This window comes from Chelmon rostratus, chromosome 12 (genome assembly GCF_017976325.1).
Source record: "Chelmon rostratus isolate fCheRos1 chromosome 12, fCheRos1.pri, whole genome shotgun sequence".
Taxonomy (NCBI): domain Eukaryota; kingdom Metazoa; phylum Chordata; class Actinopteri; order Chaetodontiformes; family Chaetodontidae; genus Chelmon; species Chelmon rostratus.
In genome coordinates, this window is record NC_055669.1 from 7,552,295 (window position 1) to 7,696,473 (window position 144,179).

A 144,179-nucleotide genomic window follows, 5' to 3' on the forward strand; every position below is an offset into this window, starting at 1 on the left:
TTCTAAGCAGTTGTCGTAACACTCTTGTTTTTGTGCAGATTGACCCACAGTATATGTGATAGCAGATGTGGACTGTTTGACTTGCTGGTGACCTGTCCAAGGTGCTGTCCAGAGCTGTACGATTGATTCTTGGTTTTTCTTTTCATCCTACATGGTGATAGTAGAGGATGACTGGAAGCAAGTGAGAGATGCAACAAATGTTCATCACTGGATCTGAACAAATGACATCCAGATCATGGCCAGCCCCTCTTAACCCTTAAGTCATGGGGTTGCCCCATGAGTAAAATGTTTCTGTAAAGATACAATCATCAGATCACTGTCATGAGCTGTAGAAATAGAATAAAGTGAATATATGGTTAGCAGCTGAAGCTGACATTAAATTGGTGTGTTAACTGTATGACAGAATGAGCACTTTGCTGTTGTCTAGTTCGTGTGGTCTCTGCTTGCCAGTTCTGTATTATTCATGGTTGCCCAAAGATGATTTTTGTTGAGAAACAAACATGACTTTCTGGTGTCATGTTTTAAAAAATAAGGAGAGGGCTTTGTCTTTTTGACGTTCATAAAAGATTAGCAGAGGTGGTTCAGAGTCCAGAGTGAATATCTGACAGCTGGTCGATAGTGAGCTGTAGGTGGGATGTCAGTTAAAGTTTTCAGCACCTCATGTAGTTGTTTTAAGGTATAGAAGCTGATGAACAAAACCTTGTGAGATGAACTTTCCATCGAAAACTTGACAAGATGACTTGTTTTTGACAAGGGGGAGGTAAAAAAAAGTTTTATTGAAATGAATGGGCCACACAGCAAAACACCTCTGCAGAGGTTTTGTTCATCTGACGTGGATGTGGAGCATTATACAAACCTCGTCTGGGCACTTGTTCGCTGTCTTTCATTCCATTCCTCCCTCACCACTGCCCTTCCTCTAAATCCTGCAACCTTCAGCCTTGGGGACCTGGGAAATCAATTAAATGTCTGAAAAATGACAAGATCTCTTTCTCCCACTTGTAACTGCCACAGCCTCCTTTTTCCAAGGACCTCAGGGACAGCACATTGATTTCCCCACTGTCTAATTCTCTCAAGTCATGTCTTCCTTGATTTTTTTTTTCTTTTGTGAACAAGGAGGGAAACATGGGAAAAATGAATGGTGTGGGAGGGCAGTAGGGGGTGCAGAAACACCAGTGGTGATGCTGTGAGTTAGTGATGCATGGGTCAGGGTTTTTAATACCTGCACAGACCCGACGTGTTATGAGAACCAGCAAAAAATATGTTTGTCAACCACCCTAAACCGTCCTGACCCGCAGACTGCCACTTTATGCATTATTATAGGACTGAGCGCTGCAGAGCTCTCCATGGTGCTCATCCTGCTGCTGGGAGCCACAAGGGGACCTTCCAGAGTGCTCTATTTGTTCCCGCCTACAGTAGTGGCAAGATTTAGGCTAAATAAATAGACACATTGCTTTTGAATAGCTGCAAAACAAGTAATCCTTCAAGAAATGAACCCTGTCTCTCTTTCTCACACGCACGCACGCACGTACACTCGCACTCACACACACACACACGCACACACAAAGAATGCCATAGCTCAAGCATCAACAATCTAAAACACAAATGCAAATTCATGCTAAAGCTGCATGCATGTGTGCGTCAGAGAAAGAGAGAGAGTGACAGAGCGAGGGCGAGAGAAGGTAGCAGGTGGACTATTGCATGCAATGTTTCTGTAAGTCATTAATAGCTCACTTGAAACGCAGCTTTGTCACTTTTTGACCCGCCTGCCTGAACCTGTGATATTTTCTAGTAAGCTTACCTGCATTGCACGACTCATCACTACTACATCACTACTGTGGGTGCATTCACATGGATGTCTTGTGCATCTGTTAGCAGGCACAGGCATGATTGTGCATCCATTTATTTGCAGTTTGTGCATGTGTCCGCTTCTACAAACAGTCCCTGTCAGTTGTGAAGGCTGTTCATAACTTTTTGCTCTATTCCCTTGGCATCTGTGCTTTGTTGGATGTGTCCATTTCAGAGAGGAAGGTCACTCAGTGGAGGGAAGCATCCCACAGAGACCTCATTAGCATACCATCATGATGTTTTGACTACCTTGGCTGTCACTCTCTGGAACCATGCTTGCATCGAACACTAGATGTGACAAATTCTATTAATAGTCAGTGAAATAGATAAATAAATGAGGCAATATAGTATGTCTAAGAAAGTAAACAATTTGGTTAATTGAATTCACAGAAATTCAATGACTTCATCCTGATAAATCTCAACATTTTTCAATAGCAGAGAGCATGTAGTGCTTTTGATCTTGGTTAAAGAGTAACTTAACACCAGGCTGAACAGCAGTGTTTTGCTGCCTGGTCTCTGGTCTCACCTCTGCCACTGCTGGGTTTGAAGTTACTCTTTAATGAGAGAAATCACATTTACTTCTTAAGGGCAACACACACCAGTGGTGTATTTTGCATGTCAAAGCACCTGACCGCACACCAGCAGCATATTGATGCATATCAACACGTGGTGACACATCTCAACTCGTCGGGATGCAACTGTCCCATTTCCAATTCCAGAAAAGTAGCAACTTTATCACATTTTTTTCTGGCACTACTTTATCAAGTATAAATGTCTTGGTTGGCTGGATCCAAAAGTAATGTTTAAGTTTTAACATTGACAAATTGTAGATATGGAGTTAATTTTCCAATGCGCACAAGGTAGCAGATAATTGAGGCCATGTTCTTGTCTGTTTTGGATCCTGCTGATGTCTATAGACGGACCTCTGCCTCCACTCTTAAACCCCAAGATTCAGCTCATCAGTCTGCCCTAAGATTCATTACTGGTAAAAGTTGGTGGGCATGTCCAACAGTAAGACGTGACAGGCGTTGGTTTCTGTTTGTTTATAAAGCTGCATGCGGCAACATGCCATCATACATCCCTTCTTTGTTAAACTGGTCCTTTGGTAATTTGACCCATTTAAGTGATTGTCAGCTTTTAGTTTGTATTTGGTTTTTCTATTTCTTTTATTTTTATTCCAACTGCCATTACCTGCTGCCTGTACCCGAATTTCCCGTCTGGGGATCACCTTATCTCTCATCTCATATTTCTGTTGCATCTCTGACTGTGGTCCTTTCACCGGTCTAAATTTTCATGTCGAACAATTCTGCAAAAAACTACAAATTATATTCAATGACAACATTTTAAAATACTTTATTTCTAAAATATTAGGTATGATAAAGGGGATGAGTTGAGTTGTGATGTTGGCAAATATGGTCATGAAATCAAGCATCAACTTTACCATGAATTAATTTTTTTCCTTTGGTCTGTGATGGTATGTGAACTCGGTTGAGGTTGAACTCTTTGAAATCTGTCAGCTGCATGGCTAACTGGACCTCTCACCTCTGCTTCAAGGAAAACGACCTCTGCACAGCACCACCACACTGACACCAAACTTTTTTTACTTCAAATTATGAACCTGCCACGTATAACTTACTTCTAATGATTTCACCTTTTATCGTTTTTTTTTTTTTTGAGTCTTTCTTTTCTGACCCAAATCCAACCAACAGCATGGGCAGTTGGTTTGGTTCCCCCGGCAGAGAGGACAAAATTACAACTCTCCACCCATTCACAACACATGATGCCTAGTTCTTCTCTGTAAATGGCCTTGACTTGAGTGCCTGTAATCACAGCACTGAATTTTTACCAAGTCTGTCTCAGCTGAAGAAGATTGCCACTGTCTGCCAGCGCAGGCTGCAGTTAAATGGACAGAATTCATGATGGAGCTTTAAAGACAAGTTGGTTGAATGGATTTACTTTTTATCCATTCTTTTTATTTCAAAGCAGTTGTTTCCAGACCTCAGAAGCATGTAATCTTAAATCTGTGCTTCACCGCTCAAGAATATGCCACATTCACTTCAGGAATCCATCTAGTGGGCCAGACTGTTATCTAATGGTCTGACACCTGTTGACAACCGTCTGACACATACATTTGAGTGAACGGACAGACAGATGAGCAGGAACAGTCAGGCGCTGCGATATAGGAGCAAATATTACTCTGAGTAATTGCGCTAGCGCACACACACACACACACACACACACACACATATATCCTGGCCCAGCACCCCGCTCACATGTACCAAAGGTTTACATTTCTGGAGCACTTTCCTGAGCAACAGCTAATGGGGACAAATTAAATTTAGACTGAGAATATAAATTGACTTGATTTGTCCTGAAATTATTTCTTCATTGGTCATTTAGTTGATTGAAAGAAAATAAACTACCGACAGTGTTTTTGTTTGTGCTGTTCAGGCATCACCTTGGACTCTTGGAACTTTGTGGATGATGGGGATTGTTCTCTATGCTCTGCCATTTTATCAACTAAACTGTTGATTGATATGGAAAATTGATACAGGAAAATAATAGCTGCATTCCTACATAAAACGGCACACAAATGGAAATTCACTCACACGCACATGCGCACACACACGCGCACTTTCCAGTTTAAACCAATTTAATGTCATTGAAATTAATTTGCCATTTTGTGCCATTTTCATCTTTTCACGCTGAAATCAAAATGGCACATTCATCAGAAACATTTTAAACAACTCACTGAAGCCCTTTATCAACACATCCCCATTTCCGAGGTAAACAGACCATATAATTAACCATTTGTTTTCTTAATTAATTCACAGTGACCCCAAGAAGACCTTGGAATAATGGCACATTGCATGCGTCCGTCATCTCATGTCAGGTTGTAGAGAACATGTCAGCGGGCAATTCATACGCTGTGATCATTACAAAATGTGTGACCCCATGTTTTGAGCTCCATGCTTCCCCCTCCCCTGCTGAGGGGCTTTTGGAGCTTGATGGAAACCTTTTCTGTCAAGTGACACAAGAATAGTCATGAATATAATCAGTAGCTCATTATTAGGTGGATTCCAGATCAAAGAAAAGCAGACAGTGTGAGAAATGGAAAACCTTTAAATTGTCCAAATCCAAAGGATTTCATAATGTAAAATAAAACTGACATATATTAATATAATAGATTACATGAAATTATTAGCTTTTGGTGAGAATGTAGAATTGCCATCTGCATAGTGTGCACTTGACTGACATTTTTATTTTTTTGTCCAGTTTGTAACATGTTTTCACCCTCTTTAAATCATTTGATATCTGATTTTGTCACTGAGTGCCTTAATGTATTCCAAATCCAGGAATGTGCTTACACCCGTCCAACTCAATCACGAGCACACACAAGATGTCAATTATGATGTTATACCCCCTTTTTTTCATAGGATTAAATAACTAATTACAGCCAAAGTTAAAATGAAAGCATATATCGGCATGATAAGAACTACCTAAAATGTCCAAAAAAAAAAAAAAAGTCTCTGGGAAAAATTTATTTGATTAGATTTTTTAGTTTGGCCCGTGTCCCATCTGCTAAGCTGTACTGCAGCCGGCCACCAGGGGGCGATCAAGATGCAAGATGTTTCGGCTTCACTTCTGGGGAGCTGGCATGTTTGTCTTTTTGTACTGTCAATGGCGACCATACTTTTTTGGGGAGATTTTTTTGTCAGAGATCTCTGTGTTGGCAGTGATAATCCAGTGAAATGAATGAGGAGGCTGTGCCTTTTCATGCAATGCTGTCATCTGTTTGAGCATGGCCTTGGCATTGACTGCAAAGAACTGGACTCCCACCCTAGTTTAAATTATGCTTTCATTCCACTAACCTCTGTTCAGCAGTACGATTTTGCATTGGAGACAGACCGATAAAAGATTTTTCAGGGTCCAATATTTGAGAGTTTTAAAAGATCCAAAATGATGAATTTGTCAATCACATACAAACATAATATAATTAACACATTTTTGAGGAATTGTGATGTACGTGATGTATATACTATGACCACCACTAACTAGACTTGGTTGATGCAGTTTCCCAGGTCTCTTCAAGAGTAATGATCTCTGGATGATGAAGGAGGTTAGGTTTAAGGGTCTCCCCAAAGCCCTTTGTTAATCCATCAAACAGTTGGCACTTGTGTGTGCAGGAGATCTGTGCATCTTTTTTACAAACGAGGGTCAAAAGTGGAGAGTACAGGGAGTGAGAGAGTGTGCTGCATGTGTCAAAGTTAAAATGTGAACCTGCAGCAGTTTAGCAGAAAAGTGCTGTTTTCCGTGTGCAAATTTTAAAATATAGGTCCAAAAGCATTCACACATTCTTCTCTCTGACATCAAGTTCATGAATGACATTTTAGATATAGATTTTAGTGCTGGGAGAACTCCTCTATAACAAACATTGTCCATTTTGCCACATAATCTTTGATAGACCCAATCCAGGACTCATGTAACTAAGATATGTCAGTCACTGAGGGGCCCCTATTTGTTAGAGTGAGAAACCCTCACCTGAAGGTTGGTGTCTTTTTTAGGAACCTCAAAGGAAAGAAAATGAAATCAGACATCATTTACTTCAACCAAGAAAATGATTCTCCATTTAGTCAATACAAACCACGAACAGTAAAGTCAAAGAGGGTTCCCTGCAGCTAAACTGTAATCTGTAGTGTGACTATCATTAAACATGTCTTTCATACAGATAATACAGTAGTTACCCCACCTTTTTATATGGTGTATTAAAACATTTGTAGAAACAATATGCATAATATTTATGTCATTCTACAAAATTCTATTTCATGACTTCCACTGCCATCTGCTGCAGAGTGAAACAAAGAAAGAAGTGAGATTAAGAGTTCAGACATTTGCTCATCAATTCTTGCGTGTTTTTTTTTTTAACCTTAGTTGTTGTATGGTTGCCTCACACCTGCTATATTATATCATGCACAGCCATGCACACAGTGGTCAGCATGGCCGAAGTAACCCTTATTGATTTTTCTTCTACCGAGAAAATTGTGACAGCGTTTGATAGGTGATGGTTGGTAACACGGGGCCGATCTCAGTACACTAATGGCTGCATATTAGTGAAGATTTTAGAAAACGTAATACCAGTTGTAATGGACTGGTGCCCTTGGGGGGGCATCTAAGGGGGGGCATTGTGTTTTTGTTGAAGGTAAAGACGAGCAATGACAAAGTGGGTGTGGGAGGGGACAAAGAAAATGGAGAGAAGTGGGATTGAGGTGGGGAAACACAACTGATGAAGACAGAGGAAGGTGTATCAAAGAAAAAGGGAAGAATAAAGGAGGGGGGAGGCTGATGGAGACTGAATCAGGGTCCCTGCCTTTGCAATTTAGTGTAGCTGTCATCCTGGCTGGTGATTAATGAAGAGTGGAATTCCATCTGTTTTCCCTGGGAATTTCTTCTCTCCAGGCTCAGAGATTGCCCTTCCTGAACTTCCACTGAATCTGTGTTACCAGGCAGCGACAGTAATTTGGGATAGCCCACTTCACAGCTGATACCGGAGTATGTGGTGGTTAACGAGAAACTGGAGACAGTTAACAAAAAGAGCGGGAAAAAAAGGTTGGAGGAGCGGAGAAGATATTAAGGTATAGGGACAGTTGATGAAGTGTTATCACACTATGTTGAGGAGCACGGGACACGAGGGAGAAGCTGGGAGGATTGGTATCTGTTGTAAACATTACTGCCATCACCATCCAGAGGGATTACTGAGGCAGTGAACCGTGATGAACAATATGAAAACAGCTTTTTTCACCATCAAGGCCATTTGGGGCATTTTTCTTGTGGTATAGAGAGCAAAATGATTTTGGTTCTTTCTGTTTTTTTTTTTTTTTTGAGGGAACACAAGCATGGTATTTACGTCAAGGAATGTGAAAATGAAGAAAAGATATTATTAAGAGACAACATTACTCTTTGCACTGGAGTCTAAAGAGTCCAGAATGAATTTTCAGATTTAACTCGTAACATAAAAATCAGTCAGTGTCTCTCACGTCATTAAGTTGCCAATGTTGGCTTAATTCTGTTAACAGTAACTACATCCATTAGGGTGGTTATACAGATTTATACCCAGGGTTCACATAACCTTTAATCAGGTACTTAGGTGACTACCAGGAGATGGTGTTTGGTCACCCCATACATAGTGTGGTCTTAATCAACACAATCTTCCTCGCTGTCCTCCTCGGTGTCTACCTCACTGTCCTCCTTCCTCCATGGTAGATGATGAAAATGCACCTCTTAGTTCCTGGTTGAGCCTCCGATTAGCTGTCTCCTTTGACAGGTCAACAGCTGGCTTTGGGTCAAAGGTCTCTGTGGTCATCTTGGACGTGATCAGTGGCGTCTCCGTTAAGTTGCGAGATGGTCTTATATTTCTGGAGAATGGTGCATATTGTTGTTTTGCCACAACAATGGAGGTCTTGCATTTCCTGAGGCCAAGCTGAAGGATCGAAAATGTAGAAAATGATTTTATGACTTGACAGAGTCAAATCTGATTTCAAATTCTGCAGTTAAACCACCTGGTAATTTGTCCTGTCCCTGTCAGCATCACAGTAGAAGCAGTGTGTGTCTTGCAGCCCTCACCATCAAGCAAAAGTGTGAACCATCCAATGACGGCAATAAGGTCATCTTTACATTCTCCAGTGGTCAGCCTTTTAGTTACGAAAACTATTGGATGTGGTCTTCCAACTGTGACTAATGTCAAGCATGTTGGCCAAAAAACACTGAAAATGCTTTGTGCAGATATGATGCAGGTCAATATCTGTGTTTCCATTAAAGTGCATTTTGAGATATCGCATTCGCAATTTTGCAAAAATGTTGTTACTTTCCCTTGAAGTGGTTTTTGCCTTTTTTGAGAACTGTTAATGCGCTAAATGGGAGATGGAAGCGCCTTTGCCGATCATGTTCTGCCATAGCAAACGTAACTCATTCGACTGATCGTCTGTTTCCATGACAAACCAAAAACAAAGAAGAAGAAGAGGAAGCTGTTTTCGCTGTTGTCTTCCCGGATATTCCCACAATCTTTTTCGTCTTTGTCTTCATAATCTTTGTCATCAGACAGCATGAAACATGGCCAGTACTAGCTGACATGAAAGAACAATTAAAACCCTAACCCAAACGAACCCTGCAGCTCCACCTCTTTTCATTTTTCTTTCTTTTTTCCATTTCTTCTTCTTCTTCCAACATTCTTCTAGCCATGCGTAACATAGCTTTAACTGTCAATTTCTGATGAAACTACACTTTGCACAGCCTAGTGTATTTGCTCCAAACCAGTTTAACCCTAATTTGCATTTTCTTAGTTTTTTCCGTCTTGCGACAAAATCTTGCTTAAAATTGACAATAGATGGAAACATAGCTACCCTTATTGTCACTCGTAAACAGATGCATTTGAATGTCTGGCAATATTCTTGATGTTTTCAACATTGTTTTCATGGATCTGTGCCGACCATCTGATACCGGGAAGCTTCCTAAGTTTCAAAAAGGAGATTCTTTTCTCTTCATGCAGCTTTTTCAGCACAGCAGTAATTTAGCTCCACCTTTTCGTTTATGATACTGTAGTAACTTGATAAAGGAGCTATTAAATGTCTTACAATAAGGAATGATGCAGCTGATTTTGCACAGTTCTCGAGGGTGTGTGCAGTACAATAGTTTTGACATGATGCCGTCGTACATACCAGATTTACAGCAGCCCCATCTGTGCACACGGTGACTAACTGTGTCATCCAGTCATCCAAGCCTGCATCATGGAAGAGCGTCATGAGGCCATCTGTTGTGGCCAGCGCAGTTCAGTCACCACGCAGTTCAATCAATCCAGTGTAAACAATGTTCAGCACACATGGTATGGAAAAGCATGTTTTGAAAGAATTGACATTATGCACATATGCAGGCACATATTTTATTGCACCCACGTACTTGCATGCTACCTATGTACTCCCCTGTTTGAACTTTGTTGTGTTCTTAAATGAATAATTTCTTTAGACATCGGAAAGCTTATAGACTCAGCAACACTGACTCACTGTCATGATTACTATTGATTTATTTAGGCAGTTGTATTGGCTGAATGCTCCAGGTAAGCTTACTGGTCAGAGGTTGCAGGACTTGTTGTGGACATGCTTACAAGTAGAAGCTTCTGTCTACAAGCAACCTTTATTATTTTATTCTTCAAATTGCTACTGCTGAGGCCTAATTCACACATAAGTGTTTTTTTTTTAATTGGGTTTTTTTCTCAGTCATTCTCAAAAAAAATCCCATCCACAGAAACACTAGGCAATGGTAAATAACATCTTAAAACTGACAAATATGGGACAAGCCATGACATTATGTGCCTACTGAACTTTCATACCTTGTTTTACTGTGAGATATGACACGTGTTCATGCAGTTCCTAGAGCACTAGAGGTCTTCAACTGTCTAACATTTGGACCTGATTAGACTGAACATAAATTGGTTTGGATGGACCCATGCAAGGGGACACTGGGATTGTAATTCAGGCTGGGAATCTAACATCAGTCCAGGCCAGTCTGTACATTCACTCCATTCACAACACGCCATTTACTGTATAATTCAGCATTTTGTTGTAGTATTTTTACTGTTTTTGCCAGTAAAATATTTTTTTATATATAAAAAAAGCCCCATCACAATAGAAAAATCAGCCAAATGTCTTCAATTAGTGATGAGTTAGTAAATTGGACCAGTGGATTAAGGCAACAGGAATAAATAGTCATGAATGCCATTTTTTTTTTTTGCACTACTGGAGTGTTTGTGCACCTTTCATTTCCTCAGACCTCTGACTGGACAAATGTCTATCATCATGAGGCTCTTGTAGCTCTGAGTTACTGGAGATCTGTCCACCAGACAGAAGAGAGTATAAAGGTCTTTATTTTCTAGATTTTTTCCATCCCCACTATCTCCCACTTTCCTACAGCATGATTAAGTTTTCAAAACATGGCATCAACTTGAGATAAGACGTCCTGAGGGCAACCCTGCCATGGTGTTTTTTCTTTTTCAAAAACCAAATGTTCGCTTCACATTGCTTTCTCCATTTTTTTCCCACACTGCCCTCCATGAATGCTGTGTTGATATTTATGTGTGTATGATCAATCTGTGTAATGACCATCGGGGTAAAAGCAGCTGGTGGGAGCGAGGCTGATGGTCTACTGTCCTGTGAGTCTGTAGCTTGTTTTCTCTTTGATTTACCCGTTTCATTCATCATTCTTAATACTGAACTGACACTCCTGGCCAATCATCTTACAAGGCCAACGGGAATTCTCCCTGTGCTTCGTATTGCCAGTGCGGGCCAGGACCCGTGAATTATATTAAGTCTTTTATGATCGTGTGTAAAGAGGTTACGGCATAGCTGCAGAGCCAATGCATGTGGCCATCAAAGCTGATGCTGGTTAAGACTGAAGATGACATGTTACAAGTTGAAAAAGACTCAGTAACTTCTTCACTTCACTGCAAGCCTTCTGCTCACCACAGTCACATCTATCACATTTAATGAAAGAACATAAATAGTGCAGTTTGACAGAATAGTCTCATTGTGAGACAAAGAAATCCTTACCATGGCTTTTTTATCACCTCTGGGTAGTATAATTAAAACACTATGACCTGATGAAGTAAAATACGTCCATCATGTGTTAAACTATACTATCTTGCCTACCAGGATTTCCTTCACCTCTTGAATTATTGCTGCTGAACATTATAATTACGGGACAAATTACATTACATGAATGCATTCAGGCCAGCGTTTCCCATGACAAGGTAATTGCTGTATACAGTGTTTCTAGCCTTGACACTTCTTTCACTTCATGCAGAGGCACCATGTATTGCTTTGCACAGACAAATGTGTCAGTTGTGTCTGACAAGTATAGTGTAGTGCATGCATTCCCGCAAGCTTCACTGATTTTGTTGTGAAGCGCCATGAACGTCATGAAAGGGGACCTATTATAGTCATTTCCATCTCTGTTTTTATTCTAGAACTCTATTAGAGTAGCTTTGCATGATTCACAGCTCAAAAAATTCCGTATTTATCTTATAGTCTATTGACCGTTTATGCAGCCCCTGAGCTCCTGTGTCTGAAACAAGCCATTTCAGTTGTTCCTGTCTCTTTCAGGCCCCCCTTCCTAGAAGCCCCCTTTCTTCTGATTGTCCACCAAGCTGACCGAGGGCCAGCACCTTGTGCTTGTGAGCACTGCTTCATCCTCTTGCCAATGTGCTCGATGGCATCACAATATTAGGCACTGAATGTGTTGAGGCCAGGCCTCACTGATTACTGTGCCAAAACCTAACTTTCTAACTTCATTCACTGATTTTGATGAAACTGAATCATATTTTGTAGAGAAAATAACTCAGTGATTTAAGGTGTTTCTTGTTGACGTTTACACCTCGGGTGCAGCTTGGGACCTCCAGGAGGAGGTGGTTTTCATGCCCGTGGCTGGTGGACCCAGTGGGGAGTCAGTTCATAGGACCGCTAACTGCACGGCTACCTGGGCTACCTGAGCTAACTAGCTAATGACAGGTACTTTCCAATCCCATCCAAACAGGAAAGGCAGAGCAGCCAGAGGACATTAGAGGGAAAACCAGAAAATATTTTCTCCACTAAATATGATCCAGATCAGAGTCCTGGTCAGAGCTGCTATAAATCACCTCAGTATGAATAATAGACTAAGCGTGTATGGGCGTGTCCCTATACTTTGTGGGCGTGCTGTGCCTCTAGCAGAAGACCAATAAATAAGATGAAACTTGTCACAAACGTAGTAAAAAAAGCATCTGCAGTCTGAAGCCTGAGCTGTGTGTGACATACATTGGGGAAGGACTTTTTCACAATGAACATGACGGTTTCACCTAGTCTGTCACACTTGGGTTGCCATGAGTATCTTTCCATCCAAATAAAATACATTCAATTCAGTTAATATCCTATCCTTTTTTTTAACACCTTAACAGTATTTTGGAGAGAATGAAAGAAGCTCCTTTCCTTGATTTTGATAGTCCCTGGTTTACTGCAGGAATAGCTCTTAGATATAATCAAAGTCCTGCACCACAGGGACACAGAACCTGCATTTTTAAATGGAACACTGGTTCATGTAAGTGGCATCCAATTTGACCACGTATGAGAATGAGAATTTTAGAAACTAGTTCAGTTTGTGCCCTTAAGTGAAATGCATTGTATGTGTGGTATAGAGGGAAAGACCTCATTTCATTTCAAGTGGAATGAGACGACTTTTCAACCCCTCTAGCGTTTCCAAGTGGTATTACGGCACCACTGTTACTGTTTTTCAGTTTGCCTCATGATGTCACAGTTTGGGCACGTAATGTGGCACACTTCTGCTGGACTATTCCATTGAGTTAGGCGGCCGGATGTCTTGCTAGAATTACAACAGGAAATGGCAATTAAATTATAACTTTACTGCTTGCTCTCACATTAGACGAGCATGTGAAGTGAACTAAAAGCACTTTGAGTTCATCCTTCCTGTATATACTCTGCAAAAGTTGTTACTGCCTTTCTTCCCTCTGCAAAACAGCGATGGACAAACTTTTACTGTGATAACAGTGTACAGGAGAGAAGAAACAGAAACCCACTGTCAAAGTGATCGCTATTTGTGCACTTTGCAAACCAAGTGAGGGGTGCTGGACGACTTCAATGTCCCAGACAAATGGGGGAAATTCCAGTCAGTTATTATCTGATTATGTTTCCATGTTTTTGTGTCCAAGTGGCAGATGGAGACAACACTTTTTGAAGATTTTCCAGTATGTAGCGAGAGTGCTGCTGTATTACCTCCGTGTCTGTGTTTTACAAACACTAATCTTGTCATTGCCAAACACACGTCAGTCAGATAAAACTCACCAAAACTGTCTTCGTTCGTCATTCCGTTGTTCCAACAATCACCAACTCTGGTTTTGTCGGTTATTAAACTCTTTATTCACTGAATCTTGAGCGGAGCGAGAGAGAGGGCAGACATCAGAGAAGCAGCGAAACCAGAGCATAGAGCCAGAATGTTTTCACATCGAACTCAGGAATTATTTTCACCGGACATTATGACAGTAGAGATTTAAATATATGTGACTTCAACAGATTTTCCCAGTAAAAAAACCCAGTAATTACTGGCCAACAGCTTCTCTGGTTGTGTGACTCACGTCTGTCATGCAGTGTATTCAGTGCAGCCTCCCAAATAATAATTTTCATAATCAAATGTGTGGATTATTTTACAGTTTGAATTCAGGATATTTGTCGACAGCCATAGCTCATTCCTCTAAAGGTGTGGCCTCACAACAGGCAAGGCAATTAAGAAAAGGCAGAGCAACTTTTTATTAATATAGCACATCCCATTTACAAGCGGAAACTCAACTGAGTTGTGGCACGATCAGTAGATAAAGTCCCCCAGCACAATATTTTAGTGCCAGACATCATGCGTGGTCTGGTTGTCTGATAATATAAATATTCCACTGACAGTGTTCAGCTGTGGCCTGTGCATTTAGTCTCCACAGGCCTGGTTTTCACCAGTCAAAAGCTGATCTTATGACACTGCTTATGTTGGTATAAGTTTTAATCCGTAGGATTTGTGTCCTGATTGATTTGACGGTTACCCTGGAAACAGCAAATGACCACGATATGAAGCAATTGTTGTCGGTGCACTTACCAGTTGAATTTTTGTAATGTTTAAGCAGCAGCAGTCTGTTTGCATCAGCAGTACTTAATACACAGGTCTGATGCAGTGTATTGAGAGCGAGCAGTAAGCAGCGCGGCTGTAATCAGTGAGATAAAGTTGTGCTGCATTTCATTGCGTTGTTGTGAGTCCCTGGCCTGTAGGACATCTGAATTTTGTAAAAAGTTTGCACCTCGAATTGGCAGCACTGACCTGCTTCAGAGTTAAAACAAACTGTTGCACCCGGATTTAGGTTTTCATAAAGCTGCCACAAAGGAGCTGAACGTAGAAGCATTAAAGACAATAGACGGGGTTACATTAGTAGCGCAAGCTGTATCACTGTGAAAGAGACTGGGGAAAGCTCGGGAGAGGGGCGCTCCCTTGGTGCTGGACAATCATTTCTGCTTAATAAGCGTGTAAAATTAATTTGAGGCAGTTGTGTCAGGGAATTAGCTGTGTAATGCTGTGGAATGTCTGGCGTACACTGTACCACTGGGCAGCTACGACGTCCTATCCTGTAATTTTTAGTGAGAGCAGCTATTACAGTGAATGGCAAATGATGGCATGAGTTAGGGCCTGTCACCTTAAGTCACTTTCGTGATTAATTGTTGCAGTTGCTCTGTAATGATGAATCAACAATTAATATTTCATGAAATACACCTGTAGATTATTCTCTGCTCTCACAGTGGAGCACTTATCAATTCTTTGTACTGGAACAGATCATGATTTATAACTGAATAACACATAAGTATTTGTGATATGCAGCTACTGTACTTTTCAGTTCATTGTCCAGCCCTAGCATGGGTGCCGTTTGGTATAAGAGGAAGTAAAATGAATATTTTCCTGCTGTTTTTATGCAAACACAACAACATGGAATAATTTGTTTTCACTGAGTTTTCAAGGAACTTCTAATCAACAAGCCTGGTTGTTGTTTATATAAGAAAATTTTAATTTGTCAGCAAAACTAGTGATATTTCCCTTTTTCATTCTCAAAATGTAATGTGTAAAATGCCACCAAAGTTTGATACTTTTACAATTCAAAATAATTTCCCTGACCAATCTTTAGTTAAGTGGTACAGAAAATGTATATATATCAATGTTTGGTGTAAAAATGAATTTCATGAGCCCTTAAATTTAAGGGCTCATGAAGTTTGTCAGCGTGTAGCTTGTACCTTAACTTTCATCTTAGTAGCTGTTGATAGTAACACACACACACCAACAGTTATTGAACAATCCCCTCAGTGAGAGTTTCTGTGCAGTGCATCTGATATTATACAAAAGTACAACAAGTTTGAATATGAGCTATGAGCACCAAGAAACATGAATTCATAAAATGCAGAACTGCTTTAAAATACTGTGATGACGTTTCACTTTCAGCCCAAGTTCATTCAGTGTTGAGAGGAACTAGTATGGACGGGGGGAAAAAACATCACCTTTTCTCAGTGGGTGATGAATTGTCTTTTGTGCTGTTCCATTATTACTGTGTTCACCCTCAGTTTCATTTCTTAGCCTGCTTCTGTAACAGAACACCTTATTGGAATTTCTGGAATATCTAGATGTCCCCATTCATCCTTAACTGCCCCCATTTACCGCCTCCATCCATCTGCTCACCTTTTTGCCATCTATTGATCTGTCATCCATCCATCCACTTTATCAGGGTAAAGGAGGAGAGTTTGGAGAGAGAAGTCACATTTCCCTTTAGGTTTATTTGGAGTTTAATTTCCCTCCTTAGTCTTCCATTTACTCATGGATTTCCAGATGGGACAATTACCATAGCCAGGCCTAATAACCTTCCATTTTTGTCACTTTTCCTCAGCTAATCCCTATCAGCCGCTGTCTGAGTAATTAAATTCTATAACGGAGCTTGGCCCGTGCTTGTGGATGATTACAGAGACAGTGCAACCTCAACATAAATCACTGTGACATGCACACAAAGGAAGCTGGCTCACTTATTTTCCTTTTACATTTTAAATGGATTTTGTTTCGAACGTTTCCTTTCTCTTCAAATGCCAGACCTATTCTTGTGTCCAACAAGCTGACTGTGTTGAGAAAATATTACAAATGGACAAGATGTGAATTATATCTATATAATATATAGATATAATATGCATATTAATTTGAATTGATAGAAACTGTCTGTGCTTTATATTAGTTTTGGTAGAGGACTTTTGCTTTTATTTGTTCTTTTTTTTAACTATAAGTACAATGATTAACAGAGAGGATATGAAGACATGACTGATTCAAAGAGCTTGCTGTCAGTGTGGATCTATTTGCAGATAGTCCTTCTTGACTTCACAGGAAAGGTGACCTGATACTGTCCACTTGGCCTCCTTACTGAATCCCATAGCTCCAATTTAAGTCTTATGATTGGGCTTAAGTGTGCTGCTCGCTTGTCAAACCAACTGCAGCACATAGTGACACTCTAATGACGGACGATTTGTCAAAAGTTAGGTGGGGGCTAGAAGGTACAGAGTGAACTCGGCAGCTTGCACTTAAATGGTCAGGCAGTCATGGCTCCATGTTTGTCATCAATAATGGCAATGTAGGATCTAAAACTTCAGAAAATGTTCAGGACTTACATGGGACTCAAACATTTTTCAGTATGTTAGAAGACGGAGCAACAGTCAGTTATAATCCTCAAGATTTCAATTTCCTGATTTGATGACATGACATTTGGTTTAATACTACAGATGCCAGCACTGTTGTGTCTGTTCACAGTACAGCCAAACAAACTCACATTGTTTTTATAAAGTAATCAGGCAAAAATTGTCCCTTTTTCCCCTCATGCCATGAGCAACCACAACCTATTAGCTCACTGTGCCTGGTCCTTCTTGTCCCATTACTGCCTGAGATATATAAAACTGATGTCAGCTGCTGTCAAAAAAATGCCAAAAATAACCATGTCCTTGCATAAATCACCGCTTACTTTTGCTCTGACAAGCAGAATTCAACAAATGCAAACTGGTGATGGTTTCTCAGGCCCTCCAGGAAGGCGTCTTAACACAAAACAGAGGCACCAAAAAGCTTAAATGTTCTCTGTATAAAGCTTTTGGCAACAAGGGAAAGTTCATGTGACAGTTTGAAAAGGCTTCTCTAAAGAGGGAATAGGCTCTTATCATTGGAAGCGGTAACCAAAACTGTCTCAGGTTGTGCCCATGAGCTATGAAAAGACATAAGAGAAAAATTATCCCCTCTGTGAGAAATGTGTCGGAAAAGGTCTCAAAGATAAATGAAAGAGCAACAGACTTGGGCTTTACCATAAGAGCACTTTAGAAGATAAGGGGAGAGCAGAGAGAGGGAGATCTGCTGGTGTGGCTAGCAGAATCTCTTATTAACTATAAATAACCATAAAGAGATGATCTTTGGGATGATCATTTTTTCATATAGGTGGCACTTATATTTTTTTTAAAGAAGAGTTTTTCATTGCACTCTGCAGCAGTGATGCCAGTATTTTAACCATCATTGACCTGACTGCAGCTCCCAATCCCCCAAAGCAGCATAGACTCTTGTGTTATATCTAGCAATCCACGACGTACCAGCACTTCCTGCAGCAAATTATCTCAAGCTGTGCTGTGGTTATGGGCCACATTGGCAAAGAAACTCCCACTCACTTAATATTTTATTGTATTAATGAATCTCATTTGGACCAAACTGTCACCTGAGTTTCACAGTTAGATACAGTAATTAACCTTGACAACGTCAGGTCAAAAAGTGTCATCAAGTAGAGTGGAGCGTTCAGGGACCGGCGGAACATCAGACAACACATTACATCCATCATCTTCATAAAACTGAGTGTCATATCAGAATGTGTTGGATTTTAGATGTTGTGACCAAATGGTTTAAACATTTCTGTTGTTAATGTGCTTAATAAAAAGCAGGGATTAGTCATCTTACAGAAATGCAAACAATATGACAGAGTTCTTTGTGACATTACTGAAAATGTATCTTCCCCTAAATGTTCATGCAGTGTCTTTGGACTTGTCCATTTGTCTTTCCTAGGCTTCTAATCGATTCGTATCAATATCAGTGACCAAGGGTTTAGTTATTAAAGATAGCAATTTAAACTGAGAGTGCGGGGAACCTTCACTGATCAGCTCTACGTACAAAATTAGTTCAACAAAATGCTGTCACTGAAAGAACGGACATTAGCAAGTAAAAACCTCCAAAAGAGAAAGATCAGCAGATTTCAGATGAAACCAGCCAAGGGCCAGTGACACAAACTTAACTGGTCACCTTTTAGAAAGACATGGGAAGGTTCAGAGTGGCACTTAACTGGAGAGGAACTTTGGAACAACAGGTGTCATGTGATTATTTATAAACAGTTTTCTGCTTTCACCTGTCAACCTCACTCAATGGCTCGACTCTTCTCGAGTACAAAAGCAGCATGACTCGATCGTATCCTCTTGGAATACAAAGTTGGTTTTCCAACGACGACACACTCAGTGTGGAACGTAGCAACAAGTCAGAGTAGTTATACAGAGCCCTGTAAATCCTCTGTGTATTACTGTGGTAGAGAATTCTGTGCAGATTGCAGTTGTGCGTTGGCATGGAAAAGTTTTGGCACCTCTGGTAAAAATGTCTGTGAAAAGTTAAGTGAGTTGAAAGACTGATCTCCAAAAGGCTTAAAGTTTAAGATTAAACAATCTTTTAAGCAAGATTAGACCATTATTCTGCATTGTTTTGTACAATGTCAGAGTGAAAAAAGGAACGCAGCACCAAGCATAAGTTCGGGCACCCCAAGAGATTTGAGCTCTCAGACAACTTTTACCAAGGTCTCTGACCTTCATTAGCATGAATTAGCAACGGCCTCACAGAACTTGAAGCTTTTACAGGACGAATGAAAGAAAATCCCCCAAACAATAATTGAAAGACTCTGAGCTGGCTACAAAAGCTGGGGATACTTGCCAAAGGGGATGTTACCTAGTACTGACCATGCTTCTGGCAATTTCACCTTTGTTATTTTGAAACTGTGAATGATGGAAATAAAAAAGTTATCTTTTTTAAAACATTAAAAAAATGGGTCATCTTTAACGTTATGACTTTTCAAAATCAGGTCATCTTTAACTGGCTCATCACAGAAACATAAATCTTGAGCATAATCGAAGTAGAAGTTGTGTTTTTGCTCAGATGGGGCAGAGCCTGCAGGAATGGTAATGTCAGTCAGTCAGCTGTCAGTCACTTTGATCCAGTTCTTGATCCAGATTCACAACAACTCCTGGACAGACCAGTAATCACCTGAAATCCTCCCAATACCTACACTTTTGCAAAGTGTGAGAAGTCACTCTCACCTTTTCTCTGCAGCAACATAGGGTCAAAAGTTTTACTTGTACAGAAGAAATATCAAAATCTGTCACAAATTTGTTTTGAAATTAACCACCGACCTTCGTTATTTCTAAATGAAGAATGCTTTCCATTTTGGAAAAACATGGTCCTCTCTTGGCAAATGAAAAGTTAAATCTACTAATGTTTTTTTTAATGTTACCGAGGTGGCGGTGCAGTTTATTAACCAGTTAAGTGTGGAATCCCCTGTGCTGTCAGCACTCATTTACAATGTGTTTTATCATCATAGTGCTGGCAGGCCCCACTGGTCAGAGACAGCCTGCCAGATATTACAATCGCTTTAGTCTGGCTTGTTTGGCAGGAGTCAAAGACAAACACTCTACCACCTGTGCTGCAGGAAGCATGACTATTAGTATCAAAGAAACAGATTTCTTTAGTGCTTCCCTTGTTAGCGATCACTCAATTAAATGTTTCTGTTAACATGGGTGCATTGCCAAGTGTGTCTTCATGTAGCTTTTTCTATTATCTTTCTCCTGGTTGGAAGTAGCTCATTTCTTTTAATGTGTGAATACAGAAAGGCAGATCATAATCCTGATTTGCCTGTGACAACAGATTTAGGTGGAGTTGAATGTTAGAATGAGAGAGCTGGCACACATTATCCTGTAGTGTGAAAGCATTGGTGTAATTGTATATGTGCAGCATAATAGAACTTTAAAAAAACCAACAACAACCCAGTAGTCTATTCATTTTGCATTATCACGTCAATGCTGACAAACTGTGGCTGCTTTGGCTTTCATCTTCATAAAACAATCAATGCGCAGTTTCCTCACAGCTGCCAGGTGAAACATGCTTGTGAGATTCAAGTTGTAACCCGTCTGCAGGCAGAAGATTAAAGGTCCCAAATACACTTGAGATATGCAGCGGGGGGTGTCCACAGCTGCTAAAAACTCCTTGTTGATTTTGTAGATGCTAACTGTGAATTCTGTCTAAGCTTGTAGCAACGCTAAGCTGCAGCTGTGAAAAGGAGTGTTCCTTATGCAGTGGCACGTAGTCCCAGAGAACCTGCTCAGAATAAACTCTGTGTGGAGCTACCGGAAATCTGATATTTCACTATTTTGTAAAATTTTTGTAGACCAAGTGATTGTAGATTAATCAAGTCAATAATTGTCAGACTAATCTGTGATAAAAACAACTGTAAGTCGCAGCCCTATTGCAGTGTTTTTGTGGCCCAAGTTAAGTCCTGCATTGCTTTACTTTCAGCCAAACATTAGGCAGCTGCAACACAAGCTAATGCCACAATAAATGATGAGAACAAGAGGCAGCAACATCGTGTCCGAGCTTTTCCTAAGCAGGCCGTAGTGCTGTTGGTAATCCAATCACAGGCTCCAGTGTAAGTGAGAAAGGCAACAGAATAAAAAGTGTTTCCTGTGTACCCCTGCCAGTGCTGCGACTGGCACAGGGTACACAGGAAACGTGCTAACCTGTTTGTGTTGTGATGTGTTTGAATCAAAAGAACACGAATAGTTCAAAGGTTTTAAGTGTACAGGTTAATGGATGTTGGGAGAACATGCTTCTGAAGCGCCTCTTAGATGGGGACTCACAGGAAGAAACTCCTCTGTCCCTCCCTTCTCTTATAGTAAAAAATATTTGATGCAAAAAAGGCAAAGTATTTGTAATCCGTGAAAGCAAATCAGTGTCATTTCCACTACATTAGAAAAGGGGTAATCTTCTGTTAAGCCGGAGCTTAACTTTTCATCCCATTCCATCGGTTTCCACCCGTCTCATTGAATGAAGAAGCCTTTGACATTATCTACAGCTAAAAGTCAGAGAGAGAGGGTGGAGGTGTTTAAAGTAACAGAGAAGGAAATCAATTTTGGTGCAGGCCCTTAGTGGGCAACTATTTTATCAAGACAAGCAACTAGCTCTAATTTTGAATAAAAGCTGAAAGGGTTGGTAACAAAAGGTCATTTGGATTTTGCTCATCCCAGCTTTAGTCCAGTCTTCCGGCTATTCAACTGGTTAATCAAACATTACGGCCGAAGCCTCTGGTAAATAGAGTCTGTCACCACAATGCCGTCTCGCAGCCATGTCGATTATAGGTGCGTTTCTCTTATCTCCTCTCACCAGGGCCTTCTTAGTAAACGGTGGTCACCAAGGACCAAGCATTACAAAAAACAATTAGCAGAACGTCCCTAAAGATGCACTGAAGCCTGAAAGAGATTTAAAATCAGTGCTGAGAACAGATTTGTTCGATTTCAGTTCAGTCTCCGGTGGATACAGTGGATGGGCTTATGGGTTAGTTTGTGCAGTTCTTGTAAATCTTTTGGTTTTCTATCCACTGATAACACCAAGTCAACAGAACATCTACTGCTCATAATATCTAGTATAGCCATACGTCTAGTACAGATGTGATTCATTAAGTGAATCCATTAATAATTAGATTTTTAATGTCCACAACCACAACCCTGTCCACTGTTAATTTTGTGTTATAACCATTGTCGTAATACTTAATTACTTCACTGTAATGACAATTCTGTCATTATTTGCAGTGTTTCTAGTACACATTGATTCATTTCGAAAGCGTCAATCATACATGATTCAATAACTACTACCTTTCCAGTTGCCCTTCTGTCCCAGAGGACTTACTCCGTGTTTAAAACACCAAGCTGTATTTGTGCTTGGCTGCTCTCATCTCTGTTTTAATGTGCAACTGTTTCTCACTTTGTACCCAGATGAAGTTGATGTGTTTTTAAAACATATGTTAAATAATTTCAATTTGGGAAATCAGCACAGTTGTCTTATACAATGTCAGCAATTAGGTTGTCACAGGACTCCTTTTATGAATTTAAAACGTGGATTGGCAAAGTGTTGCAGCTTGACCGAGAATCTACAGTGAAGAAAAAGTATCTTGTGACCAGGTTAGATGCAGGCCTGAAATTAAATATCGCATATTGATTATATATTACTTTATAGGTAGTAATTTCATTAGCAGCCTGGTTCACCACGAGGAACCTTTATATGAAGTCGGTTTGTAGATCTTTTTGCCCATGGGATTGTTCACTACTTTTTATTCTTTCTTTCTTTCTTTTTAAACACTCAGCTGCACTCTGAATGGTGACGTTCAGAATAAACCATTTGCTACACCCTGCTGTTTCTCTGCCTGTCAAGCTTTCTCTGTCGAGCTTTCTCACATAACATATAATGGTGGCAGATTTACCACTCCAAAGTCTGGGTAATTTTTTTGAACAATGGATTCCTGATTTCACATAGAGAAAAGCAGGGTTAAAAGACATCTGTCACTAGCAGACGTTATCAGCTGTAGGTAGCTGACTAATAATCTTAATGTTCTGTGACTTCGTTGTTCATCCTCTTTGACTGACTTTTTAAGGTTTCAAGCTGACTCATTTCAAAGAAAATATACAGCTGATGGCTACATATTTGCTATTAGTCTGAGGTTGAAGCCGCATCAGAGTCTGTGTAGAAGACACAGAAATAAAGAAACAGCATTGATCTTCTATTGCAGTGTTGTTAGACGCTGGTTAGGCCTGGAATTTAGAAGTATGATAAGGAAAAGTGTAAAATCAGACTTGATCAACCACAATTTAGCAAATGGTAAATTATATATGACTATAATGCTACTTAACATATTACGTAGCTGTAACATTCATCTTCTGTATACTGCATATCACACTTTAGCACTCCTTGATTTTGTTACCCACTTTTTAAACAGGGCTTCATAAAAAAGAAAAAGCACTGTGCCTTGATTTAGATAAAAAAAAAAACTTTATTGAACAGTACCCCTCAAAAAATATTAAAATTTCTTTAGCTTTGGTATCAACTGATGTAAATTAATGTATACAAGATCTCGACAGCACATAGAAAACAGTTAGTGTGCTAAAAGTGAAATACAAAAAAACTGCACACTGTAATCGTTTGCAGTAGCAAAAAGTACCACACCACTTATAGCTTAGACATTCACTGACAACACAGCATCGATGCACTGCTTTCAGAGACGCCACACTTATCTTTGTATTGCAAGAGGAAAAAGTGTCAAATCAGTTATCAAAAAATTGAACAAGATGCAGACAAGCACATGGCAAACAATATATACAGAGTAAACTTATTCCATCTAAAAGATATTTGTTGCCTCAAGTAAACTCTTTTGTCATGTTCTGGGAAACACTAGGAAGTTTCTTTTTGTTGGGATATTTTCTTATGTCAGATATTCAAAGACTTTTGTAAATGGACTATTTTTGCACTGCTGACTTTGTGCCGATCAACAAGGCACTGAACTGCTACCAATTTTACAAGAATGTTTGAAGATTGCAGTTTTACATTAAATGACCCACGACCGCAATCGTTTTTTAATTCACAGGACACTGTACTTAAGATTTGTACTTTCACAGGTAAGTACATGTGGAAATGCCCAATTAAAATCCATGAAGAAATATGCCCAGAGAAACATACACTTGCAGGATTTTTGATAATATCAAGTATCCGCATCAGTGATATCCATTGAACGCTACCAGATACTATTTCTCCAACCTCATTTGCATATTAATCCGCAAGTAGTGCACATGCACAGTAATTATTGAAGGAACTATACAGTAACTCTCCAACATGCACCTATTTATTTAACCTTAAAGTCACTAATTCCTGAAAAATGTTAATGTTGCTAGCATGCTAGCCATGCTACACGTCTAATGAACCACTTAATGAACCACTTATTAAACCACTTAACTGAAAACAACTTACTATTTCAAAGTGACGAGTGATGAATTGAATGAAAATTACTGGCAGGGAATAAAAGCTAAAAAGACTGATACTTTAAGACATTGCCAGTACGTTCTCATTACTCTTCCTAGTCTATTTTGTCTCTTTAATCTTGTCTACTCCAGAAAAGACTTGAAAATGCTTGGGGTAGTAATGTTTCTTACTCTTACATTTTGTAACCACAGACAGTAAGCAATCAATACAAAAATACATCTTATCCCTCTTCCTGAATTTTGAACATATTTCTGTTATGACATTTAACAGAGTGAATATTAAACATTAGATATTGCACAAAATAAATGATCCCTAAAATTCCTCTTGTTGCTATAACATTCTGACTGCTTTCTTCAAAAACTGTGGTAACATCCTTCAAATGCTCATTCCTAGTAAGACAGAGAGATGCCTTTTCTCTGCAGAGACACAGAGACTCCCTGCTTCTGCAAGTTTACCACCTCTTATTTTTGCTCACATTGTCTGGAGGCAGTCCAAGATTTGCCTTTACAGGTCCGTCATCTATACTAGCCGGGGCAGAGCTGATGCAACAGCTGGACTGGTAGGCTTCTGCTCTCCAAGCCTCAGTTAAACCACCTCTCTCAATATTAATGACTTCCTGGCTGGGGACTTTTGGACTTTTCACGATTGTTGCCAACCATCAGCCATCAAAGTGGGCCACTAGTGATACTACAACAGGTTTGTCGATGTCTGAAGAAGGGGCTCTGGTGACATCATTGGTGGCTTCAAAGGAAGGGCCTAGTTGGGGCATGGTGGCGGCCGGTTGGCCCAGGGAGGCTACCATAAATAGGAAGTCGTTGGTGCGGCGGGGACCAGTGACTGCTGCACCTCTCAAGGCCTTGGTGGCGACCTTGGACGAGCTCTTCATGCTGGAGCCTCGTCGAGGAGCCTCACAACGCAGCAGGGCTTGGAAACATCTGTAAAACTGGGGCAAGCATACAACACAAACACATGATTAAAAATGTACTGGACTACAAAATTAGATGAGACCACAGAGGATGGAATTGTAGAGACTTGCCAAGAAAAGTACTGCTGTAAAATGGACCTTGTCTGAATACAATGAATATAAACGTTCCATCCATAACAGATATCACCTGATTTTGCACAAACATGAATTCGATCCAAGCTGCTGCTTCTACCGATGGGAAGTTAATTTGCCTCATAATTTCTCTCTCTCTAATGAGAGAGATGTCTACTGAACCTTAAGGCATATTACAAATAATTATGACTGATCAGACCCTTCCTCTCTCTCCTTGCTCTCCTCTTTACCCACAGTAGCCACTACTTTTTCAGTGAGTTATTCTGTCTCCTGTCTTTTCATGCAGAACAATATGGCAAGGGACGCACATTATTTGCAAAGTTTTCGAAAGTAAATTATGTATTCATCTAATTACATTCTCAATCATGAGTGCGAAGGATTACTGCGTTTTCAATGGGATAAGTGCTTTTGTTAATGTGTGCTTATAAAGTGTGGCGAGCGGCGGGTGAGAGGAAAAGAGAGAATGGGAGACGGCCAATTTCACCCACTCTGGTATTTTCTCTTGCATGAACTAACCACCCAAGATTTCCGTTTTGTGCGTTATAATTTTCATAGTGCAATTTTATGTGTCAAAGGGGTCTTTTGTGAGGCAAGTAACAAATGTAAGAGTTTGGAATAAAGCTGACACCTTAAGAAGTATAATATACACTGGCTGTTGAAAAATTTGAAAATTTTCATTTTCTATGTTGCTCATACTGTGGTCGTTTTAAATGTTATATTTCTGTAAAAGTTGTGCCACTTTACTAAGACGCAAAAAGTGCCAAAAAAAATAAACGAAAAAGAATGACCACGATCTGGAGAAGAAGGCTGGTATCAATGTGTATTCAGATCTCCATCTCATCAGACTCAAAATCTTGTCGAGAAGTTAGTAAACAAAACCTTGGAAAGCACTAGCTAGCCTTGACATACCACCTTAAAAGACTGAAGGTTTTTTTTGCATAAACATCTGTCCACAGAGGTCTTGCTGAGAGCAATGTTCTATTTTTCACACTCACATTTTCTGCTCTGTCCTCAGAAGCTGCTCAGTATAACCACAGTCTGCTCTTCCTGCCCTGGTGCCACTTCACTGGAGCAATTTGCAGGTTAAGAGCCTCGCTCAAGGTGGTAGTTATCAGGCAGGTGCTGCTTTTTCACTTCCAGCACTTCACTAACTTTATCTCGGTGTATCCCAGCGACCATGCAGCCACAAGACAGCTTCTATGATTTTTTTACACCACCACGTCCAGGGTATTGTGCTTTACCCTCAGTATTGCGACAAAGGCTGCATCATCTGGCCTACGCTACACTGTTGATCAATATTTCGTCTGAAATGAGGTATCATTTACATTGCCAGCAATGTTTAAACAGGATGACAGGTATATATGTGTATGGTGCCTTTGTTTCAGCCATACAATTTCAACTGCTTGCATAGTGCCTCTTCTGTTGTACACGTGTCTTAGACCATCATTGCTTTGCTTGCTATGCCCGCACAAAGTGCAATGTGCCATGAGTCCACTAGCTGCCTGGTTCCACTTAGATCTGCAAGAAACTGCTGGCAGCTATGCATCCTTCACATCAGGCCAGAGATCCCTCTGACTCCCTGCTTCCTGTTGTCCACATAGATGATCTCCAGTGAAGCCTTATAATGAGAGGCTGGATATCGAAAGTGAGGGACCCTAGTCCTGTCGAATGGGAGCTCTCATGCTCACCCTCCATAATAACTTCCCAGCAGTGGCAATGGCAGTGGCAGCAAGCTATGTCTACGACTTCACACAATAAGGCAACTGTGGCTAGACATTATGTATTTCTCTATATTGTGTCACCGTGGCACAGATTTGACTGACACGATGCACTGGATGTGTCCTAACACCACTGGACCAACTGTTGAGGCTTCCAAACCATTTACTCGGACAGCATTGGTGCTAGACCAAGAGCATCTTTGGCTAGTCCTGGCTTCGGCCAGACACTATTCTGACAGGGGACTCTATAACCGAGTATGTCAGAACGGCAAAGGCTGAAAATGTAATGAGGAATGACACATCTGTCAGGAAGCTAACAGGGCTGTTGCCAGTTATCCTCTCTACACATCCAAGTGGCAGGAAGATCATTATTCACGTTGGATCGTGTGACATTCTGCATAGAAAAACTGCCTCTGAGGTCCTGAAAAAAGACTTTGCCTGCTACTGGAGAAACTGATCGACTGTCAGCAACAACATGTGTTCATATCACCATTCCAACCTTTGGGAAAGGAATTAAATCTGTCAGCAGACTCTCTGCCCCGAACGGCTGAAAGCGGCAAGCCTCACCCATGGGAGAAAGTTTATTGACAATTTCAATATCTTTTGGAACTGTGAAGACAGCTGTAAGCCTGATGGGATACATCCAAACATTACTGGTTGCAGACTGCTTGGTGCTAACGCTGATAATGGCTTGTCTTCCAAATTATTTTTATCAGTCAGTCAAAATAGGAAAGGAGGAGGGATTGCATCCATTTTTTTCTACATAGTTTGTTGATAATGATATGAACCTGGGTGAATTTACATCATTTTGACATTGACAGTGTTTCAGTATTTCTGACCACCATTTCGATGCCAGTCTAATCTTAACAAAGACCAAAAGGGATTTTTTTGGTTCAAAAGAGATTCCTAGATGGCATGGCTGAAGCAAACGTCTGTAATATAAGACAGTTTGAGCCTCACAGCTATGACTCTTTAATAACATGGTTGAACACTTCAACAATACCATGTCATCTGCCTTAAATACTGCTGGTTGGTCTTTCTGTCTGTGTTTTCCATCAGTCTTGGAGATCATGTGTCTAAGAAACATGACATCTCTTTTGGGGTTGCCTTGGTCCATTTCTGTTTTCACTATGCATGCTGCCACTTGGTGACATCATTAGAGAGCACAATGTATGTTTCCATAGTTATGCAGATGACACATAACTATACATCTCTGCTGAACCAAATGATGCTGCAGCTATAGACTCAGTTACTCGCTGTCTTTTGGCAGTAAATAAATGGATGAACAATAATTTCTTGAAGTTTAAATGAGAACAAAACTTAAATCCTACTAATCGACTAAAACAAAGACAGAAATGCTGTTTATTAATCTGGGGAAATTAACTCCCTGGATTAAATCTGAGGTAACAAGTCTTGGTGTTATCCTAGACTCAGATCTAAGCTTCAAGTCCCGCACCAACAAGGTGACAAAAGCTTCATTTGTCCACCTTAGAAACATAGCTTAACTATGATCATTTATAAATCAAAACGATTCTTAAAAACTGTCTCATTCCTTTGTTTCAAACCGACTTGAGTACTTCAAGGCACTATGAACTGGTCTCCCATAAAAACACAGTTCAGCTCATTCCAAACTCTGCAGCTCGGCTATTAACCAGAACCAAGAGGAGAGAGCACATCAGTCCAGTTTTAGCTGCTCTGCACTGGCTTCCTGTAACATTCAGAATTGATTTTGTGGTCCTTGTATACAAAGCCCTCAATGGTCTAGGACCAAGCTACATTGCTAACTTCCTTTTTCACTATTTGCCTCTAAGAAACTGCAGTCGTCTGCTGCTGGTTTATTGGAGGTTTCCAGCAACAGCCAAAAGAAAAACTACCCCAGCTACTCCCGGTCAGCACTGTCAGTCAGAGAAGAATGCTATGTTTGATGCAGATGCCTTGTCTCAGTCAGCCACTAATGGTATGAAATCTCAGCGACTGTCTGCTGAAACTAAGGTTGTGATCTGTGGCAAATGCCTTTCAAAGCATGAGTGCTCAGTCCACCTTTCAAACTACTTTGACCTCTAGCGGTGGTGTGAAGGAGTTTAAACCCATTGACCTGCTCTTTAGAGTCACTGCTCCCTTACCACCAACTATTAGGGCCTGTCACATTCTTGTAACTTGTATACATCAGCATTTTCTTCCTCTCCAGTGCACTTCTTTGAAAGAAATCTGGTCAGCCACAACCATGTCTTGATGAAATGTTCTTTAAAAGGTGGGAGGCAAAGGCGGCCAGCACTTTGGCCCTGAATGTTCATGTTGCTCTCAGTGTCCTCCTATAAGAATCCTTGAAATATGTTGACAAGATAACTAGTAAGTTGCTGTCTATATATGCAGCCCTGGTACCTGGTGACTGCAACTGGAAGCAAATTATGTTCCCAGTGTGTTGCTCATGCAGAGATGAGTGGTGAAGCCCTTTTTTATGGAGTCAGATCAGGCTCAATATTATTCAGTGAACACCGAAGGATTCACAAATGAATTATGGGTTTTGTACATAAGTAACTCCACAAATATTTTTCAATGCACACAAAAATAGTTATCATTGTATAGAAATATCAAACAAATCCATATCTAAAAAATACAGTTCACAAATGTGTCTCTGATGGACACACAAATATATTTTTTGTTGTAATAAATGTAGTAGAAATTCACATATATGTCGTTTCAAAGTATTTTATCAAGAACATATTTGCGTGTTACATTTTTATACAAAACATTGTGAACATGCATTTACAAACTGGTTGTCGTATGAACTTCAATGCATTTGTGCGTGGGTTTTTTGAAATTCCCTTGACATGGCTCGATTCACGAACGCAATCACATGCCTCCTTCCATTTCAGCCAATCATGTGAGCACAGATTCAAGGTTATCATCGTTTTTAGGTTAGTTTCCCAACCTTAACTGTACCGTAACAACTTTTTTTTTTTCCCATAACCATTATCGTTACCTACCCTTAACTGTACCCTACAATAGTTGCTGTGAAGTGATATTGCAGAAAGCAAGATTAAAAAAAAAAAAAAAGTTGTCATTGAACATAATTTGCAGAATTATTCAGTATCAGCATTGGTGTCTGGTGAAAGGGGCTGGTTACAAGTTTGCACCTGAACTAAGTCAGGTGCATAGGTTCTGTGAGCACAGAAGTGTGTGTGACAAGATTGAGATCTGGCTACAAATTAATTTCCTGGAGATGTTAAAGTGAAGAGCAATAGTGCACAAGATTTCTTTCTAATCACATATAAATCATTTTAGAATTAGTTAATCTCTAAGTTATAGTATGAAAACACTGGGGTCACGTTTGATCACGATGTACATTATACACATCCGGCATCAACATGCATCTCAAAAAGCTATTTTCAAGGACCAGAAGTAACTTATTCCTTAAAATGCAAGCATGACCAGATAATAAGACATACTACCTTAAAGACATTTCCTTAAACTGATAGCTTTGTTTAAGTGAATTCACATAAAATGTTACAGAGCTACACCTCCACAAATACTGTATTCTAACCAGCAGCAAGAACAGGAACACATCAAGTAGTATCACAAGTATTTTGGGGAAAGGAAGGACAGGCTGTCTCCAAGGTACAGAGTAAAGGTATTGCAACGTATACACGATCTGTCAGCATATAATAAATAGTGAATTGACCCATGGATACATTTTTCGATCCAAGAAACAGATCTGGAAGTCTCAGGATTGTGATTTCATGCAGATCTTCCTGTTTTACACCAACCACATAACAGAGCGCCTGTGTTGCCCAGCTCACAGTCCGGGTATCTGCTGATGGACAGATTGGAGGATTCTGAATAATTGAGGACCCCAGCCGCAGGTTGAAAGCATAACAATGCATTCAGGGTATTTGGCTATACTTTAAATTCTAGGCATTTCCAACCACATCCAAGACATATTCACAACACAGGCAGGCATTGGGCCACAATTTTAGACCATTTTCAAGTGTTCTTCCTCCTCCTCCTGTGAAGATGCTCCTCTTAAGTAAACGTAGTATACTTAGTATACTTTGAGTTTCATGTATACTTATAGTCTACTACATTTTCTCATGAGTGCAAATCATGGTGAAACTCTTTCACAGCATCTGGTTAGAGTGGAGATACCACAAAAATCAACTATGAACAATATATGTGGTGACAGAGAGAAAAAGACAAAATATAGGGTTGGGGGGTACATAGATGGATCAAAACACATTAAAATCTGATTAACAAAAGCATTGGGAAGTTCCCCAGCTAAACTTGTAACAATAATTAGATGTAGCGTTAATATGGCCTTGCACAAGTGCTGAAAAGCGGTGTCTTTATGCAACAGCTCCTACGAGAATCCTTTTGTTAAACAAAAAGGGGGCCAGTGTTTAGTTTTTTTTTGGTCATCAAATCCCATGAAAACAAGCCAAGACAACAAGTATTGCCTGTAAAGCCAAAGTCTGATATTTCTTATTTATCTGTGCCATAGAGATCCAATGTCCAAAATCCATTAAATAGACATAAATTATTTGATATTATTATATACATCACTATATCATTATAAATCTCACTACCTCTTGCACTATCAGCCTCCTGACTGAGGAAAGGGCTGGGCCTTCATGTTGTTTTTGAAAGAATGATGAGATTTTCTTCTGCATCTGGACCTGAGATATCAAAATAAATGCAGTGTTTTGCTAACTACAACCTGTGGCAGTGGTGCTGAGATCACTCCCATGAGATTCACACTGTTCTCCTTTAAACAGGAAACTCTTCTATCACAACATGACTGGCTAGTGAGTCAGAAGGCTAAACAGCTGGACTGAAGGATGGCTACTAGCTGTCAGCTGACTTCTCAAACTAATTGCGTCTCATTTCACATGTTTGAAAAAGGGATTGACACTCTACTGACCACTTCAGCAACATACTGTGTAGCTGTAACCTACATCTCCTCCAGCACACATGCACCACAGAGTGCTGTGTGGGTGTCTACCTGCTGTGAACCGACTTCATCCTGCAACTTTTGGAAGAAACCAATACCATAGGGAAAAGGGGTGTGTAAATTTTGTGATATGATCTACGGCATAATTTAAAGAATATGTTTGACTTAAATGATCATGACTACAGAAAATGATGACTATAAAAAATGTATAAAATAAAAATATAAGAAAATAGACATCTGAGGGGTACATGCCCCCCAGCTTGAATAGGCATGATGTGTCTCTGTGTTAAAGATTTACATCTTCAGTAAAAAAACAATAGACTTGGGACACCACAGCCAGGCAAGGTTAAGTATTGATGGATGGACTGACGTAGTTTGCTATTGGTCTTTACATTGGATTTGTTAACAGAGACAAAAGTATAGATTATTCCAGTCTTAACCTTTAAATGACAAGTATTTGTTTCTAAACCATTTCCAAACATGACTTTTTTTTAACCACACCATGAACTCATGAGAATTTTGTAGTCTTTTGACTTGACATTAACTTCTCCTACACATCACTGTCTGCCTGTCAGATGTCTGCTGTGTATGAAGAGATGCAGAAAGAGAGAAAGAAAGAAAGAAAGAAATGCCTCGGGACATAACCAGAAATTCTTCTCATGGTGTATCTGTGTTATGTCCATAACCTATAGGTCATCTAAGAGTGAAGGCTAGCAAGGAGCAGTAAAGAAATGAGACAATCAGCACCTCTCTGTGGTGCTGATGCACACTCCCTCCTCCCCTCAACTGTTCAAACAACACCCTGAAGAGTGTTAGAAAGATGGAAGAGAGGGGGATGGAGTTAGTTAAGACACAGAGGCATCAAGGCTAAGGTCAAGACAAAGGTGAAGGCAATGACAGATGAATAGATAAAGCATGACAGGGAGATGGGAGAGTATTTTGGAGAGAGGGGGTTGGAGATGACTCAGGAAGGGTCATCTCAGACTGCTCACATCAGGTTTGGCTGATGCTTTCTGTGATCGAGGCTGATGCTGTATGGGTAGAGGATGACAACAAGAGGGTCAAGTGTCAGGCGTCATCTCAGGCAATAAGGCCTTTATCTATTTTTTAAAGCATAGGATGTCTGCACGGATCCAGTAGCTACGTGACTCTACACAAAGACACTTTCATTAGCAGTTCACACACGTTGGCTTTGCAGGAGGATACACCAGTCTTGTTTGCTTTATAAAAGTCCAACATAATCCAAAAATATGCATGGGGTGGGCCATTGTTCATATGATCTATTCTTTTTTGCACCCATCAGAGCTTGATGCCAAAACGGGTAGATCCTACTCTTAAAATTGAAGTCTTTTTGACACCAATATCCAACAGTGTTCTCACCACAGTCTTAGAGTTCAGTTGCATACAGTCACTTCAATACATTATGCGTAATGCAGTTCAATGGATCTAAATAAAATGAATCAATGACAGGAAGCACTGAGTTTCTTTTATAAGCATTAGTGGATACGCGACTACTTTGAGCCAGTAAACTCCCCAGTGTTGTGAAGTATCCTGCAGACCACAGGATTTAATATCAAAATGAAAAAGATTTGAGTGCTGTAGCAGGGAAAAATAACGAGTGCCACACAGGAACGTGTGAACAGAATGACAATCATCTGACACCCTCCTGGGATTTCCTGGCACATTCTCAATTCAGCAAAGGGCTGCAGTGTGTTTGCATTGTGTGTATCAGTCATTTTCTCACACTGCAATCACTGGCTAGAATTTTCAAGTCTCACATCTCACTTCCGTGATGGGGAGAGCCATTGACTTAATATCTCCTAACAGAGCAGTTCCTCGCCTCAAACATGGCTCTTCAACAAAACAAGTCTACACAAGTTCCTGTTTGAAGTGGCAGGAGGGGTGTGATGATTCTGTCGTGATTATATATGCGCCTCCCTGGAAACTAAACAAAAATTAAAACACTAATGCAGTAATGCTTCACCAATGTTGATGGTTACTGTTTCCTATTACAACTTTTTCAGGTAACCTGCAGAGTTACATGCTTACATGTACCTTTGTGCTGTGTGATTAGCTCATTGGCAGCAGATGAGATCAGTTGTTGAATATATTTTACTGAACTGTTCAAGTTTGGGGTCTGTTTGTGGAGCTGTTGTTCCATTTATATTCATCATGTTAGGAGATTCTCACCCATTTGAGATGTTGATTTTCTTCCCCTACTTCTCCAGTTAAGTCATATATTCTATTTAACCTTTATTCAGACAGGTGATCTCACTGAGACATGGGGGTCTCATGCTGAAGAGAGACCTGGTCAAGACAACAGCAGCAATAAACCACAAAGTAACAGACACACAACATGCAATGCGACTGTTGTGTCAGATGCAGACTACGGATATTCACATTCCAGGGCAACAGTGCTTGCAGTGCCTATACAGTAGTATCATTTAGGGCTAACAAAAGCCAAATAGATTACATTGATTAAAGTCAGTTACAAAAATAGTGGGCAACAAATTTCATCATTGATTAGTTGGGTGTATGTTATGATACTCTCCTGGGGTGGCAGTAAGCCAGCTAATGCCACATCTTGTGTAGCTCGAGCTTTCCCAGGCTCTAGGTCCTCCAGGGCCTTACAAACCTACATACATCACCTCCCTGAAGAAGGTATGAAGGAGAAAGTGTGGCTATTGGGAGCATGACTGGGGGAGGTGGGGGGACACTTGCAGCAGATAATGTGCCAAAGAGCTGGAAGCAAAAAAAAAAAAAGTTTGTTGAAACAATGAAGCACCTCAGATTTAACTGCCACAGGGATGGAGTCAACAGCAATATTAGGAGGAATTGGCACAGAGAGATTTTGTGGTTTGCCAAAATCTATAGTCATTCAGACTGTCTGTGGTCTGTGACGAATAATCACCTTTGGCTTTTTTAATGGAAGCAGTGCAGCGATCACGCGGTTGGTGGAAATGTCAGCCTCAGATTCAGACGTCCTCATGTCAGCCCAAAGATGATTCCTCCTGTTTCAGAGGCCTGCCAGCTCAGAAGTGAGCCAGGGCCATAACGGCTCTTCAGCGATCACCATCGAGCTCATATGCAGCTTCATTAGTCAGCTACGTAAACGCTACAGCAGTTAACCGAGTCGATTTTATTGTTCAGGTGCAGATTCCAAAAAAAATCTTAATTGTGATTTCTGCTTGCCAAAGCTCTGCAGCACTGATGAGTGCTCCCTTTGAAATTTCTATTACATCAGAAAAAGTACAACATTTCAAGTTGATATTGGGTCTTGGTCTTGGTTTTAATACCTCTGTACCTGATGAAGAGCCAATTTGGGCTTGAAACATTTCTCACATAATAAAATGGAAATTTTAGAGGGAGCATTCAACACTTTGCGAGTTCTTAGGGGGCAGAAATGAGGCAATAAGCCCGTAACATTTTCAACATATTGCTGCTATTCCTCGTTAAACAGTCATTCATATAGTCTTCAGCTGCAGTGGCAGGTTTTACAACTTTATGATGATTTATCATTTGTTTAATAGGTATGAACTGATGATGCTGATGATGCCACGTGACACCACGTGAAATAAAAATGCACTTTTAAGGTGCAGACACACTGGATCCATTGACCGATGTCGGGTAGGCAGATCCTATTCATTTCCCACGGGGAGCAGGAGATGTGGCCACGCAGTGCATGATGGTCACGGCATGACGAGCTGACGGACCAGTCGCCATTTCTGAATTTGCATATTGCCAACTCAAAATTACGCAAACAAGTCCGTCCAGCAAGACTTGATAGAATCAGCTCACACTGTCACACTAGGCACTGCTAATCAAATATGAATCAAGATTCTGTGACTCCTATTTCTTGCCTAAAATGTTTTAGCAGTGTTAGTGCATCGTTTAGCTTTAGCTTTAATATGTGAAAGTTTTTTTGATCCGGCCGCCATGTTGGAAAATGGCCTAGCTAAAACCAAGCGCCGCCCAACTCGCAGTCCGTCGCCCCCCCATCGGTAGTCCGGTGCGTTCAGAGGCGTCCTCAGACCCTTTGTACTACAGCTCAGCCAGCTAGATCAACTGGAGTCCACGTATTCAACTCACATTCTTCATTGAACTTAAAAGAAATGTACATCTCATCTGACACTCACCACAAATAGGACATGAAAGTAGTGTAACAGACAGGAGTGGACACACACTATTATGTGTAATGCCAAAGGGGTAAATTAAAGTATGGCTCTATTTCAATCTTCCAATTAACAAGATGATTATATATATATATATATATATATATATATATATATATATATATATATATATATATATATATAAAGCATTACAGCTATCAGCCTTAAGGCTCCTATGTGAAATCCTGCAAAGATCTACGTGAGCGGAAATCAGTTTAGCCTAAAGGCTCCTAAAATCATGTCACAAATACATTTAGGTCAAGTGATGATTGAAGTTCTGAGAACCAGCCGCAGTCAAATATGCCCCGACTGCACCAACAGGAGTTTAGCATGAAGTTACTTATTGTTACCATGAAGTGAAAAATGTGGAAGAAGGAGAAGTGACTTCCTTGACCACTTGTTGAGGATACCTGCATCTGATTTTTTTTCTCCATTGCATCTCATTTTGAAACTGTTACTTCTCTTTCAAATATCACAGCCAGGGGTGGGTCAGGCCTGCTGATGGGGAAGAGCTTTGTTTTGTGGGCCCTCTTCCCCAGTCACTGAATAATAAAAGCATACTGCTCATAAACAACACTGTTTACCATTTTAAGCCCTGTACGGCATATGTTATACATATATTATACATATCTAGTGCAGTTTAGGACCTTACAATGAGAATAATGTTCTAATTAGACTACTACTACCACATTATTGCAGGTAATTTCCAGTATCACTTTAAAATATTCATATTGTAAGGTATGGCTGTCTCTGTGTCTCTCTTTATACCCTGTATAGTGGTCTACCCACCATTATTAATTTATCATTTACAGTAATATTAACATGTTCTTTTGTATATCTTAACTGTAGCAGTGAGTTTATGATATTTTTCTCACATGATATCTGTATAAAATGATGGGGCCTGTCGGCCTGTGCATCCTCATTGTCTCAGGATAACTGGGAAGAGGTTTGTCTGCATGTGCTGAACAGAGTCAGCAGAATGTTCATGAAACATCCACATCAGGATCACCACATCCACCCTGGTGTTAGTGGCCGTTGCTTCTAGTTTACCTCTGAGAAACAAGGCCATGCAAGGCAGGAATCCACACTGTAATCTGTCAGATATCAACATGACTTCTGTACGCCAGGGCGCACGGAGCAACTCTTTATCCCTGACTTTATCAGTAAGCAAGATTTGACTCTGTTGAATTAGCCTAAATGTCAAGAATTTAATTACAGGATGGAAAAATGAGCAATATTCCCATCTTGTTCCTTACACTAAGATTAATAGAGCAATTTTAAAGACATAAATCTGCAATAATAAACTGCCATATCTCCGTTCTGTCACTCTCACAGAGGAGCTCAGAGATGTCTGGTTCAATCCCAAGTTAATTATTCAGTTAACTCCAAACCACAAACTAAATACAAGTTAATGTGCAGTTGTTTATTATTCTCTGTTTCATGTTTGCAAACCTGCCACTGACTCTGAAAGAATTAGAAGAACACACAATATTTTTTTCCCCCATTGTGCATTTACAATTTAGCACAGTGGGATCTGAAAAGAGAAATAAAATGGGGTACAACCCTGTGTCGTATGTCCTCTGCATATTCTTATGTAACTGATTGATTAAGTCAAACTTAATTGAATTTTTGTTTGTTTTTTTTAAAGGGAAGTAGACTGTGTTCTTATGGACACCTTTGGGGCGCCTTGGTGAATGTGTGCCCTGAGTCTCATGTATGAGGGCCCCAAAGCTCTAGTTACAAAATTGTGGAATGAAGAAAGTATGTCAGAAATAAACAAGAATGCACATAGATTTTAACAAACCAAATTATTTAAGGAGTGATGAAAATCACAGGGCCTGTCAGACTGTCAGCCGTGATGAAGCAGTTCACTGCAATAATTTATATTCTGGAATGATGCACCTGCAGCTTGTGCACAGATTATTTTGGAGCTCTGCTGCTTTGGCTGATTGTCTTAAAATGATCCACAGCTAAAAATGACTACTTGACCTAATTTAAGCCCCCTTTGTAATAATGTTTGTAATTATGATCAAGTTATGTTAATGAAGTCGTTGATTGATTTAGAATTAAATGACACGACTTTCATTCGTGTCTGCCAAAAATGAAGCTGGAGTTACAGCCACGTAGCTTAGCAGGAAGGACTGCAACAAGGGGGGAACAGCTAGCCTGACTCTAAAGTTAATAAAATACAGGAAGTCACTGTGTTGGGCAAGAAATCACCTGATACATAACCTTCAGTTAAACCACAAAAAACAAAACTGGAGACTGGACTCAGTTTATGGGTTAACAATAATGTGTTATGTCCCTGCATGCCCTTTAGGTTTGCTCTTCTGCAACAGTTTTCGCAGCAAAGCTCTCATACACACTCACCGGACAGACAGAACAAACCGCCATGTATTCACTGGAGACAGAAAGATAATTCAGTGTAAACTTACCCATAATTCCCGGGTGTTCCCGACATCCACCACAGGCGCCTCGGCTGTGAGCGCCGTTGATCGTTGATGGGACAAACACACACCGGCTGCTACTTGTATCTGTACAGCATTTTTAGTCTTCAACTCGCCTCAACTCACAGTTTCCATAGTAACGGGCTGGGAGGAATTGAAGACTGAAAAAGACATACAGGACATTTGGTGTCCCTCTCTCGCGCGCTGGCATGAGGTAGATGCTGTGCGGGCTAAATGTCCCTGTGATCAGTTAGCTGTCCTGGGGGCTTGAGTGGACAGGGAGTGTGAGGCGGGACAGACACTGTCTGCACCTCCAGAGGACACAACAACACCTGGAACAAGCTGTAATGTGGTCTTAATTTCTGACGTCACAATAAAATAGCTCTTGACAGGAACTTTGTGGGAAAAGTTTAAACTTCAAAGAAAAGTATTACACCTGAATGACTTTGGAGACTGATAAGATTTGCTCTCCAATATACAGTCCTTTATGTTATTCTCTGTATAGTACATGAAACCCTTCTGTCTGAGTCTGAGGGGAATATATTCTAAAGTCTTACACAGCATTTTGTGTTTCACGTAATAGAAGAGAATGAGATGATAAAGATTACATTGAGGAAAGAGGTTTTATCAGTCTGCCCCAGAGGGAGTGGAGGACAATCTTGGTTATCTCCTGTTATTTTTCCTCACCACGATGAACTGGTTTTCACAAAGGAACAAAACATCTTCAATCATATCTGTAAATGCATTGTTTCGTACAAAGAGTTTTACTCTTTGAGAGGGAGAGAGAGGAACCTGTCACGCATAAAGTAGAATTTGAGTTCAGTTCCAGACCGCCATACAGCCAAAATACAAGTCCTGAGTTTAGTTTAGTCTTATCATCTGTCAACCAAGGACAGAAGTCACCTGCAGTTACCTTTAGGTTTATGTGATTGATCATTTCATAATGTGCCTGAAGTTCTTCAGGTCTAGTGTCTAATCTAGTTCCACTTTGAAGTCGTGTGTCAGCTGAAAGTCTTAATGAAGCAGGCAGAAACACAGCAAACAGTTAATGTGTGAAAGTGTGTGAGTGAAAGCAGTCATAAGCTTGTGTGCTGTTGTAGAAGTTGGATGTTAGAAATCCTGAAACAAATAAGATGCTGTAAAACACAGACGGTTGAAGGGGCACAAAGAGAAGTTTAACCCAGGCTGTATTCAACCGGGCCCTTATTTCCTCCCTGATGTGGATGGATTCTGTTCAGATTTCAGTCCCTGTCTTCACTGCAGAGCTCAGTGCTGCTCTCTAAAACACACCCAGAGAGAGGACAGTCTCCACCACCCAAACCCAAAATCCAGGTTCTGATTACCCTTTGCTTGTGTTGCGGCACAAGGTGGCTGACAGGTAGTGACGGCAGTTTAAGAATGCTGATGCTGCGTTTGTGTCACGTACAGTAGGACGTTCTGTAAATACAGTCAGTCGACAAGGAAAAAATGCTGTGTCAGCTTCCTCGTGGGAGGTGGGATCTGTGGACAGTTTTGCAGCTGCTGTTGTCACATGTGTTAGTCTGCTTTTTGCAGTGAATTTGTGTTTGCTTTAATATTCAGAAATTACTGTAGATATCAGTGTTCCAATGATTTATGCATACTTTAAACCTTTAAAACTAAAGAAAAACAAGCAAAGAATGTGAGGAAGTTTGTGAAGAAGGTGCCTGGATTAACTCACCAAGGTAAAAATGAGCTGTTGGCTTCTATTGGCATCTCCATTTCTCCCACCCTCTGTGCATTGCGCAGGCATTAATTATTGATTAGAGAGAAGTCCACTAAGATTTTTAGGAATATGCTTCATGTATGCACAGTAAAAACTGAAATAACAAATGCCTTAAAAGTAGATTTTAACTGAGGAAGCCTTCACAAAGTGAGGCTTAAAAATAAGATAATAATACAGGTGTCAACTTAAAGCCATTATTTTGCACAGGTGGTGCACACACTGTTACCAAACAAATTCAGAGTTCATCAGAACATCACAAACTAATTGCCACACAGTGTGTGTGCCCATTTGAATGAAGAACGTGTGCCTGCAGCCCCTCATCACAGGTTATAGCCTCAGTTCAGACTTGAGTTGACAGCAGTCAAACCGAAGAGTGTGTGTTTTCCCGCAGTGGATCGTTACATTCGAATGATTTTTAGAGGCCTGAAGAGGTGAAAGTATCAATAATTTCACAAGAAAACAAAGAACAAAAGAAGTGTTTTTTTAATCAGCCAGTGTCCCGTCAGATTTATCTCAACTCGCACGTTGCCAAACACAAGTAAGAGTCTCGAGCCCCGAGGCAGTTTCCTCTCTGTCCAGTTGGTAATGCAGCCTTGGTAAACAATGTGGAAAAATATTAAATAGGCGATTAAATACAATCATCGACATTATCAACCAGTGTGTTTTGTGTTTGACCCTGCAGTCGTAGCTGCTCCAGATGTGAACTGTTACAGTGTTTAAAGCGATCAGTCACTGTGGGAGAAAACATGTGGAAATTATGGCCTAGTTAAAACTAACTGGATTTATCCATTAAACAGTACCTGTCCTCTCAGCCTATCCTTTGGAGCAAAAGTGCATCAGTACTCCTACTGGTTAGGCAATGTGTCTCATTAAATCGGATTTAAATTCACCAAAGACCTTTGCTGAAAATAGCCTAATCTAATTTTCAGGAAAGAGAATCTCAGATCCATTTCAGGCATTGTTCTGGACTCCAATTTCCGTCTTGGCTGAACCTGAGATTGCTAAATACAAAGGCTCCAACTGAATGAATCGACAGTCAACCATGAGTCTGTGGATTTAATTAAATAACACAAACAGCCGAGAGTTGCATGATAAATGTGACACTGCTTTTAAGGTCTGCTGTGATTAATTATTTGAGGCTTTGTGTCCCCCAGTCCTTAATTAATAATTTAGTATGTATGTACAGCTAGTTTATAATCAGATATGGTTCTCCACATGTTGGCCACTAGAGGCATAACACGAGGACTGACTGATGAAGCACGTCTGATGTTGGAGTTCACTTCCCAACCCTGACTGCCTTTTGGCTTTCATCCTGTCTCCTGTCTCTCTGGCCCTCCGGCCAGAAAAGCCCGAGCGGGGCCCGCACTGTCCGGGCCGAGCCCGCACTCGCTTCTCCTTTCAACTTGTGACAGATGAGCAGTCATGTGTTTGCTGCATTTCTTCCACTGCTGTATTGAACTTTGAGACACATGTGACCACAAGCTTAAAGGCTCTGAAAACGTACTTTCTTAATGAGCATCGATTACTATAGTTGATGGGATCCTGCTGCACATGAACACACTATACTCTGCTGAAGTTAGAACACTTGAGGTTATTTCACCTTTGAGGTTTTTTCTCTTTTCTTTTTAGCTCCATCTGAATCTAAATCTGCAAACAGTTGGCGGTTTGTTTGGTGACTGTCAGTCAAATCTGATCAAACCAAAGCAACTCGCATGCAGCAGGTTAGCTCAGTTTTTCAGTTTTAGATAAGCTCAAATGTGTCTTTTTTTAATATAACTTTGATTGTTGCTTATTTAGTCACAAATATTCAAGAAATCGTTAGACATTTTGGGAAATATTTGCTTTCTGGTGGGTAATTAGATTAGATGAGTTAGTTTGATGTCCGTTAAATGCAAGGCTACAGCCAGTGTCTGTTATCTTAGCTTAGCTTAGCATAAAAAGGGAAACAGCTAGCCTGGCTCTGTTTGAAGGTAACGTGACCCACCTACGAGATTCTCTAATTCTTATTGATTAACATGATATATCTCATTTTCATGGGGTTATGTGCTGGAGCACTTTATCTGGATGGGCTCAGTAACTGCCTTGAGTCTTGGCTTGTTGCTAAGCTAAGCTAACCAGCTGCTGACTGTAGACTTACATTTACCACATCAAACTAACTTATCGAATTATCCACCAGTAAGCAAAGAAACGTATTTCCCAAAATGTCAAACCATTCCTCTAAAATGTTTCTGAGTCAAGAGGAAAAAAGTGCCATCGATCTTCTCATCTAACTCGCATTTTCCAAAACGACTGTTTTGTGTTCAGCAGTCATCGTGACGACAGTGGTGATAGACCTGATGTGAAATGAAATGAGCCGCATTGTGCCGCTTTTTATTTACCTGTTCACAGGTAAGCAAAGTGATTTATCATATTGTGTAAAGTGGACATGGGCCAAAGTTGGGACCTACTGTTAGTTTAATGATCAAAATGGCCTTCATGACATTGCAAAAGCCCCCTCTGGTTTGACAAGCAGTGAGTCAGTACCGCGGATTGTTCAGGATTACATGAAACGTCTGGGTTAGCTGATAGAACACATAAAAGAAGTGTTAAACATGCCTGAGATACACCAAAATTCAAACTCAGACAAGTTGGAGTGGAGGAGGATCCGGGCAGGGACTCCTCTCTCTAGCTCATTACCTCATTGGACCCTGTGACGCTTCTTGACACACTTCCTGTAGCACATTAGCAAAGGTAGAAATCGATCAAACACGTGTCCAAAAGTAACGTATTATCTTTTCAGCGTGACATTGCCTGGCTTGGGCGTTTCTCCTCAAATCTGTTATAAATAGCTAGATAGAATGTGACAAAGCCACCTTGTTATTCATCACCTGCACACAAGAACATAATTTAGATCATTCAGTGTCAAGAAGGCACCGTGGTAACATTGGAATATAAAACAATGACTCATTTCCATTATATCAAACCACTGTGACAACAATGGCCTCGGCAGGCGAGGTGGCCACTTCGTGACAGCAGATTATAAAAGGCACTGACCTCAGCCACAACACTCCCTCCCTCCCACTCTCACCTGTTTATTCATGAAGACATAGATGACCGGGTTGATGACCGTGCTCGTCTTAGCCAGGACTGAGGGGATGATGCTCGCTTCAGGCGTGACCAAGCCCGGCGGCCCGAAGGTGGCCAGCAGGGCCATGATGCCGTAAGGCAGCCAGCACAACAGGTAGCAGATCACCATAATCACCACCATGAAAAGCACACGCTGCTCACGTTTCCTGCTCATCGATGCATTGATCCCGCTGACCTGGAGACGGTGAGAGAAAGAGAGGGAGAAATAAGGGGAGGATGAGAAATAAGACTTCAGCGTGCGAGCAATCTCTCGTGATGACACGATGTGTTCAGACATAAAGGTTTTCGACTTTTGCTGCCACAAGGCATCCGAACGTCCCCCTATGGGAGAGCGCTGTTAGAAGAGGACTCCAGCAGTAAAAGGCAGGAGCGACAGAATAGAGTGCGGGTCAGACAGGGTGAAGTGAGAGATTGAAAGGCGTACAAAGAGGCGGAGAGAGGAGGCGGCGGGGAGACTCATCTCAACATCTGCAGACAGACTCTAATCAGTGAGGACACAGAGGCAGGGGGAGAAGAAAAAGAGAGAGCGCTTTGTTGTTGCTGATCATTGGATTCACTGGAAGTCTTGATCTCGAACACAAATATTAAGTGGCAGAAAACGCGTTTTTTCTGACAAAATGACATGACCACACACACAGTGAAGTTCTCACAAATTAAAGGATGCTCTCAACTCGGCTTTTATTTTCATGATTTCGGCCATCAGTCCCATCGGGAATAGGATAATGCTCAAAGAGAAGGGCAATCAGAAAGCGCAGACCCAGCAAAGGCTAATAGTCCACTCTTCTATGATATGCAAATCTGCAGGCACAGCCACAATACACTGTACGAGTGGACATATGTCCAAACTATTAGAATCTCAAAATATGGCTGTGCCTGCAGAAGCCTTATCTGCATATTATTATGCACTTCTGAATTAATGTTCAGTATAAGTTATTGTTCTCATGCAGTGTACAGTTTGAATATGTCTCTGTCTCTATCCTGATGTCAGACAAACAAACAAACCAACTGATTGGACTGAAAACAGCCTCCCTGGCAGAGGTCACAAGTTAAAGCAAGAGATTAACATTTGGTGTACATGCACTTATTTGCATCCTTGCAGGTAGTCACATGAGATGATAGATAGCCTACTATTCTCCTATTTGTTAAATATGATTACAGCCAGTTGCTGGTTAGCTTAGCTTAGCACAAAAACTAATTTTTTAATCAGTGAGCGTTAGAGCTGCTTTCAGGCAAACATTTTTCTCTTTGGACAGAAACAAGCTAACAATTTCTCCTTGTTTCCAAGGAGTTGCTATGCTATGCTAAGCTAAGCTTGCTGTCTACAGGTGCATATTTACCATACAGTAAAGAGCTGAGAGTGGTATCAATCTTTCGGCAAGAAAGCAAGTATATATTTCCTCAAATGCCAAACTATTTCATCAGCTACACAAAAAACCCTGCGGACTTATTTGGAAGAGAAAACAAAAGTGAGTGGTAAAATCACTGCTCAAACACTCACACATTGCAGTCTCGATTTAGGGTTTGACTTTAATCTACAAGTTTTGCACACTCGCAGTTTTTCCTGTGAAATGATCAGTGACATTATCTGGCCAAACTGTCAGCTCGCTTACAACCAGTGTGATTGAACACTCGTGTTTCTTTCGCCTGTCAGTGGGCACCTGACTGTGGAGATGGTGCCAAATCAAAGTGTGAGCTTTTAAGTGTAACACTGCTATTGATATTTTTTAATAGCCCGGTTGATTTTCATAATAATAAAATGAGACATAGTGGAGGGTAAACGCACATTGACACAGTTTACCCACCCTTTTCAAATGTAGCAGAGTTTACTCACCCTTTTACGCCTTTACCTTTGCTTAATATTGGACAGCCAGAGGACGTTTATAATTTACCCACCTTTAATTTAACCACTACACCCCTCAGTGATTTTGTCCAGCTACTGTTAATATCACAGGCTAATTTGCTGCCACATGCATTCTGACCATTACACACACACACACACACACACACACACACACACACACACACAGACAGACACTCACCTTCACATAGACAAACTTGCAAACTTTCAAACACCCTCACTCTCTACAAACTTTTAGCAGTCTCCATTTGTAGCTCTGCCTGATGGCTCCATGTCGGCGTCTGTCACTCAGTTTCACCACCATGGAGACACACACACACACCAAACACACTCACACACATACTGACAGGGAACTGCTGTCAAAAAAGGTTCCAGCAGTGCCAGGTTGTATTTTCTTTTTTGTTTTGTCGGGGGGGCGGAGGTGAAGTCAGCTGGGGGTATTCTATGTAAGTAGATACTGTAGACGTAGTCGTACCCATAGTTTCACACATATGAGTAAGTCACTCAAAGCAGACAAACAGCATGACTTAAACAGAACAAAAAACTCCAATAATGACTCCAGTGATCAGTCATCATCATTCTCTTGACAGCTAATTCTCGCTCTCTGCCAACCCCTCAATGAAAGGTCCATACTTAAGGTAAGGTCGATGTGTATATATATATATATATAGATAGATATTTTCACTTGAGCACATGCTACATGCATGATGTACACATGTTTATGCATGCTGTAGGGGTGCACCTATCCACATGGCTCAGTTCACATTATACCACTCTGTAAACTGCATTCATTAAGACTGCCGTGCTGCCACTCACGCTGCAGCATTTGCATGAGTATACGCATTAATATGGTGCTCAGCTTTCACCAGACAGGCAGAGTGTTTGCATTGCTGCTATAATATGACACAGAGCAAATAAGCATTGTGGCAGACTAATCAAGCCATGCCAATGATTGACAGACTCTTTACATTTAGCGCATTTACCCCCACCAGAGACTTCCACGAGTCTGCTAATGGGAATTCAGTGAGTGTTCATACAAAACATGTTTAGACCATTGTACTCAAACTGTGAAGTGTTTACGCTGTCGGTTAAGTTCCTTTCAGGCAAACTGTGTCATGGTTTGTCAGGAGCTACCAGCTCGGTAATTCTTTTGACAATGGGTCCCTGATTTCAAACGGAGGCAGACAAAAGCAGCCTTCTCCTTTCTAACAAACAAGCATAAGTTTTGCCGGCTGAAATGACAACTGTCACGAGCAGATTGTACCCGCTGTGGAACAGTAGCTCCATGAGTTGGGGTCTGTGGCTGGCCTTCGAGGGCTGGCTGTGTTGTGCTTCGTACAGGCTTTTTGCATGTTTCAGGCAAACACTCAGCACCCTCACCGGCTGATGACCCAAGTGTAGCACGAGTTTTACGTAACGTTACAAGTATGATATCAGACTATCATTTAATCCTAACATAACCCAGTTTGGCTGCTTAGCTTCCTTGGACAATCAGAGGTGTGGTGGTCATGAGGTTTATGCTTTCTTATTCATATTTTCCAAGCGTATGTTTCACTTTTAACATTACAAAAGAAAAAGGTGTGTAGGTGTGACGAGGACCTCGGGTAACGAGTTTCACGCCAAACCCAATTAATAACAGGACAGACGTAACGCTAACGTCAGCCTGCTTTCTGACATAGAGGGGCAGCACGCAGGACCAGCTTCCACACTGTGGGCAAATAATACACAATGGCGCACGTGCTAATGTTTGTAGCGTATGTTAAAGCAGCAAATACACTTTCGCACTTGTGTTTTTGGTTTTGGAAAGAAAAAAACCTCTGCTTACTGTTTACCAAGCATTGCTCTTGCCCCCATGCACAGTGTTAAATATGAACACAAACCCAAAGCTTGACAGACCTGCCATGCCTAGTTACATGACTGGACAGGGGTTTAGTCAACAGTCAATTACACAGTCTATCACAATGAAGCCACAGGGACAAAATGAATTTGTTTTGAGTCCCTCTGCCATCAAATCTCTAAGTTGGCAGGACAGCAGCAGGACAGAAAGTCCAATAAACAAGCTCCTATGGAGACAGTTTGATTTTTGTCTGGTTTGCTTGAAAGAGGCCAGTATAAACTCAAAGAAACCAAATACAACAACAACTTTAACTCGCAACAACAGCCAGTATGTCCATAAGCTGCCAGGAGCTGGGGGACAGTTCAGTGCCATCTGTATATTGGATAAGCTGCATGACACATTGGATAAGCTGCCCAGGGCTACACACATTTTTGTCTTTTTACTGCCTTCTCGTGTTTTGAAAGTTTTCAGAATCCCTCCTTGTTCAGCTGAAAAGGTTGCCCGTCATTTTACCTCCGAAAAGTTTCAGTGTTACTGCCACTTTGGCTCCGCTCTCACCCTTTAGACGTTCTCACTTTGTCAGCTCTGGAGAATAGGTGGCAAATAGATTCAATCTTGGCTCTGATTAAATAAATGAAGTGGCGGAGATCACAGACAAATTGAGGAAATGGAGAGTAAGTGCTGAATGATTGCAATCAAAGGCTGGGTGGCTGGTGAAAGGAGCTAGCTTACTAATTGACTGCCCTCACAGAGAAACTGTTTCATATGCTAAACAGCAATCCCCAAAGCTGTATAATTAATATTTATGCGCTGCGTCCGTGTGACGGCTCAAATCTGTTGTCAAAATGTTGACGACTACAAGCTTGGTAATGAGCATCAAAACGACAGTAAGTTTCTCATGACGGACGACATGATGTTGCACTAAGGAGGCAGTGAACTGAGAACAGCAGCCCCTTTCTCTTCAGCTCAGCGTCGTCGTGACAGTTTGAAATAGAGTTGTAGATCATGGGCAGTGGTCCAATGCGGCACTGATGCTCACACAGTGTGGATAGACGGGTGGGAAAGAATTTGTCAAGAACGGTTTGATGGGAAATCTTTGTCAAGAGAGAATATCTTCACAGCGTTCACTGACTAAATTAAATATCCGGTGGCTAATTTTCCTCTGCGACGACAGAAGGAGCATTGTCTCCTCTTGAGTCCCTGGCGAGCTGTCAGTTTTTAGACAGATCATTTGGTCGACGTGCTGCAATGTTAAAATTAGTTTTGGACCAATCTAAAAGGAACAGTAGATTAAATTTTAAGGTGTCGGTACATTAAATGGCTTTGAGCTTTAATTGTGTGTGTCTGTGAGAGCTTCTACTCTCAGTTTGTCCTTATTTGTAGTTTTTCTTCTTTCCTGTGTCACACACCAGCACAAATTGAAATTGCAAATGTGCGGTATGTACGTATGTATGTGTGTGTGAGCCCCCCACCAGAAAGGAAAAGTCCTTCTTCCTACCATGGACATTTTGACATGTCAGAGCAGGAGAACACAGCTAATAACATTAAAGACGGCTCTGTTGCATTCACGTGACCCAGGGAGCCATGACAGCGAGCCAGCACGCACAATACCAGGAACCTGCAACTGAGGCAGCTAAATGGAATTCAGCCATTGATAATTTCATTAATGGAACATGCTTTTCCTACTCTCACATGTCAAAATCTCTTCAGAGAAAAAGGCCTGTGTAAGCTGGTGTCATATTTATCAAACATTGGATGAAGTACCCAGACACGGCAGCCAGCTCTCTCATGAAAGCTGCTCACTCAGCATGTGAAGGTTCCTACTTGTATTCTCTGCCAGCCCACATGATTGACATGAAAATAATACTTTCTGCAGCAGGACCTAATGGTTCAATCATGGTGATCATTTAATTATTGATGATTAGGAGGCTTTTCTGTGTGTGTGTGTGTGTGTGTCACAGCGGTTTTGCAGCTGTTTCTCTCGTATCGACGCCCCTGTGCCTTATGTGACCTGTAGTTTAGACCTTGGCCGCTACATTAATCAGGCCTGTTCTCGTTGGATTATTGCTCGTTTTTTTATCAGAAAAAACATACTTCCTAAATGATTAAAAAGTATTGGTGTAGTGTGACCAGCAGTAGAAGAAACCGCTGGGCCTGTGCACACTGCAGCGCCTACAACCTGCCAATACTGAAGGAATCTCAACAGTTCGTGGCTGCAAGATGGACTGAATGTTGACACGCAGTCAAGAAAATAACACCATTCATACTTTACTGCAAGGCCTGATGTCAGCACTGAAAAGGAGTGGGACGTGTAGTACATGTGGAAATCAGGATCTGTATTGTCCCTTTTCTATTAAAAAGCACAAAAATCTCCATAAATATCAGACCACGAGGACAAAAGAAAGGCTCCAAAAAGCGATGTCACCTGCCAACCCCTCATGTTTACTGTACATGGATGGATGAGGCTGTGTGAGTGCGCCTCCCTGAATAGGGAAGAGGTGTATGACAGTGATTGTTTGTTTCTGCCCTGCCTAAACGCTCGCATCCGTGTGTGCTTTATGCCACGCAGACGTTTTGCTCCTCAGGATGACACTGAAGCTGACATTAAGAGCCTGCTTTCAATATGTGTCAGCCATGTCATCCCCAAGTCACTGTATGGTCTCATGCTGCCACGCTCAAGTCGACTGTAGAAATGTTCCTGTCTGAAGGCAAAGCCATCTATTCTAATCACAGCGTGTCACATGCAAGAGGATGAATCACGGTGTGTGAAGTGAGCGAGGCGGATCAACTGGATTGTGCGCTGTGTCATTTGAGAAATGTGACAGTTGCGTTTTGCTGTCAGCATTTAACTGTTCACACTTCATGTTCAGAGGAGGATCCTACAATCAGTGAATGGTGAAATCAGTTCCTGTACATGTCTTTAGCAACAAGAAGGCTTTTCTCTCTGCTGAAAAGAGACAGAAGGTTATTCCAGCCCGGAGAGGCAGCGAGAAACGCAGCCAGAAGAAGTGATGACCTGGTCGTCTCGCAGAGGGGGACGTAGCAGGCAGCGGCAGAATTTAGAGCGCCACTGGTTCGGGCCACGGCTCCATTATTATTAGCATCTTTCAAGGAGGCGAATATTTGAAGGACATGCAAGAATTGAGCGAATTGTGGATGAGTTCCTGTTTAAAAGAATATCTCAGCAGCCTGACTGCAGTTGGCGTTGTAGTGGTCAAAGCGAGGATGATTTTTAGGAAGAAGGTTGAGCAGAGTCCTGGTTGGGGAAAGATCAGATTTGATGGATTTTTAGGGAGAGTGAACCCTCATACTTTGGTTGTGGCTGCATTGTGGACTTTGTATGTCAGTTCCTTGTCTAGAATCAAGTCAGGGCTCCAGCTGGCTTCAGGCAGGAGTCGTTATAGTCTTATCAGTGGTGATGGAAAGGTCTAGCAGAGGGGGGAAGTGCTGCAGAGTCCTACATCCATCCTATTCATTTTTCAAGGAGAGGAGTTCACAGCCCTTGTTTGGCAAACTCTGTACCCTATTCTGTGTATATTGAATACATATATATATATACACCGGGAAAGTTGGATAGAGAAATTAAATGCTTTGAATACTTTACAGCCAAAAATTAAATCACGTTCTTGCTTCAATCAGCAGTCTTTGAATGGCACGCATTTATCTTAATTTAAAAAAACATTTACATTTCATGAGTTCAAGCAGAGAGACACAGGAAGAGAAATACGAAAGTGAACATTTTTATTGGTTCTAATTTGCCATAAAAGCTAAATCAATAAGAGGAAACTAGCAAGAGGGAACATGTTGACTCAACTGGGATTACTTGCCTACCGCTCCTTCCAGTGCCCTGTAGAGTCAGCCATAAAGTTGTGGTTTATGAGGACTGGCCTGAGGACAGGCTCGGCCAATACAGAAGATATCTTTATTGGAAAATATTGCCACTAAATATGGCCATAGATTTGATATATTCATATAGATAGATATAATCTCTAGGTATAATCTGGAGAAAAGAGTACAGTATAATGCAATAACAATTCCTTATTAAGAAACTTAATTCAAACTTGCCATCGTACATCGTATTGGTTTAGCTGCAGTTGCTCTGGATTTCTGCTCTTCAACTGACATCTTTTCCAGTTATGTGAAAGTGTAATCAGTGTACACTTGAACTGGCATTCATTTCTCTCTGGACCCCCGCTTCAACAGGCTCTTGTAGCTCAGTTTATCATTTTCACTGCGACCGATCATTTCAGTGCTTGATGATGAAATGAATCCACGGCTCCTTTCAGCAGTTTCCCTTCAACATGGACTTTTGCCAGAGCTTAACATATAAAGTGACATTACACTACACGTTCTTTCAGCCCCTCTATTTTACCTGCCATTTTCACTTCCACTTCAACTAAAATTTCATCTAATTTCAGTATTTGAACAATTTCAAATGTTTCAACTGCAAAATTTCAGCAGCAAGCACACGTTACACACATTTTCTTCAGAATAAAACTGATCAAAAAACTATGTTCGATTTAGTTAGATTAATTTTGGAACCAATCTTATCCATATAGCACCGAATTAACTTCCAGAATTGTATTTCTGCCTCCTGTTTTGTACATTTTTTTAGGTTTGAGCACCAGATAATCCTTATTTGCAGGCAGGCCATGAAAGGGAAAACAATAGCACGTTATTTCAAAGCATGCATGAAAAACTCAAATTACGGGCTTGGATGCAATAAACAGTGTGAAACTCCAGGTTCAGTATGCACTTGTGTTTGTGTGGTAGTCCTCTCTGAAGCCTCATGACACACTGGAGGGATCAGCTGCTTTTTCTATCAGCATAATCAGATAATAGAGTGAATAGAGCTGCGAGCGGCTCTTTGAGGTTGAGGTTAAATACTCTTAACCCACATTTTTTCCTCCAGTCAAATAGTCAAGCCAAGATGGATTTTAAGATTGCAATTATATGGTACGATGCTCTTATAATCACACTTTTTTTTTTTTTTCTTTTTTTACGACGGATGTTATCATTTAGATCTTAAAAGCTGAGTCTCAAAGGAAACATTCATGCCGGCCTTACAAATGTTAAAAACAATCTAACCTTGCCTGAGGGCATCTTTTCAACTTCCTCTGCTAAAGTTGCCTGTTTTGGTGTGTTTTGGAGGAGGATCAGGGCAGAGCGTGGATCTGTGTTTGATATCAGGCCAGCAGGCATGTGTGAGGTCCCCAGTGTGGAGGATATGTCACCTCCAGCAAACACATAAAACTGGTCTGCAGGTGGATGGCGACAGACTGACAGCCACGAGGCAGAGCTCTGGCAGAGGCAGAAATAAATCAACACACGACTCTGACTGTGTTTCCATTTCAACAACTGCTCTTACAAGAACTGTTGGGTCATTATACACCAAACTTGGCTTCCACATGCTCTACGGCACTCACTCTTTACTCACAGTCACTTGCAGTGTCTTCCCTCTCTCACTTTATCAAAAGATTATGTGACTGCGTCCTGTCTTTTCTTTCCGCATTGGCTCTCGAACAAATGTGGCTGTGTTCATTTGCTGATGTCTATAATTGTATCATGAAAAAGCAGATTGGAGCAGTTGATAATGCGCCACACAGAAGCGCTTTATAGTGAGCGAGTTACACACAGAAAACACTTGTTCGTAATGACTGCCGGTGACCACGCAGTGATCACACCAGATGCCCCCAACTCCTCCGCCCATCCAACACCCACACACACAACCACATTAGTGCACTCTAAATATTATTAATTAATCCACATAATCAGTTGATTTGGAGTCTTCAGGTCGGCTAACTGGATTACATGGATGGAGGTGGCGGCTGCCAGACCGGCTGCTAAAAATCACCTCAGCCCCGGGAGGATGGTGGCAGTCGGTGCCTCCTGTGCCTTCCCCAGCTGCTGCCTGCCCTCCCTCCCACCCACAACAGCACCAGACACTGGCTATTAGACTGTGAGATTGGTGGTGGCGGCGATGCGACAGAAAGCAGGCGGTATGGGCCAGACATGGAGGTGAGAACAGACAGGGGAAGATGGAGGGGGAGTAGGAAGACACATAGTGGAGAGAGGTTGTTTGAGAGGTAAAAGCATACAGGAGGAAGTAGCAGAGAAAAGAGAGAGGTGAGGAGGGAGAGTGAACATCCCAAAGGGGGAGAAATGGAGGCATGTAAAGAAGAGCTGCATTTATACCTGATATCCTTTGCAGACTCCTGTGAGTCTAATTGGTGGAGAGACTTAAGTGCTGTTGTGATTAATCTGATAAGTTCCCCCTCTCCTGCTTTTGTCTCTCTTTACTAATTTTGGGAAGTTGTTGTGGGAGTTCGCCCCACGCTGAAATCAGCAGGCGAGGCTTCCAGCTTGGCCAGCGCTCACTGGCTCGAGAGAAATGTGCAACAGCTGCAGCCACATTTGCTTTGCCAGGTAGACGAACATGCACGCGCAACCTTAAAAGAGAAGTCTGTCATGTTAGTGCGCTCAGCGAAGCAAGCCGAACCGAATAACCTTCTGCGACTCTCTTCTTTAAGCGCACATACCCTTAGAGACTCCTCAGAAAATGGAGACCCAAGACAAATCATTTGAAGCAATTAACATCTACCACGTAAGGAGAAATTCTTTGCGAGAATGCACTGTCAACCCTCGCGGAGCTCCCGGGAGCTGGAGTGTACGGAGTACGCTACACCGCCACAACCAGGAAAGAAAGATTAGAAGCCATTTTCTGAGTGCCGTTTTCTGTCAATTCTGACTCCGTATCTCCTGCTGTTTCTTTTACAGGAAGCTTTTTCCCATTTTCAAGTCCGTAAGTCAGCTGCATCTAACTCTGAAAAGCTGAGAGCCAAGAACTTATCTTGTGACTGTTGAATGTGACTGAAGTTATGTGGAGAGGAACAAAATAGGAGATACATGATCGGAGGCGGATTGGAGGCAACTCAGTCTTAAAGTTCATTTAATGAGGGGGAAACTTCTGAACTTCTAATGCCACAGCTCTTGACTTTGGCAAGTCACCCTCATAAAAACCCCTTGTAACTGACAGCGAGACTTTCTTTTTCTAAACATTTAACACAAGCATATCATGTGTGGCTTTCAAATCCCCCCTTTGACTTCTGGGCCTCCGATTGAAAGCCAGGGCTTTACAAGAGCTACACTGCAGAGATTGTAAGCATAATTAAAGTGGCTCATTTTGTTTCAGGCGTCGCTGTAATAGCAGAATATTCACAAGTTCAAAAGTAAAACCTTGTCGGTGTTCTTTTGGAAAATTCCTCTGTACTGTGTGATTTTCTCCCGTTGGCAGGCCTGTGACAGCTTAAACTGCGCCCGATATCAAAGCTAAGTCGAAATCCTGGCATCAGAACATGAACGCCTCAGAAAGCGACATCCTCACCAATCTCATCGCACTTTGCGCCCTTCCATCATCTCCCCCCTCGCTCTGCCAGAGGGGGGAAAAGCGCAGTCACCGAGACAAGATGTTCAACTAATGCTGAGAGTCACATTAAAACATGTCGGCGATTGTGCGAGTGACAGCTCTCCTCTGAAATTACTGACTTGAAGTGGGTGAGACAGAGGGGGGGTGGGGGGGTGCTGTGGGGGCTTGCACACACACATACACATACAGTACAGAAATATACACTCAGATGTATACATCCACTCCGCATGCAAATAGAGTCGCAAGAACTTCCTTATGTTAAAATAGACACCCGGATACATAAAAACACAAATATAAGGCAGTCAACTCAAATTTAAACACACACCTGGGCAGACAGACAGTCAGTACACACACACACACACACACAAACACACATTAGGGAAAAGACATAGCCACAGCACTTTCGCCTGGCTTGTTTTGCCTCAGCATTGTGAGGCTCCTGAGTCGGCCTGGATGTTCTGCCAGCGCAGTTGTTGGCTGCTAAACATGATTGATCGCAGAATTTGTGTGTGCTGCATTAGTCCTGTATACCACCAGCCTCCTGTGGCCTGCCAAACACTATGCCTGCCTGTCGCCCATCAAAGGGCCTCTCTCAGCAAGAATCCTCAACGCTCCACTGAGTCGCTTTACAAACACTGTCCCCCTCCTCCTCCCTGCCTTTCCATATCCCCGTGTTCCTTCCCTCCACCTGCTCCATCTCTTCCCCCCTCGCAGCTGCATCGAGGTGTCTGCAAGGTCGCGCAAAAAAAGGCGCATGATTGTAACTTTTATTGAATGAGGGGAGAGTCAAGTAAATCTGTGCAGCACTGGGGAATAAGCATCACCAGCTGCTTTGTACAGACAAACAACTTGTAAGGGAGGGAATCAGGAATCAAATTGAGGGTGAGGCTCTGTCGGGCTGCTCTGAGAATTCAGGAGAGGATGTAGTGAATGCAAGGTTGGTGCAGGTGAATGTGTGTGTGTGTGCGGGTACGCTGAGATGGAGTGTACCGGCACATTCATTTTCATTTGGAATAACAACACTCCGAGGACCTAAGGGAGAGGAGGGCACTGTACAGGCCATGTCGAATTGACTTGTTGAATTGTAGAGCTAAGGGGCTTTTTTCACACTTAGATTGCTTTTGGTAACATCTGGAGGTCCTGCCTCTTGTCCTTGCCTTGCCTACCGCAGCTCTAAAGTGACTCTAGATTGAGAAGTAGGGGAAAAAAAATCAAGGGAGTAAAGTTTTCATTCAACGTCAGAAGTACTTGATAAAGTTGACCAAATGGAGAGAACCAAATGGATCATATGCGCTGGATGTGAGCAAGTTGTCAACGACGAGTTCATAGCAGCCCTTACACATGCCTGCTGATGGTAAACACAACTCACATGCCTCACATCCCGATCCTAGACCATTCAGTATGAATCTACCTGTGTTAACCTGAAGTAAAGAAGCCCACCAGAAGATAAATTAGACATACAGTGGAAACCGAGGAGAAAATTGTCACTTCACTGAACTAAACTGGGCTCTTTTAGGCTTTTGTTTGCACGAATTGATTGAAAGAACGTTTCATTCCAACTATTTTGGTGGGTTTGTCCGAATTTAAACTCCATGGCTAGCTGGCTCTATCAAACTCACTGACACAAATAGTGACACACAGACATATGAACTCACACAAAGACAAAGACAGATTTAAATGAATGAATTTGGTCATGGACACACTCATTCACTCAAGAGTGAGTGTGTATGAATAAACTGGAGAAATTGCTCAACAGTTAGTGCCTCCCTCTGTGCCAGCTGAAACGTGGTGTGGAATGTGAAAATAAGAAAACTGGCATCAAATGACGTAGGGTTTCTGGAAAGTTCAAGTTTTCAGTTCAAGTTGCAATAACTTCATAATTTGTTAGAACTTTATTCACAAACTGCCAAAGACACACAACACAGAGTTAGTTTGGTAAGTTTGCCAGCACCTTGCAAACAGAGTTGACCTAATGACCTCAGTGAGTTTTAAAGCTGGAGAGTCCAGTTTAATGGTCACGCCCCTTAGAACCCAATTAACACTGTTATTCAGCTTCATGACAGCCAAACCCAGATAGCAGAAGGACTTGTATGATTAGGATTTTACTTGAATATGCAAAATATCCCATTTAAGTGTAGATGTAAAGCACAGCTGGATATTAAAGGGACATTCCAGGGATTTGGTATTGTGCTCGTATTACATTGGGGGGGCTCACGAGAGACAAAATTTTAAAAAAGAATGGTTAAAATCAAAGCAACAGTGGGCCATGAAACCCTGAGCTTTCATCTGTAGTGTGGGTCAAGCTCAGAAAATGCAACTCTGCAGCATCTTTTGCCAGACCCTGATGACATCATTAGGGTTATTTTCTCAGACTTTTAAAGGCTCCTTTCAGAGCTTCAGAGGACACACAAAGTGTAGACATTATTTACATGATTAGTAATGTTATGATGAACAAACTAAACTTAATTTGTAAAATTGGTGGAATGTCCTTTTAATCCTCAAGACTCTCTGGGGTAGGATGAAATAGGCTTATTTCAGTTAATCAAGACTGATGGTGATTCTGTGTCTGTTGGGAAATTGGGAGGCTCTGTTATGCTTGTTACTTCAGAGGCCTATGCACCGATTGGTAGAGTGTGCACTCAAGGCAAAATACTTATTCTAGTTCTCGCCTATTAAGTCTCAGTTGCTGACAACCACTGTATTAAAGGAATAAGAAGAGTGTGGAGACCTTTCATGCTTCTATTTTCGTCCTGTTATCTTTTTGTAACTTTCTTGTTTTTATGATCATTCTGACTTTTTTATGTGAAGCAGTTGGTGCATGTGATTTCTTTGTTGTAAAGCATTTTGAGCCGCAATTTTTGTATGAAAAGTGCTTTACAAATATAGTTGTTTATTACTATTATTAAAATTATCACCTGTACAGTGAAACTATTACAGACTTTCATGTGCCATATGCTATAAAATGTTACTCCCTCTCACATGCTCACCCACATGTGTACAAGCACATAATCACACACACACACACACACACACACACACATAGTCACAGACTAAGACTGTTTGTTATGTCCTTGTGTATCATCTGTTAGCAGCGGGAGGCGAACAGCTCATCGCTCAGTGTATCCTGGGACTGCCTAAAACACCAGCACACACACACCTTACCAGGACCACTCCCCTCCGTGTGGTTTTAAACACATTTAGTATGAATATTATTGATTGTCCCACTATGGCTCCAATTTAATACATCAGGGGGACATTAAATTCCAACAGCGAATTAATTATCTACATGAATATTTAATCTGATGTAGAGGGAGAAAAAGCAATTAGCCAAGGTGCAACAGTACAGATGTGAGGATTTACATTTTCTGCAACCACGGGGCTACAAAGGATTTTCAGTGTTGGTAGTTTCCAATAGTGTATTTTAATTGTATGCCCTCTTAAATGCAAACGCGACCCTACTTGTTTCATTTTTGTCTTATGCTAATCCCTGTTCCTGCACCACTTAGCTATCATGAGTCATGTGGTAAAACTTACAAAGACTGAATCAAAAGTGGATTTGTGTTATTTATAGACCTGCTGTAGGAAGAGGAGAGGAAGACAATCACATCACAAGGTGTTATTGAAAATCAGTGGCCCTATTCACAAACTATCTCATCTTAGACTAGGAGTCCTTCTAAAAAGTATTTACAACTCCTCTAAAGACATTCTCACAAGGCTTCTGGGGGCAACTTTTTACTAATTGAACTGAGAGCACTCTAAAGCCAAGAAACAGACCTTGCTGTTGTGAATGACATTGTTTCGTGATTGAATAAACAAACAGTGATTGATGGAAAGGTGACCTGGCTGTCAGTGAATGTAGAATAAAATATTCATCAATACTCAGAGGAGCCTTCGAAGTTTTTCTTCTTTCATATCTGTATTTTTTCAAAACGCTGGCAGAAGGCTGGTTCTGCATGAAGCGCATTAGTGACCAGGCAGTCCTCTGAACACCCTTTAACTTCTTTCAGGAGCTTTTAGCACAAAAACGAAGGAGTCTTATTTTGAGGTGGGTTCTCCTGACCCATTTGGCTAGGAGCTATTTTTAGTTGTAGGCAAACCTAGCTGCCAATTACAACCTACAACCCTGAACTTTGCTTGCAACTTAAATAAGCAAATTTAAATGAAGAAAAGGAGGAGCAAAACATCAGTGAGCTAGATTTCGCGAAGTGCTTCCTAATAAAATACAACAGAAAGAAAATTAGAGACACAATACGGAAATAATGTATAAAATAGAGATTAATATAAACAGTCTCCTTTAGTTTTGAGTCTGGAACAAGGAACAACCAACAAACCTTGATAAGAAACTGACTGATGATCTAAAACTACAGTAGATCTCTAATGCAGGCAGGTGTCTGACCATGCAGTGCTCAAAAAACAATGAGAATGTAATTAGATTGTGGTTTGATGTTTCTGTCTTCTCTCTAGAGCTGGCTTTTCATACCCTCCTCTAAAATGAAACCAACAGCAGTGGTAATAATATACAGTCCCCCTGAACAGAGTTGATTTTGAAGATGATTTTGATCCTAATCTATTGTTCACTACAGCACATGGGATTGCACCAAATGTACGGTATGAACTGACTGGTTACAGATTACATCCAATTTTTCTTAAACAAGACGTTAAGTTTGTTGAAAAAGACAAGATGTGCTGTGAGGAGGCAACAGAAATCAAATGAGAACACAGATGATGCAGGTCACTGTGCTGAAATCCCACCCTGAGGCTAAAGGCAAAGTTTTTACAGCTTCTCCTCAGCCACATTTGGGACCCCTCTCCTGCCCAGCATTCAAATGAGAAACTTTAAAGGGAACCAGCTGTACTAAAGCTCAAGGATGTGATTCAAATCTCGGAGGACCAACTTGGAAGAAAGTTTAGAGATTTGAAGAGAAAAAGACCTGGTACAAATTGCAGATTACAAGAAACTACAAAAGCAGAGGGCAATTGACAGAGTGTCCAATTACAAACCTTTTGATTTCAAAAGAACTATAATTTGTAGGTAATAAGCATGCAGCTTTTATTAGACAGGGCCTGGGTACGAGAGAACACATGAAAATAGGTCAGGAAGAGACCAATCAAAGCGATAATATATCTGTGGCCGCTGCCCCATTTCCAATCCAGAATTCTCAAGAGGTATGCTAGATTTATATCCTGAGGAGAAATACAGAGCCGTGCGGAGCCGGGCCAAGCACACACTGTCTTAACAGCAGGGAGCCATCCTCTATCAACCTGTGGCCCGTAAGATATGACAAAGAATAACTGCTATATTTCAAGGAAGGCACCGCTGTTCATCACTGCTTTAATGAACGAATCAGTGTGAGTGTGTCTGTCTCAGCCAACAGTGAAATGCTCCTACATCCTACAGACAGATGGCTGCAGAGGCTGGCCGTGCCAGACGAGAGGCTGCCTCACATTCAAATAGTCCAATTAGGGCATGGCTTACTGGGTCAGGACAGGCGGAGAGCCCAGGATATGAGCAACGAGAGGAAGGGTGGCCACCATACAAACAGAGCAGTCCCTTTTATCACAAGCACACACAAAAGAAAAACATACTGTAGATACATTAATGATTCTTATTTTTAGCCAGCCATTGCCAACTGTTTGGCCAGATGATCACCATCACGGTTTTTGTCATCTACACTAAATTCAAAACCTGGATTTGGCCAAATTACATCTCTGGCATGTCAGTGTCTGTTCCTTTTAGGTCCAACCACAAGACGGCCCTTTAAGGGGCCATGACACTTCATGTTAAAGAGACAAAAGGTCGACTGTGTGTTTTCAGAAAGACCAACAGAGCGCTGAGCCTTGGCTGGGAGGTAACCAAGAATATGTCAAATCATATTTTGTTTTAATCAGAAGACATGACATTCAGGCATGGCTTCAACAAGACGGCTTTCAGCCGTGTCCCAATTCAGGGCTTCCTCTTTCGAAGTCCACATTTCATAATATGGATGCATTGTGATGGGTTGGCAAGGCTTTCCCCTCTCTAAGGTCCTTCCAAATGCAGAGGTCTGTTGCCCACACAGCCTGTATATTCCACCCCTATCACCACACAAGAATGCTGATATTGTAAAACTGGATTATATTCAACGATTGATGCAACTTTTTTATCTGCTCATGGCAAAAGTAGTTGTTAGGGAAAGACTGTGGTTGTGGTTAAACAATACAAGTAATTTTATTACTAACAAAAAGCTTTACTTGAACATTAATCAAAGGCCGATGACTGGAAGCAAAATGCAGTCTTGTGTTTCAAAGTCAAATATACGGCACACCCATTCACTGCCCCAACCTCCATATCCTTACTTGCTGTCTTGCAATATAAATGGATAATTACTTCCTGCAGTGGCACTGAACCTTGGAATTGGACATAAATGGTGAGGTGTGGAATCATCCAATGCAAACTTAATTCCTAGGATACAAGGCTTTGAACCAGTGTTCATCATGGCACCTGCTCTTGATTTAGTTTTAGTCTTCTGATGAAAAAGATTTGTTTTTTGTCAGATTTAAGTCATTTGATTTTTGTTAGTTTTAGTCAACAAGAACTAACAACTTTTTAGTCTAGTTTTCTTCAGTTAAATTCTTCAGTTGTGCATATTATGTGTTGCAGGTCTTGTCCTCGTCTGTTGCAAGGTTAGTGGTGATTGTCTTAGTTTCAGTGGAGAATCCATGAATTTGTTTCTTTCCAGAGCCGATAATGTCATGGAAGATTGCTGACAGTGAGTTGCTTCATGTTAGACCCATCATTCTTCAGCTTTAATTTGTTAATGAAAAATGCATTACATCTTATCATATTTCTCATCCGCTGTTACTCTTTATTTTGTTCAGCCTCCAGTAGATTTGATTATAAAAAGGGTTTTCAATAAATTTGCGATGACAGTTTTCTTTGCCAAAATGAACACTGCTTTGTATCCTTTGTGGCTTGTGGTATCCCAAAATCTGCTGCACACTGGTTACATGTTGTCTCTTGTGTTCTGGCAGCCCTTGTCAGCTCCATAACAGGGAAAATATATCTGTTGACACAACTGTATTTACCAGTGTGTACATAAATATGATAATCAGTCTTGACTTGCTTCGAGGACGACACGGTGTATTGCAGTATATTGATGAAGAGTAACATTTGGTCTCTGTGTGTGCAGATGTTTGCACAGCGGTGGGCAACTTGGTTAGACAGATTAAGAAAGTGCCGGTTAAAATATTCGTAGAAGCTAGCACTAGCTGGCATAAGACAGGCCATAAAGTCTTTGGCATCGCTTTCATGCTTTGCTCAGAATGTTGCCAGCGGACAAATTATATGCCCAATAACGTTTTACCCAAGAAGACTGGGCTGGAGCTGTATAATGTAGGGCACAACCCAAGTTCTTTGTGGAAAGTTCTTCTGTGTATATGATACAGCCAAACTTTGCATTGATTCTGTGACAACCAGCTATGGTGTGTTGACTTTGGCATCAAAACAAAAGCACTGAAATTATAGTGATACAACTGTAGGGTGCATATTCTGGCCCTGTGCTTTACAGTTTTTCAATAACTTTTGATGCCTGCACTTCGATTTCCCCTTGAGATGCCAACATGAAAGCTTATGAGGGAAAAACTGGGGTTGATATTTTCAGATCACTCTGTCCCAGTTTTCGTTGGGAGCAAACGCAATGCCAGTCAAGATTTATATCTACTGTACAGTGTGTGGCATTTTGATGACATCCATCAAAACTTTGTATCCTAACAGAGGCGTATGGCTCAAATATCAATAATTCAGTGATGATGAATAATTGAATTACTTTTGCCCATGTGGTAGATGTAGTTTGAGTTATTGGGTCAATAATACACACTTTGTTGCAGCTGAAATAATATAGACATTTGTAATTTGAGTCAATAGAAACTCTTTCTCCCAGGACGGAAGCTCTCACCATGTAGGCAATAGGGCAGTCATGACTTCTGCATTTTAGTAGTCATCAGCTATTTTCAAAAAGTTGTCAGCTAGTCGATTAATCACGAGAACTCTAACTTAACTAATGTAGGACTAACCTGGGTGTGGGTGAAATAGCAGAGTCCTCGATTGGCCCTAAGAGACTGTTTACAAATGAGCCATGCTCTGATTGGACTAAACCCCAAGCAAGCTTGCCTGAGCTGGAGATTCTCTTTGACCGCAGTAACAAAGAGTCTTTCTCTCTCTAAATACCTTCAATTCTGTTTATTTAACAATGAAAAATGATTGTTCAAACAAATCTACGTCTGCTCTGGTACAGCCATGTTTCCTTCTGCCTCTTGTCTGCTATTTTAGCGCCCCCCACTGCACATTGTTGAAATCACATGTGACGCCTCTGACTTGTCAGCAACAATTACCCAAAGCAAGATGCATCGCCACAGCTTTATTTTAGCACAGTATATCCAAGTTCATGTAAGAAAATATATGTTGGCCTAACTAAAACTATGTCTTACATTTGTCCTGCACTGTGGGTGCAAATCAGTCTTAATTATAAAATAAATTATAGAAAACCTTTTTAAACAGTTTCATAATGCAGTATTCACAAATATTACCAATATGATCGATACTGCATCCTGTATATTACAGAAGAGGTTCAATTCAGGCCCAGTGCTCCGAAAATACACATTCTTCATTGCTTGGTTAGGTTTACATGGTTGGCTAGATGGTTGTATTTTGATGTATTTTTGGAGCAATGAGCGGTTGTTCTCGGGATAACGGGCTGTCAGACAAACGGACTTTCAGTCCAATGGAACATGTCTCTGACTATCTGGCTTTCGGAACAATGGGCCGACTGAACAATGGCATGGCCCCCAGTATATCATTATTCTGACGGCCATTAAAAACATTAGCCCTTTCAACTCTGTTATAATCAGTTTTAATAGCTGGAGTAAAATAAAAGGCTCTAGGGCTGCCATCATCATTGAGCACATCTCAATTCTAAATTAAATTAATGATACATCCTCACACTGGCTTTAAAAGGAGTCTTGCAACTCCAAAAGAGAAGTAGTGTGTATTTCAAAGAGTCGTTCGCGTAAAAGACAGCACATGCTCTAAGTGTAAATAAGTCGAGTGCACCACACACTCGTCTGAGTAAATACAGGCCAAGTGTACTACACACAGACACCCCATTTCATAAAGGGAGTTCATAGTACATACATACTGTAGTTTGTTGAGACGTCTTGGCATGGGGCCATAACAGAAACATGCAGATTTGAAAGTAATGATAGTGTGAACATTGGTCATGTGTTGTACAATGTAAAGGAATATTTTATTTGAGCAAGCAAACATTTAAAAACATGCTGTCATGTAAATTGTGGACAATTGTCTTTGCCTTTTGATGAGATTTCTTTAATGGAACTGTATAATAGAGCAATGAGATTTGAACAAATGTGAAATTGTGGATATTAAAAGCTCCTCTAAACACCAAAAACTGAACATCACAACATTCGCGAAGGCAGGATTTATTGCAGGACTGTTAGACTACATTAGTTTTAGCTTGGTGTACCTGATAAACTGGCAATGATGTATATATATGCTAGTAGGCCTCATAGAAACATGACCACACGTACACTGGTCGTTAGTGTGTGTGTGTGTGTGTGTGTGTGTGTGTGTGTGTGTGTATCAAGGGACAGTCCTAATGAAGTGGAGGAGGTAGAAAATGGCTCCCAAGCCTGCACAGCTTCGTGTTGGGACCAGGTCTAGTTAAAAAGACCTCTGACTGAAAACAGCCGAGGCATGTGGAATTGTATCACTCTCCCTGGCCCTCAAAACAGTCTCTTAGGCCAGCTGCTTGTGCATGACCACAAAACTGAAGTCATATTATTGACAGTTGTTAGGTAGAATACAGTGATGGACTAATAACGGCGAAAACTTTCATTTTTTTCCCCAGAAAACGTGGCGTGTGAATGTCACAGAAATGAGAGAAACGTCTCGTACTGGTGATCCCAACTGTCTCTGAAAGTACCCTGTATACAGTGTATGTACACTGCTGCTGACGGGACATCTGGACATTCAAAGTGTCCCCTAACTAAGCTGGAATGACCAGATCTTTCTGTCATTCATCTGTTTTTTGCTTGCATACACCTGAAACTGCAATACTGCAATAATGCTGCACAAAAAATACTATATTGAATAAAAACGTACTCAACAACGCGTGTTTCAATATACATTATACGATGTTATTGACTGAAAATTGCAACAAATGTACTCTCTGCTGCTGTCTGTTCCACTTGAAACCATTCAAACAGGTTGACAGCGCGGATTTGTTTGATACGATTGAGAGCTGCATGAACCACATGGCCGCGTGGCGATGAGATCAAAGAGTGTCACAACTCTCTTTTCCAACGGCGCAGCGACGGACTAACCTGACCCTTTGATCCATGTGAGGGCTGCCGTGACCGGACGTCAGTCAGCATCCGCAGAGCTCTTACTGCCACATACACAATGACCACGCCGATGTCTTAACATAATACTGCGCTGCAACTGCTGATGAGCACGCTGTCAAATGTACATGTCTGAAATGATTACAGCTCCCTCCCACCAGATTCAATCTTCCTCTCTGGTTTCCTAATGGATTTTGAAGGTCAGCTGCACTTTTGACCATAATTTGGAGGAAGTGTTCCATGGCGAGGTTATCAATTAAAGTATCATCAGGGTCTAGTTAATGGCATCTCACAGCTTGGATGTAAGTGAAGCTGCGTGTGCTCTCAACATGTCCACAGATCGGTAGTGAGGGGTTGGCAGATGTCAGTGCTTGAATGGTCCTGCTCTGTAGCTGCAGTTACTGGCAGTCACCAAAATCTGAATACGTAATGCTACCTGCAGACGAGCGTGAGCTTCAATGCAAGTCACTGAAACTTGTATTTTGTAACAACTAAATGATGCTTAATGTAGTTTTGCAGAGTTAGTGTCTATGGTGATCTGTAAGTCACGTTACTGATCAATGGACTTGTTATCAGGAAAGCAGAAACAACGTCAGACGCCACCCTGAAGAAGGCAAGAAGAAAACACTGGGTGAATAAGCAAAATGTCTTAGTTTTGATGCACTTCTTTTAAAATTTCAAACATAAAGCGTTAAAATGTGTGTGCCTAGCAGCCCAGTCGTGGTCAAGAGCTTAAGTCAGGGCAGATGAGATCAAAAATGTAGTAACTGTTTGGCTACAGGATGCTAGCCTCAAAGTAGCTGTCTTAAAGCTTTGAAAGTCTATGTTTTTAGCTATGCTAGCAGTATCTCCTCAGAATGGTGCTGTCGGTCCGAATTGCCGCAATGTTTTGGACATTCATGTCTCTTTAAGCATGAATTATTACAACTTTTCCCTCAACTTCCTTTCAAAATCATACTTTTTCCAACACTTTGGGTTGCGACCGAGTGGGTACCCCGTCAGCCTCAACTTCACTCAGCCATGTTAGCATTGACATTGTGAGCATGTAGTGTGCTAACATTAGCGTTTAGCTAACAAACCTCTTCATGACATGTTTAAGACTTGTCGACAGCAGGTGAGCCACTCAGCAGGAAGAGCAACATGTTCACATAATTTGACATAAATGACCAGGTTCACTCCAAAAATAAAACAAATCTGTAAAAAATCCATCACTCACTTCTGGTTTGTTTTCTTTGCTCTAGAATCCTGGTGGAAAAGTTAGTTATAGTGGCCTTTCAGCTCTGAAAGAAGTTATCTTATTCAGAGTTTGTATCAGGTGGGACCAGGTGACCAAACAGGGCATTTATGCATATGCACATCAAAACAAAGGCTCCCTGCCTCGTTTTGTTTTGCTTGCTTTGTATGCACAAGTAACTACTTGCTATCAGATGTCATCATCTGTCTCATTGTTTAGCAAAAACGGCACATTTCAGGTGGCTTCTGGAAAGGCGATGAGGGGTGGAGATGGAAGTGATAATGGCAACCGAGACAACCAAGGTGAAAAAGATGGATGATAATGGCACTGCGAGAGGGAAAGAATATGTGAGGAGGGCACACAGAGGGCTGGGAGATGGAGAAAGGCAACGAGAGACAGTGAGCTTTGAAAAGAGAGAGAGAACGTGAGAGAGCAGTCACTGCAGAAAAGGAAATGAACCGTTGTATTGGGTGTGTGTGCACACAGATTTGGAAAAGTAAGCCACCGATCATCTGATTCATCAGACTGTGAATGTGCGGAGATGCGAGTGAGAATGAAGAGTACGCACATGCAAGCTAAGCAGCCCAAAGACACGTGAGAAGCATGGACCGTAGAAAGGAGTGGGCATAGCCTCCAAGCCTGAAATGTGAACTTAATGTGCAAGTGCGGTAAACCTGTATTTTCGTAATAGCCAGCAGGTGGCAACTCTGCTGGTTGCAAAGAGAAGTCAGATTGTATAGAGGTCTATGAGAAAATGATGCTACTTCTTGCTTTATTTATTACCTCAGTAGACACTTTCCTAAAGAGTTTATGGCCTCAATCACTAGTTTCAAGTCTTCTTCATGACAGCATGATGTACATTTTGTAATTCTTGGTCCCATTGGGAATAAAACAGATGACAAAGTAGAATTAAATGGTCACGAATTAGTCTAATCAAATATATTAAATCACCAATTTGAAACTTATAAATAATTAAATGAATAAGTTCAATCAGAATGGCCGTATCAATATCTGGTAAAGGTTTAAGGGCTTTGGGAGTTGCATAGAAGAGGTTTACAGGGTTTAATCTTGTGCAACATTAAATAGACCACCATGTATATTATTCAAAAGCATTTATCAGTCGGGACGGAGACGTAGTAAGGCATATCCATGGCAGTCCATGGTACATTTAAATAGCAGTGTGTTTTTAGTTCATGGCAGTTAATTGCAGCATTCTGGTCGACAAAAAAAAATTCAAATTTTCATTTTTTCCATAAATCAAAATGAGCGTCCCAATTAATATCATAGTTAACGTGAATTATGGATGCACCTTGCTAACCAAGCTAGGTAGTGCAAATGTTAGCTGATAACTTAGAATTTGCTATTCTAACAATGGCTGGTAACCTTAACCATAGACTGTGAGTGATTTACATACTTTTTACATATTTATTTTTTTCTACATACCTTATTTTTCTTTTATATAGTCAAATTTATTTTTGTTTGTATAATATGTACATATATATAGTCTACTTTTTATTTTGTATTTTGTTTTTTTCAAATGTTTTCTATCTCTGCTGCTATTTTTCTTCCCGCTGCCACACATGCTGCTGTAATGCCCAAATTTCCCCGGCTAAAGTTTTATCTTATCTTAACCCATGCACTAATGTATATTCCTCCTATATTCATGTCTGCCCCCCCCCAAAACAAAATAAAAAATAAATTGCAACGGCCAAAATGCCGAACTCAAGGCTTCAGAACGGTAAACGGAGTGACATCACGGTGGCTGTGTCCATTTCTTTTACAGTTTGTGGTGAAAAGTGGGAAACAGTTGGGATTTGGATGCGCAGAAGGCAAAGGGAGCAAAGTGAAGAAAAAAAATCAATGGCCCATGTCACAACCCAGCAGTAGGGACAAAGAGGGAGAGAATACACCAGAGTAGTGACGAAACATTAAGGTAAAGACAAACTTAAAACAAGATCAAACAGGGTGAAAGCCAGGGGAGAGAGAGCAGCCTGGCTGACTGCCACCAGCTTGTTGCCGGACCAGGTGAGCCGCATCTCCCTGATGACCCGACTCCACCCACCAGGCTGGAGAGAGAGGCCCGCTCACAACCCAGCAAGGCAATGAGCAGAGACAGGGGGTGGATCTCATTTCTCAAAATTGTCGTTTCCTCGCTCCTCGCTCCTCGATCCTCACTCGAACCGGAAGTACTTCTGGTCCGCCAGATTGCCGGCCGTCCCAAAGCGAAAATTGCGGCTCTGAGGAGTGAGGATCGAGGAGCGAGGAGGGCTCTCGGAGGAGCTATGAGCGAGGATACATCAGTGCATCCTACCCGGAAGTCTGTCAACTCAACGGTATGAAGACTCCGCCCCCACAGCTGGCACGTTTGAACGAGGTGGAGAAAGTGCGCTAGTGTAAATATCCTGCAGTGAATGGCTGTAATTCAGATGAGCCTAACTTAAACGTTCTCCAAAGAGCGATAATACAAGAACATGAGGATCCGTCATGTTTCCATTACGTAAGAGATGATGTTTGCAGGGACGATAGGAACCTGCTCACTATTATCCCGCTTTGAACTCTGCTCACTACTAAAGCATTCAATATAAAGTGACACAAAATAGTGATTAAAACATATTTATTGATTTAAAATGAGTCTACTCTCGTCTGTCATCGCTCTCACTGCGCAGCGGCTCTGAAACCAAAACACGTACGTTGCGTAGCAACCGCCTCTCAATGTGCGCAGGACGGCAGGCGGGGAAACTGATATTCAGAGAAATCATGTCAAATGTGGAGAAGAGACGGAATATCCCAGACCTGAGAGAGACGTAGCTGGAGACAGAGTTTGGTTTACCGCTATTATTTCTACTGATGGGTAAAAGTCCCGCAGCAGCTGATTTCTGCGTTCAGCGTCAGACATTAAAACATCTGTCTCCAGTTTTGTGTCCACTCAGCAGTCTTTAATCTACAACCTGTTCTAACACTAACACATCGGCCTCTCGTCACTTTTTCTGCGTATTATCTGAGTGAAATAATGTGTTTCATGGCTCGTAGGTTTCTCTTCACTAACAGGTCTGAAATGTGTCTCATTGAACGGGACAGAAGACACAGTGAGGCTGACAAAGTTCAGGTCAGAAAATGACCACCTGTTCACCTGGAAGAGGCGTCCAGCCAAGAATGAACTAATTAATTATCATGTGTGTTAATAAAAGTGTTTCATATTTACTTGCTAGTGCTGGAGACTTTTTAACAATGTAAATATAAGTATAAAATGTTAATATATCGAGGGCGGGGGGCGGGGGGGTGTGAATATAACGGTAACTGCAGCAGCTCTAGCTGTGTCGCGTCATCAGAAACAGATGTCGCTTCACGTGACGCTTCAGAGGAAAGGACGTCTCAATTCTCATAAAACATGTTTCCTCGTTTCTTCTCTCCTTGCGTGGTTTCCTTGCGTCCTCTCATGCATCCCTGGTGGGAGGGACTAAGACGCAAGGAAAAGACGCAAGTGAGGGAAACGAGGATGCAATTTTGAGAAATGGGATCCACCCAAGGCACTCGTAGTACAACACAAAGGGAAGAAGAGCTTCAGCTGGAGCCAATCTGACGGAGAACTAATTTGTGTGTCGAGCATGCAGCTTACTCTGCAGCGCAGCAGTCGTGCCCTCCAGCATCTCGCCACTTCCCCACCAAGCTCGTATCAAGCAGAAGTGCTGGCAGCTTTCATTTTCAAGAGAAGAGTTTTCACAGCTGTGTCTCCTCTCTGTTCCTGCTGTGTGTGTGTGTGTGTGTGTGTTGTATGTGTGTTTTGTATGTGTTGTATGTGTGTGTGATGAGTTTTTTAGTCACTCTAGTTTTTGTGGCGAGGCCCTAATGTGAAGAAAGAAGCATATACACATAAACACAGTGCGTTGTAGCAGCAGCAGCCCAGCTGGACATAACAAGCAGAGTTTTTGTAACATGTTACCAGAATCTGTGTCATGAAACATGTTCGAGGTACTTGTACTTATCTTGTCGTGTGCTTCCATTTTTAAAATGCAACATACACAGTAATGTAGCAGTGATATTAATCCAAAAACATCCTGTATTTATAGTGAAACACTGACAGGCAACATTTTACTGCACAATGAGTACTTTTACTTTTCATCAAGTACATTTTGCTGATAATACTTTGATTTATTTACATAAGTAATGTGTGATTGCTAAGCTTTTACTTTAATTGTACAGTGTGGTATAAGAAATTTTACTTCAGTAAAGGATCTGAATAATTCCTCCACTGCTGACTATGTAACAGCTCCTCTGACGGTATTTCGGCCACCTTCCCTGCCGCCACGCACAGAAAATGTTGCTGGCTTTTCTCGTGGCTTTCAATCGACTATTTCCAATAATTATTGGTCCTGACTTATGAGAATTTGATGGTGTTTACGACAAACACTACATTTTTATTTATCAAGTCACACTAATCACAGGGTCGGTGGTTCTATCCCCAGCTCCTCCGGTCTGCACATCACAGTGTCTGCGGGCAAGATACTGAGCCCTAAATTGCTCCTGACGCCGTGCCACGGGGGTGTAAATGGGTGAATGTAACATGTGTTGGAAAGCAGTCTGTGGTGGTGGTCGGCATGCAGTCCATTCATCATTCCTAAGCCAGTCCTATGTTTCTCTCCATGACAGTCTTCTTTTGAGTTACTCAGCTCATGCTTTGGATCAGGACCATTTCATACTGTATATGAAGTAAACGAGCCTGTGCCTGTGTCGCCTCTGCTCATTGATGTGAGGACAGACACAAACAGACACAAGCAGAGCACGGTCCTTACTGTTGTAGTGAGAGGTGTTTATAGTAATTCATCTACCCTCACTAATATGAATGGGGTGGACAGAATATCAGAAATACCTCTCAGTATACAAACTACAGCCTCTAGAATGATCATTTTGAATCAACATCTCTCTTTAACACTTTTAACAAAAAGTGAACAATAAAACCTTCATGGAGGTGTGATTAATTTTCAGGACTGTCGTATTAAACTGCTTTGGTTTTAGCTAGATGTACCTAGTAAACTGGCAACTTACTATACTTGCTTTTATCGTAGTTATTTGTTTGCCTGCACAAGAGTGCTTGTGTTAGTTTGGAGAAATTAATGCTGCACGTCCATCAGATGCAATGAACTGGAGCTACAGAGTGTTTTTGTCATTTTCGCTTTAAAAACTGACAGAGCCAATTAATTGTTTCTCAAAATAGTTGCTGATTAATCTTCTGTCAGTTGACAAATTGATAATGAACCATTTGCTTGATTTCTAAACAATACAGTGACCTGCTCGAGTGTTGCAGATTAGTAGTTGTTTTGTCTGGAGTGGGCTGGGGGTGATTAATTAAATGTTCCCCCTAGTGGATATTCAGTTTAATCCCCCAGTTGCATTCGGTGAAAACAAGTATGTTAGCAAAGCTGCTTGCACCACAGCCACTTGTCCACAAAAGTGTGTTTTTGAAAGTAAGAACATAAGAACTCAAAGAATCACTACTGCAGCAACATTCAAATGATCCCTCATCGGCTTCCCACCAAGACGCTTTGCACACACTGTTCAATACACTATCTCTGTCTGTTCAATAGAGGTATCTCCTCTCTTGTGAAGTACAGTAGGTAGAGAAGCTTTATAACTGCACTGTTATGGATGCCAGCAAAGTAGTTGGAGGCACAAGAGTAATTTCTTAATCCAAACTGCACCACCTAATTTGCATTGCAATTCCCCTCTGGTGCTCTCCCTGCCTATTTTTGTGTAATATGATTGCAGGTCACGAAGTTACCAAATAGGCAAAGGCAGGAAAAAAAAATCTGCTTGTGGCCAATGAAATCATCTCATGACCAGTGCAAGGTCACTGCAACTGATGTGGGCCAGCACAAAATTAGGACCCCAGCAGTCACAGTGTGTCACTCTGCCCCTCCTTTTCTCCCTTTCATCTCTCTGCCTCCTTCACTTCCTCTTGATATCTCCATCTCTCTCCAGCTCTACCTCTGTGCCACATAGCCTCCAGCATGCTGCAGCAATACTGTAGCTCTTGAGAGTATCGCTAGATATCTACAGGGGCACATGAGTCATATAATGAATTCAGACCAAGGGTAAAGATGTTGAGACAAGGGAGGGAGCCGCTGATTATCTAACCAAAGACTGTGTGTGTGTGTGTGTGTGTGTGTGTGTGTGTGAAGCAGTCACCCAAGATGCTGCTTTCGAATGTTATTTTGGCATCTTTGTGGCCAAGGCTAATTGATGAAAAGATACTGGACAGATGGTCTTTGGGTCTGGAAATCTGATGCCTTTGATGACCAGGGTTTGGTTGAATCATGACTCATCAGAGCAAAAGGATCAACTCTTCAAACAACGTGGTTGTACCTACAGTCCTCAGACAGAGCAGCGGATTAGTGGTTAACCAAATGCAAATAACATGCGTCTAATTTGATCATTAGAATCTCGATTTCTGTTGAAATATCAAGTGAAACACCAAATTATGTGGAATTACGGGAGTAAAGGGTAATTGCTGTGAAAAACTATGTGTTGAATGTGTTTCTTTTTGTCAAGGTTTACATAAGGGCCCTGTTTTCATGCCAGTACACAGCTCATGATGTGCCTTTGTGGTGGCGTTTTCCTGGTGTCCTGTGATGTTTTTTTGCCTCATATTTGCCTCTGAGGTATTTTGGTGACTTGCAATGCAAAAGTGGAAAGAGAAGCACAGTGTGCAGTTGAGCAGTGCACTGTAAAAAAAAAAAAAATAGTGCCCTACAAAGACCTGTTCAGTAATCCACTCTGCAGATGCACCCATGTTTTGCACAATTAGTGTCACTTTAAATGGTGATGCTGCACCTTTATAGGCTTCTCTAAGATCACACTAAAACCTATTACGTATACTTTGTGGCGCTTACTGTGCCGCTCAGGGATGATCAGTCAAGATGGAGAGATGTTCTTACACACCAATCAGAAAGCCTCGTAAGAACGCTACATGTACAGTATGTGGAGATGTGCAGCACAGCAGCTCTGGTGGAGACATCATTTCTGTTAAAATGCATAATATTGTGTACTCTTCCAGATTTACATTCAAGCATTATGTCATATAGCATATATATAGTGTGTTTTGTGATTTTGGTTGGGCCCATTTGAAAAGAGCACAAAACCAAACCGTTACATTCAGCTGTCACCTGGGTAAACCAGAATGAGAGGGACCTGGTCCAGGTGCAGTTCCAGAGTGCTGGCGGTCAAGCTTTTGCCAGTTTTCATGTATCCCGAACTAGCGGAGATAAGACAACTGTTGTGTAATTAATTCATGGTTAATGAACCAGGTAGCAGGTAGTAGCAAGGACTGCACGGTCCTTAGCACCGCGGCATGTTATTGTGTTTGTGGCTGTTTGGGATGAAAAGTCCATTCCATCAGGTACTGTTACTGAGTTCAGTTTTCGTGCTGCATTTGCATGCATTTGCAGTTTAAGTCAAATAGAGCAATTGGGGATTTCAACTAAGGGGGATTATGTGTTGCTATTTAGCCCTCTAAAATCAGCCTGTGGAGCTTTAATCTAATGACATTTTCATGTGTAAATGAAAATTGAAGAGCCTTACATTTTTGAATGCCGACATGTGTTGGTTGTAATACTAGGAAGCATTCAAAGCATGATTTCACACCTTCAGTGAGCAGATTTAGGATTTACATGATGTTCTGGTTCATTCTGAGGCTGTGAGTGACTTCACGGTATCATTAAAGACGCTTCTGAGTTCATTTGAGGAACACATTACTGTGTGTTTGAGGGTGAAGGAGCCAAGCAGTGCCCGCAAGAGCAATAAAACTGAGGCCACAGTTGGCTACATTGAGGGCAATGGACGGCAATAAGAAAGTATGCCGTAATATATTATGTGAACGTTCTGAAATTTGTTCTGGATTTGCATCTACAGTACAAGATTTAGATTATTCAATTATTTCTTCATCATGCTGTGTAACAGCAAATCAAGCAGATTTCTTATATATTTATAGCTAAGTTTATTCTTCATTACACTGACTGTTAATCATTTTAGTATTACAACTAGCTGAATAAAGCTTAGATGTGGTAAAATAGATTATACATATAGCATTATACACTCATGCATGTACATGCTTTACTGTCATGGAGTCAGTACTTCTCTGATCATTCAGCATGACATGAATCTGTCACCATTGTTGAGACAGAGACTGGCAAAATGGAACAGAGTTCATTTGTCCAGCGTTTTTCAGATGTTCCCTGACTGAAGTGCCTGTGACAGGACGAACTCACCGCTCTCACAGCTCCTGTCCTCTGCACCGATAAAGACCTCAATTTCCCATCACAGAGCAGGGGCAGTGAAAAGAGACGACGCTGACAGACACTTACGAGCAAGAGATGAGCTCTGTCTGCCTGTCTTCTCTTTTTACTAAAACCCCACCACCAAGTGTTTGATAGACAGGCTGACGCGTCGTTTAACTGGACAAGGAGCATCTTTTCACAGCATGGACAGCTCAAACATTGGAGCAAATCACAACTGGAAACAGTTTAGAACGCGTTAGGCTGATAATTTGATTAATAATGTGGAGAGCTGCATCCTAAATTTTGTGTGTTCCCTCCAATCTGATGGCTGGTTGTGCAGTGAATGGGGATGAGGAAGTGAGTGCACACCAGTTTGGACCAAACCTACTATTAGATTTGAGTATTAGACTCTTTCAGTTTTTACCAGACAAGCTGCTCACTAACTTTAATCTGTCCCGACTGGTGTTACTGGACGTGGCCGGTCAAAGCCTTTACATGGCATTGTCAGTGGGAGAAGAACAATTCTAAACAGTGCGGCGAGCCAACAAAGCAGAGATAATGTGGTCCTGCTCAAGGAAGTGACAAAGGACGAGAAAAAGAGACGAAGAAGCTGAAGCTGACATATAATAGATATACAAGAGAAAGAGTTCGGGAGGAAGAGAAAGAGAAGGAGAGAAAGTCTGACAAAGACAAAGAGAGAAAGAGAAGTAAACACTATTACTTTCTCTCACCACCTTCGTCATCCATACAAAGAATTGTGTGTGTTGTCCGATGAGGAAAGACAGCAAATAGATAAAGTGTGCAATGGAACAAAAGAAGAAGAGCAAAGTGAAAGAAACTGATGCAAAATTATAGCGAGAGACGGAAGGAAGGAGGACCATATTGTTGTTAGTAGATTTATTGTTGTTCATCTTTGCTCACAGCTGTGTCAGTGCCACACACAAGTCTGCTGAGCAATTTATCAGAGAGGACAGAGCACAGGCATGCTCGTGCACCCACACGCGCACACACACACACACACACACACACACACACACACAAGTCATTGTTTACCTGAGAGGACATGATGCTCACAGAATGGGAGTGAGTTGTAGCTGAAAAAAATAACTCTGGAACCTTTTCTTGCAAACTGTGTGTGTGTGTGTGTGTGTGTGTGTGTGTGTGTGTGTGTGTGTGTGTGTGTGTGTGTGTGTGTGGGTGTGTGAGAGAGTGTGTGAGAGAGAGAGAGAGAGTGTGAGGGAGGCATCCCTGGAGAGAAGGAGCACACTGCCCTCCACACTGTCTCTCCTCATATTCTTCCAGTCAGTCAGTGTTGGACAGTGTGTGAAAAGCCCAACATTGGTCACTTCATGTCACAGCCACGGTGGAGGGAAGAGGCAGGGCCCACATCAAATACCCCGGGAGTCCTCCTCACCTCACCACAGACATCTACTGCCAAATATTTAACGAGCATAATCTTGGCCTGTATTTATTACACATCTCAGAAAGTGAACCTGGGATTAAAGCCACTCCTACCTCAGTATAGAGACTTGATTTATGAAGCTTTCCTCACTCACTTTCAGCGTGATGTTGCTGTTTTATTATACTAACCATTTTTATCGTAGTTGCAGTTTGACATATAACACAGTTGTAAAATTCTAATTGAGAAGATTTCACCACTTCTTTATGTGTAGGCTTTATGTTTGGTTATCTAGGTTGTATGTGTGAAATATGGATAAATATTTTAAATTATGCAATGACATTTACCGATAATAGGCTGCACAGAAACACTGGCAAGTGGCCTTAACAATACATGTATATAGATAACTTGATTCAGCTGTGTGTGTGTGTGTCAGCCCTTTCCAATCACAGTGTGTCACACTGCATATATTAGCGCCACATCCTGCATGTTGACTATGCGCATATGAAATTTATCTTCCACTGTCCATTCAACCATCAGCTACACCTGCTGTTAACTTATGTGTCCTTATAGGTGGGGAGAAATGATTTATGCCACAGTGCATTTCTTAAAGATAGATTTTCTGTCAAAAAACTGAGTAATTAGTGACTGAAGTTTGGTTTATTGCTGCAGAAACTGTTGGTTATGAGACTACTTTGAGGCTCTGGCTCAACTCATTCTGAATGTGGGACCGGTGTCTTCAACACACGAATCCAGTCATTGTGTTTTTTTAAGGTGATCCAGATAAAAGTGTGAATTGAATGGAATTTGTGGTGTGACCATCATAAAATGCAGCTCCGTCAACAAAGACCCAGACCCTGACTTTATGGACGTAAAGTGACAGCACCGATGGTGTGATGTGTGATGCAGCCACTGTTTAGGATTCATAATCATAATTAGCTCTGCTATAAAACAGAACATGTAATAAAGTCCAAAAACAGCTACACAGATGCTTGGATTATATTTTATTGCAGAACTTTATTGCTTGTGGCTTATTTGGACACACAACCGTCACTACATTTCAGTGAAAACGTTTTATAACCCAGGACACTCATTCTGCTCTGCTCAAGCAAACATTGTTTTGAATGCGGTCCAGAGCGTCCTGTCGAAGCAACGACAAAACATTCTCTCTTGTGATGTTTAAATTGCACAAGTCAATATTGTAGATTTGTTGTTTTGGTTATGTTATTCATATGTTATTTGGTTATGTTATTCATATCTGTATCCAGCATCTCAAGACTATGATCGAATTTAGCTTCATTTCCACTGTTGCTGTGGCTGTTGAAATGTTGTTGGGCTGAAGTTGATATTGTAACGATGCCTCAGTGAGATTCTCAGACCTGCTCAGTCAGCTGTGAATGACACAATCCTACATGTATGAGCTTCATATTTTATTATAGCAATGTTGTTAGAAAACATTTGTGGGTAATTGAAATTATCCAACCTTCATTAACTGTTTTGTGGGGTAGCGGAAACAGGGTGGAAACACAACACAACACAAACCTAGTTGCGTATTTACACATCCAGCAGGCTCGGAGCAACATAAGCGTTCATTTGAGTTGTTTCTCTGGCCGGCTGATCAAAGTAAGTCCCATTTTGACTCTCCTTTTAGCTTTGTTTTGGTCTCTTCCAACTCCTGAGGGAATTACTTGCTAAATGTTCCACTATGTGCACTCTGTGCACTCTGATGCACAGCACGTAGTGTACTGTGGAGGTTTTGGAGAGTTTTGCCGAAACAAAGCTCACGAGAGCGGCGAGTGAACCGGAACAGTAACATCGTGGGCTGTGAGCCAAAACAATGAGCTGAAAGATGCTAAAACGCGCCGTAGAGCGGAGGGGAGCTGCACGTAATCATTTGAGGAAAATATAAAGAAGTCTCAATCGATTAGATAAACTCTTCTAGTTTTTGAAATTCATGTTCAACGTGTCACATTCAATAAATCACAAATTTCGAGACCTTTGACATGCTGTCGTCACCATAAACAATGACACTCTTTATATTCTGATGCGCTGTATTGTGGCTATGACTCAGGAGGTGGCGTCAATGTGTAGAGCGCTTTGGATAAAAGTGCTTTCAACGCAGCCATTCATTTACCTTTGTTTGACATAATGAGACAGTAAATGAAAAAAGAGGAAGTGTATATTTTCACTTCATGTCTCTGCTTACGTTGACAGAATACATATGAGCTGCTGCCAGCACTTACTTATCATTCTGTCTGCTTACTTATCAGGGTTAGTTTTGAAAATGCCACCACAGGTGACCCTTCACACTGTAGCCAGTGTTGGAGGTGCACCTCATGTGTGCGGGTGCTGCAGGTTTAGTGAAAGCCCTCCCCGTCCCCACATTGCCTCACCTGTCTGATGGCACACAGCAGCTTCCCATAGCAGAACACGATCACCAGGAACGGCACGATGAGGCAGAAGACAAACAGGCAGATGATGTAAGAGATGTTGTTCGCCGTCTTGGCCGTCCAGTCAACAGAGCAGGTGGTCCCGGGACCCTCTGGGCCGTAGCTGCTCCATCCAAAGAGTGGCGGCATGGTCCAGATGAGGGAGTAGACCCAGGAGAGGGTGATGCCCAGGGAGATCTTGCAGTAGTTGGAGGAGTCCGCCTCAGTGGGGGTCATCATGGTGCTGTAGCGCTCATAGGAGAGGACAGCCAGGGAGATCAGGGACACGATGCCTGCAGGGTAGAAAGAGCACAGACATACATAGGTATCCATTACATGCAGTTTAGGAACAGGAACACAGCACGGAGAACATATCACATTAGCAGTTAACAGAAGTTAAATACAATACTCAAACAAACTGTTTGAGCATGCAGGTGCAGGTGTGCTCTTCCTTTTTATACCCTGGCCACTGTGCCTCACCTTTAATGGGTCTATCAAGTAGAGACCAAAATGCACCGCCAGACAAATGTTCATCTACTCTGGTGAGGAAAACGCGCCCTGTGATATAAAGCCTCATGGCTGTAAAGTGTAAACTGCAGCATAATGTAACCATAGCAAGCGCGGTTGTGGAAACATGTAATATTTCAGCTCACATGCTGGGGGCCCGCAGCAGATACACGCTGTGTTAAATCACAAACGGCGGAAAGACCTGCAGTGTCTCTGCTGGACAGAAGAAATGCAGTGAAACACACCACCGAAGATTTCTAGAAGCTTTCTTATCTTTCTGTAGCCGCTCAATGAACACACACACACACACACACACACACACACACTGTATGTCAATATTTCTACGTCTTGCTTTCTCAGTATCTCAGAGGCAGAGCAGCAGGAGCCAGTGTTCACGCTGACCCCTCAGCCTTTTGATCCTGTTTGCTGTTTGTTTTGAAGCCATTACGATCTAAGAGGCAATCCTTCATGCCCATTGATTTTAAGCGGCGGTTGAAGCGGACCTGAACTGGACGCTCCTGTAAGAGGGCGGTCCAGGCTTTTCATCGAGGTGCCAACGCCACGGATGCCGAATGGCACCGTGAATGAATGAAGGGGGAAAAGTTAAAGAAAGTACAAGAAGATGGAGAGAAGTTTTTAGCTGTGTGATTGACGATGATGCTTTCACAGAATGTCTTTGCGTCTGTGTGCGAATGCATTGACCGCCCTGTATATAGCACTGCTGCTGACTCTCTTTGGCACAGAATGCTATGCTCGTCTGTTGCCCGCAGATATTGTGCTCATGTTGCTTTTCCTGCTTACACTGCTTAGCTCTGGGTTTTTATTAGCTCTGTTACTTAGAAAGTAAACACAGTTTTACAACAACCCACTTGTGTTTCTGTTTGATCTGGGCTCACAGACTCATAGCAACCAAACACATTTCACATATATTTTGACAGAGAATGCTTTCAGCCCGGCTCATTGCTACCCTGTCGCATCTGGCCTGTGATTTTTCCCTCTGTTGTTCTCTGTCTGCACTCTGCTCAGTTTCAGATGAAACAGTAGGGGAACTGTCTTCTCACAACGGGTAGACCGGCTGATCTCATCTTTAAGCTGAAATCGTTGTGATAGTGTTTACAGGCAGGTGTCATCAGCGATCACTGGTATAGTGCAATAGCAACACTTGTTACCTTGAACCAGAAACTGAGAGAAGTAGCCTTTGTTCCAGTATGTTTTAGAGCAGAAAGCACACGCAGGCAGAATTCATTTTGGACGAGTTCTGATTGGTTAATGAGTTGTTACAGTTTCTGTCAAAGTCACAGAAAGAACTCTTCTCTGATTGGCTGGGAGGTTGTGCTTCAGTTTGTACATATATTAAGCTGCAGGAAATCAAAGGTACACTGCAGTGGTTACTAATTGCAAACAGTTTGTTTAGAAGTTGAAACTGTTGTTTCAGTCGCTTCGGTTGTCAGAAAAATGTTGGCTAAAACTTGTCCTAAAGGTGCTCAGAATAATGCATACTGATATCTACACTTCCAACTAAGCTCACTCCATCTGCAGAGGCCGTGTTATACGATCAGAAGCTCTGGAACAAGTAAGTGGCCCTTTCAGTTTTGTCAGCCTAACAAAATGCCAGAAACGATATTTTCTGACTTTACAAATGTAGTTTTGTGTCTAAAGCTCACAAAACCTGAACCGTAGCGATGGCAGATGAGCAAAGGGTCATGAGAAAGCTTTTCGGGTGTCCTGACAAAGGTTGTCTTTTTGCTGAGAGGGCCATGCACATGGGTTGTTTTTGGAGGCAATGGCAAATTACATATTTTGTTATTTAGTTTAGAAAGCTTGTTAAGAAATGGATGATGCTTTGGATAAAGCCTCTCTGTTTGCCTGTGTTAAGGAGCCAGTGTGTGTAGGGATGCATCAGTCCAGTGTTGTCTCTCCTAATAGCATCTCCAACACCACAACCCATCTGCTGATATGAAGAATTGTTATGTGAGGCGACATGAGCCCAGGGTTTGAACCTGTACCAAGAGTCTGCAGCTTGACATGACTGAACAAATGCAACCGCAAGAACGATGAATTTGAAAATGACATTCACAAAGAAAGCTGTTTTTAATCTGGCCAATACCTGAACCGTTTAATAAGGTCAGCATCAGATCCACTGATCCAGTGTATTGGATACCTGATGGCATGAGCAAGATACGCTCATAGATACCCTGATAAATGAAAGAACTGACAGGAAGAGCGAGAGGCAGAGACTGCTGCAGCAATAAGAAATGATGAGATGACAGACTGATATCATCTATTACAAATGTCCCCAATGTCCATTAACCAGATCTGAGTGAGGAGCCAAATCAAATCACACTTTATCAAAATTGCAAAAGCTAATCAGCAACTCTCCTCCATGGCTCACACACAAAGGCATCAAAATGTATTACTGCCAGCCACCTCCTGCCCTCAGGCGCTACAAAAGTGTTGTAAGACAAGATAAGATAATAAAGTAAGAGTCCTTTATTAATCCCAGTGTTACAGCAGCAAAGGGGATAGTGCAATAATAAGAAGCATCAGTGAAAATGATTAGACTGATACATAAGTAAACAATATGAGTAAAACAAGGCAATGCTTGAAATGATTATGATTCATCACTTTTAATATTAAAACATATTACATATATATACAAACGTATTACACCAGCTGATCCCACCACATGTCCACCTTCTTGATGATAGCAGCTCTTCCTCTCATTTAGACGGTACATGAGTGACAAGGGAATCTAATTTATTCGAGATAATGCAAAGACACCCGCACAACTTCATAGCATCTGAGCTGAGACTTCACCCTCCATCCATCCTCCGGTCCTCTGGCAGGATCAAAGGCAGCGGCTGAATCTAATATTCCAAAATGAAACATCTTGTGATCTGATAATGTCTGAAATAAAACAAAGGAGCATCGTTGTTCTGCATCTGTCATAGTTGTCTGTTAGACAGCATCTGTTTCGCTGTTGCTCGTCTGATACTGTGTATCCAGGAAAAGACAGTTTGAATGAAAAACACAGGATTGACTAAAGCTGTGTTTGCGCTATAAATCCCATCCCTGTGTCTCATCTCAGTCATCGCAGGTGCACAGAGCTACTGTGACACCACTAACAGGTAAAAAACAAAAGGAAAGTCTGCATCAGATAGCAAATGTCTGGCTAGCATTAAGGATGACAGCTTTGGCAAGTCGCTCTCGGTGTCTGAAGACAATTATTCACACTAATGCCCGACGAAAACCAGATAGCCTTCAAACACAACATATTTTTGCCTCTGTGTTAAGAGTCCCTGATTCACGATTTATTACAAGGCCTCATTAGCTGGCTCACTCGCTCTGACCTTTATGGCGGAGCGCTGTTGTTCTGCTTCCTTTCTCCCTGCTGAGACTTCTTCTTACCGTCATAGCAAATTAACATCACTCAGGGCAGATGTTGCCTGTGCCAGGGTGATGCACATGTACACCGATCAGCCACAACATTAAAACCACCTGCTGAATAGTGTGTAGGTCTCCCTTGTGCAGCGGAAACAGCTCCGACCCATCGAGGCACGGAGCCAGGAGCTTTGAAGGTATCCTACTTTATCTGGTACCAAGACATTAGCAGCAGGTCCTGTGAGTTGCAAGGTGGGGCCTCCGTGGATCGGACCTGTTCCTGCGCATGCTCCATTGGAATGAGATGGAGGGAATTTGGAGGCTGAGTCCACACTCTATGAATACTACATTACTGAACAATTTTTGCAGTGTGGCAGGGCGCATTGTCCTGATGAAAGAGGCCACTGCCATCAGGGAATACCATTACTATGAATGGGGTGGACTTGGTCTGCAACAGTATTTAGGTAGGTGGTACATCAAAGTAACATCCACCTGAACACCAGGATCCAGGGTTTCCCAGCAGAGCATTGCATTTAGTGAAATTATCAACGTTATGTCGGGGCTGATCGGTGTTTATGTATTTCCTCTACACATGTCCATCTATTTCTGTGGCTGTGCCTGTGCCTGTTTGTGTGTGTGCAGGAGGGCAATCTTCCTTCAGTATGCAGGGAGTGGGCACAGGAGTGCAAGGTTAATCCAGTGACTGCGTGCAGAGTCCACTCGAAGCAGAGGGAGGCAGCCAACAGTATGCAGGAACACGCACGCCTGGTGTCAAATAAAGAGAGAAAAAAGATCCTCTCCTGCTCCTCCTCAGTATAATGGAAGACAATATAAGTTGAGTGAGATGGAGAGGTGAAGCAGCTAAATGGGTGCCAGGGGGCGGATGGCAAAGCAAAAAGTAGTAGTTGAGTGTGTATTTGCACACGCGTGTCTCCACAAATCGTCCTCGCTTTGTGCTCTTGACATAAAGCCAAAGCAGTGGATCTTCAATTGTTCAGCCATTCAAGAATGTAAGATTTTATAGGCAAGAAGCGAGCGAGCAAAAAGTCTAAATCGATGTGAAGAGGGAGCAGGAATACAATGTCCAAACACCGAGCTAACAATGCCTTTTGTCATTGACAGTGATGCCCTCTAATTTGGAAGAACATCGATCATTCAGAAAAGCTTTATAGATATTTGGTGAAGACAGACACAGTCACTTTGTCAAAGGTGCGCCCAACATTATTCATGTGAAAAATCAATTTCACTTTTCCTTTCGCTGACCCTCCCTCACTCTTTCCTTCACTCTGTTTTTATGAGCCCATTGAGGAATTACTCATCCATAACCAATGAAGGCTCTAATGATGTCTGCGAGCCATATCTCTCTCTCCCTCCCTCCCTCTCCCTGTCTGTCTTCCTGCTCTGTTTTAGCTTGTAGAAGCTCTGTCCTGTCAGACAGATTTTAATAAATTGGCTCCTTGTGGATGTCAGTGTTACACATCTTCAGATGGTGCTTAATCTCATCATAACACCAGGGTTAGCCAGACGGTTGATACGATCAGAGTACATCCTGAGAAATGGCTCGCTTTATTCTCCACGATGTGACTCAAATGAAGTAATCCTGTTTTGGAAAGTGGCAACTCATCCCAGAGGAAGAGGAAGTAGTGCTCAGGAGTCTGTTTTCAATTTAAAAGTTTGACAGATTCAAGAGGCACTTGAGCAAAGGAAAATTCAATTTCGTTAACTGTACTGTGTGAAAATATTGCAGTGGATCTGGGAAAGTAACAAGGCGGCTCGGTGACAAAAGCCAGGAAGGGAAAAGTCTGCTGGACTCACTGCTTAAATCTGGCTTACAACGTCTAGTGTTCGGAAATCTTTAAATCCTTCCTCTGCTACCAAATGAATTCATTTACTGTCCTACCAGGCGCACGACCACGAGCCCGGTGGGTCAGGAAGCACCATAGACGTCACCTGCAAAATGTCACTCACGACACAAATCGATTGCTGTGGGATGCAGAAAGACAACAAAGCGGTGCAAACGCCAGAATAACTGAGGGGATGCAGCACGACCCCCAAAAGACCCGGAACAACTATGAAGAGACACAACAAAGTGACGGAAAACAACCACAAAGGGGATGCAAAAGGACCCCAAAGAGTCACAGAACAACTACAAAGAGACGTAGCTGACATACAAAGAGTCTCTTTGTCTCTTTGAGTCTGGGTGTTTTGCCCCTGTTTGAGGGCTTGTTCAGGGGCCCGTTGTCCCACAGTCCACCCGAGCTCAGCTGTCAGTATGGAAATACGCAGTCCCACGAGTCACAGAGGTGCAGACAACCGCCAAACACAAAATCTGCCTCTATCTTTTGTATCAGATGCTTTTCTTTCCCCCCAGTTGGGTAACATCAGTTGGACTCTGAAGCAGGTGGCTAAGCAGCTCCTCTAGATAAGGACAAATGTCTGAAATGTTTAGTTACAACAGGTATCAGAAGCCCTGACATTTGGCTAGTGTATTGCTGAGATTGTGGGTGACTACCAATAGCTGCCGCCCTTTAAGAAAGGCTTTAACCATCAGGATATTCGATGCACCGGAGTGAGCGAAAGGAAACCCCATTTGTGCAAGATTTATGAGCCCTTTACCCAAACCTCATCAGACTAAAGCTACAGCCGCTGACTGCGGACGTCCAGCGTGAAATGTGCAGTCAACGTGCAGTTGCAAAGGGAGGCGGCGGTCTCTCTTTCTGAGAAGCTCTAAATATTTTATCAAGCGAAAAGCCATTCACAAAGTTGGCATGTTTTTATTCCAATATCCCATGAACTTCAGGAATTCATTTGTAAAAGAAGATGAGCGTGAATGTAAGCGGCTATGATTCATTTATGTGGGCTGTATTGAGAGCGGCACAGTAATGAAAACATGATGAATTATTAAATGACAGTTGTCATTCCCATAGCTTGACACATTTTTCACTTCACGCTGTGGATTTCGGGTGATATGCATAAAGACTGAAGTTTCTGACATCTGATCTTAGCCAGATTCGCTCAGTCGTGGTGTTCAGCGTGAACATGAAGAGCTCCCAGGGCTTGTGAGTCCGACTGCAAGCGGAAAAATATACAGTATATTGAGTTTTAAAATGATGTATGCCAACTACGTCTCCTCTCCTGCCCGTTTTTCTCTCAAAATCCTGCAGCAGCTAGTTTAAGAGGTAGGTTTCAAATCATAAACTGGCCAGTATTCCTTGAACTATGGACAGCAGGAGCGTTCATAACATCCAGCAGTGCAAATGCTTTAACACTGTGTGGACATCAGAGAAACTAGTGTTTTAGTGCCGCCTGGTCTTCAAACGTTGCTTAGAAGACTTGGGAAGCCTTTGAAGCAATTAGTGACACTGATAAGGACGTGTATTCATTAGAGATCTTTGAATCAGACTCCTGGTGACAGCAGAGCATTTTGGTTTAAAACGCTCATTCTGCAAATGAGGAGAAGCATGTTTCTGTCTTTTCTGTTAGCTGAGCACAAAACTCCTTATTTGCAACTTTTCTATATAGCACCCCTGGCCCGTCCAAAAATAAACACTAAGCTTTTTCTTTCTGGCCCAGCGTCCCAGCCTGGCCCGGGTCCAGGTGAGCCCGGTTGTGCCTTCTTCTCACCTGCATCGTTGCGCCCTTTTGCGTCCAGAGCAAAGGTCGACCAGCGTCTCCTCTCACATTACGGATTTCCCCGGGGTGACTTTAGCTGCAAATGCTGCTGACGCCCCCGCCGTAGTCTGCTCCGCGGACCGGGACCGCGTCCCCGCAGCCCCCGCAGACCTGCACGGGCAGCTAAATGAGCAGTGATGAGGCTTCCTCGCCTCGGGCACAGTCGCTCAACTATATTCTAACAAGCATTTAACGGCCATTTAATAGCAGGTCGCGCACTGTTTTATACGAGCGCCTCCCAGGTCAGGGACAGTGTGACAGCGCTTCAGAGTTCCTAATGACATTGAACAAATGGCTGAACTCCGAGGGAGCGCTGAGCACCAAATATGCTTCCCTAAATACCCCCGGCGATCTTATTCTGTGGACGCGCAGCTTTGGAAGTGATTCAACAGTTTGTCAGCCGGAGATAATGACCCGTCCGGCACCGTGAGGAGCCAGGACCGCTTTTCAGCAGCCGTCACCTGCAGAAGCTGCGCATCTGCATGTGCAGGCTCGGATGGAAGTCAATGATCCGCAGCGTCGCTCTTCTTGCCGCGCTGAATGCGCCTCGAGCCTGTGGTTTTTAGCACAAGCTGCACCTTTACCTCAGCGATCTCTGCGCTGACACACTGCACACACCCAAAATGAAAGAAAAGGCAGGAACAGCTCGGCAGACAGAAAAGACGTCCAGATGCAAAGGCATGCAAACCGGATCAGCTGGCCCATTAATAGGTTTGATGTTGTCGCATTTGGCGCATAAGCAATGACCATTTCCCCATTATTCAATTCACACGGGCTGCGCGGATTTTCAGGCTTTTCTCTGAAAGTTTCACGCGACCAGAAAGACGCACCGCGCACATCACGGCGGCCGGTACGAGCAAAGACCCACAAATATGTGTCTCATTTTTCAAAATCCTCAATTTCGACCCCAGATATGAAGCTGAACAGCATCTAATCTACCAAAGGCAGCGCTCTGGGAAGGATCCGCGCTCACAGCACACCATCCCTCTCAACCTCATCCGACAAAAAAATATACAGCAATCCACAGATGTGACAGAAAGACGCAAACAAAACGTACACATGAACATCGCCGCTTTCTACTCACCAAAGAGGGAGTTGGCGAAGCCGTACCACACGCAGCCCCCTTCTCCTATGAGCCACCTTCCCTGCGTGCTGGCCGCGAAGCTGAACGGAGTCCCCAGTACGCACACCAGCAGGTCGCTGATGGAAATGTTAATCAGGAGCAGGTTGATGGGCGACCGCAGCATCTTGTAGCGGCAGAAGAGCACGAGCACGAGGAGGTTGTTCATAAGTCCGAAAGTGCCGATGAAGCCCAGGCACACGGCCACGATCAGGTTTCCTGTCGGGGTGAGGGTGGTCCGGTATGAGCCTCCCCCCAGGTGCCCTTCCGCGGCTCCGGCGCACAGAGCGCTGTTGACCCCTGCGCAGCCGCTCAGGCTCACGTTGGACACGATCATCGCGGTCCAGTGGCACGGCGGTGGCACACTGGGCGGCCACGGTGCACTGAACGGCAGCTAATTTGTCGGTGGCATTTTTTTTAAACTGTGTGTAGAAATCTAATGCACAGACAAGCTGTCGCTCGGAGCCACTTGTTGCTGTAAAAGAAATGACAAGTGGAAAAAAGTCGAGCCAAACAGAAATGAGGGGTACTAAAAAGTTTGTTTTGTTGGGGATGTCAAAACTTTGTGTCTCGGCTCAGGGGGAGGGGAGGGTGTTCGGGAAAAAAAGTGGGAATAGTCTTTGCTCCACCGTGTGGCAGCCTGTAAAGCACACTCTCACTCTGTCCAGACACGCTCCTGTCTCTCGCACAGACACCTTCCCTCTCTGGCCGTGTTTAAATCACGGTTGCCCGCTCCAGCAGCTGACGTCTGGGTGGAGGAGGGGGGCGGTGGAGGAGGGGGGCGGAGCACAGCACGCTGGGGAAGAGAGCAGCGTGGACACCGATCGGACCGTCACCATGCGGCTCAGGCGCAGCGCTGCGCTCGGAGCTGCGCGCCTTCAGCTCTCAGGAGCTGTCCTCTGTCTCCCGGTGCCGAGCGCGGACTGATGCGCGGCGCTGTCCGCGGTGCTGAACACGCTGTCTGAGGCGCCCCACTCATCAACTGTGTATTCTTGCCTGTCCTGCATTTTAATCGCAGTTTTGATGCAAATAAACATGATTTAAGAGGCGGAGGCTGCGAGGATTAATTTGCTCGATTCAGGTCATAAATACAGCATTAAAAAATGAACTCAGGACCATTTACCACACAAATGGCAGCAAGGTCTAATTTATAACATGCGTTTAGGTAAGTTAATGACGCACACAGGTCAAACTTAATGAAGAGTTTTGAGTTATAGCCTCTATAGCCGTCTTTAGTTTATTTTAAGATGAAGCACTTTGTTCATTATTTGGAACAGAGGGAAGTCTTGGCACAGGGAAACAAGGCGTTTACTCATCCAGATTTAGCCACACACACACACACACACACACACACAGCAGGCTCAATCACTCCCATGTCAAAGATGAGATTTCCAGGCGACTCCATTTGGTGTTGTCTGAGACCAGAAGGTGGTGATGAGGTCACTCCGGAGCGCTGTGCAACACTTGGTGCAGCAGAAGTAAACTCTGCATGACTCTGGGCTGTCACAGATATCCAGATGTTAGGATCTTTGGCATGCTTTTTTTCCCCCACAGAGGAAATCAATCTAAGTAGATTTTCCATTGTCCGATGGCTCTCTTTTCTGTTTTGGTTCATTCGATCTGTGAAATTTAATCATCATTTTTTCCATCTGTCAGCACTGAAAACATATACTCCAGAGATGGCAGCTTCAGACTGGAATAATGAGGAGCAGCGAAATGCTGAAACATGATGAGCGCCAGGCATCTGCATCTCGTGGTGTCCATATATTGTACCACAGGCGGAGAGAAGCAGCAGTCCTTGTTTGCAGATAGATGCACACTCTGTTACTGAACCTCGGCTTTCCTCCAAGTCTGAAAGGCATAATCTGGACGAACTACCAGGTCCACTGCAGTGCTGAAGTAAACTCTTATTTGTTGCCTACTTTACATGGCTGACAGATAAAGTGCTACCAACTGACTTTTTTTTATTTGCGGAAGAGAACAGCACGTCCTAATTTTAATAAGGCAGTTTCATATTAAGAATGTCTTGTTCAGTTTTTAAAGTGCGAGTAAGCAGATATAAAGGTGCTCTAATAACTTCCGAAGAGAACAGTTTGCATCTGGCAGCAGGTAACGCAGAAGTTCAAGTTTGGGTGCTCTTCTGCTGCTGTACAATGCAGCACAGACTGCAACGATATGATGCCCCCACCCCCCAAAAAAAGAAACAAAACTGGAGCAGAGGTTTAAAATGTCAGCAATTAGATGGTAATTAAAAGAAAATCCTCTTGGTCAAGCGCTGGCATTTGGTGTTAAAGCAATGCTCTTAATTACACGGGTAAAAATGTGCCCTCTGCAACACTTGACTTTGCACGCTGAGGGAAAGTTCCAGAATCAGATGGGAAACTTGCTCTTCCCCTTCATGGTCTGCTCTAATCCCTCCTCACCAAACAGCCCCCTGTCACAGTGGAGCAAGGTAATTACCCATGAAAACCGTACCATGACATTTACTCTGACATCTTCCGCATACAGTCCTACCTGTAATTGGGTTGAATTAAGACACTTGGGTTCTATAGTGAATACCACCCCCATTTAATCATCTCGGTGGGACTGGGCAGCTGGTATTTAGTTGGATTTCTAGGTCAGCTTGGTGGCTGTTCAGGAAGATAAAGTACAAATGGGGTTAGAAGGTCAACACAGAGAATGCTGTTTTATGGTTATTATCCCATGTATTTGATTTGTTATGGACTGTTATTACCATATTAATTCAGTCTTGTTTTTGATATTGTCCTGAAGAGCTGCCCTGTCTCGTTTCTTAACCCCACCGTGAGATAGATGAACTGGTACATTTATTAATAACCGGCATGACTATTACATGAAAGGGCTTTGCTCCCCTCCAGGGCTGCATGTCTAAAGGCACCTTGATTCATTCTGCTCAGAACTAAAGAGTCACATGTCTGCCACCATGAGAGGTCCCATCTGGACCAACTTACTGCTACAAGAGTGAACATTTAAACAGTAATGAGATAAATTGGCACTCTGGCGGCTGGTCAGTCAATGGTGTCATTGAAGAGCACTATGTTTCTGCATGTATTACCTTGTTTATTGTGATGATGTCGTCTCCTGTGCTTTCCCGCAGCCAAATCTGAAATTGCAGATCAAGATCTGAGCCCAAAATTAAGTTAGAGGACAGCCACATATTCAGCCCCTAATTTGATTTTATGAGCCCCCCCAAAGGACCAAGCGCAGGTCATCGTTTCTCTGTTGAGGATATCAAGTTATCCCGCTGCTCCAAACTTTGCCTCCTCTCACAGATTTTTCGTGTCACGGCAGAACACTGAGGCACGTTTTTATCCTTCTGTGCCTTTCATCAGCCTTGAACAGCATTACTGCAGCCGTGCTAGCAGCTCTGCGAGGCTGCACTCAAGCACTCAAATGTCTGTACGCTAATATGCTCACGCTGACATTGCCAACATGCCGATGTTTCGCAGATATAATGTTCACCATGTTCATTACTCTAGTTGTGTGTGGCAGCATGCTAGCATTTACATTAAACACAGAGTACAGCTGAAGGGAATGTCATTGAATGTGTCATTATTGTGACCCGATGGTAGTGCCAGATTAATAGTCGAGGCATCCCCTTCACGAAATATCTGGAGGGGGCCATGAATGAGCCGGGTACCAACTTCATGGCGATCCAACTAATAGTTGAGACATTTCCAAACCACAAATGTCAACCTCCAGGTGGCGCTAGAGGCGAGGTCAGGGGATCACTGGAGTCTACATCTACAGCCATGCACTCTTGGATATTTTGTGGCGCTGAGGGCAAAGGCCCTCAGAGCAGCGGACACAGTTTTATCCCTTTGTGTCTTTTATCAGACTGGATCACACAGTATTTACCGCTGATAGCTGCACATGTGCAAGCGGTGATACCCCTCCCTCTTCCTACACAATCTACATCTCCACTATGGATATGTCAGGATACGAGGGTTGTACGAGAAGAGTTTCTACTGTAATTTGAAAGAATTTGGCCCTCAGGAGGCTCAACACAGAAATCAACATATCAGAATCAGAATCGTTGTGTGTGTTAATACAAGAAACATTGCACTCAATGTCCTCTCATAGGACAAAAAGACATACAAGAGACAATAAGTTAAATAGTGCAAAAATATAAAATAAATATATACAGTGAAATTGTGTGTGTTGTGTTAACAGTGACAGTGAGTGGTGAATGTACATGTTAAAAACTGTGCTTTAATGGATGATAAATGGCCAGTCAGTGGAAACTTTGGTGTCAGAAGGTTAGTGACGCTGTATGACTCGCTGACTATCCATCAGGGTGACAGCTTTTGTCTGGTTGTTTTGCTGTTCTGTGATCTGTAGCGTCTAGTTCAGTATAATCCAGAGGTTCACATATCCACTAAAGCTACTTACAGTAGCATTGTTATTAGAAGGATGTACGTCAACAACACGCTGCTGACAGTTAGTCATGGAGGTCAGTATAGATAAACTGTGTATGACCCTGACCGGCTGATAGATCAGAATGTTTGCGCGCTAGTGCTCAGTACATCCGGACAATGAACGGCTCTCCTTGAGACAAAATGTACAGCACATCAATTGTTCACATACATATAACATTCCTCAATACTAGTCTCTATGTAAGTGAGCATGAATAGGTTGTGGATGGAAAGTCAGAAGCAAGGCTGCAAGTTGCAAACATGATGCGTTTGCTGCTCCTGCCTGAGAGTAGTGCTAACTTAAAGCGTCATAGTTACCTGGAGTTCATGGTTGATGCTTTTATGAACAGGATTAGCTATTAAGAAACTTTGGCTTCATGTGGCTTTTTTAATGGTTATCTTTTGTGGAAATGGACTCTTTAATTTGGTTTTCATATTCGGATATTTCTGTAAATCTGTGTATTTCCTCTTCCAGACCGTCTCAATATCAGGCCTGGAATCGGTACATTAGATTTGTTTGTCCTGCCTCGCATAAAAGATTATGGAGGCCTTGGTGCTTTTTTCGTGCTGTCATTATGCTGGCCCCAAAGGATGCGCGACTCAAGGTAAAAGTGTCACCAGGTATCGCTGCCCTGCATTCAAATAATCTACAAGTAGAGTGTATACAGTAGATCTTTGTATGCAAGCGGTCCAGCCGCTGCCATATTGTCAGAGACAGAAAACATGATGACATCTCACAGAGTCAAGGAGAGGAAAAGGATAGAGAAGAAAATGTGTAGCGGCGAGGGCGGATGTAGGGAGGGAAACGAAAGGTCATCAAACATGAGGGGCTTACTGCTGTGTCAAGACTTTGCTACAGCTGGTACACAAATGTTTTTGTTACACGACATTTCTCTGCAGTGAAAGTGTGTTTTAAACCCCCATCGTACTGGCATTTTGTTCCACCTTTCTCCCTCGCCTCCACTCATGCCCTCTTACTCCCCCCACCCCCCCACCCCCTTCCTCCATCACTGCTGCCCTCCCCTCTGACATTGACCTTGGGAGCGTAGCCACTGCTGCTCTGCAACTTAATATGCCCGAGGCTTTAAGGGAAGCTCAGATGAGGTGCCGTGCCATGGATCATATAGATTTATTGTCCACAGGTCTAATACAAGGGTCCGCAGCAGCCCCCAGTTTATCTGGACACAAGTGTCACTCGAGCCCCATGCTTTAAATGCGTGACACACAGCCTGTCATGACATGATACAGGAGAGGAAAATATATCTTGGATGATGGGTGGTGAAGGGTGGAGAGGAAAGGCCGCCTGAGAATACATTTTGAGAGGCCGGCGAGAGGCGATTCATGATGCAACGCAGCATCCTGTGGCAGACTGACAGGTGTCAGATCAAGTGCATGTTCCCGTGCCAACAACAAGTTTAAAACACGCAACAGTTCCGAACCGCCAGACAACGAGAATGTGTCTTCAGATGAGCACTGCTGTGTTTTTTCGACCACTGTTTCACTGAAGAGCGACGATGATTAATAGCTGAGTGTGAAAGTCAAAAGTTATCTTCTCTGACAACTGAGCAAATTCCATCTGTGCATTTGAAAGCGCTGCAAAATGCTAGTTAGTGGACCTTGATATGCAATCCTTGAATACAATTTTGGTGGTTTTGTTTTCCTCTTGCGACCTGCCAGCATTCGCTCGTTCGCTAATCGAGGCAGAGGCTGATGATATATTCAGCATTCTGTTAAAGATGTAAAGCTTTTTATATAGCTAAGCCCATTTTGATCATAGACATATTTACCAGATATTTAATGCTGGATGTTGTGTTTTTGGCGGCCTGATGTATGTAAATCCAATACTGACTCTCCTTCTTGCTCTTATTTGGTCTCCACCAACTCCTTATAGAAATGTCGGACTCTTTGGCTGCTAAATGCTCCACTTTGTTCGCCTGCTTGTCACTAACTCTGTCCGTTTGCTGGAATATCCAGTGAGTTCATTAGACCTTTCCAGCTGTGCTGTGAGAGTGAACCACAACAATAACGCTGCCGAGAGAGGTGAAACTCCTCTGTAGAGCTGAGGTGAAGTGCAGAGTCGGGTGATCTCTCTCTCTCTGCTTTCTGTCAGTGTGGCCCCTTGAACACACACAGTTATCATTTAGTTGTCATTCTAAAAAATACTGGTTCATGCAGCTTTAAGGATAAACACAGATTGTTTGTTTTCAAGCAAACTCTCATCCCTCGTTGCGTCTGTGCGGGTCCATTGATATTTGTTAAAATCAAAGGCAACTGGCCTCTGTTTCATTACAACCTCACATGGCTCAAGATTGGATGAGGGAAGGCAGGGACATACAGTCACTATGTAAGCTTCCACTTTATTGGCTTTCTTTGAGGATTCATAGATTTTCCGGCGGAGTGAGTCGACCTGCTCCGCAGAGAGCTAGGAGAGGCACATGGGAACATGTGACATATAGATGTGGGAAAAATAGAAGTTAAACAGAATGTTGACCCTTCGCTCCTGTTGTTAAAGTGCATCTCGATCCCCGGTGTGAAATCGGTCCAGACACTGTCACACCTGCCAGAGGCGTAAACCCCTGAGGTGAAGCCCACAAGCTGATATTCAGACAGTGCAAACAAGTGGCTCTGACTCTGCACGCTCTGAGTGAAAACATCCCAAATTTTATGTCAGCACATGCTGCAAAAGCCGGTATCATTCGTACAAAGGCTGTGCTCTGGGGAGGTGGAGTGTGCCTTATGTATTACAGCTCTGCTCCTGTGTCCGTTTTCTTTTGAGGAGGTTAAAGTGAACATGATTGGACTGTGAATTGCTCATGGCTTGTCTTGTGTCTGCGCTTCAACAACACAGACTCCTGCAAGAGTAAAACCTCATAAGGCTGGAAACCTGCTGCTATACCACACTCTGCGGGTTGAAACTGAAATGCTTGAAAGTGTCAACCTAAAGAGCCACATGACAGCAGATTTTTATGGGAACAAAGTGTTATTTCACCATTTCACGTGCTACAGGCGTTAAGTTTTTAAGGTTATTTTAAGGTGAAAATGTTCATGTACAGATGGTTCATTATCACAGTTCCCCAGATAATATAAGACTCGCTTGATTACATTAGCTCGATGGCTTTTAGATTGTTCTCATAATAAGAAATCTTAAAGGGTGACGGAGGATCAGCATATGTCTTCTTCCCAATGTCTATCCTTTTCGCCCTGCAAGACTGGATACAACTGACCTCAGCAGTCAGTATGAAAACACCTGTCAGGACTTCAGGAACAGTGACGAGGTACCATCACATGTTCACATCAGTGGCAGAATTGATCCGATTCTCTCCAGCTGTAAATACCTTGATGTGGCTATTGATGGGGCAGGTTCAGGTTGAGTGGTTTGTCCACAGAGCTGGTGGTCCAACTCCTGGCCCCTCCTGTCCTCATGTCCCTGAGCACTGAGATGAGTGAACTGAGGACTGAACATGAGCTATTTCAGTCAGAGGCTTTCTCAAAGAATTGAGAATTTTTTGCAAAATGGTTTTACAGTTAAAAACGGCGGAAAAGGCTCTGCTTTAATGGAGCTCTCATAAATTAATCCCCTGTTAATATAACAGAATAGGAGATGTAGAGGAATAGAAGAGTAGCTGTGAAGATACATGAACTTTTCCTCTAGGCAAGTCAAGATGCCAATATTTTACCATTATTATCCTGCTGATGCCAGTGAAGAGTGACTGCCTAGAACACAGAAACAAAGTGTCTGTTGTGCTACCAGTTAGCTGGCAGCACAACAGATGACGCATCAGTTCATGAAACAGCTGATGTGAGCATCTGCAGCGTAACAAGTGCAGGCAGTTCATTATGTTTACACTGCCTGTCCTGTCAGTTTAGGAGGATTGGAGTCACCCTTTGGATCCAGATGTTTGGGGTTACCCAGCCGACCAAAACCAAGGGATCAATTGATTGATCTGAAATGGCCTTACCCCCTAGTGTGAATTAGATCTCTTCATTCTTGGAGCTGTTGATCATGATCAGAAAGACTGACCATCTGATTTCTTGTTGAGAGAGGAGAATAAGCTGTGGAGGAGACTTTTGATTTCTAAAAACCAGGTCTATCTATTTCACACAAACCCAGCATTTTAATTCAGAGTCAGTGTTGTAAGTTGCTGAAAAGTGGGATCTGGGAATGGACACTGTCTCACAAAACAGAAAAACTCATTTAGTGAAAGTGGTTTATGTAATCGCACGAAGGTCATTGAAAGGTCATTCGTTTATTCATTGATTCAATGTCCATACCTGCTAACAGTGGCGTGCACAGACTTTTTGAAGGGCAGGGGCGAAAAGGAAAAAAAGGGCACATATAGCGCATCCTTGCCACTGAAGAGGGCACTTTAGCACGCGCTTTGGCTCCCAGGGGGCACTTTAGCACGTGTTTTGGCGTCCAAGAGGGCACTTTAACATACGTTTCGGCTCCCAAGAGGGCACTTTAACACGCATTTTGGCTCCCAGGGGGCACTTTAATGCATGTTTTGGCTCCCAGGGGGCACTTTAACGCGTGTTTTGGCTCCCACGGGGCACTTTAGCACGTGTTTTGGCATCCAAGAGGGCACTTTAGCGAGTGTTTTGGCTCCCAGGGGGCACTTTAGCACGCGTTTTGGTGTCCAAGAGGGCACTTTAGAGCACGTTTTGGAGTCCAAGAGGGCACTTTAGCGCGTGTTTTGGCTCCCAAGAGGGCACTTTAGCACATGTTTTGGAGTCCAAGAGGGCACTTTAGTGCACGTTTTTCAAAAATTGGGCCACGTTTTCATTCATACACGGTTATATTCATAAGCACATGAGCATGATTTTTGGCTCCAGGTCATTTTAACAATGTCTTTTTGGCTGTACTGCAGCAAACATGAAAGTCTGTCCCTGACTGCATGAGGGCTGGAAGTAACAAAAATGGATAAACATAGAGGTGATGAAAATGCATGTGACTGGAAAAACAGGGAGGTAAAAATGGATGTGAAGTAAAAAATGATAAAATGTTGAGTGTCAAGAGCCATATTTCATCATTTTCCCTGTTTTTCATTCATCATTCACGACACAAAACTGCCATTTCTCATTTGAGGAAGAGGGCCTGAAGGTTGGGAGTAACAAAAACTAATTGAAGAAAATGAAAGCGATAAAATACTCATGAAATTAACAGTGGGAGTGATGAAATGTGTGTGAATTGGAAAATAAAGTGATAAATTGTCAAATGATTTGATAAACTTGACTGACATTTTATTTGAAACGGTGTTGCTCTGATAATCAGCTGAGCTGCGTTACTATTAACCATTAATCATTCACAATTCCCAACAGACATTCATCATTGACAGCCACCAAATTTAATTACTGCTACCCAAAACGTCAACCAATCACAAACCACGGCAACCCACTAACTGATCAAGTGTTTGACTTTCCAGGGTGACTGACGTGTTTCCTCAAAGCAGTGTACAACAGGCTTTGACATATGTTTTCTCCTGTTTGGTAGGCGTGTCAGAGGTATTACCCAATCAGCAGCGATGTGGAAACCACTCTGCCTTTTCACTGGACCGAGCGCGTCACAGACCTGCAAGGTGAGCCAAAAACTCCATCAGCGAGTCAGCGAGTATGGTTCTTGATTGGCATTATGGTGCAGAAGTAGCTAAAGTTGCGTGCTGTAAGGAATAAACGTCAGTAACACAGCCCGGTTGATTATCAGAGCAGCTTTGTAATAAATGTCAATCAAGTTCATCATATCGATTGACCCTTTATCGCTATTTTCCAGTTCACACACATTTTCCTCATTTCCACTTTCTTCAATTAGCCGTTGTTGCTCCAGCCCTTGAGGTCACTTTCCTTCAGTGATTAATGGCTTTTATGTGTTGTGAATAATAAATGATGAGTGTAAGACGGGGAAAATGATGAAACATGACTCTGTTTTCATCACGACAGTTGTAATCAAATCAGCTTTAAAGGAATCAAACTTGATATTTTATCACTCCGTTTTTCATGTCTCATCCATTTTTACGCCTCTATTTTTTGATTGACTTACATTTTCATCAGCTCCATTTTTATCAGTTACTTCCTCCCTCATGTGATTAAGTGAGTGATGAAGTTACACTGATGGTCGGTTGAGGGTTAGGGGTTCCCTCATTGGCCATTGCTCTCAAATGAATAGATACAAACGATAGTTACGTAGCGTCAGGATAGCCCGGGCCCTCCAAGGCTGATGGGTTTAGTGGGCCTCACCTCAGTCTCACCTTGTGTGTACGACAAGCTGTGACCAGACAATCAGCTCCCAAAAACCTTTTTCTTCAGCTCTTTAAAGGAGCCGCTGGGGCCCAGAGCTCAGAGGGCCCCGCCTTCACTCATAGAATATGCATGACTAGCGTTCAGTTTCGTATAGGTTTCACCCTCTGAGGCTATTGTTAGTGGGACAAGGGCGAAGCAGGATGTGGTCCTTGCACCACTGGGACTGTCCAGTACCCACAAGCACAAACACACCCACTTCATGAGAAATCAATAGCCAGTCCATACACTATCAATGCGTCACAGCACAATGGAGCATCACAATACATCGTAGACAGTACAATATATGAGATTCACCATGAGGGAATGAAGGTGGAAAAACAACATGAAACCTGCTGCTGTGAGAAGCGGAGACAATGGCTACGCACCGGAGCAGTTCAGCATCGAGCAGAGTTAGAGAGAAAACAGCTCCAGCAACCGAAACCAGCCTGACAAAACACTCAGTGCAGAGCGAGTCAGAGAGGAATGAGACATCCAGCAGATGGAAATGAATGAAACGAGGAGTTAACAGATAATTAGAAAAGCGCTAATTATAATTAGAATAAGTTGTCTTTCAAATCAAACATGAGTGGAAAGTATTGTTCTCGCACCTGCATTGATAACATTTTTGTACTCAGACGTAGCTGAGCTAACCGTGTCACGTGATGTGCTACTTCAGAGCACCTTGATAACAAATGAGTTAATTTGCAAAAACAGACAAAAGCCATTTTTTAAATGAATAAAGCAGCACCAGAGTGATTGATATTCCTTTGACTGCACGACTTAGAAAAAAAAAATCCTGAGATATCTTATTGAAACGACTTTGACTGATATTCCCTGAGTGCAAAATCAAAAATGATTTAGGACAATAAAGCAAAGCAGAAATAACTGTTTTTTGCAAAAAAAATACTGGGTCTACTCCAGAAAACTGCAGAAAAGCATTCAACATAGTCAGGCCATGCAGGTTTCAACCTAGTCTTGTTGACTCTGAGTCCACACAGAGCAGAGATCTGCATCCAGGACCTGAGGTGACCACTGAGCCATTCTGCTGACTCCTGTCAGTGTAATAATGTGATCAAATGTACCATGACCCATTACATTATTGGACTTAATTTGATTCCCAAACCATTTAAAAGACATTTAATCACATTTGGACAAGTTATGACACTGTCTGAGTTGCAACATTATCGGTTGCTACAGTGCAGTGGGGCATTATGCCAGCACCAGTCCGGTGGATTCAAGACTGAGCCAACGGTAAATGGCTCTTGGCAAAACAAACCATGCTGTAGGCAGTTTCTTATTGAAAAACGAGAGAACTCTTTCTACATTAAATAAGCTTGACTGAAGGAAAGGGGAAAGGAGAATGTGAAAGTCTTTATGACAAATGAAAGTGGGGCTTCGGGGACAGATGAGACTCAAGGGCTTTACAAAAGCCTCCTCAGTATATAAAAGCAGGCACTTTGATTGTTATTTTCACCATTATTTGGGCAGATGTAAAGACACAAACACCAGGAAGCAGGGCCAGAGTGGCTTTAGAGATTAAAGTCCAGCTGTAATTCAGTCTAGGAACAGACTTGGTAGGTTAATCAGCCAGATCAGTAAACGTATCCTAATGAGGGACTTTATTATTTACCATAAAGAACATCACCCAGCGCCGGGATGAAAGTGCTGGTGTAAACTGTTTGTGAAGCCACCCACTATTGATTGTTCTTTCATGTTTGCCTCTCTCATAAAGAGGTCAGGGTGTCTAGAACAGAAACCTTGAGGGTGGTTTGGTGGTATCACGGGACCTGAACTTGAGTCATTGTTTGGTCAGGCTCTAGTGACTGTACCAGCTAAAAAACACTTTATTTTCCCTGAATTATAACCCGAGTCCAATTGTCAAATGTCTGGACATTTTCTGGAAAGGAAGCAATTTATTATCATTATTTCAAAGTACTTCTGAAGTACTAGGAGAACTCCGGACTCACTGCATGATGTGGAAATGGGTTTGGAACTTTTAAACATCGCACTGTGCCTTTCAGCAGTCAAATGCACGGAAATGAAAAGGTGCACTGTTGGGTCTTCTTTCAGCCGCAGAAATCTGTGCTTTTTGCTGTCTTAATTATAGCCCCTCACCTTTTACCCCAGGAGGTGGCACATTATGTTATCTGTCAGTCCACTCATCATTAAAACCCTTTTAGAGATCACCCTTACGGAGTGTCTCGTAAATCTTTGTCAGCTGAACCTGCTTTCAGGTCAGCAATAACCAAATGAAGAAAGGTTATAAGTACAGTCTGAGAGGGGCCGGGCGCTAAAAGCACGAAGCAATGAGAAGTGCCTCTTTGGGTGGTAATTGCAGAGAAAACTCTTTTCATGCTACACCAAAAAATATATATTTTTGTCAGCACGTTTCCAAGAGCTACATCACATTACGGCATCAAAACCAAACAGAGCTCTTTGTATGTGTAGCTGCCAGTTAGATGGAGGTAACGTCTTCATTTAGACTGCCGCTCAGCCTTTTTATGACAGCATGTTCAGTCTGTTGGCATCGGAGGTTTTCACATAAACACTGCCAAACCAGGATAGGTAAATCTGCCTATAGTCGACTGGATGTACAAATAAGTGCTCAGATTCAAAATCGTCCCGTCTCATGAAGAGCCCTTAATGGTGCATTGTGGGATAATTCTTGAAACTCTTTATAAGTCTTCTAAAAGTATGTAAAATCTCAAAAAGCAGTCGTATTTACAGACATGGGTCGACACACAAGCCAGCACCCTGTGAGTCTTCTTTCAAAATGACCTGACAGTGAAAGCCACCATAAGCTAATGGTCGAACCAAACCAAGTATTCTATAAGGCTGCAGCAGCAAAACCCCTTAATTTATTGACTTGACCAATGGTGCATTTTATTGCTAATGATTTCAACTTTTCATTTGTCAGAGGAAGATTGTGTTATTTCTTCTCTCAGAAGTGAAATCGGTTTGTTTTGCAGTTTTTTAAGGAAAAACAGGACACAAGTTTTCTGGCTAAAGCTAAATGTCAGCAAATCCTTTGGAAGATTCCTCAAACAGAGGGAGGACATGTTTTACCCAGATATTTATAGATGAAACTTCTCCTCTCTTTTGTCTGTATGCAAACTGAAGAGGGTCCAGCACTATTTCTGGCTTTGCCTCATCAGTGTGTTCTCAAAGCATCCTTACATTCTTTGCACAGCCCCCGTGGTCCATCTTTGTGCAGGCCTCGTCCCCGCCCTCCCCTTTCATCAAGTGTTGGTTGTCTCTTGGGAGGTGAAAGGTATAACGTCAGCAGGGGCAGTGGCAGTGGCAGTAATGCCACACTCAGAATGCATGCAGAATGTTTTACACCAGCAGCAGCAGACCAACCTTGCACCACCAAAGCCAGCTAGGACCAGGTTAGACCTTCTCACCACATCTCAGTCCATTTGTTACTCCACCTATCTGCTGCTGGACTCCTTCTCTAACTTAATGGGAAGGAGTTGGAGGATTGATCTGTCCATGGCATCAGGAGCTGCCGTCTGTATTGGATTCTTTTGCCACATTGGGGGAGGAAAACGAAGCATGCAGGGTCTTAAAAAAGAGCAACTTGCGGTGATGGATCTCTTGTCACCTGCAGTTCTTTTAATATCCCGACCAGCACCTCCATGACGTCTTTCCTTTAATTGGTAATTTCATGAATTGCCCTCACAAATGTCATTAATAATCCAACACTGAGTAATGTCGAGCTCACGGGAAGTCGGTTCATGACTCAGTGTTATTCAGACTAACTTTTTGAATAGAATCGTATTGTTTGCAGCTGACGAGCATATTAACCAGAGGAGAGGAGCCGCGGCTCCCGTCACTAACACACAATGTTTCTGTGTGAAAGTGGTCTAAGAAGCTGAAATAAAGAGACGCTTTCAACCTTTTTTTTTTTTTTTTGCAATCATTTCTGCAGCTCTCACAATTTTGATTTGTTTTCTCCACTTTTCATGAAGCAGCTGCATCATTTCTGCACAAGATGTGACAGACAAGGTGAAAAACAGAAACTTGGCCTTTGAATGCTCATTGAGTGAGTGGTTGCCGTTGAAGGAAGGATGACGATGTCAGTTACAGATTTGAAAAACTGGCGCCGCCTTTGTCATAGCTCATTAAGTCATCACGTTATACATTCATTGAAGTAATACAGATGTGCGAAGTGACACATGTAATCCAGTTATTCAGGTTTTATTATTATTATTTCAACCTCTAGAAAGACGGACGGGTTCTTCTTGAAGATTGGGCCTGAAAAGAGTGCCGCTGCCACTGCCTCTATTAATTGTTGGGGAGACGGTTATTAGAATAATAAATAACTAACGGCCAACAAGGACTAAATGTTTCCAATTCAAATGATCCATCTTGCTCTTAAGGCTGATGCAGCACCAATTAACAGCACATCAGTGAGGAGCACTGACAGTGAATACCAGACAGCGAGCAGTGAGAGAAAGCGATGGATGGATGAGATGAGCAGAGGAAGCTGGAGAATAAAGGACACTGGACAAATAATACAAATGGACAAATACTTGTGTACTTATAAGGCATTTTGTGAAAGTATGAAAAATGCTTTACAAATAAGAGAATAACAAATAAGACAAACATGCTGGCGTGTGCTCCAGCCCCCAGCAGAGGGATGGCGAGATGAAAAGCGGGCAGAAGAGACGTGAACGCTACGGTTCACTTTTTTTCAATAAAGCTCACTAATTACAGCAGAGATCTAAAGACGTAAACATCCGAGGGGTGATTTATCATCCTACTAAGTGCTGTAACTGTGTGGAGTAATATTGCTTTGTCGTTTGCTTATATCGCTCGAGGACAAAAGGCCTTGTGATCCTGTTCGCTCCCTGGTGGCTCCGTCCATTGTTGAGTCGCGGCAGGCGTTCAGAGGAAGGGACGCAATTAGAAAGCAGGTGATGGAGGGAGAACAGGCGCCGATGCATGCTTCACACAGGCGCCAATGTGAAATGATCAATTCACAGGCAGATTTAAAATTAACAGGCAGCTGACTAGTTAAAAGCGGAGTAATGTGGTCGCAGGATGCACTTTTTCTCTCCATCAATAACCTGGCAGCAGCAGCAGCAGCAGCAGCAGCGCCTGCATGCCTGTGCTAAGTCAGCACTACACATCACAGCTGCATGAGACAATCATACTTTCCATTAAAATTAAATGTTACTATTATGGAACCAGTGAATCGATGAAAATGCTACACAGCTCTCAATTTCTCATCAGGGATGTGAGTGTGTGTGTGGCTCGTGGCACGCAGGAGCACACGTTTCAGCTCCACCCTCGAGGGAGTGGCATCCCTCCCGCCATCATCTTTTCATTTGACAGCCGTTACTCATTCGTCGGCGGCGATACGAGAAGCGAAGCGAGCGAAAGAACAACCGCGCGGTGAGGGCTCTGTCTCACTTTGTGCCCGCAGAGCTCGCAGATCAACGGCGGCTTTTCAAAGCGACAAGCTTAGGAAGCACAAATCTGTGGCGTATCAGTGTGATGCAATTATTCATCACTTTACCTGAGGGAGCTCCTTTGCCATTTAATAAACAGATATCGGAGGGTGTGAAATTACAGAAAGGGCTGCTCTGTTATTTGGCAGTGAGGGAATGAAGTGATTTGTCAGGGGAGGTGTGAATCCAGCTGGGTGCTGAGATTAATAGTCATATGATAACAGAGTAATATGTGCTGCTTTGTTGTTAAAGGCCAGAAACAAATTCTATCAAAGGAGCCTTTTTAAAGAAGCGCAACACAGTGAGCGGCACCATGCGCGCTGTCCCCATCTGAAATATCTGCATATGTTCCTCTTACAGCACAGCTGAAAACATGCTCATGCAAAATGCAAATGCTGTGTATTTCTTTGACACTGATATTGCTTTTGGTTTTGATGCCACGTGAATCACTTTGTCGCTGTTTTGGGATCAACTATCTCAGTTTTCAACATCTGGCCTTTCTCACTTGGTTTGAAAGTAGAGCAACAGGAGTCAAGGAAGCTAACATGTAACCGAGGTCAACAGCCAGGTCGGAGGCAGGATGTCAGTTCCATGGTGTGTCTGTTTGAGCCACCTCATTGGCCAAACCCCTCCCCTGAACAGCATGTCCAATAATGGCTTCGCACCTGTAAGTGGGCACAGCAGGTCTGTCAAACTCTGGATTTCACAGCATGCTGAAGCAGTGTACATGGGGCTCTGATAGGAGTCACACCTGACATGAGAGGTTTGCAGGATGGTTGCTTTTTTAAAAAAACAAAAACAGCAAAAAAAAAAAAAAAAACAAGAGCAGAATTATAAGGAAAGGATTAAACTCTGTGTTTGTGTGTAATGTTAGCATGCCCGGCTAAATAATAATAGCAGTGGCGTGCACGGGGGGCAGGGGGGGGCGACCGCCCCCCCCTCATGGCCCAGTTTTTGAAAAACGCGCGCTAAAGTGCCCTCTTGAGAGCCAAAACACGTGCTAAAGTGCCCTCTTGGGAGCCAAAACGCATGCTAAAGTGTCCCCTGGGAGCCAAAACACGTGCTTAAGTGCCCTCTTGGACGCCAAAACGCGCGCTAAAGTGCCCTCTTGAGAGCCAAAACACGTGTTAAAATGCCCCCTTGGTATCCAAAACGTGTGCTAAAGTGCCCTCTTGGGAGCCAAAACGCATGCTAAAGTGTCCCCTGGGAGCCAAAACGCGTGCTAAAGTGCCCTCTTGGACGCCAAAACGCGTGCTAAAGTGCCCCCTGGGAGCCAAAGCGCGTGTTAAAGTGCCCTCTTGGACGCCAAAACGTGAGCTAAAGTGCCCCCTTGGAGCCAAAACGCACTGTAGGAGCCAAATATGTGTGTTTTCTGTTATAATGTTTCTGTGTGTCATTCACTGATGTGAACATGGGGTGTCGCTGTAATGCCAGCCTATTTGGAATTACCTATAAAGGTAGAAGGAAGTATGTTGACGTCAGGTGTTCAACCCGGAAGGGCAAACGGTTTTTGACCGCTGTGGCGCGGAGGGATTACGGGAAGTTGTATGTTTGGTTTTGGATATCTGTCACGAGCGGTGCATCAAAGCAATAAAGTATTGTCATGTTGAAACAAGCGCTGCCTGTGGATTATTAAAGAAGCAACTCAATCGCGGTATCTCAAAGCGAAGCGCGTCGACCAGGTCACACCGGGGAAGACATCTCAGGAGTTAGCATTGGGCTAACCCCTTCATTCTGTCAAAAACCTGCACCTTTTGGAACCAGAGGAAGCCCCAGCACGTTTGGGCGAGCCAGCGGGCGATCCAGGAGGACGAGGAGAGCCGCTGGGAACTGTTGGTTTCCTGACGCGGTTTGGAGCCAGGTTTGCCGCGGTACGGGAGAGACGCGGAGGAGCTAGGTTGCTAATGCTAAAGCCGGCTGTGGAGCATCGGACCATCGCACGGCGCCCAACGCAACGCAATGCAAGGAGGTATGTGTAGCGCTACACTCTTTGATGGCCATCTAATTTGTGTGCACACATAGATATAAATTCAATGCATTGGTAACCGGCGCGCGTGGATAATACATTTTGCAATTGACTCTCGTTTCGTTGCGGCAGACTGCTAACGACTGACTGTTCACTCAATATGGAAATGCGCGATGCGGCGTCGGACATAGCCACCAGGACTGATGCGCGAACTGCTAGTAGACCCGGTAGTGTGACTAGCAGTGTTGAAACTCAGACTCAAAAACGGGTGGTTAAACTGACGGCTAAAGCGCTTGCCGAAAAACTGGACAGGTTGCAAAATGGCAGAAAGGCCAAACTAAATAAAGCAACTACTCTGAGAAATGTAATACAAAATTTAATGTCAAAAGGTGAAAACACCAAGGTTCAAAATGCTCTTGACGATTTGATTGAAATGTGTGAAGAAGCAAAATGCATGCATGATTCTTTGTTGGTTTTGTTGCCATATGATGAAAGAGAAAAACATGAAATATGGTTCAAAGCCAAAATGCTTTCAAATGATAAGTGTATTGCCAATGTGAAAATGTGGGTTTCTTCTGTTGAGGGTAATGCACATGATAATTATGTCGATGATGACGTAAATCCAGATGACAGTGTTTCAAATGTTGGTAGCAAGCATTCAAGCCAAAGGACTGGTTATAGTGGAAAATCAAGTACCACGTCCTCTGCTAGGATTAAAGCTGAGGCAGAGAGAGCTTCACTCATTGCCCGCATTGCAGCTTTAAAGGCGAAACATGCTCTGGAAGAGGAGGAACAGCAGCTGAGAAGAAGGAAAGAGCAGCTGAAGTTGGAAACTGAGCTAGCTGCCTCTGCTGCTAAGTTGGCAGTACTACAGGCCTCTAGCTTGAAAGGCACATCTCAAGCACCTTCAAATGGCATGAATTCTTATGTGGAAAGGGAACAAAGGAAAGGGGATTTCAGTGTCTTAAACCCAAAGGCAAAGGAATTCAAACCTGAAACCTGTAAATCAACACAACAAAATGACATGACAAAAGTGTTATTACTGCATGATAACACAATGGATGTGCGTTCAAAGGGAACAGTTCAATTGTTAAAACCCACTTCAAGTTTTCAACATATTCCCAATCAACAGCAACAGGAAAACAATCTCCTGGGAATGTCACAGCCTTTGCAGGATCAACGTGCAACTGCTCACATTGAGGATGAGGAAGTAAAATCTGCATATCTCCAACCAGTCAATCAAAATCCATCTGGAGACCTTCTTTCCATCATGCAGATGCAAATGAAATAACAGCAGCTCTGGTACAACAGCAGCGGTCACTGTCTCTACCACCAAGAGATATCCCCATATTTGATGGTGATCCTCTCCGATACAGATCCTTCATTAAGGCCTTTGAGCAAGGAGTGGAGGGAAAGGCAGGACAAACCGATTGTCTGTACTACTTGGAGCAGTTCACTAGAGGACAACCACGGGAACTGGTGCGTAGCTGTCAACATATGGCTCCTGAGCGTGGCTATGCAGTGGCAAAGAGTCTGATAAAGGAACATTTTGGTAACCAGTACAAAACTGCAACTGCGTATATGGAAAGGGCGTTGGCCTGGCAGTCAATAAAATCGGAGGACGTGAAAACACTCCAGGCCTATTCCTTATTCTTACGCGGCTGCTGCAATGTAATGGAGGAACTGGAGTACATGCAGGAGCTGGACATGCCGGTAAACATGAGAGCCATCATTTTGAAGTTGCCTTACAGAATGAGAGAACAATGGAGAACCAAAGCTCACGACATCATGGAAACAGCAGGCCACAGAGCTAGCTTCAGTGATTTAGTCACATTTATTGAGCGTCGTGTCAGCATTCTTTCTGACCCTCTGTTTGGCGACATACAAGATCAATCAATTAGTGCCACTGGGAACAAAGCTCTCACCAGATTCAAGTCACAGCCCAGGAACAAGGTTAAAGGAAGTGTTGTTGCCACCACAGTAACCTCTACCACCACCATGGAACCACCTGAAGAAGTTAAAGAGCCAACATTTCATCCAGAGAAGGCTGAATGTGTAGGATGCCTCTGCTGCTCTCGGAATCACTCATTGGAGGAGTGTAAGCACTTTAAGGGAAAGAAGCACAAGGAAAAACTTCTCTTTTTGAGGGAAAGGGCAGTTTGCTTTGCTTGCTTGTGCGTTGGTCACATGAGCCGGGATTGCGAGAGCCGCTTGACATGTCAAGTTTGTGGTCAAACTCATCCCACTGCGCTTCACATCAAAAGGCAAACTGCAGCACTGGAACAGGAAAGAGAACCATCCAAACATTCTGGTTCACTCACAACATGTGGACATACAGGGGCCGGTAAGGACCGGTGTGTGTTGTCCATCCTTCCTGTAAAGGTCAAAGCATCAAAGGGAAATCACATCATAAGTACTTACGCCTTCTTGGATCCTGGCAGCTCAGGCACATTTTGCTCCGAACATCTAATGCAGAAGTTGAATGTTACAGGAAAACGAACAAACTTCCTGCTGCGTACAATGGGACAAACAAAGGTGACTCCAGCCCACTCATTATTTGGTGTAGAGGTATCTGGTCTTGACAGCAATGACTTCTATCTTCTTCCAGAAATTATCACACAGCAGAAGATGCCAGTCACTACCGATGACATGATTACATCTGAGGACCTGTGTAAGTGGCCATACTTATCCAAGGTGCACATCCCCAGCATAAAGGCAAACGTTGACCTGTTGATAGGAACCAACGCACCCAAACTTTTGGAACCATGGGAGGTCATTAATAGCCAAGGGAGTGGCCCATATGCTGTTAAAACTGTGCTAGGATGGGTGGTTAACGGACCGCTGGATGGAGGCAGCGATATGGACCAGGAGCCTCACTCAGCTACAGTGAACCGGGTGTCTGTGTGTAAACTGGAAGAAATGCTGGCAAACCAATACAATCAAGAGTTCAACGAAAGAAATTTCGAGGAAAAGCAAATGTCCAGAGAAGACCTCAAGTTTCTCGAAATCATGGAGAATTCAGCAGTTCTTAAGGAGGGAAAGTACTGTTTGAAGTTGCCCTTTAGGAAAGGAGAGGTTTCTCTGCCCAACAACTTTGCAGTGATCAACCAGAGGATTCAAGGATTAAAGAAGAGGTTCCGTCACAACACTCGCTTCCATCAGGAATATGCTAGGTATATGCACGAGCTAATTAGCGAGGGCTATGCAGAGCAAGTACCTCAGCAACAACTGTGTCGTGACAGTGGGAAGGTGTGGTACATTCCTCACCATGGTGTCCACCATCCAAGGAAGGGATCTCTGCGTGTGGTGTTCGACTGTGGAGCCACATTCCAAGGTGCTTCTTTAAATAATGAACTCCTGCAGGGTCCTAACCTTACCAGCTCGCTGCTTGGTGTCCTTGCTCGTTTCAGACAAGAGCCGGTAGCTTTCATGGGAGATATTCGAGCCATGTTTCACCAGGTGAAGGTTCTAGAAGAGGACCGAGATTTTCTTCGTTTTCTCTGGTGGCCAGGTGGAGATATCACGAAGAATCTTGTGGAGTATAGGATGACTGTGCACCTGTTTGGTGCTGTGTCTTCTCCTAGTTGTGCAAGCTATGCATTGAGGAAGACTGCAGAGGATAACCAGTCCGTATTTACAGACGAAGTTTTTCAGGCAGTGAAGCAAAACTTTTACGTGGACGACTGTTTGAAGAGCTCAGCCACAAAAGCAGAAGCAATCCAAACAATAAAAGATCTCATTGCTCTGTGTCGAAAGGGAGGCTTCATCTTGGAAAAATGGATCAGCAACAGTCGAGTTGTTTTGCAAGCCATCAATAAGGATCAAAGAGCCAAGGACCTGAAGGACTTGGATTTGGATCAAGACAAACTTCCGATGGAGAGAGCTCTGGGCCTACAATGGTGTGTGGAGACGGACTCTTTCAGATTCAAGATGGAGATTAAACATCAGCCCCTCACTAGACGTGGCATGTTATCAGTCAACAGCTCCGTATATGATCCTCTGGGTTTCTTGGCACCAGTCACTTTGCATGCAAAAATGATGCAGCTAGAACTCTGCAGGAGAGGTTGTGGATGGGACGATGCTTTACCACAGGACATCTTACACCGATGGCGAAGGTGGATTGAGGACCTGGATCTGCTGACTGCATTCAATGTGGACAGGTGCATCAAGCCAGTGGACTTTGGATTGGTCAAGCACGCCCAACTGCACCACTTTGCAGATGCCAGCGAAGCTGGATATGGAACAGCAACCTACATCCGGATGCTGAATCAAGAAAATCACATCCAAGTCACTTTTCTGCTTGGTAAGGCCAGAGTAACACCACTGAAGGCTGTAACCATTCCCCGACTCGAGCTGACAGCAGCCGTCCTCGCTGTCAGAGTGGACTCAATGGTGAAGGCAGAGTTGAACATCCAGTTGGAGGATTCAGTATTTTGGACTGACAGCACTTCAGTGTTGAAATATCTGAACAATGAGGACAGGCACTTTCACACATTCGTGGCCAACAGAATCTCAACCATCAGGGAACTATCTGAACCATCACAGTGGAGACACGTCAGTACTAAAAACAATCCAGCTGACGATGCATCGAGAGGAATGAAGGGCGCTGATTTCTTGAAAGGCAACAGGTGGCAAAAGGGTCCAGCTTTCCTTTGGATGGAAGAAGAGGATTGGCCTAAGACTGTGTTGGATGTCACACTGGATGCCACAGACGAAGAAGTCAGGAAGGAGGCAACAGCCAATGCCATCAGGTTGTGTGATGTTTCTAGTCCCACAGACCAGCTCATTACCTACTTTTCTGACTGGAGGAGGCTCAAAACAGCAGTTGCCTGGATCCTTAGGTTAAAGGCCATGTTGTTGGAACGAAGTCTCCGAAGGAAGCAGTCAGAAGCTTCTGTGGTGGAGCTTTCTGAGTCTGCAAGGGAGAGAGACAGCGGATCACATCTCAGCCCAGGAGCAACATCTTGAAGGAGGCTCTTGCTAATCTGAACCAGGACAAGATACAAGGAGCTCTGTCGCAGAGTGGAATCCGCTGGAGTTTTAACCCACCAGCAGGCTCGCACCATGGGGGTGTATGGGAACGGATGATCCGCTTGGTGAGAAGAGTTCTCAGCTCGGTACTGCGGCAGCAAAGGCTGGACGATGATGGGTTGCACACGTTGTTTTGTGCTGCACAAGCTTGAGTGCTGGAGACATTGTTGTGATCATGGATCCTTCAGCTCCTCGTGGTTCCTGGCCACTTGGCAGAGTTCTGGAGGTGTTTCCCGATAGGCATGGTTTTGTGCGTTCTGTGAGATTACAGACGAAATCAAGTGTCATTGAACGACCAGTGACAAAACTTTGTTTGGTGTATGGAGTGTAAAAAATGTTGGTGTTTTTGGTGTGAAATTTGACTCCTTTTTGTATCACTTTAATGAATTGTTATGTCTGGTGGCCATCACAATTAGGGGCCGGTGTGTAGGAGCCAAATATGTGTGTTTTCTGTTATAATGTTTCTGTGTGTCATTCACTGATGTGAACATGGGGTGTCGCTGTAATGCCAGCCTATTTGGAATTACCTATAAAGGTAGAAGGAAGTATGTTGACGTCAGGTGTTCAACCCGGAAGGGCAAACGGTTTTTGACCGCTGTGGCGCGGAGGGATTACGGGAAGTTGTATGTTTGGTTTTGGATATCTGTCACGAGCGGTGCATCAAAGCAATAAAGTATTGTCATGTTGAAACAAGCGCTGCCTGTGGATTATTAAAGAAGCAACTTAATCGCGGTATCTCAAAGCGAAGCGCGTCGACCAGGTCACACCGGGGAAGACATCTCAGGAGTTAGCATTGGGCTAACCCCTTCATGCACGCTAAACTGCCCTCTTGGATGCCAAAATGCGCACTAAAGTGCCCCCTGGGAGCCAAAACGCACGCTTAACTGCCCTCTTGGACGCCAAAGCGCGTGCTAAAGTGCCCTCTTGGGAACCAAAATGTGTGCTAAAGTGTCGCCTGGGAGCCAAAACGCACACTAAAGTGCCCTTTTGAACGCCAAAACACGCTCTAAAGTGCCCTCTTGGACGCCAAAACACGCTCTAAAGTGCCTCCTGGGAGCCAAAACGCATGTTAAAGTGCCCTCTTGGACACCAAAAACGCGTGCTAAAGTGCCCCCTGGGAGCCAAAACACGTGCTAAAGTGCCCTCTTCAGTGGCGAGGACACGCTATATGTGCCCTTTTTTTTCCTTTCCGCTCCTGCCCTTCAAAAAGTCTGTGCACGCCACTGCTTAGTAGCGACAGCCTTCCAAGGCTAACAGCATATCTGCTAACTTAATTTCGTGTTAGCACATCCACTGTGTTGTATAGGAGCTGGTCCTCGATGGTTTCTTCATTTCCAGGACTTCAACATGGACCATCAGCTGTTCAGACTGCTGACTTTTTTTGCTTTAGCTTCAGTCTTTTAGCATGAGTAGTTAGTGAGGAATGAGGAATGAGGGAATTTGCTGTGTGATCCCCCCTCTGGACACCCAAGGCATTACTAGTCAAACACTGAGGAGCGATCAGAGACTGATGAGCAATCGTGACAAATCAAGCACAGATCAGCATATTTCTATCCATTACATGAACACATTTTTACGTTACGTTTTAGTGGAGGCAGCCCAGTAGTCTTCACCGAGCATCTCAACAGGAGCAGCTGCTGTCGGAGAGCCTCTGTGACCACCACGTATTGCCAATCACTCTGGGAATTTTTCAACCGCCTATGCTGTCGCTGGTGCTTTTTAATGGCCTTTGGAAATATGAACAAATGAATATAAAATCGAATGGAGGACAATCAATCTTCCGTTCATCACCACATCAATAATAAAAAAGGAGTATGACACATCTATTGGCTGAAATACCTCCAGTATTATTTCTACCATTGTACAGTGTGTCGGTTCTCAATACAAACTGCTCAAAAAACAGTTGCCTCTCAGAATTAATGCTCTTCGTTCAACCAGATGGCAATAAAAGCCGCTGTTTATCATGTCTGAATTCATTACAAGCTACTGGGGCCTGCTTGCTGTTTTGCTACTCGCTGTTTTGGAGCATATGCTTATGCTGCAGAAACTCCTTGAGGGTAGCATTAAAGGAATATTCTGCACGAAATCTATAGCTGATTATTTTTGAGCAGTGCACTCGTCCCCTACAGACCTGCAATTTGTCCCTGAGACCCTGGACATGGAGGCTGTGGGTAGCTTGAATTCATATAAGTGTAATGGATTCCAATAGTGACCAGTTTGCACGAAGGAGGAGAAAAATCCATCACAACCTCTTGGATGACCCAGAGAAATGTTTCTTAATTATTTTTGCAATGCCATACTGCTCTTGTATTATCACTTAACAAATAGACAAATTAGATGTAGTTATTTTTAACTGTAAATGAAGCCAAGTTTACATTTGCACATATCAAATCTGGGCAATCCTGCAAAATTAAGGCTCAGTTTCCTCTATTGATGATACTACACAAGATGATTTTGGTCATAATTCACAGGTCATAAATCTGACTCGTTCGTAGTTTTACGATATTATCCTTATTTAGGATTAAGATTAGGATTATGATTAGGATTTCCTGTAGATACTCAGCAATAATCAGTTCAAAATCATCCTCTCCTGCCATGTCTATTTTGATGAAGACTGGATCCAGCCAGTTCAGACAGTGTAAAAAAAATTAAACATTTTTCATTAAAAATAGTAAATTTGGCAGATTTTGCAGCCTTGGAAATAGTATGCAGGTTCTGAGAGCTTTCTATTCAGTAATATTTGTCTTCTTTCAATTTTAATCTCGTTTTCCCCATCTTCTCTCTTCCTTTTTTCTTTTCATATTCTTCACGCTTCTTTCTCTTTCAGTGGCTTCACATCTATTCATCAACATCTCCTTCGTCTTTGTCACCACATGCCTTTCCTCCGCTCTACCATCTCCTTTGCCTCTCCATTTCCACATTCCTCCAGTACTCCCACTTGACTGTACACCTCCCCACACATCAGCCTCATGTTCCTTCTCCCTTTGCTCCAGCTTCTCATCCATCTCCCTTCCCTCCTCCTTGCTCATCTCGCCTTCTCCTTCAGACCCGGGCAGCTCTGCGGAGTAATTTAGCAGCTAGTGAGTCCTGGGCCAAATCTGTCACCGCAGACATACCAGCAGCAGCACGAGTGATTTCCCACCAGGACCACCAACACTTCTAATCACATCCTCAGGGACACAAGGAGACAGAGGGATAGGGCGAAGAATAACAGACAGGTTGTGAAAAAGAGGACGAAGAAGCCCATTAGGTAAACAGGCGGGGGACACAACCCCTAATAGAGTTAGATATCACTCTGGTGAATTAATTAGCCGCTTAAGTCGGCCAAGCGGGAAGTGTGATAAACTCACAAGTGGGACTTCCACGGTGTTGACATTTGATTGGCTGAAAGCTTCTCTTCTTTGCTAATTTTAGCACTGTCACACACATGAAATATATAATGGCTGCATGTGGGGTCACAGTTAACGAACGTGTTCAAACTTGGTTAAAAACTAGGACGATCTTATTGTCTGTATGAAGACCCCATCACACCACATTATACAGTCCAGTAAGGACCACATGGATGCAAGCTGTACATGAGCTGAATGCATAAGAGCAAGCCTCAGCATCACCTTGGCAAATTCCCACTGGGACCTGTAAGCAGTACATTTCTCTTTCTGATGGGCAGGGGAGTGGAAGCCCCAGCTGCAAAATGTCTTATTTCATTAAGATATATAAAGACACAGACCAGAGCAGTTTTAATTAACTTCCCCAAGTCGTATGACACAGAAGCATGAGAATGTAAGCTGTTCTGGAAGGAGGAGAGGAGGGCGAGTGTGTGCGTCCACACACACATGAAAGCATGTGCCTCGTGTGTGTGTGCCAACTTCCCTTGATTGAAGGGAAAGGCGACCTCCCCTGTCAACGTGCATGCCGCACTTAGGGAAAGACTTATGTCCACGTCACGTCCCCACAGCTTCCGTCCTGATTAAGAGACGTGGCACGGAGTGATGGACGCAGGGGTGACAGAGCGGACCCCGCGTTCATTATGTATCTGGATGTGGCGCTGACAGCTCCGATGACTGACGGGGAGAGACCGAGGGGAGGCGAGGAGCTGGGTAAACTTTGTGACCGCGGGACCTTTTTCACTCTGACTGTGTAAATATTGTGTTCATTCACAAGATGGAAAGAATTGTTGAGATGTCAGACGCGCCTTGAAAATGCATTTAGTAACTGAATCACAGTCAAATCTGTGGATAAAGTCATCGTAAAATGCCAATAAAATGGAACGTATCAGTGATTTGCCATGTGTTAGCCCATTAACTACAAATTGCATATACTCTACATTACTGCTGATCGTTTTCCAAAGCATATCATAAATGTTTTGGTTGATTTCCTACCTTCTTTCCAGGCAGCCACTGGCTTATTTTGTGGATATGACGTGACATTATTGCCGATGATGACTGACGCCATTACTGTAGTTGTATTTAAATGTGATATTTGCTCCTTTTGTGGGTATGTTGCTTTTTGAAAATTGCAGTGTGTGATCTCCAACCTGTAGTCAGGACAACATATATCAAATGTACCCTCGCAGTGTGGCGCAGTATTTAAGCTTTCCATCCTCTGCTCACCTTACCGTGCCAGGTGCTGCTCTGCTTACCTGAAAACACCTGCTGCTTCCTCAGGTTAAGCACTGCTTCACTTCACTAAGGTAAGACAAAGGTGCCTATGCAATAAACATGTGTTTATATGATGCTGTGGCTCTGTAAAGTCAGTTCCATAGCTTCTGAGATGCGTCTCTGACTTAACCTGATTCATAAATGCACGTCTGGCATTTGTAACAAACTAAATCAGGTGAAAATCAGTTAAACAATTCGGAGTTATGATGATTTCATTGTGGATAGACCTTCCGCCTCAATAGACTTACATGCATGAGGAAGAGTGGCTTCCCTGTACCAATATGGCGGCTGTGACACATCACTCCTCTACGTGTTTATGTGAGTCGGTGTTGGAAGCGATGAGGCTGTGAATGCTACTGATAGCCATGCATTAGTGTTTGCTGAATGCTAGAATCTGCTCTTATATATGTATGCAGTGTTTCACTGGTGTGAGGTTATGAGGGTATCGAGTTGTTGCAGCGGCTGAGCTCATTTTCTTGTGGTGGTTGTTTAGCAAATGTGTCATGACGCTGATTTATGTTTTAGTCATGCAGAAATTGCAGTTGCAGTTGCTTTTGGGGGTTCTGTTGGCTCAGTGCAAAGTTAGATAGAGGATATTCCTGTTAATTGGCCTCAGGGATGTAAACATGACTGTTGTTTTGCACGCATACCTGTAGCGTTTGCTTCGTTGGGAACTCAACATGGCTCCTGTCACACACAAAATATAAAAGAGGTCACAATTACATTTACTTCACATTCCTCATATTCAGCTAAGCCATTAAACTGCTGAGCTCTTGCATGATTTACACCACTGTGCCTATTGCCAAGATAAGCTCATATCCATAATTATCTTCTACTTACCAACGTAACAACATTTTCTAAGTGGAAATTGTGCATTGTATAATTGCTTTAATCTATGAATTTGTTATTTTAATATTTGTAGTCATCTTTTACATCAGTGATGTGTTTTAGCCTGCAGCTACTTAGCAGGAGCTATCCAGCAGGGGCAGGGTCAGCAGCAGCTTCAGCCTGCCCCACGTAGACAGTGGTTTAAACAGAACGACTGGCGTTTGGCACCGTGTGTAATGCATGTTACGATCATCACTCCCCAATCTCTGCTGTGCTGAGCTTGGTGGATGTCCACAGAGGGTTACAAGGTGAGACGAGAATGCTTGGCTTCTCCAAGCAAGACAGCGCCAGCATCACGCACCCCGGCATCGTCGTTCCTGGAAGTCAGTCCTGATGACACCACGCATGTCATGAAAAATTGCAATAATGATTGGTCGGGGAGCAACATGCAGTCTATCATGTCTCTCAGCCAAGCCACAGCAATCATTTGTCACTCTAATCTGACAAAGTGACATAATAACAGGCAGAACTGTTTGGTAGTCTGAACCGGGCATCAGACCAAAAAACAGACAGAAATTTCCTTTCAAAATGAAATTGCTGCTGTACCAGATCTGCATCAATACACCATTAGATGCCCCACTCTACTGGACTCAGTGCCGAACAAGTGCAAGCAGCCAAAAAACTGAAATGCAGATGATGAAACTGGCAATCCACCAGTTTAATCACAACAACATAACAAGAGAGTCTGATTGTTTGATTCATAAGCACACACATTATTAGCTACTTTACTATCTCCTTCACCCTTGAGAATATAAAGAGCTTTGGTTTTGTGAAAGTTGGTGCTCTTCAAGGTTTTGTCAGTCTGAAAGAAATTTTGCATCACCAAATATAAGTCCATTGCACTAAGCACCCCAGCAGTTCTTGGAGGTTGCCATAGTGACTGCCTTGTTCACCTCCTCAGGAGTGCGGCGGGTCGGTAATTACAGCAGACGAGATTTAAGTCCATTATGTAAAAAAGGACCTGACTCTAGATGAGAAAATTATGTTCTCAGGCTACAATAAAAAAACAAACTCTGCGGCTGAAAACAACATCTAACAACAACACTAACAACGGTAACCTTGGACAACTCCTCCCCAGAGTTCCTCTAAAAATATTCTAATGAAGTTACATTATATTATTCTGCCAACAGCTAATTAATGTATTGCAACTATAAAGTGAGGTTACAGTAAGTACTCCAATATTTCTGTTAGTATTTTGTCAGCAGTGTACTGTGAGTCTCTTTTTGTGTGTATGTGCCCGAGCAATTGTGTGTTTATGTCAGCGAGGTGGGACCATGTTCAGCATGTGTAATGAGGTGGGAGTGTGTGTGGAATGTGGATTAGAATGGTTGAGAATCTCCTGAAGGCCAGAGGTTAGACTGGAAACCAGTACAAGGGGGGCCTCATTACAATGATGTGGTGTGCGTGCAGCAGAGGGGCAGAATAAACAGCATGAATACTGACCTCAGTATTCTCCAATTGTCCTGCCTGAACCTGCCCACCCTTCATGATACATGCACGTCTTAAGATGGAACAGTGCCTCCACCTGCATTAAGTGATGTCCGACCGTTAGGGGGTATTAGCTTAACCAGTGCTCACCGCTAACGTGCAGGGCGATATAGGGATAAACAAAATGTAATTTGCTAGTAAGTGAGGGATGTCATATTTTGAATTCTCTATTTCCAGGCTATCGCTACACGCTAACTCAAGGGAGAAGCAGGATTGATAATAGTAACATTAGTAACAGTTGTGTTTCCAGGTGTGTCAACTGCAAAGCTGTGGCAAAAAGAAAATGTAGACTTGAATCAGGACAGAAATGTCATCATCGGTATTCCCAAAGAAGTCCCGCTGACCTCGTCAATGGAAATGTTCAGTGCAGTGTGAATTATAACTCTAAGTGAAGGCTACAGAGTTGACGTTGCGATGGCCTCAGATCCAACTGTAGAATGTAATGGACTATGTCAAAATCAATATAATCATCTTCAAATCGATAATTATTGATTTTCTTTAGGAAGTAGTCATGTAGTAAGCAGGTGATAAAGGTGACTGAAAACCCTTCCACCTCGCGTCGAGGTCCCGCATCACCATGTCAGGGTTTATTGCACAATAATGCCACGCTCACTGCTCATTATGCCTTACATTGTGAATATGGACAGATCCACCTCAGCTGCTAAATGCATCCTCCTCCATGTTTGCCACCAGGTAGCCGCTAACTTAGCCTGTCCACAGGTTTGTGTTTGGCAGGTAGGGCCCAGAGGGTTTACTGACCTCCACTCAGGGTCTTGGACAGCTCACCAGAGAGAGCTGCGTTGATTTTTTTTACTTGCATATTAGTTTGTGGTTAGCTTTTGTGCCTTATTTCTTGGGCCACTTGTTGACTAAACAGTGAGCTCTAGCCATAATAGTGTGACCCTTCTTCTTAGCTCTAGATCTACCACTGTAAGTGCTGGCAAACTAAGACACTGAGGGGTATCGTACAAATCTTGTCAATTTTTGTAGGAGTGTTCGTGTTGATGGTGTCCTTCTCGGTGCTTTCCTTCTCTTTGTCTTTTGATGTGGACCAGTTAGTAATATTTGAATCAAATACATTTTTCCTTCGTTGTCACAACCTCGTAAGGCCAAGGAATCACAATTTCCTGCTTCCATGAGGACGACTACACATCTACACCTATTTGCACCACCTCTCATCCTCACCTGCCCTCATTGCTGGCAGTTCTAGACTGAAGAGGGATGGACACACCTTCAAAAGAAAAGCTTTGAAGAGGCTACATTTAAACATTACCACATCTACATTTCCTCACAATTTGTGGAAGACATTCTCCCAGGTTGGCGAGACATGAATACCAGCAACATTGTAATAAATGTTGGCACCGCTGACATGACATGAAACAAAGTGAGATTACATGTGACCTCATTAAAAAGACCATTCAGCATCAGCGGATCTCTGGCTGTAAGGGGTAATGAGGTTCATAGCAGGTTGTCTTTGATCTCCAGGCTGTTGAGCTGTTTGACCAGCAGAGTCTTCTTGCTCTGCGTCTGGATCTGACCTGGCCTGCTTAAAGTGGATGGCCTTTACCCAGCTGGAAACACTATTTTGTCTTGGAATATAGATTACTTGTTCATACGAAAGGTGTCTAATCACACATTCTCCACACTGAAGGTGTAAAATCTCTCTTTTCTCGTCCCTCACCAAGTCATTGCCATTTTAATCGTTAACTGCATCTCAAAATTAGTTCTTTCTGCTGTATTAAGATTTGCTGTATCTTAAATTATATGACCTAGATGAAACTTAATATGCTTGCATTATAGGGGGTGATTGTTATCAACGCCAGTGCAAAGCTTTGTGCTGCAGGAAATGTTCGTCTCAAAGTAACTTAACACAAAAATCCAGTTCTGATATGGCTCTAGGAGGGAGATCAGTGAACAGCGAGGCTGATCTGTTACTTGGAAGCACCAACATGTGCGGAGGAGTGACACTGAACTCCGACCACAGATATTCAGTTTCAAGCTGCAAAACTGCTGAGAGCTAAGCGCAGTAAGACTTCTAAACAGAGCTGTCTCTCATGTCGTCTGCACAAGGACACGCATTGTGCCAATCAGTTTAGCGCAAGGCTTGGCAGGGTTGAGCGAGAAAACCGTCGAGGGTCGGCCTTGACCAGTCCGGATCAGCCAAAACAATGAGGGTCAGCAGTGTCCCTGGCTGCGAGGCTGCAGCTGAAAAGCGTGTGATCACCACACGCACAGACACGTTTGGCTGTCTCACCTTCGAAGCATTCATCATGCTTTTGGCAGCAGAGGCTGCAGCGTCACTCAGGTTCAGTTCAGACGGCTTTCACTGTGAAACTGCACCTCAGAGCCAATTAAGCAAGTATCTTTTCTGGATTTCTTGGAGAATGTGTCACAGTGTTGACGTTTTACAACCTTTTTAAGATAAAGATATAGTTATTGATATGAGCACACATTTACAATTTACTTTATTTCAAAAATGGCTGATGTTTAGCTGATGTTTTGACTTTATGACCAGTGTTTCATAGTGATAGTGACAGATGATCCTGCAGGTTTTGATTTGTGTTTAAGTTATACTTTATAATGAATATGAACTTTGAATGAATGTGCTTTCTTGGAAGACATACATTTCACTAAATAACAGTAATATTTGTGCAGCCTGCAGCAGATGACAGGCAATTGCAACAGTTCCTCACACAGCCTGTGTGCAGCCAACCTGGAGACCGTTAATTCCATCACTGTGAAATTTGTTTGGGTCTCACTGGGGCACCTGTATCCTCTTGCCTCTGTTCTTGCAGATCTGTATCTTGTTTCTGCCTATTAACTCTGCTCTGTTGAGCACAGTTGGCGACATTTTCATTGCAAGCAAGAAAGCAACAAAAGCAAGAAAGAAAATGACCAAATTATGTTACAGTGTCACTCAGATATTATCTGGGCTGAGGGCTGGGCTCTGGCAACAGGTAAAACTGGGAATGATGGCAAGATGTAAAATCAATAAAGCATCTAATCTCTTAGTTGTTTTGGCAGCATCTTAGCAAAAAATGAGCCTAATTCAAATTTTAATGGCAACAAAGAGGGAGAAGCTCACTCCAATTAAAATGCGTGTTTTGCGAAGGGAGGGTGTATTGCAGCATCTTCTGCTAGTGGCCATCAGAGGGGGTGTGATGTTTCAAGAGAGATTCAAGTGTCCGCATTATTTTGGACATTTCCCATGGGTGCTGCAGAGCGTGGGCTCATACTGATGTGTGACCATATCAGATGAATGGTAACACTGTCCAATGAAGGTCATAAGTGGAATAGACATGATGTCAAAGCAGAGTTTTAATTGTGAGCTAAACATGTGTCCATTCTTTTAACATGCCTGCTGTAGTCCTGCAGCCTCATATAAGGCTTTGCCCTCACAATGATCTCTGAGTAACTGAGTACATTTACTCCAGTACTGGAATGATGTAGTTTTGTAATTTTGAGCCATTTGTACTCTTATTTTCTGCTGCTTTATACTTCTTCTCCACACCATTTCAGGGGTAAATATTGTCCTTTTTACTCCACTACATTTGTAATCTTGTACCATTTCATCAGCTGATAGAGCGGAGGGGCTTTTTTTAGGTGGTCTGCTCTGAAAACATTAAGTGCAACATCAGCATCAGTAGCAGCTCTGCGATTGTATCTGGGTGAATCAAATCGTTATATTTGAATCAGTGTCTGTGACTCTCTTTCCTAAATGGCTTCCACACACAGTAACAGTACAAATGGTTTCATATGATAAAGCCGGGCGACTGTTGAATGAGAGAGGACACTTTAATTGTACTCTTTGAGAGAGGAGGATAAGGCCAGACATGTCAGCTAAATGATCTGCTCTTAATATAATAGGGACAGTGTAGGAGGCATACACATTTCCCTAGTTCATCAAAGGAGCCTGCAGCCATTCATCAAACTCCCTCTCTTTAAGCATATCATGAAAATTCACCTGGAGAGAGGAGGGGGGTGTAGGAGTGACAGAGGAGGGAAATGAGAGGACGGAGGAGGAGCTGTACTCTCAGATTTGCAGTGTTCACATAATGCTTTAACAGGCTGTTCAGATTTGTGGAAGCTGTTTGGTGACAGGAAGGATAACAATGGTAGAAGGCACTTCACAGTAATCTATCATCATGCCTAATACTAAAGAGCATATAGAGGTTGGTTGGCCAGAGGTCAAAGCGGTGAGGTGTAACTCATTAACCCTCCTGCTCCTTCTTCGTGACTTCCCCTTCCTCTCACTTTGGATTGTTTTGGAAATCAATAACAAATTCCTTCATGATTAGATGCTTTTGCTTGTGTTTATCTGTGACATGTTTGCTATCGCTGATCGGGCTTTGGTTAGGATGGGGTGGTCTGTGTGTGATGCACTCTGCAGCAATCATTCAGCTGGTCAGCACACATTAGCTGTGGCTTGTTTTCAGCACGCCTGTCAAAGCAAGAGCGAAAATGACTTTGCTAATAGCGAAGCGACATGCGGCCAGGACCTAAGGAATCAATAGCCGTGCTCAAAAGCACGGAGGGAAAAAAAGGGGCAAAATTGTCCGACAAGTTGAATAGCATAATCAGCCCAGAGTAAGGGTTTCAAAGATGATGTCGCAAAGATGAGCCGACATGTGAGCCATGATGCTGAGCATGAAAAACAGAGCGAGAGGGTAATAGCACTTTATTTTCCTGTCGTCTGTCTGACCCCATCTTTCAGCGTGCTGCCATAGCAGACGTTCTTGAAAGTGATTCGAAACACACTTTGTTTGTCTTATGTCAGGGTGAACCCTTTCACAAACCAGATTCCAAAAAAAGTTCATCCTTTCCAGGATGCTCCTACATACCCAATCATGATACTATCCCGTGTTACCAATCAACCTGTTTACCTGTGGAATGGTCCAAACAGGTGTTTTTGGAGCATTTCACAACTTTCCCAGCATGTCGTTGCTCCTGAACCAAGTTGTCTAAAAATTGCTGCTGGCATCAAGTTTAGATGAATCAAATCAATGAAGTCGATGAGGTCAAACATTAAATATTTTGTCTTTGTACTGTTTTCAATTGAGTAAATGTCAAAAGGGATCAGCAAATGCCATTCTGTTTCATTTATGTTTTACAGCATCCAAACCTTTTTGGAATCAGAGGGTTTTTACTGTGACACGTAGGTTTCACTGTACTCTGCGTCTCAGTGTGTCTGGGTGATGGTTGATTGACACCAGCTATGAAGACTTGTACTGTGTACAGTAGACTGGAAACATGGTTCAGGCCTCATTGCACTCTGTTTGGCTCTCCTCCATGTGCTGGGAGTGAGTGTATGGTCCACTGGGCCATGACATATCCTCAGATATGATTGTGGCAAAAGGCCATTTCACCAGTAACCAAAGAAGCCGAAGAAAAAGAGGAGCAGGAGCAGGAGGAGGGGTGGAAAAACAAAGGATGAGAAAGAGGAGTGTAACCTGCGGAGAGAAGGACTTTATGGATTACTTCTCCTTACATCCCACAGGACCACCTACACAGCGGGTTTACCACACACGAATGCATGATACCTCCCAGAATACCACTCATTCCAATCATAAGCACACGCAGGGCAGGATAATTCCTGTTCCCCTCCCCACGCAACAAGCTGAAGCAGCAGAGAAAATGAAATAGGTGCTTACTGTACAGAAGCACATGTCCTTTAATACCTGGACCAGATCTGGCTAACATCCCGGCGGGGGGGTTATACTGTATGTATGGGCAAAAGAGAGGGGTGGAGAGAGAAACAGGAAACGGTTTGCTCTGTACACACAGTGCAGTGAATGGCTCGCTCTAACATACCTGAGATGTTACATACCTGTATGTAGAGACTGTGTATTTCCAGTGTTGAAGGAATGGCTCATTTGAATTGATTATTATGTGTTAGATTGCAATGACTGGACTGTCAGGGACTTCCAGCCATGCTGCATTCATGGCATATATTACCACTTTCTACTGAAATCCCAGTTTTAGAGCAAATGTAATGAATCACTCACTATTTACTGGCCACAAAATTAGGATATCTTGACGTGTGCTGCATCGAATTTGACCATTTGATCATTTATTTCTTCTTTTTTTTTTTTGGCTCTCAAAAAAGTTGCTGACAGCATGTGGAAAGAGCAGCTGTCTACTATTGTGAAACTGTGATTTTCTACATGTTAAACAAACCTTTCTTCACATTTGTCTTTCATTTGATTTGTCAGTTTATTTATTTCCTCACAAAATTCATAGGATTACCAGTGTCGGGGTCTTTGGTGAGCATAATCAAATTTGACTCATCACTGTGAATTTGTGAACAAATAAGTCTCTTATTTGTCTGAATATTCCACATTCATACATGTTTAATAAAGTTAGAAAATACAGCAGGTGTTTTTTTTGAAAATGGCTGTTTTTTTTAAGCGTGGTATACTTACAAACCAGCAGTCTGAAGAAAGCATTTGTTTAGTTTTTCAGTGTTTTCTGTCACTGACTGGTGGCTGGGTAGGTGGTAATGTTCACTGTTTTTTGGTGGCAAGAATCCCAGAGAGGGAAGAGAATAGTCATTTCCACAGAGATCCTTCTGTGTTAATGAGACTGTGAAGCTGCCAGGGCAAAGGTGCTGAAGGTATTGAACTTGGCATCACTGATGGATCGAGATGAGATTTCAGATGTGCTTTTGAGAAAAAAATTATGCCGTGTATGCTTAACAATGTTTGCCCTGTCCGATTCTGGGACAAAACTTCAAAAGACTCCATCAAAGTCAAAGAGGAGAAATTAAGAGATTTCCATCTCTTGACCTCTCTTCTTTCACCTCTGTCTTTCCTTATTCTTTCCTTTTCCATCCTAAAAATTAGCTAATTTCTCATGAGACAGGTTTTTAAGAATCATGTTGCAGCACATTTATTCATTTTATTTTATTTCTTTTAACCAGGTAAAAATCTCTTTGGGATTAGCATCTCTTTTTCAAAAGAGACCTGGCAGCATGGAAGCAGAGTTACAACAACAAATACAAACAACATGAATGGACTAAGACAACTGCCACACGCTACAAACACAACTACAGACAGTTCAGATGTAATTAAAGAGTACTATATTGACAAAATCCATCAAGATGGATTTTCCAAAAGTATGCAGAATAAAGAAAGGATGATAGATTTCAAAGCAAGTACAATGATGAAGAGTACTATTTCCCAGATTCTTTAGAACTGACTTAACTTCACCAACAGTAATCAGCTCTTAAAGTCTTTCTATACAGTGTATTTAAAAGCTTTTAGCTCAAAAGTACCAACATGTGTAGAACGCAGTGAGAAAACAGGCCTTATTTGGTTTGATTTTGACACATCTGTGTACACAGGAAAGGGGGAACCAGCCGGAGGAGAGATCTACTGTATATACAAGTCAACCAGTGGGAAGTGATGGCTCTCAGCAGCAGCATCGCGAGGACAATGGTGTATAACACAGAATGCAGTACACAGCCAGTAATAAAAACAGAAAGCACACTGGTATACAGTATCCAGCATCATCAGACACTGGGCAGGTGTCAGAAAGAGCAGATCACCGTAATCCAGTGAAGGTGAAATAATTTCCAGCATCAGGTGTTACCGTGCCTGCATTGAGAAACATGATTTATTCCTAAAGAAGAATCTTCATTTCAGCTTGACCTTAGGTACAAGGCTGTGATCAATAATTACAATACCTAAATATTTATAAGTTGAGACCATCTGAATTTCAACTTGTGGCAGGCAAGAGCTTTGGAGGGTTGAGATGGTAGATAGCATTTGAAAAGAGCGTGATTTTGAATTTCCCCACATTTAACACCAGCTTAAGTTGAGTTAAACAGGACCGAACAACATCAAAGGCAGACTGTTTGTACTGCTGAAGCAGATGAGCAATAGAGACAGAAGACAGAAGGTTTTTTAGATATGAAAGTATTAATGGTCCAAGTATAGAACCGTGGGGTACACCCTTTAATACAGAGAGAGGGATGATACACAATAGTTTTGTTACAGTAGCAGGCTCGATAATGACAACGACACCATGCTTGGAAAGAAAACCACAAGGTTTTTCCTCCCATCTGTCTCACAAAAGAAAAATTGTACAGTAATTTAGATTGCATGGTCAAGAGCTTTGAGAACGCTTTGTAACACCGCTACCTCCGAGTCAGAGTAAACATCCATTTATAAAGGCCTTAAATAGGAGAGAAAAAATATTTACTTCTTATGTTCAGCCTTTTCTGAGGTATTTGTACACAAACATCAGTCATGTGATTTATACAAAAACAACAAAGCCTATCCATACCGGGCAAGGTCAGGTCCCACCAATCAAAAGCACCATTAATAAAGGAAAACCATTTGCAATGACAAACTCAACACCTCAACGGCCAGCATCGTGGGGAGGGGAGGCTGGATAGGAAAAGTGTGAAGAACAGGGAAGAGAGAGGGGGAGATCATCACCCGCTCCACCTATTCTTCTGAGGAGAGGCAGAGAAAACTGCTTTGAGACACTCGGGAAGCTGAGGGGAGATAGAAAAAAACACCCAGACTCCTGAAATATGAATACTTGACATTCCTCAGCCAGATTCACAGTGGCATCGCCGGGTGTGAAAAGGTGACATATTCTGGAGATTGGGTGATGATGACATTCAGCATGAAAACACACTCCCTGTGCACACTGGCTGTCGATTTGAATGAGAGGATGGCAGCTGTCTGCTCTACACTTTTCCGCACATTTTCATGGAAATTAAAAGCTGCCTACTGTGTGCTTCTCAAAGGCAGTGATGGAAATGGAGTTCTTCAGGTGCATGACTGTGTGGATGGACAGAGAGAGACCGACTCGACAAAACTCAGCAAATCAGTATGCTGGCAATTCAAAGATTTGATTAATTCGTGGATTTCAAATTAAAGCTATCAGAGTAGCTCAGCAAACATGGCTTCATCTGAAAAGAGTGCTCACTTACCGTCCTTTAGGATTTATTGTTGTGCTTTTCTTCATTACTTTGTCACAAAAGGCTTTCCTGCCAGTAACTACCCTGCACACCAGAATAATCACATTGATGCTGGGCTTGATTCAATGCTGCACTTGGTAACTCTTTCATTAAAGTCATATGTGTTACAGCATTGCAAGAACTGGCCCCAACGCAAACGGTCCCTGCAACACATATGAGATGTTTAAGATGATTCAAATCATAGTTTTCCTTAAAAAATAGGTTAAATGGGAGGATTGCTTGCCGGTTTAACCGACCACTGCAGTTGTCCCCATAAAAACAATCCCATTCCCATCCCATAAAATTTGTATTATGCAGCTATTATGTACCGCTCAAACAAACTCATCCACTGGACCACTGCTTTATGGCAGCTCTTTCTTATAGACTTATAGAGCAAAATAAAGCTACATGAGATTGTGTGCGCCGCAGATAATACAGCTTCAATGTGTAATATGACAAGATGATAGCAATTGTGTAACAGATCACACATCAGCAACCTCATGCTTTAAACCTCTTTAAACAGACCATGGCTGAGTAATTAAGAACCACATAATGCAACTGAAATTAGCACCAAATTAGCGACCAAATAAGACAGCTATAGTAGACTCAGAGTGCTGCTTAATTCAAAGTAAAACAAAAAGTATGAAATGCTGCGTTTTAATTATTGCCTCTGCAGGGAGCATTGTTTTTCAGCAACTGCACAGGCCGGTCATCATTCGTCATTATTGTTCAGTCGAGTTGTTTGCACAGCAATGATGAGGTGTAGTATTAGTGCACTGAAAATAGCACATGCACACCGGCCAATCAGAAGCAAGTATTCTGTAAGTGCATGGTATAACTGTTAGCACTTGTTTTTCACAAGACACCAATGCTGGACAAGTAGTGTCTGGTTATGAGGTTGCAACACTGTGAGAGCAACATAGACTGTTTGGGCGTCTGTGTGCGTGTGTGTTTGTGTACATGCACAGTGTGTGTGCTCCTGTGCAAAGTTGACCTTTGTTGAGGTTGTGTGTAATGTTTCAGCTCGTCAGTAACAATGTTTAAGTGTGCTGATTTTGACCCAGTTCCTATTTGGGAAGCAGATGTCCTGCTACAGAAATATGTCAAAACACACTGCAGCATTTCTGCTGTGAGTGTGACACGGCGACTCAGACAAAGAGGAACGTGTTGTTTTTGGGTCACAGTCAACTTATGCCAAACAAAACCCCCACAGTGGCTCTTGATTCTGGTCTCTCGAGCCTCTTGTTGTCTGAGGCCTGACAGGGACCAGGTGCTACTCTTCTCTCATCAGACCAGTCTCCCTTCATCTCTTGATCAGTGCCTGATACTGAACCTGCCTCCACAGGCTAATGTGAAACACTAGATGCATAAAACATGATCCTCAGCAGGAGCTACTAAATGTGTTATCCTCCTCACAGCATCTAGGTTTGCACCTAGTTTCCCTCCAGCATATGACTCGCATGTACATCGATGTTTTGATACAGCCCAAAAAGAATCTATAGATTCTTGACTGACAGCCCACAATCACTTTGATTCATTCATTCATTGCGCACAGCCATCACCTCTACACTCAGTGAAGGCACCCCAGATTAAAAGCCAACAAGGTCCTCAATTTGTCCGCTCTCAATATTGACAAGCGTGAACTGATATGTCAAGTGTAATAAATATCATTTTGCCTCTGGGAATCTGTTCCAAGTAGATACTGAAGCAAATTAACCAAAAGACCCGGTCAATTGCATCAAAGAGTTTGGGGAGAGACGAAAGTGCAAACAACAGAAATACACACACTCTGCACTGTAGTTTACATTTTACAATTAGACACACACTCCACGTGTGTTTTTAGGCCATGTTCTCAACATATCTTTAAATCTGACAGATAAAAGGTAAACATGGTTTTGTATTCTTACATAGCTGTCATTAAAAAAAACACCTGAAAAATCATTTAGATCTAATTTAACTTAATTAGAATTTGTGATTCCCCCCCCTCCCTTCATATCTTGTCAAATGCATCAAAATATTAGTTTTGCAGTTTTTACAAGCGGTTTCAGAACCCTTTTTCTGGTTTTCCACTATATATTGAATGTGTCACTCGGTGTCGAATGCGTCAGCTCGTCACATGCACGTGGCGCCTCCCTAAAACATGTGGTGAGCTATAAAGCTATAAACTTTGGGGGTCGGCGGCGCACTCAGAAGTTGTGTCAAGGACAAAACCTGCTTTGCCTCCAGTACTGTGTTGTACGAACACCTCTGGGCTCCTCATTATGTTATTATGGTGCTCATATCAACGAGTGGCATGATGACAAACAGTGGGGAATAACTGTGTAGGGGGGGCAGTGGTGTGTGTGTGTGTGTGTGTGTGTGTGTGTGTGTGTGTGTGTGTGTGTTTGGTGTAAGCTTCTAGCCATGCAGCTCGTGCTGCAACAAATCTGAACATGTCCAGTTTCATTTTCTGTGTTACTAGAGGTCGGTCTAACAGTCCAATAACACGACTGCCCCCTCCCCTCCTCCGCTGTTTCTTGCCCCTCACCTTTTCATTCCAGGCAGCTGAAAAGGATGTTTGCACCATCCTCATCCCGCTGTTAGACGGCGTGCAGCTATGAAGCCTGAGGCGCCCCGCCCTGGGGCCGCAAAGCGCTGGAGGGGCTTCTTTGAGAGGATGAGTCTTGCCGAGAGAGACCGGGGTCTTGGCGAAGCTCACACCGAGGAGAGCGGGTCCTATAAGGCGTGAGGTTTCCGAGGGCAACAGCCTGCTGCTGTTCAAACTTGCAGGTTATCATTTGGCGGGAGGGCTTCTCGGAGTGATGGGAGGCAGCAGAGACAGAGGCGGAAGGTTTTCTGCTGTGTCTGTTCAAATTGCCTGCTGCAGCTTTAACCAAATGTCAACTGGCTAGGTTATATAATGAAATCAATGTTTGTTTCGCACGAGGAACATTGGAAAAACAGCAAGATATCAGGCGCCCAGAATGAAATTGATCATTTAACTTGAGCGCAAGTCTATAAGTAAGCATCTGACCCGACAATACCAGGATGCCTTCACCAGGCAATATGAGTCAGTGAAAAATCAAACTGTGTACATGTTGCAAACCATCAATCTACAGTATATTGATAACCATTGATACTGATCACCTCCCAGCAATCTACCATTACAAGGCATCTGGGTGAGAAAAATCCAATCTTTCAGTGAGAAGGAGCAGTTGCAGCTGGTCATGAGGGGGTCTGATACATGATGCATGTGTGCTGCACACAATGGAAAGTCTAGTCATTTACTTTGGATGTTTGCTTTTGCTGTTAGCAGCCTGCAGGGGGGGCAACTGATTCCCCCCTTTATTCAGACATTCATGTGCGTGCTCTGGACTGTGCAGAGCTTTGCACCGCACACACTGTAGCTGTGTCCCATTTCACACTATATGCGAATACTACATGCCATATACTAATCTTCACACTGTTCTTTTTATTGGTCAAGGTTGTATTTTCTTTTTTAAGTACTTTTTTTGGGCATTTCGGCTTTGTTTTAGATAGTGTCAGCTGGAGAGAGACGGGTAAGGCAGGAGAGAGACCCAGGCCTCTGTAGTGAACACTCAGCATTAGTACATGGTACACGCTCTACCAGGTGAGCTAACAGGGTGCCTTGTTTTTTGTTTTTTGAGAGCTGTCTCACCGCCAATTACACTGCCTTTCCCAAGCACCCTGTTCACAAATCAGCGTGCAGACTGACATTTTTCAGAATACTTTTCCAGTGTGAACGTGCTCCCTAGTCCTTGATAGGTATGGGACTGACTGATTAAGTGACTGTTGCATTGGCTGTGGTACATATGAAATTCAAAATAACGCCAGGCCAGATTTACCACTCCAAGTTCTCAGTCATTTTTGGAACAATGAGACCTTGATTTCAGACAAAAGCCGCCTCTCAGTTCTGTCGGCTGAAATGACAACTGACAAGGTTTTATAACTGGAAATATGTGAAAAGGCCGTCTCCAGGTGACTATTTTATGTTTCCCCCAAATCATTTTAAAATGAGAACTGTGTAACAAGGATGCCAAATGTGCTCTTGATGGCTACGAACATGCTGTTGTGTTAAAGAATGCGGCTAAAGCTGAGAGCTTCCAGGCAAAAAGTCAGCATCCTCACCAGCTGATGAACACAGCATTGTTTTTGTGTTGCAGCGTCCTGCAAGTTAGCCCTAATATTATAAATATGACCAGAAAAATGTGAAGCTCAGACAGTTGTTTGTTCTTAACGTAACCCTGTCACTTAGTTTGCAATGTATTTAAAAACATTTCTCACTTTAAATGTAGCGAGAGAAAAAGCTTTCAGGAAGAAGACTAATGGCTTGATCTCACCGGACACGGCTGCATCACGTTCCGGCTGCGATGCGGTTTTGCTCAGATTTTGTTAAGTTGGTCTTTTTTCTTTGATTTTTTTTCTACCATGTGTCGCTATAAGGTTTGTTTCTTGCCTGTTTTATTGTGTTTATTGTTGATATATGATCGGGAGACTGCCCAGGCTTTTATTTTGAAAATTGAGAGCAGTCATGACATGGGCAACCGCTGCGTAGACGATACATTTAACGAACAGTCGATTGAGACACATCTTTTGTGTTTGAGGAATGATTTCATTTCTAGGCTTGGATGTCTTGCGGGCTTTGACAGCATGCAGGAAGCCTCTAATCAAGAAGAAAACATGCACAAACATGTCAGAGACACATGGTCATTACTGCTGCGTAGAACCGTTAGCTTTAACTGCTCATAAAACAAATATAACTGTGAAGGTCCAAATGGAAGTGAAAGAGAGTCTGTCCAGTAAATGAAATGCAGAGGTGAGTGGAGCTCATTACTCACTGTCACAGAGCGAGTGACAGGTACATCAGCTGAAAATGCGCACAGCGAGCTATTTATAAATAACAGTGACAGGAGCTTGAAGCTGACGTCCCATTTCATGTTTTTTCCACCCCCCAGCTCTGATCATGCTCCTTTTGTCTGAACAGCTGGTACAGATGCTGCAAAAGATCCCATGTGCAAACGCTCTGACACAATAACCTCTCTGCTTATAGCTCTCTTCCATCAGAAATTACCCACACACACACATGCTGAAGCCCAACATGGCACCCTTGTCCACCTGTCACAGACCGGCGTGTACTCCTCCCACAGAGCAACTCCCATTCAAGGATTCTTTTAATTGGTCGCAGCTCTCCCCAGGGTGGGAACTGTGTCTAACAGCAGACGCAGTAATGGTTTACCATGGGAGCTGTGCATTAAACATATAGTTCAGTGGAGTCACAAAGGAGAGCTTGAGCACATGGGCACCTGAGCTGCATGGCTATCCCTGATGGATGCTCATTGTGGAGGCTTCATCAAGTGATCACACCATATACAGTATGAGGTCATAGTAATTAATCTACAGTATGTTGTATAGGGTTTTATCATTCTATGAAGGTCTGTTGGAGATGCTCAGATGAACTGATGTGATCTTATTTTGGCCCCAGGGATCAAAGTTAGTTTTGATAACAGCGTTTTGTGGAGCTTACAGTAATGGCTTTGATAATGAGCTACTCAGATTATTTTCTGCACTGAGTTCCGTGTAGAAAATAAACCTGTTATGCAATCTCGGAAAAGTCAATGAGAAAATCAATAAGACAGTCGATAAAGTCAGTAAGTAAAAGAAATGTCCCCGACAGCACTGCGACCTCTGGCCAGTGGGCTCGGCTCCGGCAGGGATTGTGATTGGAGAACGGGATTGTGTTTGTCCAATTATCTGATCATGGAATCTTTATTTCTGATCAAATGTTTTAACACGTATACATGTGTGCACGTGTGTGTGTGTGTGTGTGTTCAGGTATATTTTTGTGTAGGCAAACATCATATATGGTCATTTCTCCTGTAAATCAGATGCTATGTGTTTTGCCTTTTCAGAACATTTGTAATATAATGTCAAACTAAGACTGGAAACTAGCTGTAGGAAAATGTCAGCACTCAGAGGGGTGGGAGTAAACGATTGCTTATAATGTGAAGGTGTCAGAGAGTAAGCACAGTAACAGTAACCCACGGCTAAGATGCTACAGAGCTGGAACAACAATGATTTTTCCTGTGAGGATGGTGTCATAATATTAGAAGCATATGCTGTTTGAAACTTGAAAGCGGCTTACAATCCACAAAACACACAAAAACCACTGGGTATCAAAGACGAGCACTCAGCATAACGACACAGACGTCATTTCAGCGTGGGGAGATGGCCGACCGAGTGTAGATGAAGAAAAATAGCAGTAAAACGGAGTATATCAGTCATCTGAGCTACAAATTGATGCAAATACATCAATGCAAATTGATTCCTTTTATAACTGATGTAGTCTTGGCGTGATCCTTCCTGCAGACAACCCCAGAGAGACCCGAGACACAGTCTGGTATCTGAGGGGACCGGAGGTTTACAGTGCTAAGCTAGCGGTTTCTCTGCTGCAGTCTTCGCCAAATATGTTTTTGATTCAGAGTCAAGTCAAGGCCGTCATCGCCGCTTCGCGGGACGGCTGCGAGTCACAGGTTTTAAATTACTCGGACTAGAATTAATCAATGTCTAAAAATCCTTTGGTCACACACCAGCAGGTATTGTTTGTACACGACCAAAGAAACATATGAAAGTGCGCGACTTCTCCTCATTTTCTTATTCCATTAACTGGGAGCGTGGCCCTGAATATGCCGCACTTGGCAGAATCCACCTCATGTCTCCCTGTTATTTTCGCTCTTCTCATGTATCATTTCAGACAAACAAGTAAATAAATAATAGTGCGGCCGCTCTTCAAAACGAGGTTTAATTATCCACGGGCAGCGTAACGGGAGGGGGAGGGCGTTTCTCAGAGGGGTGACAACCTCTGTGCCTTGAACCTTGCTCCACACACACACAGCAAGCACATCCAGCAAACACAAAGCCATTCATCATGGTGTCAGTGGGAAGCCGGTGCGGAGGGCTCCTGGGTAAAAAGCTCTCGAATTAGAATTCTGTTTCACATGTTTACTCGGCTCGAGCTTGTCTGTGAGGTCTGGTGCAGTTAGGTTAAGTGTGTGTGTGTGTGTGTGTGTGTGAGAGAGAGAGAGAGAGAGAGAGATGAAGAGGCCCATCATGCTGTGGGAGGCACTGCGATATGATTAGGGTACAGTCTCGCTGTAAGAGCGCAGCGTTCACTGGTTCCGCGCTAAACTCCGAGCTTCGGTGTCTTCTGCGGCAGGCTCGGCACAAAACGTCCGTCATGTCTTTTTTTCCCCGCAGGATCGTACCTGCACTGCAGAGCGCATAAGAGCTCATTAATGGTGCACATTTCTCCACGGGGAGGCTGAGACCTCGACAATGACTGGGTTTTAAATTACATCTCATATGATGTGAATATATTGAATCATACATCAGCTGTCTAACCATTAGCCAAGGAAATGCGCTCCAGGTGTCAGGAACAATTAAAGTTGCATAGAGAGAAATTTTATGAACCGAGCATACATGATTCAGATTTTACCCACACACAGCCTTGGGTCAGAATGAAAATCCTTTCTTTATTTTCAGGGACTTGTTATTGTAGAAAATACAAAGCTTGTTTTCCATGGAGGAAAACCATTTTCACAACAGCTGCTTTACTGCAGAGGTTTTATCATTTTTATTACCCCACTCCCAGCTTATAGCCCAAGAGCACAGATAGTCTCAAATGGAAGTGTGCCCTTACTGTACACCAACAAAAACACTTTTCTCCCTCAGATATGAAGAGCCGATTCCCTCTAAAAGCATGTCACTCAGCGTATTATTCGTCTGTAATGAAGGCTTGTTTGTACTCGAGGCAGGAGCGTTGGAAGAGAAGGAGAGACGTGTGGATGAATCGCTTTCAACAGTTATTATGGTTAAACAGGCCAGTATCAGTATTACTATTTATTTCAACAGAGCAGCATTGAGGGAAATGTACAGTAAGAGCTAAAATTTACAAGATGAGATTAAATAAAGTGAATTTTTTGTAATCATAGTATTACTTCTGTACACAAATAGAGAAAGGAAATCACCTCTAGAGGACTAATAAATGTTGTGGATATTGAATTTTTGTTTAATAATGGCTGACACACTGTTTACCTTTGATGAACTTTGTGTTTCTTTGCTTCTTGTTGGATTTTAACTCTTCATTTAAAGGGCTGCTGTTTGTGCCAATGAAAATGTGCAAATTAGGATCGTTCTCTTTTAAAATGCAGTTTAACTCAAACAAATGTCATTAATCTGGGTGTTCACAGAGCTTTGATCATGTGTTGGTCTCAGTGTTTGCTGTGTTTACTGCGTAGTTGGACCCCTCAGGTATGAATGGCATTTCCCATGTGTACTTGCGTGTACAACCCTGGTATTTACATTCAGTTTTACATTGTGGTGACAAACATGATTGCTGCCTGGATTATGCCCAGAGTCAGCACTTGTTTGAGTGAATGAAATTGTGCACGTACATAAGTTTCAGGGAGGTGGTCAGGGTGGATGACATGTGCATAAAGTGCAGGTCTGTGACATCAGAATCCAGGGTTTGCACCCAGGCTGTTGTCAGGTTTCGGCAGCAGACGCACTTTTGTTAAGTTTGGGGAAAGATCCTGATTGCTGCTGACTTTTTCTGTATCAAAACAGACCATGATCTTTCCCAAACTTTAACCAAGAGCTGGCAGTGCCTAAACATAACCATAAAAAGCTGCATAATGCCGCAGTCACTGTGAGTGGATAGTGCATTGTGAGATTGTGCCTATTTTGGTGGCAACAAATGAAATACACTGTCAGTCAACATAAGTTCAGTATCACCATTTTGGCGACTTCCTAGGTACGTTAATCAACATTAACATTTCCTCATTATGTTAATACAAAAGGTAAGTTAGTAAGCATTATGTTACCTTCATAATGCGTTTGCTGTTGCTAATTAGCTTTTATATAAACATAATGTCAAGCAGACAGGGTTCGCCTGAAGAAGCCTGTGTCTGCTGTGTTTCAGTGAGCGTTAAACAGAGGTACCTGTACCCCAGAGGATACTCCTGCAGGTGACAGTGGGTGCTTTGAAATGTGGCGAAGTAGCTGTTGCATTATGTGTGCGTGTGCGAAACACGCATGTGCATGTACACGCGTGAATGTGGGTGCATGAAAGGGCGTGGGACGGATTATGAACCCACTGCTCGTGCTGCTGAACTGAAGCAAGTGGTGGATGTGTGAGTGCGGCGTCTCCTGCTCCAGTGCATCCGTCTTACTGTGACGGAGGGGCTACCGCTGTTGCAATAAAGCATGTACTATATGTGCTGTGCAAGTACACAAGGGAAATGCCATTCACAACTGAAGTTCCAAAGGCAACAGCCCTCATAGTTATGCAGGCCTAATGTATATTTAGAGATGTGTTGTTTAATTTGACTGTTTTTATCGAACAGAAGCTTCTCGTAGGAACCAGACCACTATGAGACTGAATAATACCAGTTTTTAGATGCTCATGACACCACTGTGCATTTCTCAGTAAAGGTAAATACATAGCTAAGAACATTACTTGTCAGCTTGGCAGTGAAACTTGTTTTTCTCCCTGATTGCACATTGTATCATGGACTACTACTCTGACACCTGTAGAGCCAGATTTTGCTCCAGGGCACTTGATTAGGTGTGGATGTATTATCAGTTTCTTCCAATTTGCGGTGAGGACAGAACCAGCAACATTTTTACTTCTTGGTCAGACAGTGCAGCATCTGTCTTTAGTTCTGATAGAGTTCAGTCTCTGAAAGTCAAAGGCTACTGTGTGCTTCCCTTCCCCTTTGATTGGAAAGGTGAGCTGTCTGCACTGAACGTTGAACCACGAATGGAAAATGAGTAAGCTATCTCTTTCAAATTGTTGATCTTTCATGGGTGAAATGGAAGTCTTTCATGTTGGGAGGACGCAAAAGGCCAAAGAGGGGGGAGAAATCTGTCAGACTAAAATTTCAGTCATACTTATTTAATTATTTCCTATTCCAGCCTCTTTTTTTTTTTTTTTCAGACTTGAAAGTCAGTGAGTGGCAAAAAATTACATTTGCATGTGAAGCGATATCAGTAAAAAAGATTAACGTTCAAAGGTGAAAAAGTTGGATAGGGTGATTACAGATCAAATATGCACATAAGCATTTATTAGCATGCAAATATATGCACATGGACACGTACTCAGGTATTATCAATAGACAGTTTTGTGTCAATGCTGAGGTGTCATTTTGCCACTTCCTCTCAAAGGGTCTATAGGTCCTGTAGCCATCCCTCATAATAAAAAAAAATGGCCTGGCTTTAGCTGTAATTAGCTAGTTACGTCAGCTAGCTGTGTAGCTAGTGGCCCTCCAAGATATCTCGAGTCTGCGTAGGCTGAGAGCTCGGCCCGCTGGGGGTGCTTAGTGTTCACACAGTGGGCTGTAGAACAGGGGACGACGTCACAAGTCTCAGGACCCATATGAACGTATGGGATTGCAGTGTGGTCTCATAGTGGGGTGGGTCCTGGGCACTCTCACAACAATTTTGCATTCCTCCCTATGGAGAAATTTTGCCCGCTTTTTTTGAGTTTGCACAAAAATGGTGTATTTCTTGCATATATGCTTGCAACGGGACGGGTGTGTAACAGGTGTGGTGAAAATCCACACAGAATGACAATAATGAGCAGAGGTATGAGTATGAGGAATAGTAATAGTGTACTTGTGCTTTGCACAGCCGGCACACAAGTAAGAAATATGATGTCTTGTGGCCTTCATGCATCTATGATAATGTCCATGCCAAGTTGCTTAAGGATTATCTTAAGGATTACTATTTCCAAGTAACTCATATTTTAAAGTGGCATGATAAGATGTACGCAGTAAAAAGCAGCAATTTCCTTTTATTATGTCAGATGAAACAACTATTTGGCTGTTATGATATTTGGATTGTCATTATTAGCATTGGGCTATTTTTAACTGATGAATTCTAATGTACAAGTGCATCTCTGTTGAACTTGCATTTTGATTTTGCTTTCTTTAGGAAAAGTTTTATTTTGTGCTGCAACAATTATTTTACTACCTATCAATATGCAGATTATTTTCTCTGATTGTTTACTCCATAAAATGTCAGAATATTGCCAAAAAAATATCCACCACAATCTCCCACAGCCCTAAGAGATTACTTCAAATAGCGTGTTTTGTCAGACCACCTTTGCAAAATCTAAAGATATTCAGTTTCCTACTGTTGTAAGAGAAGGAAAGACAACAGATTCTCTCATGCGAGAAGCTGGAACTTTCAAATCTTTCTCTCCATTTTGCTTGAAAAATAACTGAAACAATTAAGCAATGGTTGGTGGTTAATTTTCTGCAGCTCAAGCCATTAATCAGCTAATTGTGTCAGGTCTGATTTATTTGCAAACAACACCTTCTTTCTTTCTTACTTTCGCATGTAGTTCCTGCCTGACTGAACACTGTTGGCGTTCAGCCGGGCTGCTCCAGAGTCAGAGTCGTCACCATGAGTCATTTTCCTCTTGAGAAGTCAGGGTCCCCTGACAGGTGCCCATTATCTCAAAGCAGGACCTAACATGAATCAATTGATCAACCAACTTCATCAACTATGTGACTACAAAATACATATTCAGATGAAGTAGGATAGATGAAATACATCTATGATGTCCTCTATATGGCCTATAGTGGAAATGTATCTCCTGTGCCCAGCGACAAAAGTGCAAGTCGGACATTAATGGAGAGCAGTCACTGATCATACCTTAAAATGATTCATGAAATCACAGTATTGACTTAGTGGGAGGTGAGGGGGCGCATGCTGGCAATGTGGCTCATGCTGATGAACGGATGCTCCAGCACCTGACGGGGTGTAATTCAATGGGCGGCATCAATCTGAAGCATTCCCTTTAGCATGTCGAGGAACATCAGCAGATCACTCATTTCTGCAGCCTTATACTCAGACTTGTCATGACGGGTGTGCCGGCTCTAGAACATGAAAAAACAGCAAAGGTCAGAGGTCTCTTCATTCACCTCCAGGAGTAAATAAAAACCCCTGCTGAGTGTGTGTGTGTGCATGTATGCTTCAGACATACGTTCGTGCTCATAGTTGACTGTGAATGATGAAAAAGAAAACCTGCATGCAGGAGGTCATCCAGAGAGCTGAACTTCAAGTTCCTGCTCTCCAGCAGCTGAATCCCCGTCTCATGATGGACCTGTTCTGGTGTCTGAACAGACAGCGCTGTTGTTAGCAAAGGCATCCACAGTACAGTCAACTTGGACAAACAGGCAGACAAAAACAACCGCCTGACAAAATATATATGAGAAAGAAAGAGGCACATACAAAACAACCTGTTACCTATTTGCACAATTGCATTTTTCTTGTTTGCACCTTCCAATGCTGTTTGCACCCCCGCCCCCATTGTGTGTTATCAAGTCCTATCAATCAATCTGAAAATACGGCACAATGTCAAATCACGCTGGGAGTCCTGGTGGAGCACTTTCAGTGAGTTTTAATGGATTCATCTCTACACTTATTTCCATAAACCACTGAAGAATAGTTTCTGTGGTTTCTGTGTGTTTTTCTCAGCTGAGCTTTGAGCAATAAGAACTGAGGAAAAATGAATAACTGTGTAACAAATAGTTATGAAAATATTTCCACAAGTTCAACTGTGCAGAATAGATCGAATAGAAATAGATAAAACATTCATTATACATACACAAGTAAATCAGACGATGCTGATCATTTCAATAAAACATGCAACCAAATTTGTAAGAAGAATTGTAGAGTGAACTTCAAGCAGTACTTACAGTATCATACTCTCTCCTGCTGAGTTAGAGCAGAGAGCTGAGGTTCAGACTGGCAGCCGTGCAGCCCAGAGACCACATGTGCCTCTGTGAATGGAAGGCCCAAGATAACCTCCCGAGACCTGAGAGAGGACAAAGAAACATGAAGACAATTTCCACATCTACGACTTCTGCTAGAACTGCAGGAAAAGCCCTCACTGAAGGTGAAGATCTGCAAGGAGGCCATGCTTCTATTCTTAGTACAACCACTTCTCAGCCGCCGATACACCACTAAGAGATCAAACATGGCTCCATTTAGTCACCTGTGTGGAAGGGTCTGGATGTATGAGCCAGGCCGAAGTCAATCAGTTTGACTCTGTAAGGCTTCCGGCCATGGTTGACTGGCATCACGTTCTCCAGCTTCAGGTCTGCAGGTGTCATCTCAACAGTCTTCAATTGCTGGAGTGTGAAAGCTGAAAGGTTATTAAAGTCATTCATTTAATAATAAGGTCAACAATATTCAATCAGTAACCAAAAGTTTAAAGTGTTTGTTAAAGGAGGTAGAGATGCAGTAGCACATACCTGCTGGACAACAGGTCTGATCTCCCTCAGAAGGAGAGGTTGGAAATATCTGGCCTTCGTAAAGTCAAAAAGACTTTGGTCCAAGTGCTCAAACTCGAGGAAAAAATGTTTCCTGTCGCTGAAGACTTGGTGCCATCGAGCTATGTTGCTCTTGTCCAAATCCAGCAATGTGAGTCTCAACAGGGCGGACACCTGGGGATACAAGATTTGATATCAGCTTGACCCGCATTAACAGGATTTCATTAAATACAGTCGATGGAGCCTCTGTGTAAAGCTGTCACAGCAATGGTACAAGTCAAACTTTGATTAGCGTAGTTTCTTTTCCTGCCTCTTTTGTGCGTCTGTGACACCAGAGCACTCATTCTTTATCATTTTGATTGCTACTGTCTCCACGATGGCCAGCCTCGAGCATTTTACAACTTTGCCGAAGGTGCCCTGCCCCCGGACAGACTACAGCAGGTAGCTGACCAGCTGCTCAGTCTGGGCACGGGAAGTCGACGCCATCTTTGAAGTAATCAAAGCGTCTGACAACAGATAAAAAAAGCTGATAGATTTGATCCTGTTGAAGCTTCCAATTCAAGGGTGAAAGTTGTTTAGAGGTTCAAGGTTGATGAAAATCCTGTCTTGATGTGTCTCAGTGCTCTGAAGTTGTCATAGAAACTGGTCAGCAAAGCTCGCTGCAGTCAGCAGTCTGTTCTGTGACATCACAGCCTCACCTGAATGAATAAAGGTTTTCATTTTGTCATGATCTCTGATTTAATATTTAGCTTTGTTTTAAAAGTAATAATAATAGAACGTCTGCATTGAGCACTGACATTTTAAACAGCCAATTAAGATACAGACACACACACACACACACACAGAGACACAGTAAATTAATTAATAAATTACTGGCCCTGACCCTTGGGAAATATATAAATATTGGTCACTTCTGTCCTTGACAGCATGATACAGCATTCTGGACATTTGATCTTAAGATGATAATAAAACAAGCTTTAAGCATGTGACACTTAAAAGCATTGTCTGCTGAGACAGAAGCATGAAATAAGTTTTTGTATGAGGTCCGTCTTGTTTGGACATGCTTTGTGCTACACTGAATGGCAAATAGATACATGCAGATTAGCTTTTGAGCATGTCATGATCTGTATAATGAATTTTAAGTGCAACACACTTACACACACTTATTGCAGATATACTAGAAAAGTACTTGGAAGCAATTACCGCAATTCAGCCTTAAAGGTACGAATTTAAGAATTAGCCACTTAAACAAATAGGCGGCAGCATGTCAGCTGAGTCACCGCTAACAGCCTTGCACTACACTTTCTGCTGTAGCTGTCTGTGGCTGCCGTGCAGCCAGTGGCTCTATATATTTTTTCATTTTAAAGAACTAGTCTGGACTTTTTTTTTCTGCGAAGTGCATCAACAAACAAATGCCATTTCTATAAGTGTCGACTTTCTATAAGTGTCGACTGAACACGCAAGTATATTGAAAAATCCATCCAGTGAAAGCTGGTCAGGCGAGTGTTTTGGGACTGAACAATTTAAAGGTCAAGTCAAAGTCTGATGTCAAATCAATGAAAGAGAAGGATCTTACTGCTGAACATTTTATTTCATATTTCGGCCCGGTTGCTTTTCTATTTTGTAACCTGTTTTAAGATTCTGAAATACTTATTACTCTCCTGCCTCGTGTGACCATGTATTTTAATAGTGTCAAGGGACTGCTTTCTACCTAACAGCACCTCTAAAGCTTCCTAATTACAACATTATATCACCACTGTGTCTGTAGAGAAGCCAAGACGTGAAAATGGCACATTGTGGTTTCACTGGGGTGTACTCGACTACGTCAGACTCGACGAGCGCTGGTTGATAGAATTTCTGACCACTGAACAAAGCCAGGCGAGCTGTTTTCCCGTTTTTGTGCGAAGCTCAGCCGTCCGTGTCCGTGCTGTGGCATATTTAGCTTTCCCGCGCGAGAGAGGCGTCGTCTTCTCGGCAGGAAAGTGAAAAAGCGTATTTCCCAAAATGTCAAAGTATGTGAAAAGTGAAATTTCATTGGACTCAGGAGCTTTTAATCATAGTGGGTGACCGCTGTCCACCAGCTTCCAGTAATTAAATTAAATGTATTTTCCGCGCAGCAGTTGAAGTGTTTTTTGAGACTTAAACTGGTGTCATTGAAGCGCTTTACTTTCCATTAAGGCTTCTGTTCTTCTGGTCATGTGTGTTTATTGTAAACTATATAAATTTAGTAAGTTATGCTTTTGTGAAGGAACCTCTACTGTCATTAGCTTGCAAACCGGCCTCCTCTCCCAGACAATTTTATTCCTTAATTTCAGCTGGCATCTACATCTCACCCCCCGGCAAGAAATGATGAAATGGGATGCTTATCAGAAGGACACATTGCAGAACTGGACACCAGACATTCCAACTCTGCAATCTTCATTCTCGCCGATTTGTGCTGAAACTGGTTACCTTTCCAACCCGTGAGGACAAATATTCAATCTTCTTTTTTTCTGCATTCTGCTATATTAAGGGTACATGTTGCCTGAAGCATTTCTGACCAGGCAGTTATTCAGATTGCCGTCTGCGTTTCAATCAAGCCAAACCGACGCGGACCCCAGAGGAAACTGAAAAGTTCGGAGACTGCAAAGTAGGTAGACTTCACATCCCTGCACAGACAGTCTCTGGGCTTTTCTGCCCCCCCCCCCAGGGAAACCCATCTTAAAGTGCACTAAACATCCTCCATCAACAGCTGCCATCACTTCAGCCTCATCATCACTGAGGAAGAAGAGATCAAGACAGAAACTCCTTCAACAACACGACTCTCCTGTCAAGCTTCTGTTCAGTGAACAGCTCAGACGTCAAGCTGACCTCAATTAAAATAAAGACCCAGAGAACCCAACAGATACTGACCTGCCCATCAGCCGCTGCAGTGTTGCCCACAATGCAACTCTAACAGAGCACCACGCTGCTCTGAAGAACCACAACACTTCTGTTCCCTGCATGTGTGAATCATCGGTGACACCTTCCATAATGTGTCAACAGAAAACACATTGTATTCTCTGGCAGGTAGGAGTTTGTTCATGACCCCGTCTAATGAATGCATTACGTTGCGATAGTCCATCATGTATTGGCAGTAGTCGTAGTTCGTATCTATCAGCCAGTACCGTTGGTTAATAGTCTAATTTAGCTGCCAAGGTGTCAGAAGATGAATTGCCTTCGCAGTCTTATCAGTACAGAGAGAAGAGTCTTATCTCTTCTGTTTCTTGACTGGTTTATTACTTTTATAAAATCTAGTTTGTTTCTTCTCTGGACAAATTCATCCTGTGGGATCCACGCTGCTTAGGAGTGATGACAATGACCCTTGCAGTGAGTAAAAGCACAGAAGGTCTTCTCATAAAGTGCACTGACTTCAGATACCTCCAGTCTCCAGACTAAACTGAAAAGTGAACTACATGTCCAGGCTGCAAAGTTTTTACGAGCTGATGATCCATGATGTAGACATAAGTACAAGGAGCAGTTGTTTGGGGAAGAGCCACTTAGCTGTAGTATTAGAGGACAGAATCATAAATACAAATCAATTTTAATGAATATGTTTCAATATGCTTATTGTTTCAGTTAAACAAGGCTCTGAGGATGAGGACTGACCGCTCAGTCTGGGAGATGTAGCAGAGCTGCTGAAGTTAGCTAAACCCTGCCCTGCTCTCACAAAGTGAATGCTCCGGTCCTGAATGCATCACTACACACCCACCCAACTCACACACAGGCCTACGAGCGACGGCTGGACAATCAGGTGGAGAGGGGGTTTAGCTAACAGAATTTCCAGATGTGTGTGTGTGTGTGTGTGTGTGTGTGTGCGTGCGTGTGTGTGTGTGTGTGTGTGTGTGTGTGTGTGTGTGTGCCTCTTGATGACTGCCTGAACAACTAATCATTAAGTGGATCAGCAGTGATGTTTTCTGTTCAGAGATCAGCTTTTTCTGGTACTAAACAAGGATTTAACCTTAGGAGTCAAAGACATCTTCCTCAGTCACAGTCTGGTTCTGTTCATCCCCATCCTGCTCCAACAGTTACAACTGTTTGAGCTTTATTACCACAGTGACAATGTGCACAATGATAAATCTGGCCTGACTGTTGTCTTATCCCATATTGTGCTGCAGCAACAATAAGTGTGCACATGAGAAGTGAAGCATACATTTAAAAGTATGCAAAGTTACTTTCTCTAGTAACTAATGACTTTTAAATGCAATTACTTTTGAGAAACGTTACTACTAACTGCAACCAATTACTTTTTTCATTTTCAGTATCTTGCTCAACTCTGCATATAACACAATATTGTAACAAATATGAGCCAATCAGTTTTGTGCAAAGTGAGTGACGAACAGGCGTCAG

General features: G+C 42.6%; 1 protein-coding gene across 1 annotated transcript; it reads right to left on the reverse strand.

Annotated features, from left to right (window-relative positions):
* Window positions 1–25,228: 25,228 nt before the first annotated feature.
* Window positions 25,229–87,647, reverse strand: LOC121615249 (vertebrate ancient opsin-like). The gene is made up of 4 exons (XM_041949519.1): window positions 87,275–87,647; window positions 78,595–78,923; window positions 43,724–43,957; window positions 25,229–25,513 (listed from the first exon to the last, which is right to left on the reverse strand). Exons 1-4 carry the CDS (start codon window positions 87,645–87,647, stop codon window positions 25,229–25,231), a joined length of 1,221 nt encoding a protein of 406 aa, XP_041805453.1.
* Window positions 87,648–144,179: the final 56,532 nt, after the last annotated feature.

Excerpts from the sequence above, each read along its gene's own strand:
- LOC121615249 (XM_041949519.1), bottom strand. The coding sequence starts at position 87,647 with ATGATCGTGTCCAACGTGAGCCTGAGCGGCTGCGCAGGGGTCAACAGC. Across the intron at positions 78,924-87,274 it reads CTTCGCCAACTCCCTCTTTG|GCATCGTGTCCCTGATCTCC; the intron begins GTGAGTAGAAAG and ends TCTACCCTGCAG. Across the intron at positions 43,958-78,594 it reads TGCTGTGTGCCATCAGACAG|GTCAGCGGGATCAATGCATC; the intron begins GTGAGGCAATGT and ends CACCGTCTCCAG.